Source organism: Moschus berezovskii, chromosome 13 (genome assembly GCF_049115385.1).
Source record: "Moschus berezovskii isolate FMDL1 chromosome 13, NW_MosBer_1.0, whole genome shotgun sequence".
Classification (NCBI taxonomy): Eukaryota; Metazoa; Chordata; class Mammalia; order Artiodactyla; family Moschidae; genus Moschus; species Moschus berezovskii.
Window position 1 is genome coordinate 32,018,036 of NC_142472.1, and position 144,179 is coordinate 32,162,214.

At 40.3% G+C, this 144,179-nt stretch overlaps 1 protein-coding gene across 1 annotated transcript; it reads right to left on the reverse strand.

Annotated features, from left to right (window-relative positions):
* Window positions 1–37,745: 37,745 nt before the first annotated feature.
* On the reverse strand, window positions 37,746–111,250 carry NDFIP2 (Nedd4 family interacting protein 2). The gene is made up of 8 exons (XM_055426544.2): window positions 110,878–111,250; window positions 72,380–72,545; window positions 68,207–68,340; window positions 58,953–59,046; window positions 49,303–49,427; window positions 44,486–44,552; window positions 41,764–41,869; window positions 37,746–39,680 (listed from the first exon to the last, which is right to left on the reverse strand). Exons 1-7 carry the CDS (start codon window positions 111,196–111,198, stop codon window positions 41,766–41,768), a joined length of 1,011 nt encoding a protein of 336 aa, XP_055282519.1. The 5' UTR covers window positions 111,199–111,250; the 3' UTR covers window positions 37,746–39,680; window positions 41,764–41,765.
* Window positions 111,251–144,179: the final 32,929 nt, after the last annotated feature.

Below are 144,179 nucleotides of genomic sequence, written 5' to 3' on the forward strand. Positions count from 1 at the left end.
ACTCATTGGAAAAGATCCTGATGCTGGAAAAGATTGAGGGATGGAGAAGGGAGCAATAGAGGATGAGATAGTTGGATGGCATCACTGAGTCAATGGACCTGAGTTTGAGCAAACTCCAGGATACAGTGAAGGACAGGGAAGTCTGGCACGCTGCAGTCCATGGGGTCACAAACAGTCAGACACGACTGAGCAGCTGAACAACAACAAACCATTATTCCAATCATGGTAACATTTGTCATCTAAACACAAAGCAGGTAAGCCATTGTGGAGACATTCCTTTCCCCAGTGAACTCTTGAAGGAAGATATGCTGTAAAAAGCAAACAGAAGGAAGCTACTAGGTATTAGCTCATTCATTCATTCTCCAGATATGTACTAAGACTCTGCCAGCTTCTTGAGAGCCTGCTGGGTGGCAAGGGCCATATGAGGAACTATGGTTGGAGTACCGACCAGGACCAGCGGGGAAACGTGATAAATGTTACAACTGAGAAAGATGGCGATCAGTGGCAGGAGATCTCACAGAGTCAAAATTTATAGAAATGAAGCTTGAGTTGGCCGCCCAAGGTGGGCTGGGCAAGATCGGTGCCTGGGCGTGGAGAGCAGGAAGGTCTGGGTGAGAGAGCACAGTTCATTAGAATAACTGAAAGAAGTTCAGTATACTGGACTTCCCTGTAAGAGGGAAGGTGGTGAGAGAAGAGGCTGGAAAGGCAAACAGGAACCCTAAACCTTGGAACACCTGTCAAAGGATTTGGATATCCTAAGGGCATTGGGAAATCATTAAAAGATTTGAAACGAGAGTGATAGCATCAGATTTCTAGGGCTTGTGCTTGTCGGGTTTTCTCCGTTTGTTTGGTTACAGTGTGTAGCAAGCTTTTGAGAGGAGAAAAGAGGAGACTAGATGTGATACTCCATGGGAGAAATGCTTGCTATCTAGTCTTGTGTTGTGACAGATGGACTCAGAGAAAGGAAGGGAGCTTTCTTTGTAAAACTCCAATCTGATGATGTCACTCTCGCACTTGAAACTCTTCAAACATTTCCCATTGTTCTCAGGATAAAATTTCAAAAACTCTTAACATGGCTTATTAAAGGACCCTTCATGTTCTGGATGCCCCTTTCTGCCCTCTTATGCACTGACCCTCTCTGTTCCTTGTACTGTTTGAAATATTTGAAAGAGTTTACCCGTCTACTTCTCTAAATTCTTTGGACATTGAGGTCGAACACACATAACCTGCCTAGAAACTTCATACAAGTCATAACTGTTTCACTGAGGAAAAAATGAATGAATGATTTATTCTTTCATTTATTCATACAAATGAGTGAATGATTTGTATGTATCAATAAGATTCCTAGTTGATCAAACTTGGAGGGGAGAAGAATCCTAAGAATGAAACAAATGTTTCTGGCTTGACTCACTGGTTGGTTTAGAGAAACTTTGGAGAGGAGGCAGAAAAGATGGTTCGATCTGACTTACACAAGTTTGAGGTAGTTACAATTTATCTAAGAGGAGATGCTAAATAGGCCATTGGATCTCAGTATAAACATATGCCAGATTCTGTGCCAGGCACTTTCACACATATTATCTCACGTAATTAACTAAAGCCAAATGCAGATTTAAAAAATTAACTATATGATTTAATTTTAAAGTAGGCACTACACTAATTGTGTTAATCCAGGCTATGAGTAGCCCACATCTATTCATCTGGGGAAATGAGCAATTTATCCCTGGAGGAGTTAAGAACTGTCTAGCGATTTCAATTGTCTCATTTCCAAAATATTTGCATGGCACAATTATGGGAAGACTTAAAATCAAAAACAAGTATAGATGGGTGAATGAATAATTTTATTCCCATGGAGGAGTTTTAGCCTGTCCCAGTCTTTGGGATGAGTAATCATGGGGCCCAGCCAATTTTAAATAAGCCCAACAGACAGAAAAAGGAAAATGCCCTACCACGTTCAGCTCAACCAATACTTGGCAACCTGTATTATCCTTGACACCTATCCCTGTAAGGGTTCTCCCTTCCTACTTTTGGCAAAGTATTAAAAACCAGACCTGTGAAATATTTCCTCTACCTAATTTACATATTGTATGCATCTTTGTTGCATCTCTAGGTACAATATTAGCATTCCAGAAAACATTTCCATTGCATCCTTCAAACCTTCAGACTGAAAGTTTCCCAGCAATAGAAGTACGCTATTTTACATACGGGAGAAGGCAATGGCAAGCCACTCCAGTACTATTGCCTAGAAAATCCCATGGATGGAGGAGCCTGGTAGGCTGCAGTCTGTGGGGTCGCTAAGGGTCAGACACGACTGAGCGACTTCACTTTCACTTTTCACTTTCACACATTGGAGAAGGAAATGGCAACCCACTCCAGTGTTCTTGCCTGGAGAATCCCAGGGATGGGGGAGCCTAGTGGGCTTCCGTCTATGGGGTCACACAGAGTCGGACACGACTGAAGTGACGCAGCAGCAGCAGCAGCAGCAGTGAATATATATATCAATCCAATCTCCCCAGTTCATCCCACCCTTCTCTTCCCCTCCCCCAAGACCACATGCTCGTTCACTATGTCTCTGTCTGTATTTCTGCCCTGAAAATAGGTTCATCTGCACCATCTTTCTAGATTGCACATATATGCATTAATATATGATTTTCTGTTTTATCACATCTCTTTTTGTGATATTTGTTTTTCTCTTTCTGAATTATTTTACTCTATGGGAACCTGCTCGTAAAGCACAGAGAGCTCAGCTCAGTGCTGTGATGACCAAGATGAGTGGATGAGGGACAGTGTGGGAAGGAAGTTCAAAAGGGAGAGGGTATTCATCTACATATGGCTGATTCACTTCATCGTACAATAGAAACTAATACAACATTGTAAGGCAATTATACATCAGTAAAATTAAAACAATTAAAAGAAGAAGAACTAAGCTCTTTGCTTCATAAGGTTTTAAAATAAGGTATCTCAAAGTATGATCTGAGGCCAGCAAACTGGAATCAACAGGGCTGTTTGCTTAAAATATGGACTTGGGTCCTTATCTCCAGGCCTACTAAGTCAGCATTTCTCAAGGAATCTACATTTGGAAAAGGTTGCCCAGGTGCTATCTGTCACACTAAAGTTGGAGAATTTGGATCCTTTTTCTTAAGTAAGGTAGACAGTTCTCACTATACATCTTGCTGTCAGAAATAGACCAAGATAATCATGATGGTGTGATCACTCACCTACAGCCAGACATCTTGGAATGTGAAGTCAAGTGGGCCTTAGAAAGCATCACTGTGAACAAAGCTAGGGGAGGTGATGGAATTCCAGTTGAACTATTTCAAATCCTGAAAGATGATGCTATGAAAATCCTGCACTCAATATGCCAGCAAATATGGAAAACTCAGCAGTGGCCACAGGACTGGAAAAGGTCAGTTTCCATTCCAATCCCAAAGAAAGGCAATGCCAAAGAATGCTCAGACTACTGCACAATTGCACTCATCTCACACGCTACTAAAGTCATGCTCAAAATTCTCCAAGCCAGGCTTCAGCAATACATGAACTGTGAAATTCCAGATGTTCAAGCTGGTTTTAGAAAAGGCAGAGGAACCAGAGATCAAATTGCCAACATCCGCTGGATCATGGAGAAAGCAAGAGAGTTCCACGAAAACATCTATTTCTGCTTTATTGACTATGCCAAAGCCTTGACTGTGTGGATCACAAGAAACTGAAAAATTCTGAAAGAGATTGGAATACCAGACCACCTGACCTGCCTCTTGAGAAACCTGTATGCAGGTCAGGAAGCAACAGTTAGAACTGAACATGGAAAAACAGACTGGTTCCAAATAGAAAAAGGAGTACGTCAAGGCTGTATATTGTCACCCTGCTTATTTAACTTATATGCAGAGTACATCATGAGGAACACTGGGCTGGAAGAAGCACAAGCTGGAATCAAGATTGCCGGGAGAAATAGCAATAACCTCAGATACGCAGATGACACCACCCTTATGGCAGAAAGTGAGAGGAACTAAAGAGCCTCTTGATGAAAGTGAAAGAGGAGAGTGAAAAGGTTGGCTTGAAGCTCAACATTCAGAAAACTAAGATCATGGCATCTGGTCCCATCACTTCATGGGAAATAGATGGGGAAACAGTGGAAACAGTGGCAGACTTTATTTTTTTGGGCTCCAAAATCAGTGCAGATGGTGATTGCAGCCATGAAATTAAAAGACACTTACTCCTTGGAAGGAAAGTTATGACCAACCTAGATAGTATATTAAAAAGCAGAGACATTACTTTGCCAACCACAGTCCATCTAGTCAAGGCTATGTATGGTTTTTCCAGTGGTCATGTATGGATGTGAGAGTTGGACTGTGAAGAAAGCTTATCGCTGAAGAATTGATGCTTTTGAACTGTGGTGTTGGAGAAGACCCTTGAGAGTCCCTTGGACTGCAAGGAGATCCAACCAGTCCATCCTAAAGGAGATCAATCCTGGGTGTTCATTGGAAGGACTTATGCTAAAGCTGAAGCTCCAATACTTTGGCCACCTCATGTGAAGAGTTGATTCACTGGAAAAGACCCTGATGCTGGGAGAGATTGGGGGCAGGAGGAGAAGGGGATGACAGAGGATGAGATAGTTGGATGGCATCACTGACTCGATGGACGTGAGTTTGAGTGAACTCTGGGAGTTGGTGATAGACAGGGAGGCCTGGCATGCTGTGATTCATGGGGTCACAAGGAGTCAGACACGACTGAGCGACTGAACTGAACTGAACTGATGCCTTCTCAAGGAGAAGTAACATGCCAGAACAATAGATACATTCAATAAATTTTTGAATTCCATAAAAATTTGAATTCACAAGTGTAAACAAGAGGCTGAACACTTTGAATTGGACTCCTTGAAAGAACATTTTAAAAGATTTTACCCACCTACCATTGCCACTAGAGTAATTGCTGGAGAACAAATATTTTACACAGAACTACTAAATTCCAGGTAAGTGTTCACTGATTACAAAAAAGTAAGCTAATTAAGGGAGTGCTTTATAATTAAGGTATCTTATTGATGTAGGAAGATCCATGTTATAGAGTAACTCCTAGGTTATGAGAATTTTGTTTTTAGATTTTGCTTTCTGTTTTCTGCGTATTTGTTTGGTTTTTGATTAGGACTTTTCACAGAAGTTTTCTAAAAGGAATGGCAGAACTGACTCACTGAATTAAACTCTTAGTTATTGCTCACAAACCTTCATTCAACATCTGTATAATTCTCAAAAAAGATTGTATGTGTGTGTGTTTATATATATATATGTATGTATGTATTTAATACTCAACCTAAATATGGATATATCAGTGTGTTTAAAATTCATTTTCCAAAACAAATAGACTGTTATTTGAGAGATGCTGGACAAATAAAGATATGTGAGACCTGATCTCTGCTTTTCTCTGCATTTCTTAAATTTGAAAATGAGAAGAAAAAATCATTTTTTGCAAACATTTTCATTCACAAAGCTTAGTCTTTTTTTTTTTTCATTCAGACACTGAAAGGTTAGTTTTTAAGTGCTTTTCTTTGGCAAAGTAAATAGAAAATTCTATTACCCATCAATTAAACATAGGTAAGAAGTAACAGAGTTTGAACGGAGGAGGGGTACATATTATGCGTGCAAGGAAAATTAAAACTTGAGATCTTGTAGCAGGATGCGTGTGCTTTGATGGACAAAAGAACCATTGTTTGTGTGGGACAAAACCTCCCCAGTATAGAAAGAGATAAAAAGGAGGGAGTTTCTAGCTGATTAAGGTCAACTAAGATCTATGAATAACATAAATGCTATTAATCCAGTACGGAATGAATCACAGGAGTACAGTGGGGTATGGTTAATGTGGCAGAGTTCATGGCAGGAGTGTTTTATGTCACTTTGTATTAGATAATGAGCATATCCATCTAGATTCCTAAATACAATCCAAACTGGTGCAGAAGAAACCTTAAGGAGCTGGAGAGAACAAATCGAAGAGCTAGATCTGAAGTTCAGAAAGGTAATAGCAATGTTTAAACAGTGCAGCCAGTTGAGATGTTTGCAGGTAACCGTACAATCTCACCCCTCGGAAACAGCATGAGAAAGGATTTCATAGTTGGATGGAGAGCAGCTTATTATGATGTCACCTCCCTCTTTATGCCCCAGTTTAATAGAAGAGATGCAGACAGTAATGCCTTAAAAGACTGGATGCCGGAAAATATGGAATTCTTTTCCTCTGATGACTAAAATACAAAATGAGCTACTTCTTTCTTCAGGGAAACATTATAAACTCGGTAAGTAAGTATCATTTTTTTTCAAAGCTGAATCTATCTAAATGTTTGAGAGTCCTTTTGTCTAAATCTTATTGAAATATATTTTTATTTTAAATGTTTGTTTATGTATTGATTTACATTCCAGATCCATTTTTTTCTTATTTCTTGCTCTTTATTGGAGTAGGTTGATTTACAATATTGTGTTAGTTTTAGTTGCACAGGAAAGTGAATCAGCCATATATATACCTACATTCACTCTTTTCTAGATTCTCTCCATCACGGGCTTCCCAGGTGGCACTAGTGGTAAAGAATCTGCCCACAATACAGGAGACATGGGTTCAATCCCTAGGTCAGGAAGGTCCCCTGGAGTAGAGCATGGTAACCCACTCTTGCCTGCAGAATCCCCACAGACAGAGGAGCCTGGCAGGCTACAGTTCATAGGGTCACACAGAGTTGGACATGACTGAAGTGACTTAGCACACACACATGCACCTGTAAGACAGAGAAAGTCAACAGTTGCCAGCAGCCCCAAGAACCTAAGACAGCAGCACAGGCTTCTCCCTCAGCCTCTGGAGGAAACCAACCCTGCTGACAGCTTGATTTCAGATTTCCTGGCCTCCAGATCAGCGAGAGAATGAATTTCTTAAAACATTGGTGTGTTAAGCCACCCAATTTGTGGTCCTTTGTGATGGTAACCCTAAGAAACTTAGTGATGCACAGAATTCATCAAATGTCAAAACCCAGACTGCAGTACCAATGAGCAGCTGGAGGAAACAAAAATGTGCTGTTTTTAACAAAATCCTCAATAAAGGAACCAAAGAATGAAGGTGGGCTCACCATCAGAAGGGATTTTTGAGATCATCTAGTGTCATCCTCGAGAAGGCAATGGCACCCCACTCCAGTACTCTTGCCTGGAAAATCCAATGGATGGAGAAACCTGGTAGGCTGCAGTCCATGGGGTCGCTAAGAGTCGGACTCGACTGAGCGACTTCACTTTCACTTTTCACTTTCATGCATTGGAGAAGGAAATGGCAACCCACTCCAGTGTTCTTGCCTGGGGAATCCCAGGGAAGGGGGAGCCTGGTGGGCTGCCATCTATGGGGTCGCACAGAGTCGGACACGACTGAAGCGACTTAGCAGCAGCAGCAGCAGTGTCATCCTGGAGCTTCCCTTGTGGCTCAGCTGGTAAAGAATCTGCCTGCAATGCAGGAGACCCGGGTTCGATCCCTGGGTTGGAAAGATACCCTGGAGAAGGGAAAGGCTACCCACTCCAGTAGTCTCATCTAGAAAATTTCATGGACAGAGGAGCCTGGTGGACTACCATCCACGGGGTCGCAAAGAGTCAGACATGACTGAACAACTAACACACACACAGTGTCATCCTATTCATTTTCACAGCTGAAGAAACTGAAGGAATCTATCCTTGGCTTCCTTTCTCCTTTGTCTCAAGTGAGATACAGATGGTCTGTTCTCACTCGGGCAGGAAATCTCTGGCTGAAACCCCAGATGATTCATCTGGATTCCCAGAGAGTGAGAAGTTCTCACCAGTAAGATGGTAGCTATAAAATGCATTTACTCTAGAGTACCAACCCTGTAGGTGTTCTGTGCTTAGTCGCTCAGTCATGTCCAATTCTTGTAGCCCTGTGGACTGTAGCCCACGGAGATTTCTCTAGGCAAGAATACTGGAGTGGGTTACAAGCCCTCCTCCATGGGGATCTTTCCAACCCAGGGATCGAACTAGGTCTCCCGCATTGCAGGCAGATTCTTTACCACTGAGCCACCAGGGAAGCCCAGGTCACAATGGGAGAAGCTGGAAATATGAACCCCTGTCTTTTAAAACGCATCCGCAATCCCAAATATGAGACCTGTTACGTTGAAGCTGTAAGTAAAATCAAACAAGTATATTTTTGTTTCCTCAAGTTAAAACCGATGGCTCAGAACAAGGCAGAAGAGAGGGAAACTGTAGACTATTTCCATCTGTGGCATTTAAAACAAGGGCAGGATGTTGCTACCTGGCTGATAGCTGACCAATTCTATAAAACCAGAAAAGAAGGACAACACACACACTATTTAACGATGCTGAAGGACTATAAAGGCAGTCAAAAGCTTGAGAAGGTCAAGATCCTTGGCAGAAGGAAAGTTAATTGAGGGGCTGGAGAGAAAGTGGCTGCTGAGATGCAGAGAAATTGAGCCCAACCAGTGAGACCAGCAGCTTCCCTGTTAGCTCAGTTGGTAAAGAATCTGCCTGCAATGCAGGAGACCCCGGTTCGATTCCTGGGTCAGGAAGATCCACTGGCAAATGGATAGGCTACCCACTCCAGTATTCTTGGACTTCCCTTGTGGTTCAACTGGTAAAGAATCCGCCCACAATGCGGGAGACCTGGGTTTGATCCCTGGGTTGAGAAGATCCCCTGGAGGAGGAGACGGTTACTCACTCTAGTATTCTGGCCTGGAGAATTCCATTGGCTGTATAGTCCATGGGGTCGCAAAGAGTCAGACGTGACTGAGCGACTTTCACATATATACAGTGGGACCAGCGAGCAGTCTCTTGCACCAGACGAGTCAAGACCACCTGGAGACCCAAGATGCAAGAAGCTAAGATCCTAGATGGCTTCCCTGGTGTCTCAGCAGTAAAGAATCTGCCTGCAATGCAGGAGACCTGAGTTCGATCCCTGGGTTGGGAAGATCCCCTGGAGGAGGGCACGGCAACCCACTCCACTATTCTTGCCTGGAAAATCCCATGAACAGAGGAGCCCTGTGGGCTACAGTTCATAGGGTTACACAGAGTCTGACACCACTGAATTGACTTAGCACGCACACACACACAAGATCCTAGAGAGAAGGGAAACGCAGGAAAATAAGCCACTTTTGCTCTCAAGTTATTCATCCATTTGTCTATGGTGCAGGCCAAGAGATGGGGAAGCAAATCCGAAAAGTGCTGTCTCTGCTAAGCAGTTGAAACACTAAGGAGGGCTATTGGCGGTCTCACTGTACTGAGAGATTTTAAAAAAGTATAGCAGCTGCCCATGTGGAGATGCCCAGGCAGTCATTTCAGGGTTTCATGTGAGATGTCCTATACTTTTGAAGTAAAAGCAAACCTCAAGTAAAGAAACTGTAAAGATTGGAACCTGGGCTCAAATCAGCCTGTCCCCTAATTGGACTAAGAGGATCTGCTCCTCTAACTGCCTTCCAGAAGTTAAAGAAAGTCTCTCTGGAGAAAGAGAATATCTTCAAGACCTTCTGCAGTTTTTCATACATGGGCTCCAGGCTTCCTTGGAAGATGGTCAGATACACTTAAGAGAGAAGACTAGGAGGTAAAAAAATCCATTATGGAACCAGACGCAGTTGCAATTCGGATATCAAAGTGATCAGGCTCAAACTTTAAAACCTGAGCAGGTGCCCACCTTCTTTCACCACAGACAGTTCATAAAGGATCACAGACAAACTTTTAGTGAGTGAAACTAGAATGGGACCTGGCTGAGCATCTTGGCGACTCAGAAACAGGCTTCTCCTCTGAAGACAGTAGTTCTGCATGGAGAGGACTTGAGGGAAGAGGAGGGATCGCTGACCATTGCCCCAGAGGCTCAGTCCTTTACCCCTGAGGGGTTACTCATGTGAAGCCAGTATTCCCCAAAAAGCCTGGAGTCCTGAATTAGGACACAGCACTAGAATTTTTAAATAGTAAAGCTGAACCGGATGAGAGGATAGGAGAGGATGGACTGCGTTCATGGGCAGGTAAAGAACAGAAGCTCAGAATAGCAGTGGGGAGTTTCCTGTGAGTGGCAGTGAGGCTCAAACCTTGACACAGGCTGTGAGAAGAAAGAAAATGAAGTTCCCCTGGACTTCGCTGACAGTCCAGTGGTTAAGAATCTGTGCTTCCAATGCAGGGGGCACAGGTTCAATTCCTGGTCAGGAAACCAAGATTCCACATCCCATTCCATATGGCCAAAAACCAAATAAATAATAAAACAAAAACGAAAATGAGTTCCTATGTAGAATTATCATCCCTTTATTTTTATTCATCAGAAGCTGGGAGAAAGTGGGAGAAGGGGCTTTGAGAATTTTAGTTCCCCTTTCTGTCTCATACTGCCCCAACACTCGTGCAGTTGCAAATTAAAGAATAATAAAATTAGGACAAATCTCTCCACTACCTGTGTGTGTGCTAAGGCGTTTCAGTCATATTCGACTCTTTGGGACCCTGTGAACTATAGCCTGCCAGGCTCTTCTATCCATGGGATTCTCCAGGCAAGAATACTGGAGTGGGTTGCCACACCCTCCTCCAGGGAATCTTCCTGACCCAGGGATCAAACCTGTGTCTCTTACATCTCCTGCGTTGGCAGGTGGGTTCTTTACTACTAGTACCACCTGGGAAGCCTCCATTACCTAAATCAGAATAATTTCTTTGTTCTTTTCTGTCTTGTTTCTTCTTCCCGAGTTCCTTCCTTGCTTATTGCATTTTATCCTCTCCCCTTATGGTGCCCAAAAAGCTATGTGGCTACCCCAAACTTACCCCACTGTCCTGGCATAGGGTTAGCCCTGAGGAACACTTCTGGGACCACAACAAGAAGGTGGAAAAGTAGGTGAGGGGGCACTGACTTTCCCCACTTGCAGCATCAGGCAAGCTCAGAATGGAGGCAAGGCTCTGATGCTGACCAGTGCCCACCTGGGAGGGAGTCACTGGCCCTGTGGCACCAGGACACTTAACAGGCTCTGCTCTCATCCCATCTGTGCTCTGGTGTCTGCAGGCTTTAAACCAAGGACAGGGGGTTTTGCCTTCTCTTTCCCTTCTGGCTCAGCTGGTAAAGAATCCACCACCAATGCAGGAGATGCAAGAGACAAGGGTTCAATGCCTGGGTGAGGATGATCCCCTGGAGCAGGAAATGGCAACCCACTCCAGTATTCTTGCCTGGAAAATTCCATGAACAGAGGAGCCTGGTGGGCTATAGTCCAAGGGGTCGCAAAGAGTCGGACACGACTGAGCGCACACACACACTCACAATCCCTTCCCATAATGACTCTTAGTGGTGAAGCAGTTAAGGCAGGATTCCTCCTCTTGGCTGGAACTTCGCATATTTTGTTGGCACTGTCTCATCCCCGGAGACAATAGCAGATTGTGTGTGGTGTTTGCAGAGGGATCTTGTCCTGGCAGGCAGGCTTCCAGTCAACACGCTTAACATCCTCTGCAGAGACCGTGCCTTGTTCCAACCTGACTTCCAAGTGTCTTTTATAAAGACAATCATTCCAATCACAACGGGCAACCACATGAGGAACCTGCACAAAACTGAAAGCAGAAATCCTCCTGAGAGAGTCTCAGGGAGGAGCAGAGAAAAGGAGGATGCTCCAAAGAGGAGGGGAGGCAGCCTCGACTGAAATTCTGGGACCCAGATGCTCCTGACACCCTGTCTGTTCCCGGATTAGAAAAAGCCCTGCTCTTCCTCATACCTCTGACTCGGTTCACAGTCCTGAAACGGCCTGCTGTTGGGTAATCTTAACCACAGCCATCACCCAGGTGAGGGGCTTTCCTGGCAGGAAGGTGAAGAATTTCAAGCCATGCAGAACTTCCGACCAGGGCCGGAGGGTCTGGGTCCCCAACCATCAGCCACACCCTGAAACCACAGACCCTCTTCCACCATCGGCTGGTCCGCTGTCCCCTCACCCCTCCCAGAGCTGGAGGTTGGGGGGAGCACCATGCAAAAAACCTCCAGGAAAGATTGCCTCGGGGAACAAGAAATCTGAACTAAGAGAAGCAACCGTAGAGTTGTCTAAGACCCCCTCAGAGTCACAGTTCATGAAGCACAAAGCATTCTGGACTTCCATGTCTCAAAAATTTATGTGGAAGACAGATTTTTAAAGATAAGGAGATGGGGAGGGGGGCGGGGGGGCATTCAGGATAGGGGACACATGTACACCCATGGCTGATTCACGTCAATGTATGGCAAAAACCACTACGATACTGTAATTAGCCTCCAATTAAAATAAATAAATCAATTTAAAAAATAATAAAATAAAGATATGGAGACCAATTCATCAAGGTTAGGCAGCTCACCAGAGGTCACATGGCTTGCAAATGACCAAACTGGTTATGAACATGGACTTTCTGGGGGAGAAAAGACAAATCCATCATGCAGAAAAATTCCAGATAATTTATGGAGATGCTCAAGAGAGGTGGAAGAGAATTGCCCACTCCATATGTGTGGGCAGTACATGGTGATGACCTTCCAGGAGGATGGCACGGGAGCATAGGGTTAGTTGCACTGTGGAGAAACTGACAGAGCCTCGGACACTAGCTGTTCAAGGTCAATGTCAACTGAGATATGTCATGTAGACAGTATGTACCTTTTTTTGGTGGGGGAAGGGGAGAGAGAAGCAGGGTCCTTCATAAGGGTCTAGCAGATATAGTGGAGGTAGAGGTGAAGTCCTAGGCCTAGGCAGAGGTGAGGCAGAGGCCTCCAGAGCAGAAGCCAGGCCTCCCTGACTCCACCCAGCAAGCCCTCTCCTACCTCAGGTTCCTCACTCCAGCCTCCCCCTGCCTCTGGGAACACAAAGCACCAAGAACTGCCAGTCAGGACCCTCCAGGGTCCCCACTTAGAGCAGAGCACAGGATCCAGGATGCTCCCTCCCTGCTGTGAGAGATCAGGGGGAGCTCAGTGCCCTGCTCTCCACCAGGATGAAGTGGGGAAGCTCTCTGTCCTCCAGAAGAGAACACACCCTTATTCTCTGTGATGGGGGGAGAGAGAGTGGGGCTTGGCCTCTAAGCAGAACCTAGAAAGAGGCCAGAGGTGGTGCCCCCAGAGGAGATTCTCAGATGCCACTTTCACACTTAAAGTGTCTCCACTTTCCCTTCCCATCGACTCTAGGGAGCAGCTCAGAGTCTGGGCCAGAGTGACTAATGGGAAGAGGGGATCTGCTCCAAAGACATCTGTGGATTTCAGAGTGGGAGTTTCGCTGACACCAAATTCACTTCTATATACACAGGGCAGTATGTATGGATGTGAGAATTGGATCATAAAGAAGGCTGAGCACTGAAGAATTGATGTTTTTGAATTGGGGTATTGGAGAAGACTCTTGAGAGTCTCTTGGACTTCAAGGATATCACATCAGTCAATCCTAAAGGAAATCAACCCTGAACGTTCATTGGAAGGACTGATGCTAAAGCTCCAATACTTTGGCCACCTGATGCTAAGAGCCAACTCATTAGAATAAGACCTTGATGCCAGGAAAGATTGAAGGCAGGAGGAAAAGGGGATGATAGAGGATGAGATGGTTGGATGGCATCACTGACTCAAGGGATACGAGTTTGAGCAAGCTCCGGGAGATGGTGAAGGACAGGGAAGCCTGGTGTGCTGACGTTCATGGGGTCACAAAGAGTCAGACATGACTGAGTGACTGAACAACAACATACAAAGGGCAGCAGCCCTGGTGGCAGGGGAGCAGCTTCAAAGGGACTAGAAAGAGTAGCCACTCTTGGGGCTAGAGAACTGGATGGGGCCAGCCAGTTCTGGGAGGTTGGGTAGTATGTACCTTTGACTGGATGTGATGAGAGTGGCACTCTGTCTCTGTGGTCTGCCTCCCAAAAACCCATCAGTTCAGTTCAGTCGCTCAGTCGAGTCTGACTCTTTGCGACCCCATGAATCACAGCACGCCAGGCCTCCCTGTCCATTACCAACTCCCGGAGTTCACTCAAAAACCCATCACCCCAGTCTAATCATGAGAAAAATAGAAAAATTCCAACTGAGGGACATTCTACAAACATCTGACCAGCACTCCACAAAACTGTCGAGGTCAGCAAAGACAGGGAAAGTCTAAGAAACCATCTCAGCCTAGAGGAGCCTAAGGAGACACGATGATTAAAGTTACTGTGGTATTCTAGATGGAATCTAGATGGAAAAGGTCATGAGGTGAAAGCAAAAGAAATCTGAAGAAATTAAGGACTTTGAAGTTGTGGTACACATGTACAGTGGAATAAAAAGGAATATGTTTGGGTCAGTTCTAATGAGGCAGATGAACCTAGAGCCTATCATAGAGTTAAGTAAGTCAGAAAGAGAAAAACATATATTAACACATATAAATGGAATCTAGAAAGATGGTACTGATGAACCTATTTGCAGGGCAGCAACGGAGATGCAGATATACAGAACAGACTGATAGACAAGGGCAGGTGGAAGGAAGGAGAGGGTGGGACAAATGGAGAGGAGCATGGGAGCACATACACTACCATATGTAAAATAAATAGCCAATGGGGATTTGCCATATGACTCAGGGAACTCAAACTGGGGCTCTATAACAACTGAGAGGGGTGGGAAGGGGTGGGAGGTGGGAGAAAGGTTCAAAACAGAGGTTCAACAAGGTTCAAAAGGTTAGGAACTATATTCAATACCTTGTAATAACCTACAATGGAAAATAATCTGAAAATATATATATATATAACTGAATCACTTCACTATACTCATGAAACTAATACGATATTGTGAACCAACTCTATTTCAATAAAAACAAACTTTTTTAAAAGAACAAAGCACAAACTAGAGCCAGGTTACAAACATGAGTTGGGGGCTACATTACAAAGAAGAGGAATCAGAGTCAACAAACTTCAATATAAGCACAAACAACGCGGTTTCCCATTAAAAGCCAGTATTATCAGTGTGCACTCAGAGAAACACAGCATTTGTAGGCCTGCAAGTTATCCTTTCACTTTCTCAGCTTCTTGACTTTATCCAAAATTCTGTGTACACTTTGAATTTCCCTACAGGAAGAAGACAAAGCATTTAAATGTTTAAAAATAGATAATTATCCATTAAAGAAAAGTTAAAAGTTGAGAAAAATTAGCCAGAAAAGTAAAGAGCTAACAAGTGATCAATAATAACTACTTAATGTGTAACAAGGGTTTGTAAAGAGAGACCTGACTATTTTGTGGTTTCACAGAAAACCAGACAAAAGATAAATGAGCTTAAATTGCCATAAACCTTTATCATCAGGAACTTTCTCTCTTATCCCCTGGATAGTTTTAAAATTAGAACGGTCAGTCACTTGGTTTCCATGGCCCTACCAAGAAAGAAGGGTGGCCTTTATGAAAGTCGTATCAATCTATGACTCTATTATTTGACTCTGTGTGAAATCTACACATAAATAACTTAATGGTCACAAGGCTTTCTCCCAGCACCAACCAGGCCACGTGGGTAAAAACCAATTCTGTTTTGTTCATCTCTCTCCTTAGTACCTAACTTAGCATCTAGTGGTTGGTGCTCAAATCAAGATTTGTTGAACAAGCACATTAAAAAGTAAATCAACCTTGAATCATGAAAAAGACAGCCGGTTATATTCAGCTTTTTTAGATTTATGGGAACTCAAAGTAGAAGAGCAGAGCAAAAAATGTTGTTATCGTTGATTTCTCAACTAAAGAAACTGAAGGAGATAGTCTAGAACACTTCCTAACACCATACACCAAAATAAACTCAAAATGGATTAAAGATCTAAATGTAAGACCAGAAACTATAAAACTCCTAGAGGAGAACGTAGGCAAAACACTCTCCGACATAAATCACAGCAGGATCCTCCAAGACCCACCTCCCAGAATATTGGAAATAAAAGCAAAAATAAACAAATGGGACCTAACTAAAATCAAAAGCTTCTGCACAGCAAAGGAAACTCTAAGCAAGGTGAGAAGACAACCTTCAGAATGGGAGACAATAATAGCAAATGAAGCAACTGATAAAGGATTAATCTCCAAATTATACAAGCAGCTCCTGCAGCTTAATTCCAGAAAACTAAGTGACCCAATCAAAAAATGGGCCAAAGAACTAAACAGACATTTCTCCAAAGAAGACATAAAGATGGCTAATAAACACATGAAAAAATGCTCAACATCCCTCATCATCAGAGAAATGCAAATCAAAACCACAATGAGATACCATTTCACACCAGTCAGAATGGCTGCTATCCAAAAGTCTACATGCAATAAGTGCTGGAGAGGGTGTGGAGAGAAGGGAACCCTCTTACACTGTTGGTGGGAATGCAAACTAGTACAGCCACTATGGAGAACAGTGTGGAGATTCCTCAGAAAACTGGAAATAGAACTGCCATATGATCCAGCAATCGCACTCCTGGGCATACACACCGAGGAAACCAGAATTGAAAGAGACACATGTACTCCAATGTTCATTGCAGCACTGTTTATAATAGCCAGGACATGGAAGCAACCTAGATGTCCATCTGCAGATGAATGGATAAGAAAGCTTTGGTACATATACACAATGGAGTATTTCTCAGCCATCAAAAAGAATGCATTTGAATCAGTTTTAATGAGGTGGATGAAATTGGAGCCAATTATACAGAGTGAAGTAAGCCAGAAAGAAGAACATCAATACCGTATATTAACGCATATATATGGAATTTAGAAAAATGGTAACCTGAACCCTGTATAAGAGACTGCAAAAGAGACATAGGCATTTAGAACAGTCTTTGGGACTCTGTGGGAGAGGGTGAAGGTGGAATGATTGGAGAGAATGGAATTGTAGCATGTATATTATCATAAGTGACCAGTCCAGGTTCGACGCATAAATTTTCCTCTGTTCATTTCTTTGCATTTGTGCTTTTTTAATAAAATTCTTTTTAAAAAAATAAAAGAAAAGAAAAGAAACTGAAGGAGATAGTCTAAAGGGAAAAAGCATTAACACAGTATCCAACCCATTATAGACACTGTGCTGCTGTGTGCTGTGCTTAGCCACTCAGTCATGCCCCACCCTCTGCAACCCTATGGACTGTAGCCTGCCAGGCTCCTCTATCTATGGCGATTCTCTAGGAAAGAATACTGGAGTGGGTTGCCATACCCTCCTCCAGAGGATCTTCCCAACCCAAGGATCAAACTCACGTCTCCCACATTGTGGGAAGATTCTTTACTGTCTGAGCCACTGTGGCATATGTAATTCACAAACCCACCTCCCACGCGCTTCTTACAAAGTGACATTGACATGCCTCTGACGTTCCCTTTCCTTGAACACAGACACACCTTATAACTATCCTAAATGTTAAAAAAAATGATGTAGTGTGATTTCTGACAGTAAGTTATAGAAGGCTTTCTCTCTCTCTCTCTTAGAATACTTACCCTCGAAATCCAGCCACCATGTTGGGAAGAAGCCCAGGCTACATGGAAAGGCCATGTGTGGTGACCCACTGTCAAGCACTAGACATGTGAACAAATGAACATTTGGACAATTCCAGCCCCCAGCCTCTGAGCCTTCCCTTGGGGCCCCAGTCATTATGAAGCCATTTCTCCTATGCTATGCCTAAAATTTGGACTCATCAAAATTGTAAAATATATGATTATTTTTACTTTAAACCATTGAGTTTCAGGTAATTTTCAACATAGCAATAGATAACTAATAGAGGTGCAACTAAATGTTAAATTGGTTTAATTGGTTTGAATATCTCCACTGAAAATATTTGCTGAACACCTACTCCTATGTGTCTGTCACAGTGTTAGGGGCTAGGAATGTGTGTGTGTTAGTTGCTCAGTCATGTCCGATTCTTTGCAACCGCATGGACCCCACCCGGCTCCTCTGTCCATGGACTTCTCCAGGCAAGAATACTGGAGTGTGTTGCCATGCCCTCCTCCAGGAGATCATCCCATCCCAGGGATCGAAGCTGGGTCTCCCACATTTCGGGCAGATTCTTTACAATCTGAGCCACCAGAGAAGCCCAGAGGCTAGGAATACACACACTTGAATCAATGCCCTCCCTTTTACTAACTTCCTTTAAGGGGAATAAACACAAAGTAAACAGTTAATTTCAGAATAATACGATCTATCTTTTTTATTACACTGGTGAGTCCTTCTATAACTCAGCAGGACCCTATGAAGCCTTCCCAGAATAGACCCTCCCACCCAAGATCTCTGGCTGCCTCTTGTCCGTAGAAAAACTTTACTCATAGAACAAACTTAATCAGAGAAGTTAGAAAATGCAGAATGAAAGGAAAATAGTCAAGCAAGACAAAACAATAATAATGTAGCCATTAAACAAACTCAAGGACCTTTAGTTCCTCCTCAAGGGCTTCCTAGTGGCTCAGTTGGTAAAGAATCTGCCTGCAACGCAGGAGACCTGGGTCTGACCCCTGAGTCGGGAAGATCCCCTAAAGAAGGGAATGGCCACCCTCTCCAGTATTCTTGCCTGAGGAAATCCCATGGGCAGAGGAGCCTGGCAGGCTACAGTCCATGGGATCACAAAAAGTCGGACACAACTGTGCAACTTTCACTTTCACGGGCTCTAGATAATATTCTGAACCATGTCCTTTGAGCTGTTTTGCATATACTGAAGCCCCCACCTGGTGGAAGAAATTAATTGTATGCTGTCGACAAGCACATAGACCCCAGACCAGCTGGAACCAGTAGGTTGATGATGGTGACTCCCAATTACCTCACCACCAACCAATCAGAAGACTGTCCATGAGCTGATAACACACCCCCAAACCCCCATTCCTCACCCTATCTTCAAAAAACCTTTCCCTGAAAACCTTTTGAGACTTCAAGTCTTCTAAGCACTAGCTACTCTGGACTCCCTGCTTGGCAATAAAGCTATTTTGGGAACTTCCCTGGCAGTCTAGTGGTAAGACACTGTGCTCCCAATTCAGGGTGCACCAGTTCAATCCCTGGTTGGAGAAGATCCCCCATGCCACTTGGCATGGCCAAAAAAAAGTTTTTTAATAACACTATTTTTTTCTATTTCACCCAAAGCTGTGTCTCCAAGATTTGAACCCACACTGGTATACAGAGGTCAAATTTTGGCAACAATTGCTGGCTCAAGCTTGGATCCTGAAATGGGGAGCTGGTGACCCTTGTGAGCACCTCTTAAAACTCATTGACATATGGTCTCCTGGCTTTTCTTGCAATGGTCGGACAGAAAACTACCTAAAGAGGAGGCAGAGGTTATATTTTCAGTGGATGGATGCTCCTGAGCAGAAAAAGTGATATAGAATGAGGGTTGGCATTTGTACACACCCAGGGCTTGATTTTGAGTCCCTCTGAGACAGGAGTCAATTGAAAAATGGAGTTAAGTTCCTGAAGGAGCTTGTGAAACCCTCAGAAGAGTCAGGGCTGTTTCAGGGGGGCCAGGTGTTAAAAACATCAAGCCCCCTGCTACCTTATCAGTTATTTCTCATTGAACAAATACATTCATGGCCTCGAGTATTTATTATGATAAAATATATGTAACATAAAATTTGCATTTTTAAGCGTGCAGTTCAACGACATTACGTCTGTTTGCAATATCATATAACCATCATTACCATTTACCTCCAGAACTTTTTCATCTTCCCAAACTGCAACTCCACCCCAAATAACTCCCCATCTGCACCCCCTGGCCCTGGTAACTTCTGTTCTACTTTCTGTCTCTGCAAACTTGACTCTTCCAGATGTTAGTTCACAAACTCGGCATCCCAGCGATATCCAAAATGGGCGCCACACATGAAAGTACAGGGAGAGACCCAAGAAGCAGGCAGCCCACCCCAGGTGGGTAGGTAGCAGTTTTCTCAAGCAAGGGAACTTGAGAAGGCTTGTCTTCAGCAGCCACAAGATGGGTTTCGGTCCACACTATGCAAGCATCTTAACAGTTTATACAGAAGACTTAAGAGGGCTCAGTTATGTGTGCATCCAGACAGTCTCAGCAACATGCTGCTCTCTCTCGAGCCTGTGTCCTTGAAAATGGCTCCCAGCGTGGGACCAGAAGGTGAAATGTACATTCACGGGACATGGGCGGAAGGAGGGGAAGAGCCTCCCTCTGTCCAGATTCAGCTCAAGGATGAACCAGAGGTCACACCACCCCCATGACCGGCTCTTACAATTTTACACACACCTTTTTTCTCCCCCACAATTTTCACCTACGGGGTCATCAAGGGGTTTCACTAATTTGGTGACTCTCTGGCTGCACTGGAGGCAGCAACAATACAGGCAGATGCAGGAGAAAACACAGGTTAAGATAATGATTCCCAAAATAAGTAACATGCTTTCCTATTAAAAGTCTCATCAGGACTTCTCTGGCAGTCCTGTGATTCAGACTTGCCTTTCAATGCAGGAGGTGGGGCTAGTTCGATCCCTGGTCAGAGAGCTAAGATCTCACATGCCCTCGAGGCCAAAAAAAAAAAAAAAAACCAAAACATAAAACAAAAGCAATATTGTAACAAATTCAATGAAGACTTTAAAAAAAACAAAGGCTCATCATCCAAACTACTGGTTTTTGAAGTCCCCTAGGCCAGGTTTCGCTCATTTAGAATGTTCACTTGTGCTCCCGTGTGACTTAATAAAGATGACACGTTAGCAGACTCATCGGGTGTGAACACACAACAGTCTGTTTGGATCATGACACAGGTGCCTCCTCCAGGGCTGTATAATGTCCAAGTCCATCCTGCTTGGGAGGACAGCTTTTCTCATTAGAGATTTCAGTATTCGGTGATGACAGGCTTTGCCAGCTCTCATTTAAGTCTTGCTCCAGGCCAGCAGAAGGGACAAAGACTGTGGCCAAATGATCGAACTCGTGGTAAACAAAACATGCTCATCTGGCCTCGAGGAGAGGGAGGTTGGCAGTGTTTGTAACCCTGGGGTGGGTTCTGTCCTGTGCCCAGAGAAAACCCAGAGAGCATCAGCCCAGCCTCCCAGGTGGAAGCCACAGCCAAAGATTTGTGCCATGTAACCACTGAGTCCCTTTGGGAGTCCCCCCCATTATATACCCAGGTTTGGGCGGCACAGCCAGTCAGTGCCACACCTGTCACTATCCTCTGATGTGACAGAATGATTGCAAGATTCCAGTGATATTCATCCCCTATTCCTCATACAAGTAGGTTGGTTATTTTTATAGCATGATTGTTCTATCCCCAACATAGGGGTGCCCAGGGGCTCAAATACCTATTACCTGGATGAGTGACATGAACGTACCCCAAATCTGTGTAATTACCCATGGGCACTGGTGGTGGTATTTTTAGGACTCTATTGGTCAGCCATTTGATGGGCTGCCTGTGTAGTTTGACTGACAGAAAATGAACATCCAGACATAGTGATAGCATGTGTCACAGGCCAGGTGTCCAGATCAGCCTGGGTAATACCAGATGAATTAAGCATGCTAGTTCCAGCTTGTTCTTCCCTTATGTGCTTTAGTGCTTTCCAATCCCCTTCCTGGAAGGGTGATACCCACCATCCTGACCAGCGAGAGGGTCAGCTGCCCACATACCCAATAGCTGCATCAATTCCTTTGCTAGGCATCCAAGTGGGCCCCCTGTAGAAAGGTATTTCCATCCTTGACCCATTCCACGACCAAACACCATAAGAGGAGCAGAAATCTAATGCTGAAAAGACAGATCAGTAACTTGTACGGGAAGGTCTTCCACTTCTATAAGAATTACACGTGTGGGCTTCCCTGGTGGCTCGGGGGTAAAAAAAAAAAAAAAAATGTGCCTGCCAATGCAGGAGTCACAGGTTCAATCCCTGGTCTGGGAGGATCCCACAAGCCATGGATCAACTAATTCCACGGGCCACAACTACTAAGCCTGCACTATAGAGCCCAGGAACCACAACTGCTGAGCCCTTTGGCCACAAATACTGAAGTCCATGTGCCCTAGAGCGTATGCTCCAAAACAAGAGAGAAGCCACTGCAGTGAGAAATCTGCACACTGCAACAAACAGCAGCTCCCACTCACCCGGACTAGAGAAAAGCCTGTGCAGCAACAAAGACACAGCACAGCCAAAAATAAAATTACCTATATATTATATATATACATGTACATTACACTTGTGGCCTGATCCTTAGATGTTAATGGGACTGCAGGTTTAGAAATCCACCTGGTTGTGCAGAAGCTCCATGTTGGCTGGGAAGGCAGCACTGTGAGGGGAGGCAGTGGGGAGTGGGGAAGCCAGAGGAGGCCCCCCCAACTTCTCTCAAAGGTGCAACGTGCCATTCCAGCACCTCAGCAGGTCCCGTTTGCAGCAAGACAACAGGATCCCAGTAAAGACTGAGTGCTTCCCCCTCCCCCGAGGGTGCAAAGTAACCCATCCATCCCAGTGGGACATCCCATCGAACATTCTAGTGGATTAACGCCTTTCCCAGCACGATGGGATGTGATGTTCTCAGCCTATAGACAGTGATCCACGGTAAGAATCAGAAGAGTGGTTTTTTTCTTTTCTTTGAAGGAGGTGCAACCACTTCGACGTCATGTTCTTTCACTCGGTCTTTCCTATCATGACTTTTGAAATGTGACCCTTGATCATCATCAATTTGATAAGGGGATTCGTACATGGCGGGCTTTCCAGGTGGCTCAGTGGTAAAGCATCCGCCTGCCGATGAAGGAGCCTCGGAAGTTTCAATCCCTGGGCTGGGAAGAAGGCCTGGGCATGGCAACCCACTCCAGTATTCTTGTCTGGAGAATCCCATGGATAGAGACTCGTGGGTTACAGTCCATGGGGTTGCAAAGAGTTGGACACAACTGAGCACCTAAGCACGCAGCACAGTACAGCATCTTATGAGCCAGGGCAAGGAAGAGCATGAGGGTATCTTTCCACACATTCTGACCCCACAAGCGCTTATTCGTAATCATCTATCCCTTGGCTTCCCACTGTCCTAGCCATAGGGTTAATCCCTTTAAAACAGCCCAGCTATCAGTGCCAAGGCTTAGGGCCAGGACTCCCGAGCCCATGGGGTGCTGTGGTTCGTTCCTGTTTCCATCCAGAGGGTGTCACTGTTGGGCTAATAGAGTCTGCAGTCCATGGAAGACGGATTACCCCATGAGATCATCACACACCAGACATCAGCAGGAGCTTCCCCCACCCTCTTGGGCTGCAGGGGAATGGGGAGTGGGCATCTGGAGATTCCCCACCTAACACAGGGCCTGGGAGCATCCCCATTTCTAGAGACAATGGGCTGGCTGACAGGGCACTCTTGTACTACAAAGTTAGTTGCTCAGTCGTGCCTGACTCAGCAACCCCATAGGCAACCCCTTGGGTTCGGCTGCCAAGCAAAACCCCAGCCTGGGACCCATGCCACCTTCACTGTCCTTGCTGCAGGTGGCTGGGAGGCTGTTGTACAGCCATGTAGATAGGCTGGAGTACAAAAGTCACATGCCTCCAGCCTCAGCTGGGCCCACACCACCCATAATATTTCCATTGTTCTAGAACTCCATACCCCACGCATGCAGTGGCTATTCCAAACCTTCACCACAGCCCTCCAGCCCTTCAACCTTCCTGTGTTCTCTCTGTTCAACACCTCACTTCACCTCTTAAATCAAGGTTCCCCAACCTCCTTCATTCACATTGCACCTTCATGATTTTTGCTCTAATCATTTACCCTATCACTTAATATATCTCTTTAAATCGTTTAATTTTCAATTGTTTACTTATTGGTAATAACATCCAGAAAGGTCCCATCTGTGCTATAAAAGGTATTTTTTCTGTAACACACCTATTCAAAATGTTCATCCACACACCATTTAGAATTATTGCCATCAGTAAGTATACTATAATTTGGAAAAGTCTTCAGTGAATGAGACAAATAGTATTGAGCATGTACCTGTTCAACCTCCACAAAGTCTCTTATGTCCACACCCAGGAGACCCCACCACCTGGAATCTTAACTCTTACCACCTGTTGTCTTATTAGAAAATTTGATCCATCAGAAATCTCCTCTCTCCTCCCATATTTTGACCTCTTGCAGCTCATCTGGCTCCCATCTCAACCTGTCGCCACTTAAGTCTCCATGTTCTTCTTCCATCACACCCTCTGACTTTTTGCTCAGAAACACTGAACTGTTAAGTTTTTAACATATATTGTTTTCTCTCACCATCTTACCAGTGCCCTTACTTTTCTCTGTCTGTAATTCCTTTCTCTACCTCTCCAGGTGAAAAAGAAAATCTAAGAATCTATGAACAGATGGACTTCCCTGATGGTTCAATTGTTAAAACCCCACACTTGCACTGCAGAAGGCATGGGTTCCATCCCTGGTGAAGGAACTAAGGAACTAAGATGCCAAGTGCTACACAGTGCAGCCAGAAAAAAAAAAAAAAAAAGAATCTCTGAACTGAAAGACGATAAGAAATTTGATTTCTTTCTTTTTATGTTCTCTAATTCTACATGGACACAGCATGTGGACAAGTTACTCACGTTGCTCAGTTTTATCACCATCCCTGATTCCCAGCCACCACCATTCTTTTATAAAACTCTATCATAAAAATTTTAATGTTTTTTTCCATTCTATTCTCTGGCATCAAAAGCCTTTGTGGATAAATAATACTGAAAATAACACTATCAAGTCCAAAAGTTCCGCTCTGAGTACAAAGTAAAAGAAATGTGTCCAAAATGTCTTTTGTCACAATATAAAATTGCTCTCAGTAGAAACATATTTTTCTATGTTACATAAATTAAATCTTTATACCCTATTAAGGGGAAACAGTGGAAACAGTGTCAGACTTTATTTTTTGGGGCCCCAAAATCACTGCAGATGCTGATTGCAGCCAGGAAATTAAAAGACGCTTACTCCTTGGAAGGAAAGTTATGACCAACCTAGACAGCATATTAAAAAGCAGTGACATTACTTTGCCAACCAAGGTCCATCTAGTCAAGGCTATGGTTTTTCCCATGGTCATGTATGGATGTGAGAGTTGGACTGTGAAGAAAGCTGAGCGCCGAAGAATTGATGCTTTTGAACTGTGGTGCTGGAGAAGACTCTTGAGAGTCCCTTGGACTGCAAGGAGATCCAACCAGTCCATTCTAAAGGAGATCAATCCTGGGTGTTCATTGGAAGGACTGATGCTAAAGCTGAAACTCCAATACTTTGGCCACCTCATGCGACAAGTTGACTCACTGGAAAAGACTGTGATGCTGGGAGGGATTGGGGGTGGGAGGAGATGGGGACGACAGAGAATGAGATGGCTGGATGGCATCACCGACTCAATGGACATGAGTTTGAGTGAACTCCGGGAGTTGGTGATGGACAGGGAGGCCTGGCGTGCTGTGGTTCATGGGGTCGCAAAGAGTCGGACACGACTGAGCGACTGAACTGAACTGAAGGTAAAAGTTCTCTCTAATTTTATCTAGGTATCAGACAGTATAAATATTTAGAAAGTCTATTATACTTAATATGACCATCTTTCTATTACCAATTAATAATTATAGAATTACTATATATAGTATAATGCTTATGATTTGCTCAAATTATTTGACCAAGGTAATCTTTTCTAGAACATATCAAATGGATGAATGTTGCTGTCAATATTTTTGTTCATGTTAATATTTGTAGGAAAAAGAAAAGCTAAACTCTAAACTCAACTTTTAAAAATAATTTGACAGTATTTAAAGGGAAAACTCTCCCTTTCAGAGACATATGTCTCTTGAGGGTCTTATGAAATTTCTTCCTAAGTTTAATTTTTCCAAGCTCACGAAGAAGAACAGAAATTTCAGTTTGCCAACTCAGTATCCATGTCTAATATAGGACATGAAACTTTCTACTAAAACAGTTCAGTTCAGTCTCTCAGTCGTGTCCGACTCGCTGCGACCCCATGAATCACAACACGCCAGGCCTCCCTGTCCATTGCCAACTCCCAGAGTTCACCCAAACTCATGTCCAGTAGAGCAGCAGAAATTGCAAGAGCTGTCTTTCCTGCTACAGCCCCCCATAAATCCCACATTCCACTGGATTCTGGACAGCGGTTATTAGATGAGGGACATTTCAAATGTCAGCTTTTCATAGAACATCTCTGCTGTTGCTGCTGCTGCTGCTAAGTCACTTCAGTCATGTCCAACTCTGTGTGACCCCATAGATGGCAGCCCACCAGGCTCCCCCGTCCCTGGGATTCTCCAGGCAAGAATTCTGGAGTGGGTTGCCATTTCCTTCTCTAATGCATGCATGCATGCTAAGTCACTTCTGTCGTGTCCAACTCTAAAAAAGATTAATCATTTCAACGTTGTTTCCAGTTATCCTTGAAACTTGATAAGCTAGTAGTTAGAAAATGTCCCTTATTTTACGCTTCCAAGTGCTCAACCTATAATATCTTACAATTTTTTGTTGTTTCACGTATGTCACATCATCTCAACCATGATCCTGTTTGTGTGGCAAGTGCCCTCTTTCCATATTCCCCTTCCTTCTGGGAGACCCTTACCTTAACCTGTATTTTGGGAAGCACGTGCTGCAGGGGAAGGTGGACAATTCTGCCGTCTTGTCAGCTCAGCTGTGATCATGAGCTTGCCTTCGCCGGTGACTGGTTTGGGAATAACAAAGAAATGGGAGGAGGCATCTCTGAGGGACCGCCAGAGTGGTTTAAAGCCACCAGGGAATCGAGGAAAACGGTACAGATGAACCTATTTGCAAGGCAGGAATACAGACACAGAGAATGGGCATCTGGACACGGTGGCGGAAGGAGAGGGTGGGACGAATTGATAGAGCAGCACTGACACATATGCACGACCATGTGTAGAGTAGCTAGTGGGGAGCCGCTGTGTAACACGCGGAGCTCCGCTCTGTGCTCTGTGCCGACCCAGATGGGTGTGGCTGGGATGGGGGTGGGGAGGCTCAAGAGAGAGGGGACTTACGTATATTTACAGCTGGTTCACTTGGTCGTAAAGCAGAAACTAACACAACAATGTAAAGCAATTAAATGCCAATAATAAAATTTTACAAATGAATGAAGCACGCCAGGGGAAACTCTCCCTTTTTCTGCCCCTGAATACTGTAGCCACAGAGGAAGAAATGAACCCAGGAGAGATGGTGGGTCCAAAACCCAAGCATTAAAGGGAGTAGATGGGAGGGAGAAAGTAAAAGGACTAAATACTTACAAATAATAGACAATATATATAAACGCAAAATAAATATATATGCAGCATATAAAAAATGTACAATTTTTAAAAGTGTACAGTAACATGCTAACATAGATCCTTAAGGCTGCAACCAAAACTACAAAGCAACAGCACATCTCAACAGAAGAGAAGCTGATGCAAAAAACACCAAGGAATAAATGACAACTATGTGCATCCCTTCACCATAGCTGTCTTATCTACTCTTTATCCCCACAACTGTGGCAACTTTATCTAGTTTTGAGGGTGAAGAGTTACCTGGATCTGTCCAATATTCTTCTATGCCTCTTATTTGTGGCACGTGTGTGTGCATATGCTCAGTTGTGTCCAACTCTGCGACCACACAAACAGTAGCCTGCCAGATTCCTCTGTCCATGGGATTCTCCAGGCAAGAATACTGGAGTGGATTCCATTTCCTTCAACAGGGGATCTTCCCAACCCAATGATCGAATTTGTGTCTCTTCCATCTCCTGTATTGGCAGGCGGATTTGTTATCACTGTGCCACCTGGGAAGCTCATATTGTAATTATAGTTGGGCTCTTCAGAATTCTGATTTTTGGCACTAATTTTCTTCCAATGAAAACTCTATCTTCAACTACTGCCTCTGCCATGAATGTCATATGTGCATTTAAGAACATGAAACTAAAAATTGCCTGTTTGTTTTTTATAAGTCAAGGCCCTTCCTTGATAGTCCTAGCATTGCTGTTCTAATAACCAGACACCGAGACCCTTAGTGGGCTTCCCTGTGGCTCAGCTGGTAAAGAATCCACCTGCAATGAAGGAGACCTGGGTTCGATCCCTGGGTTGGGGAGATCTCCTGGAGAAGAGAAAGGCTACCCACTCCAGTATTCTGGCCTGGAGAATTCCATGGACTACAGTCCAGAGTGGGACATGACTGAGCAACTTTCACTTTCACTTTTGGGGGCTTCCCTGTGGTTCAGATGGTAAAAAATCTGACGGCGACACCCTTAGTATTACCTTCCCTGTTGCCTGACTGGAGAACATGTAGTATGACTCATGAGGCAGCCAAGGAAAGAAGTATAGGTTAATATTTTACGTTATTGCCTAATTACACCAAAGAAAATTCTGCAGTTGCTTTTTTTAAAGAAATTTTTAATTGATAAAGTTTTTGTTTTTATTGTTTTTGTTTTGTTTTTGTTTTTATCGTGGGATCTTATTTCCTTAACCAGGGATCAAACCAGTGCCCCTTGCATTGGAATCGCAGAATCTTAACAACTGGACCACCTGGGGGAGTCCCTGCAATTATTTTTGCTATTTCATTGCAAAATAAGTATGGTAAAATGTATGAGATTTTCTTTCAACTTATCCTTCAGTTCAGTTCAGTTCAGTTGCTCAGTCGTGTCTGACTCTTTGCGACCCCATGAATCACAGCACGCCAGGCCTCCCTGTCCATCACCAACTCCCGGAGTTCACTCAAACTCATGTCCATCGAGTCGGTGATGCCATCCAGCCATCTTATTCTCTGTCGTCCCCTTCTCCTCCCGCCCCCAATCCTTCCCAGCATCAGAGTCTTTTCCAGTGAGTCAACTCGTTGCATGTTAAATAAGTGAAATGGAACATTTATTAATGTGTACTGATAAGCAGCAAATCTATTCATGAAAACCCTGATTTATTTTCATTTTCAGTTTAATTTTGACATAATGTGAGGGTTCTTTGTTAAAGACAGGGGTGTGAACATTTCTTAGGTATATTTCCAATAGGACAACTATATCCAACAAAGACCCAAAGTCCCAATTTGTCCAGCCAATCCGATGGATATAGATCAGAACCGCAAGGAGTCCATGAGTGTCAGTCACAAGCCTGGCTCTTTCTATCAAAGAACATTTACAGTTTGCACTGGGAGCTGGAAATGTGACCTCTATGGGACCAGCCTCACTCAGGCCGCCTGCGTCCAGGGTTTCAATACAGTTTAGCCCAGTCCCTCTGCACTCTTTTCCTATCAGGTTACTTTCTCCTAGTTTGGATTCCAGAGCGGGGTGACTGGGGTCAGCTCCACACAATCGCGCTTCCTTAAGGGAGAGCTTGATGGGAAAGAACAATGTCTACAACTTGTCAACTCATCTCTGCCTGTGGCACTGCCAAATTTGGGGGAGTGTTTCACTTCTGTTTTGCTCTCAATGCCAATGAATAGTTGGGCCATCCCTGGGGCTCCCTTATTCATGAGTCTTCTCCTCCCATTCTGTCAGTCAAGTGAATTTTTTGTTTAAGACATAACACAGAAGGCACTGCTGTAAGACTATTCAGGCTGCTGTGACAGTCAGCTTGACCATTAGGGTCCCCGGAGCTGACCAAAGAGCCACAATCAGAACCTTGATCCTTTTGGCTACTGTTGAAAAAAGCTCTGAGGTCATATTCTGTACAGTTTATAGGCCATGCTTTATCACTGCTAGACAGTGGTCACAGACATCATTTTATTATCACCTATAAGGCTACCATGAACACCTTTATAAAGAATTTTTTTCTTCAGTTGAATGTTTTCCACGTGATAAATTCCCATAAATGAAATTATTAAAATTATCACAAATAATAAGTATGATAACTGTATAGAATTCAAATTTAGGGTAAACTATCGTTAAGAAAAAAAAGAAAACACTTGCCTGAAAACTTGTAGGCACTCTGTATGAGGTCAAGACTTGGATGGAAAGTGTATCAAGATAATGAGATTCTGATTTTTTTTTCCCAAAAATATGTAATTTTAAATTTTGCTGGAATTTTTTAAAAAAGCATTGAAGTTTTCTAATATAGGGGCACATTAGTTTCTTCTTGAAAAGGTATTTATTTTTCTCAAGAGTATATGGGGAACTAGTTGCTTTTCTCAGAACATTATAGCTTTTTAATGACATAATCAAGTATACTTGTATTGTTTGCTGGGGTTTCAATGTTTTAACTATCTAAAGAACAACAAAAAGAATTGCCAAGTACTTTGTTTTTATTGTACTGCTCTTTCTCATAAATATGCACTTTAGGGATTGTAATAATGCCTGCTTTATTAATTCAACAAAATTGAATAATCATTTTTTCATATTTTGGTCTTCATTCATCCAGATTTGAAGTTAGTTTATATCTTGTACGTAAATTCCAGAGGAAAGACAAACAATGCAAAGCAAATAACAAGGAGAGTTAAGTGGCCTTGCTTTGTATGGACAAGTAATAAACATTTCCTCCATTTGTAAAATTGTCTTTAAAAATGGATAATAGCATTAACGGTTCCAGCTGCTTACTTTAAATCAATATTTAGGTCTTCATTCCTCTTGCTTCTAAGTATCATCATGTATTACTTTGTCCTTCCTTCAACAATTAGGTAAGTTCTATTATTGAATAGAAAGTTTTTGTTTTATCTAAAATGCCTATTTAGGTTAAAGCAAATACTATATTTCAATGCCATTGTGCATAATTAATTTCATTCAGAAAAATCACAGTACAAAAATGCTGCAGATGGCTGCTGTGAATGATGGGGAGTTGTTTTTGGAGGGAGGGGTTGTGTATTTGGTTTGGGTTTGGCTTAAGAGTTTAACGCCATTGTATGGGGAGGGGGGTGTGAGACAGAGAAAGATTCCTACCTTGGTAAAGTTCAGATGGGAGAAAAACAGGAGAAAAGTTACAAGGTAAAAGTTTCTATCAGCTTGTATTTGCTAAACCGGAAGAGAGCTTTGCAAATAGGTCACTCATTAAAAGTTTATGTGGTTAAAAAAAAAAAGTTTATGTGGTAAATTCAGGAAGGCTCATCACTAGGAAAACAAAAGTGAAGGTTTTATACAGCATTCTGGGTGGGCAGAAGCGTCTGCAGAACTGAAAGCTTACATAAACTGTTGCTCTTCTTTTAAATTCAGATCTCAGCTTCTACTATTTTAATTTTTATTGGAGTCTAGTTGCTTTACAATGTTGTGTCAGTTTCTGCTGTACAGCAAAGTGAATCTGCTATATGTGTACATATATCCACTCTTTTTTTTTGGATTTCCTCCCTTTTAGGTCACCACAGAGCGTTGAGTAGAGTTTCCTGTGAGATACAGTAGGTTCTCATTGCTTATCTATTTCATACATTAATGCGCGCTAAGTTGCATCAATCGTGTCTGACCCTGCAACCTTATGTACTGTAGCCCACCAGGCTCCTCTGTTCATGGGATTCTCCAGGCAAGGATACTGAAGCGGGTTGCACCCTTCTCCAGGGGATCTTCCCAACCCAGGGATCAAACCCAGGTCTCCTGCATTGCAGGTGGATTTTTTACTGTCTGAGCCACTAGGGAAGCCCTATTTTGTACATAGTAGTGTATGCATATCAACCCATTGCTCTTTCAAATACTCTTCCAGCCCTTCAATGGGCATTCAGTTACTCCTTCTTAAGTAAACACATCTAATTGCTATTTTCCTTCTCAGGAAATCAAAGGGAGACAAACTCAGTTATACAACTAAACATGTTATCCGTTTCTCATGTACCTTTTTACTGATACATGAATGCTAAAGAGTGCTGGACCTGGGGGAGAGCAGTGATGTACCATGAATCATTTAAGGAATTAGTGGTACTTTTTTATTTTCTTTACTGAAGAATGTCATTGTTTCTATCTTTAAAGATTTTAAAAAGTCACCCCCAAATCTGTGGCATTATTAGCAACAATATATACTAGAGATAGAAGTTTAAGGTTTTTTAAAGCATTTAAAATTTTTACAGACATGAGCAACTATTACTATACAATCTGCTTCCTCCTCCAATAAAAGCTAAAAACTATTCCTACCGCCAAGAATCTTGCTAGCTTTATTTTCCAGATATTTCTGGAAAAATTTCAGCATTTGCAGGCCCAACTGTATACCTGGACTCTTTAGTCTCACGATTCAAGGTCACTACTTTATGGTTCTCTGGGTAACATGTCCCTTTCATTCTCCTTCCAAGCTCCCATCACTAGGGCTCTATGTTTCACACAGCATCAAGTTGAAGGCTTAATAATCATAAAGCTTTACCTGCTTCTATTAGCATTCTTGAAACACACTGAAATAAATTGCCAATGACTATAACTGGTAGGGTTTTTCTCCTAGCTAAATGACTTATAGGATTTAAGTTCTTACTTGAACAGTCACATGAAAATTTCTTGACATTTTTTTTTCCTGGTTTAGATTTTAGTAACTGCACAGCTGAAATCCTTGTTATATGACAAGAGATTTTTGAATGAAACCTGCACCTTTCATGCCAAACTACGAGACTCTGGATCTTGATGAATACCTTCTGTTTTCGCTGGCTTTCTCTAGCCAGGAAAAGGAGTTGTGGCCTTGGTATTGCAGGCAGAGTAGAAACCCAGATCCCCAACTTGGACTGCTCTGATGCTCAAGAAGGGGACCTCCTCATTACTGCTGAGGAGGGACGGGTATTCCAGCTCCTCACATGGTGTCCACTCACCCTGAGGAAGGGTGGCCTTGTTACCAGTGTTGGTGAAAGTCCTAACTCCCACTAGACATCTGCTTTTCCTTTTTCTTTATTTATAGAGCTATTTGGCTGCCCCAGGTCTTAGTTGCAGTATGTGGGATCTAGTTCCCTGACCAGGAATTGAATCTCAAACCCCTGCCTTAGGAGCATGGAGTCTTAACCACTGGACCACCAGGGAGGTCCCAGTCATAGACATTAAAAAATAAATAAATCCAAGACGAAGAACCCATCATTTGTGAGGAAGCTGGTGAAATAACCTGTCCTCGAATCAGAATCAAGCTGCCTACCAACCAACTTTCTGATCACTTCCCAACATGACTGCCAGTGCACTGGCTCCCTGAGCAAAAGCCACAAGTCACCAATGATAGGGTAACAGCGTCTTATAGTGAGATTCTGAGGGACTGGCCTGCAGGCTTCCAAGCTTCACCCCAGAGACATGTGCGCGCTTCCTCTGCCCCTGCCAGCTGGAGCACTTCACTACTTGGCACACAGGTACCTCCCTTCCACTCTTTGTGTGATTATGCCCCTTAAAATCAATGGTCATCTAAGCACCGTTTGCTTGAATTCCCACTTGCTTCAGAGAAGATACAAGGAGTCAGGACTGGGTCCACATGATCCTGCTGTAACCACTCTTGTCAGAGCGTCTGGCAGATCAAACGCCTACACCAGGCAGGGCCCTGCTTCAAGTCCTGGAGACATCAGCTAACACTAACTGGCAGCCTGGTCAGCAAACACACAATAAAATGTCTACCTCTTTTGCACAAACCTCACGTAATCCTCAGGTTCATACACATTGTGCTTCCCAACAAACAGGTAAGGAAACTGAGGCGTTGGTTAAAGAAACTGCTTGAGCTGGCATGAGGGCTGATATTTGAGTCCAGGTTTAGCCTGGCTCCAAAACTCTGCCTTTCTGTTACACAAAGCCACCTCCCTTAATCAGCCACAGGCTCTTCAAGGATAGAGAAGGGAAGATACTAGTGAGGAAAAAAATGTTTTTTTTTTTTTGAAGCAAAAAAAAAAAAAATCAACTGGATGATCAGTCTAATTCTGCTCGTGTTCCAGAAGATGGAGAAAGAAACTATCTTCTCTGCACAAACAGTTCTATTCTGTCCCAAGGCTCCCACATGACCCTGGAGATACAGCGTTGCAGACAGCCATGTAGTGTGTTTAAAGGCAGGAAAATCAGAAAGCTGTGAGGTCAAAAAACAAAACTCTAGGAATGTTCATTAATGCTTTAAGACCTGTTTTATGTACCTTTTCCTTGCCCTGGAAGTCTGACTGATGTGTTGATCCTGATGCTCATAACTTTCCGTCATTAGTATACAGGGAGCTGGATACAGAGAGGAATACGTGAGAAGAGAGGAATCAGCAGCGCTGCTAGATCGAACTCCCACCACTTCAGACTATGGAAAGGAGACGTGCAGTCATGGAGTAGACGTACTGCATTGGAACCTCTAGAAATTGAGGCTGAGGTGTTAACTTCCCCCAAATTCTGCATTTATTATAATGCACTGTACTGAATAACGGACTTCCCTGGTGGTTCAGATGATAAAGAATCTGTCTGTAATGTAGGAGACCCAGGTTCGATCCGTGGTTGGGAAGATTCCCCTGGAGAAGACATAGCAACCCACTCCAGTATTCTTGCCTGGAAAATCCCATGGACAGAGCAGCCTGGCAGGCTACTCTATTGGGTCGCAAAGAGTTGGACAACACTGAGTGACTAACACACATACTGAATGACAATCACAGCTCTAAAGAAAGGTTCCAAGAATCATTCCATCAGGAATTCATCCCTGGACATACCGTAGAATCAGGGAAATTTATGACTCAGTTGTTTCTTTAAAGTTTGTAACTCCCAGCTGAAGATTTAAGATGAGGGTTTCTGCCACCTTGGGAAGTTACTCAGTTTTTCTGGGTCTCTCCCATGTTTACATATTAAACTTTTGTTCGATTTTATCCAGTTGGTGATGGACAGGGAAGCCTGGCGTGCTGTGATTCATGGGGTCGCAAAGAGTCGGACACGACTGAGCAACTGAACTGACTGATCCAGTTTGGGGTGGGGGTGGAGTTCATTAATTAGATGAACTGATGCTTTCCATAGTAATCATCAGTTTAAAAGCCTGGGTTTAAGAAGTGATATTTTACTTCCTCTGTCATCACCTATCATATTAGGATGAGTGGTCAATGCTTGCCAGCAATTAATGGTCTTCAGGTCTTCTCTCTGAATGAATAAAATGGGAATTAAAATTTTAGAGCCCAAATGCCACAGTTAGTAAAACCAAATTACTATGCAGGAATCTAGATGGCTGAGAAGCTAAGTTTGATGGAAAAGAAACAATGTATTTCTACACTGGGGATGCCTGCGCAAGTACAGTTCTTATACCTCCACAGAAGAGTTCGTACTTTCCAACAGGGTGACTTACTTTTCACATTCTGAGAGCGGAGGCTGCCCGCCAGGTTTCTTCTGAGCTTTGAACAAACTTTGGTCTTACTTGTGGATCTCGTGGTGCTCTGGTAAAGCTACGAGATGACACAGCTCTAAGGAAGGATAACCACTGTCACTAAAGGTAAAACACTGATTCAAACATGAAAGAAGTAGGAATGTAATTTTTAAAAAAATGGGTTTTGGAAGCTTGAGAGAGAGGAAAACTGCCTCCAAGGTTCTGTGAACCAGGGGCTTCCCTGGTGGCTCAGTGGTAAAGAATCCACCTGCCAATGCAGGAGACACATTTCGGATCCCTGGGTCAGGAAGATCCCCTGGGGAAGGAAACGGCAAACCCTCTCTTCTTGCCTGGAAAATCCCACAGACAGAGGAGCCTGAGAGTTACAGTCCATGGGGTCGCAAGAGTCGGATACAACTTAGCAACTAAACAACTTCCTTATGTAGCTGCTGGATTTTTCACTGGTTTCCATGAAAACCATGGAAGTGGGGTTTTTAAAAGCATATAGCTCAACCTCTCAAAATCAAACAAAAATTGAAAGCTAAGTTAAAAACATCAAGGAAAATGAAAACAAGAAAACATACTGAGCTCTAAATAAACATTTTCCTTTTAACTTTTATGAAATAGGGAATGAATTTTTTCTTTTTTTCTGACTACAGGGTAGACTGCATTTTAGGTCGTATGCCCCTGGCGGCTTAGAGGGTAAAGTGTCTGCCTACAATGTGGGAGACCTGGTTTCAAGGAAATGGCAACCCACTCTAGTACTCTTGCCTGGAAAATCTCACAGATGGAGGAGCCTGGTAGGCTACAGTCCATGGGGTCGCCAAGAGTCAGGCACAACTGAGCGACTTCACTTTCCTTTCCTTTCTTTCCCTAATGAGAATATACCCATAAGCAGGTCTGATCTATGGCGACCACTAATCTTTTGCAAAGTAGAAATAAACATAATTATTTGCATTTATTAAACTGCAACCTATCTCCCAACATACAAATTACTCACTCTCCAACCTAATCCCATGCCAGTTGTTTTCCACGTAACGTAAGTTCAAGCATATGAACATTTTGTGAGGCCAAGGTGTTGCTAATACATTGTCAATCAAACTGATTTTCAAAAGGATGCATGACAGGGTCACAGTTCCACATTTACTGAACTTTATTAACAAGTAAAACACATATTAACATGTTCTATATATGGGAAAGGACATTCAATAATAAATGGCACATTATCATCTAACAGCTGAACTTTATCAAGAATGAAGTTTTAAAAAATAATACACATGACTATTTGAAGAATTAACAAAAAAACAATTTAACAGCAGTTAAAACATATAAAAGCTCACTATTTACTATTTACCATAAGTGGAATCATTTCAATACTTCTATTAATAAAAAAAGAAGAAAAAATATATGTACTGTATCTTCTACAGGCCTAACAGGTAAGTCGAGGCAAGGCTGTGACAACAGTAATTGACTCCTGCCCTAATACTGCAGTTCCCTCTCTCAAGGCAGTAGATTTTGGCAGTCACTTCTCAATACAGTGGAGAGTTATATATAGGGTTATCATACAAATTCTCCTCCAAATTAGGACACTTATGAGAAAGGAGGCACGATTTAAGCTCAGGAAATAGTAATAACCAGGTCTGTTATGCGCAAACTCAGGATATATGTCACTCTAGTTAAATACAGTTACCAGATGCACTATCATTACCTTTGTGCTTTATATGGATAGACCAGTTGGAAAAAAATTGTGGTAAATTAAGAAACCCTGAATTCTTCTCCAACTAGACCCTTGGAACTCTACTTTTCCTGTCATGAGAGGTTTTGCTTGAAATATTAGTGATTATTGTCTTAACAGGTTGATTTATGATCTTCAAAGGCATGGGATATAGCTTATAGACTCAAAATAAAAGGCTAGCATTAGTATTTTTTTTCTATTAAAAAGAGATTTTCATTTTAACCAAGTATAATAGAATTTGTGTTTTAAATTCCTAAAATGTATCCTGGACACACTGTATAGAAAATGTATTTTTACTTTAAATTTGGGCTTTTTTTTTTTTTTTCATGAAAACATAAAGATGGATTTTTCTGGTCATAATGAGCTATTTCAAATATAACAGAAATAATGTAATACATTTTTTTTGTATTAGCTTCCAAGCTCCAGTTCACATTCATTCAAAAACTGTTCATATGTACCATAACAAGGATTTTGATTTTCAATTTACTTAAGGCAGAATGCAAAGGCGGTTAAGTGTCTCCAAAACACAGCAGCAGCTATTCTGTCCAAGCTCACAGGAAATGAAGGGAAGTGTGTAGGATTTTATAAATCCAGGAGAGAATGGTGTTTTCTAAAAGAATATTCTGAGTCTCCTCACTGGATGATGAAATTTAAGATTACCAATGAACTCTACCAATTAAAGAGGACTAAGTAACAACCAGTCCATTCTAAAGGAGATCAATCCTGGATGTTCATTGGAGGGACTGATGCTAAAGCTGAAACTCCAATACTTTGGCCACCTCATGAGACGAGTTGACTCACTGGAAAAGACTCTGATGCTGGGAGTGATTGGGGGTGGGAGGAGACGGGGACGACAGAGAATGAGATGGCTGGATGGCATCACCGACTCGATGGACATGAGTTTGAGTGAACTCCGGGAGTTGGTGATGGACAGGGAGGCCTGGCGTGCTGTGATTCATGGGGTCGCGGAGAGTCGGACACGACTGAGCGACTGAACTGAACTGAACTGAAGTAACAACACACTTGAATCTTACAGATTTGTGGGGGAAAAAAAATCAAAACAAAAAGTGAAGTTTTGATGTCGGGTCAACATCTACATGCATAAGCCAAGTATTAAGATCACAAAAATGAAAAGTTAATAAATTGATGTATGATAGATGATCTAGTAATTTTAATTTACTCTGTATCATAGCTTAATGTCATTTTAAAACTATTACAAAGTACAGGTTTACAGGAAATTAATAAACAATAAAAAGTTCTAACATGAGCTCACATTTCTTATAAATAAATTCTAATTTTAATTAATTTCCAAAACAGGCAACTAAATCAAATATTTCGTTTTCTTTATCCCAGGCTATTGTTAAAGGGTACCTTAATCAATAATCAAGGGTTCAAGATACTTTAATCAACAATAAAAATGTTATGCAGGAGAGGAGAATAAATGATGGAAACAAAAAATAGGAGGCTCAATCAGAAAAACAAAATGGCATGTTTAATTTACTAAAGACAATGAAGTAAATGAGAAAACACAGAGAAATACAAAAAAGTTACAAAGCATAATAAATTTTATTTTTTCAGAAGTGGAAAATGACCCTGAAAAGTTTTAAATGTATCTTTTAGTAGCTGGTGTCTAATAATAAACAAGCAATCAATTTTAAATGTTCTATATAGTTGTATTAACTGATTTTTAAAGTTTAAAAGGTAATTTTTAATGTTGACATTCAAAAGCAAAGATATAACTGAAAAGAAGACAGATGAACCATAAAATGATTTGCAAAATGTAGTAGCTTATGAATGCAAAATAGATTCCAGTTGTAATAATACATATTCACAGACACTCTCGCAGCACACTCACACCCCTATATTCCACAGACACATTTCCAAAACTTGAAAACAAATATTTCATGTGTCTCAATTCAGGAAATGATTTTTACAAGTTAACCTTACAATCAGAAAGCAAGAAGATATTAAAAGCACAAGTTTTTATTTGCTAAGCTAAACATCTAAAGGAAAAAAATATTACAATGATACTGAAAGATATTTTTATTGGTTTTTTAAAAGACAAAAATGCAAACGAGAATATCTTATTCAGAAAATTAATTTTCAAAAATGTCTTAAATGAAATAAATATAATATCTAATACAATCTCTTTCTCTAAGAACTATAAGATGGACAATACTAAAAATCAAGCTTCTCATTTGAGAATCCCCAAAGCTGGCATGTCCCTTTAAAAAAAAGAAAAAAAGATTTTCTTTTAAAGGAAATGTGGCATACCCACATTTTCTAAAATTTGTCCTAAAACTATCTTTAACATCCAAATTTTCTAAATATATTAAGTCCACTTAAATTAAAATTAAGGAAAAGATACCTAGATACAATTTCTAAGAAAACAATGCAGAAAGTAATTTATGCATGGTTTGCATGGTTATTTACAGAAAGTTTTGCTAAATAATGTTATAACTATCATGTTCAAAAGTCTCACAAATCCTTTCTAATAATCAGCACTGCAGATTTCAAAAAAACTTTATATATAACAAAGAATGTTTCCTGTGTAGAGTTACTAGATAAATCTGAGAGCCAGAAACTAAAGCATTTGACATGGTTAATAATTTCATTTTTATTATACTAAATGTCAGGTCAGAAGTCAATGGCATTTACATGCTGGAAGACTGTTTATCACTCAAATCTTTCAATTATATCAAACACTGATTAATCAAATGTGACTGGACTTGATTGCGACAACTGTATGGTTTCTTTCAAGTATATGCAAATCTTTTAAATGGGCACATATGCAACTTCGCAAAACCAATGAAACATAAATATTTAAAAGAATGAACAGAAATGGCTTTTAAGCATAAACCACTCTGCCATTCAATTCTGAAGCTCTATCTTTTCTTCACGAATTTGTCTTGTGTTTAGTAGTCTTCTATCCTATTAAAGTTGCAGGTTTACAGATGATCTGGAAATGTCACATTGATGTAAGAAAGGAATGTCTGGTCGACGCAGTCTAGGGACAGAGAAAGCATTAGTTTTAAAATGTATTAAGTTGCAATTATCCAAATGATAGTACAATGAAAACCCATTTTACAGTATTACATCAAGAATATAATAGCCTTTTGGTAAGAATGACATAAAGTAGCACAGATCAAAATATATTCCAAAGTAACCCTCTAAAGGAGAGCACCGAAAAAATATTTACATTATATTTTAAACTCCTGAAAAGGCAAACAAGATAATCACACTGAATATTCACAGAATATCATTTAAATTAGTAAATTTACAAACCCTTAAGGTCACTGTAGACAAGGTAAAGAGAAAATGTGACATCTTCAAGGGGAAGGAAGAAACCTTAATGGAACATTTAAAATAATACTTAAGTGCAATCCAGAAATGCAACTGCAATCATCTTCAGCAGAATTAAGTAAATTATGTTAGCTTATGTAACAGTCATATAAGCATAAAATTTAAGCAACCAAATCACAAAACATATAATTTATGTATACTTAGTCATAGCAACCTTGAAACATCTTGCACTTGGAGACACATCAGGAAGTTAAGTGTTTTAGTAGACCTTTGGCTAACGCAGTTCAAATACTTGAAAAGTTCAAAACAATGAAGTGTATAGTACTTGCTTTTAAAGTACTACAGCGAGGTCTGAGGTCTCTTCATTGAAGATCTACTAGCCGCACAATAAATAAATGCCTGTACTATACACACAGCCTCCAGAAACTTACTTGATAACTAGTAAGACAATCTCTGCTCGTTTATTTTTCCATTTATTCAAGTTGTAGCCTCCATTGTTGATATAAATGTACATGTTAAGAAAACAGTAACAGAGCTCCTATTTTCTTCACACAACCTTTACTCCTTGATCCAGTTTGTTAAGATCAGTGCATGGCACTGCTTACAGTCGCCAAAACAGGGAGGCAACCTAAATGTCCTCTGAAAGAGGAATGGGTGAAGAGGATGTGGTGCGCACACACAGTGGAGTATTACTCAGCCATTAAAAAGAATGAAATAACGCCGTCTGCGGCAACGTGGATGGACAGAGAGACCGCCATCCTGAGTGGATACGTCAGAGAAGGAGAAGTAGCACATGACATCTCTCACATGGTTGCCAGGGGGAAGGGACAGCTAAGGAGTTTGGGGTGAACAGCTACACACTGCTATATTTAAAATGGATGATCAACAAGGACCTACTGTGTATGTAACACAGGGAACTCTGCTCAATGTGATGTAGCAGCCTGGATGGGAGGGGAGTTTATGGGAAAATGGATACATGTATATACGCATGGCTGAGTCCCTTAGCTGTTCACCTGAAATTATCACAGCACTATTAATCAGCTAAACCTCAATAAACCATAAAGTTGTTGTTGTTGTCGTTGTTTTTAAAAAAAAAGATCAGTGCATGGCAAATTGCTTTTCAGTCACAGATTTGGTTTTTTGTTTGTCTGTTTTAGCCTGCAGATACCTGTGTGAAATTCACACTGATGCAAAATGCCCATTCTTTCTGTGTAGGTGCTTTGTCATATTCTGTTTTTCAAGCCTTTACATGCTGTGCTGGTGGTTACTTCATATACAACCTGTAGCCAAGCTTTAAACAGAAATTTAAAGGTCTGATTTAAAGTTTTAGTTTACTCATAATGTATTTTTTAAAACTAAAATGTAATGAAATTCAATTTTTTAAATGGAAGTTATCTTAAAAGTTTGCAATTTTTAAAATTTCAATACTGTTAACAGTATTAAAAATCTATTAAAAATGCTAAATTTGAGTAAACAACATGAGTATGCATTAAACATTTAATATGCATGGGGTAAAGGGCTTTCTTGGTGACTCAGTGGTAAAGTAATACGCTTGCCAATGCAGGAGACAAGGGTTTGATTCCTGGGTTGGGAAGATCCCCTGGAAGAGGAAATGACAACTCATTCCAGTATCTTTATCTGCAAAATCCCATGGACAGAGGAGCCTGGTGATCTATAGTCCATGGGGTCTCAAAAGAGTCAAACACAATTTAGTGACTAAACAACAAATGCATGGGGTGAATTTGAATACAAAGGGAATACACAGTTAATATATTAATATTTCTTACCTCTATAATAAGAAGAAATACCTTGTTCTATGAGCAGCTGCCATACTTTCAGACATGTTTCTGACTTTTAGATAATTAACAAATCCTCTGAAGAAAAGAAGCAGGCCTGAGGAGGTGGAAATATATGGATATATTATGCTCTTACAAAGAAAGGGGATATGATAAATTTGAAATAGACAATTACAAACAAGGTCCTCTTGGTCAAAGGAATTTAATGTGTAGGATTCCCTTCATTCCACATTTTACACTATAATGATAGCTCTATTATAAGGGAATATAATAAAATTTTACTGCTACCTCCAAATTCTTTCAATTTGTTAAGCCTAGATATAGCTAAAGTAAAGCAATGAAAGTGCTAAGTTACGCAAAAATAGACACTTATTAAAATATTTTTTTAACAAGGAAAGCTACCTAATGTATTTAAACTGATTCAACTCATAGAAAGACATATTGACTGATATAAAGTATTCAAGAGAGAACATACGCAGCATACGTAATTGCTAACAATTGTAGGATAAAACCAGTAATAAGCCTGTCTAGCCAGATCGGGTGCCTGTCATCTGTAAAATCTATATTTAGAGATACGTGCATTATGTAAATAATTCAATTATTAGTTATTTCCAAGTAATAACAGTAGATTAACTTATAATAAAAAATTTAAGAAAAATCAAGACAGGAGACTTTGGAAATAGCCACTCTAGTGAATTCTTGAATGATTTGAGATACATCTTCTATTTCAGTGTTCTCTGTAAAACAGTATGTTTAAATAATAAGCATTTACATCACAAGTATCTTTAGTAATCGATAAAACAAAGCCTGTGAAATGTATCAAAGTTCTAGATGAAAAATATTAGCTAAGTGTCAAAAGCATTACCATTATTAGCGAAGTCTTTGATACACTTAAGCATACAATTCTAAGTGAAATATTTATTAACTCTAGTTAATTTTTAACCAGGTAATAAGGGGGTGAGGTGGAGTTGGGGCAAGAAGCAGATAATATGTATGCAGGGAACTTTCCTCACCAGGAGGACGAGCCTGTCAATTTAAATTCAAAGTCTTAAATGAAATTTGTAACCCAATTCTAAGACAATAATCAAAGCCCTAAAATAAGAAGCATGGTTACAATAAATTAGAGACAGAAGACAGGAGAGAGACACAAATAGTGACTTAACACAAGCGGTATAAATTTCACCTAAATCTGATCCCATCTGCTTCCCATATCCTCTTTTCCATGTGTGACTCCCACTCTGAATTCCGCCCTTATGCCCTTCCAGATGCTGTTCAAAGATAATGACATTGTGATCCAAACATAAAAGTATTACTGAAAAATGTAAACCAAAATTATTTGTGAAATCCCTTCTTTAGTCTATGAAGCTGCTGTTGCTAAGACCTATTTTGCTCTGCTCAGGCATTTTCCAAAATTAGCCAATTCCCACCTAGAAACCAATCAAGCAGCAGCTACGGTTTCTCAGCGTTCTGGGGTGTGCGCAACATTCTCCTGGGTATGTGACAGCAACATTCCCATCACGGATTAAGCTTTCACATTCCCCTAAATGCTAGATTATGGCTCTGATGAGGACTGGGACTGTGCCTGCATTATACTGTGTTCCATGGTTGTCGTCATAAGACTCTTCAATCCTCTAATAATATTTATAAGCAAATATCTCACTCAATGTGCTTAAACACCTAAAGGACATTATAAATTTTTTCCCTTTTGAGTAAGAAACTCAGTCAAGCACAGAATCAGTCAGAAAACAATTAACAAGACAAAAAAACTGGTTAAACTTTTGTCCAATCTGACCCCCCAACAAAATCACAAGAGATATACAAATAGTTGGCATGATTTCACCATAATTCTCAGAAAAAGAATCTAGGCTCTTTAGTGACCTTTGCTGACCATTAAGATTTTGTTTCCTGAAAGATCCTACAGATGCAACAGCAGGACTAAATAAAAACGCCAGGAGAACACTGCCACCTACTGAAGTGCTGTTTTCCGGTACAAGTGATTTACTACAGAAATGTGGGCTCTTAAATCTAAAGAGAAACAACATGTATTTTTCATGCTGGTAAATAAATTTGAAATGTGGATTACAAGTATAATGTGATTTTAAGATTAACTTAATTATCATACATCTAAAGAGGAAAACACAAGGAAACACAGATTGGAAATCCATAAAATTCATCAATATTAATAAACGATATGCCTGGTAAGAAGAAAACTCAACAGAAGCACTGTGATCATTAAGCATGAAGCCTTCCCTTACGCCTGACTGATTAATGATTAATGCAGAGTGCACTTCAAAAGTGTAAAGAATGTTTCAATGATCCAAAAATAAAAGAATAGGTAGAATATCCAATTAGCCTCCTCTCAACATTTCCTACGATCATTAAAAGAAACTCAGGCATGTCTATTTTCCAAAATAAATGCTGAAGGCAATTATTTTTTAATCATCTTATAATTTTCAAGTTTTGCAGTATTCAGTTCATTCAACCACTGATTCTTTAAATTGACAGGCTCCGAATTTTAAATCAGAAACCAGAGTGTTATGTAAAACTATCTGTATAGCCAAGATGACATGTGTTTGGACATGAGAATTTTTCAATAGAAAATTTTTCTTTCATGTAAATAACACAGTATATTTACATCTTACAATTTTAGGAAATACCAAAGTTAAACTAAATGCAAATTAGTCATACCGAAACGCATTAGGAATAAACTTACCAAGTACGAGAAATATCCACCAAAGCCAGTATTGTCCATTGAAATATCCAGTAAAATAATCAGAAAACTATGGAATGAACATAAATATATTTATTGTATTTATGGACCTAAATTTGAAAATCATAGATTAACCTCAGTTTCAGAATGATTTAACTCAAATAAATATATCAGCACATAAAACAGCACAAAAAGAAAAAAAGAAAAAATTTACACATAAAATTTGAGAAAAAAAAAACTTTTAGAAGTTTTTTTATCAGCAAACAAACTTACACAAAATATTTAAGAAATATAAATCAGTTTCAAACTGCCTGTAAGGAAGAAAGATAAGTGCTATGTAACCTAATCCAACATTTTTCTCATTAAAGAGTTCACATGTCAGTTCTTTTCTCATAATCTCTCAAAGCCACAACTACCATCCCAAACACACTACAGCAACCCGCTGCTTTAGATATTAACACCAAAAGCCACATTAGTTTAATCTTATCAGATGGGGATGTTCTGCTGACCTCTAAAAAGAAGAGCTTTTGACCTTCTGCATACCCCCTACTGTTAATCACTGCCAAGAATACTAGGCACATAAAGACCCCCAACTCATTAGAGTCTTTTTTATTTTCAAACTAGATGCTCCAGCATTCATTTCCCAACAGTGAGCTGAGAACAGCTAAATGAACCTTGAAGTGGCATTTCAACAGTTCCTATTAGTGGCCGTGGCAGACAGTTTATAAATTCTCTGTGAAATCAGAATGTGAACAGGCAGATGGAAGGTAGGGTTTGATGACACTGAACACAGGTATCTTTTCCTTGATTTGACTGTGGACACAATGACTTACTATTTTTAAAAAGTTTTCTTTTTAAATCTGTCTCATTTTCCTGTTTATCTACTCTGTTTCTACCAGTCTCCAACCTGAATTTAACTAAAAGTGAGTTTGTTAAAAGCATGTTTGTCCTCAGATGTATCTGTTTCCAAATTTGTAAGTAATTATTTCCAACTTTTCACCGGCAATTACCACAAAAGATTAAAAAAAAATCTTACAGTTTTGGTAAGAACAAAAACGCTTACAACCTGTAAATAATGTTACTGTGTGGGAAAGCACATCCACTAAAGGGTATCTAAATGTTTCTTAAAGCTTTTAAAGTATCTTCCCAGAAAGTATTTATAATACATGAACCATGATCTAAGTTCTCAGCTTTGAGTCTGAGAAATTTCAAAGAATAGAGATTTCAAAGTACCATTATAGATACCAAGCCCATGTATTCCTACACCTTTAAAATACAATGAAAGAAGAATTGGAAAACTGAAAATATAGCTTGCAAAGTAGGACAGCTGCATTACTTTTTAATTAAATGATTAATAAGAAACAAAAGGCTTTCATATAGGTTTCGCAGATTATAAGAACAAAAGGAATAAAGAAACTAAAACCATACATTTTTACCTTTATAATTCTTAAAGATACCTTAAAATATATTTAATATATAATATCCCCAACAAGAGGCAACCAGAAAAGAACAATGTAATTCTTCACCAGAAGTACCGACCTGCAGCTGTTCTTTATCAGTTCCCAAGTAAAGAATATAATTATATTCATTTTGAAGTCAAAGGGAAAAACTCACTACATAAAAAGAATAAACTAATAAGCTTTGGGGCTCATTAGTAAGTTATCAAACATGTTTCAAAATACTAAAAAATCAGAGGGCTCAGTCAAGTTGTATTTTGGGTTTTTTTAATAAGTCATATTTAGTAGTCAACCATAGGCTGCAAGAAATCAAATTTTGGAAAATAAATTAATGAACAGTAAGAATTTATCTGACTTAAATTTTTAAAATAATTATGATTTTATTTTGTTAATATGACACCAGTATTTTATTGTTTACTTCCTGTCTACTTTTAAAAGGCATTGGCAGCTTTTAACAAAATATGTATGCAATTTTAAACAAATAATAAAAACATTAAAAGCCTTGGAGAGAATCTTGGGTTAAACGTATTTACACTAAATGTGAGGCTTACAGCAATTCAGAAACAAAAAGAAAAGCAGCAATGTGATTTATAAATTACTTATTATCTAATAAAAGGAAATGCCAGGCTTTTAGGAAAAAACCTTTCCCTCAGCACTGAACTCCGAGGAGAATTTATTGCTTGGAGCATTGTAACAAAAGTCAAAGTACAGTCAAAGTTACAGAGGCAGTACAAAATTAGGAAAACAGGCACTGAACGGAAGTCAAGCTAGATTCTAATCCACAAACTGTGGGACACTCAGCAAGCTATTAGACTTTTTATTGTTTTATCATCAGTCAAATGGCTAGCTTGTCTCCAGCACCGCTGATGATGCAGGACTATTCGGTTTTAAAATGAATCATACTTGGGACATAGTAAGTGCTCACTGAATGGCAACATTATTTTAAAACAGAAGATTCCTTAAAATCCTTTTCTTATATCAATTCTCAATATACACTACAGGTATAACATTAACCTTAACTCAGTAAAGGTATTTTAAAGGGAAACTAAACGGTCCCAGGGATTAAACTTCATGCTATTAAATTCCTTACAAAACTTTGAGAAACTCCAGTCTTTGAATTTAAGGTCCCATCTTATCACACTGACTGGAGCTGATGAGGAGACAATCTAACTCCTTTGCAACCTGGGGTTCTATGAGAGAATTAGGCTTTAATATACTAGAGTCGAACATTGATTAGAATGCATTGATTTCTTTTTTATGTTCTAGAATGATACTAGCAATTCAATAACCTTAAGAAAACTGAGAAAGTCAAATCATTTTCCATGTTCTGTGACTCAGACAAGCAATCCTATTTGAATAATAGTCATTAATTCTATTACTAAAATAACCAGTGTTGGACTAGATTATCTAGTTCCAACTCTTGAGTTTTTCCTACTAGTAACTTCTGCAGGGGCAGGGACTGTCTCTTTATCTCTGCATGCCTCATAACACCTAACAGATTTATGCTTGTGGTGAGAACCTACTTTACATTTTTAAAATGAAATTAAAACAAGGAACTGCCAGGGGGCAGTTCTTACAATGGCCAGGTTTTAATCACCTTAAAAGAAGCCAATATGCAGGTCCTACCAAGAATCTGGGACTGTTTAATAACCACAGCCTATAATCTGGTCTGAAGAGAGACATGGTCTGACAAGATTACTGAAACCCTGGGAAGTAATAAAATAAGTTTAAAAATAATGAAAAAACACATAAAATTCAGTTTTAATATTTTTGTAATGGGTGATTTTCTTAAGATATTTGATAATGTAGGTGCGTAAATGAAGTATCTGAAGCACTGCTGCTGCTAAGTCACTTCAGTCGTGTCCGACTCTGTGTAACCCCATAGACGGAAGCCCACCAAGCACTGAAGCTGACATATTAGTATGTGGTTCTACTGCAAATTTCAGGAGGATGTGACTCATTCAATTAGAAGTCGGTTTAAATATACATGATTTGTGGAAAGTATATAGTTTATTAATTGTACATAGCATTTAAATGTGTGGGTTACTTTTAATAAGAGTAACTAATTAACAAAGCCACTTTCCTAGCTGAAGAAACCAGGGGAAAATCCTTGTAAAAAGGAGCCAAAGGGGCCTTCAAGAGGCAAAGGAAAAGAGCTAGGGGAAGATTATGTTAACAATAGTACTACCTGTGCAATGGTTACAAAAATTTATTTTTTTGCTGAGATGGGAGAAAGAAAGGAACTTACTGTTATCTCCCTATACACCATTTTGTAAATGACATGAGGGAGACAGAGGGTGATTTCCAGGAACAACTGGAAAATGAGAAGAAAGGCTTAGAAGGAACATAGGGGTGGAACCCAGGTCTCCCACATTGCAGGCGGATTCTTTACCAGCTGAGCCACAAGGGAAGCCCAAGAATACCGGAGTGGGTAGCCTATCCCTTCTCCAGCAGATCTTCCCGACCCAGGAATCAAACCGGGGTCTCCTGCATTGCAGGCAGATTCTTTACCAACTGAGCTATCAGAGAAGCCCATGAAGGAAAAGATGAGTTCTAATAACTACCTTAAAAGCGTGTACTTTTATTTTGGGGGGCCTCCCCAGTGGCTCAGTTGGTAAAGAATCTGCCTGCAATGCAGGAGACTCAGGTTTGATCCCTAGGTCGGGAAGATCCCCTGGAGAAGGGCATTACAACCCACTCCAGTATTCTTGCCTGGAGAATCCCATGGACAGAGGTAGCCTGGTGGGCTACAGTCCATGGGGTCTCAAAGAGTCAGACACAACTGAGCAACTAACACTTTTTTACCTCTTAATGTCACCAAAAACAAAGAAAGAGTAAGAGAATATTTAAATCCATGATAATTTCACTAGCCAATGAAAATGTTTACATCTTCACTAATGCCAGGCAGACCTATGCTATATCACAATAGTGGCAGCCATGATTCACCAAGCACATATACTTGTGCAGTAACTGGGCAAGGTACTCAAAATATATCCTGTTCTTATCTCACGAAAATACTGAAATGCACCTATTATCTATTATGAAGAAACTAACGCTCTGAACAATTTAAAAACTTAAAAGTTCTTAAAAGAACAATGATATAAAAATGATGAGATTCAAACTCATATTTATCTGATTTCAAAGTTCTTTCCACATACTAACAAGTTATCATACAATACAGTCAGACAATGTTCACACCACAGAGACCACTACAATAATTAAGGATAGAAGTTAAGAATAAGTCTCAAAATAACTGAACTCATATACACAAAATACACAAAATGAACATTTACAAATCACAGAGGAAATTTCATGTACTTTAATTTTAGCGATAAAAGTGGTAGAGGCTATCAAGACACTCACCCTGACGATAAGGATCCATTTGATCAATGAAAGGCCAAATCCACAGATGGCACCATACCTTCCAGCGATGGTGTTGGTGATACAGAAGGATAAACAAAATCCAAGCCAGTTGAAAATAAATGCCACTGAAAGCAAGAGAAATAATTCTTTTAAAAGACCACACACTGGAAACAAATTAACAGAGACCTAATTCGGAAGACCTGAGTTTGATCCCTGGGTTGGGAAGATCCCTTGGAGAAAGGCATGGCAATGCACTCCAGCATTCTTGGCTGGAATTCCACGTACAGAGAAGCCTGGCAGATTACAGTTCATCATGTCTCAAAGAGTAGGACATGACTGAGCGACTAACGCCACTACTACTTCGTGGAATATAAATAATACTTCACTGCTCAATGGAAATAGCAGTTCTCTTTCTTTTAACTCTGTACTAATTAAGTCTTCCTTACAGACTGTAGTCTACCTTTTTCAAACATATTTAGTTGTTTACTATCCATTAATAAATGGGTAAGCTTGGTTTCTTGTCAATTTGGTCAATAAGAATCAATACCTTAGAGCTTATAACCCAAAAGGTGAAATTGTAATTTTATTCCAGTTAAAAATTAAGTCACAATGTGGCTGCCATGCAATCCTACCCAAAAAGTCTAGTCTAAGACACCAGCCAACCAAATTGGCTTTTTAAAAAAGCAATATTAAAGATGAGCTGAATAAATTATGTATTTTAATAATAGATAAATTATACTAATGTTCCAGGAGCAAATATTGTTCACAGCTTCCTCCTACCTAACAAAACCTGTGGTTCCCCTTCCCAGGAACCCACCCACCACTAGAACCTGTATTTAAGGGGTGGCTGGACCCCATACTTAGCCCCCAAAGGTGAGTCCTGAGTAGTCTGGGAAAATCACAGGAGGCCCAAATCCCCTGCCAGTGATTTTATTTTGTAAATAGGACTTCTGAAAAACATTCTTAAAAACACACCAAGGAGAGGGAGGATGGAATTTAGGCTGAATGACAGTAGCTCTAAATTGATCATTGTTGAAGCTGGGTGATGGATATGCAGATGCTTTGTTTACTTTTTGTAACTGAAATAGACTTTATTTACAATGTTGTGTATGCTTATTTTAAATTTTTGGCCACATCCTAAAGCATGTGGGATCTTAGTTCTCCAACCAAGGATCAAACCCGCACCCTCCTGCACTGGAAGACTGTCTTAAACACTAGACCACCAAGGAAATCCTACAGAGATGTTTAATATACTCTCATCCAGTTTGAGAATTTCTACAATAAAAGCTTTTAAAAAAGGAAGAAGAAGAAAAAGAAGAGGCCCTTCTTCTTCTACTGGATGTCACATTTAATCATCATACCTGAAACTGCTGCCATGATCCTGCTATCAGTCTGAGAACTAAACCATCATTCTAAGTCTGCTGGGGTGGATTGTGGGGGGCGTGGATGGGTGGATGGTGGGTAGGTGGGTCGGTGGGTTTGTGTGCACGTGCGCATTTGTGTGTGTGTGTGTGTGTGTTGTTTTTGTGAAGAAGAAAGCAAAGCAGAGCCACAGCACTGACACAGTCTGCGCCTAAAGTCTGCTTATCCAGAGACTTCTGCTTTTATGAGACAATCTCCTAACCATTTACAACAGCTGAGTGAGGGCTTTCTATTATTTGTAGCATAAACCATTCTGACCTGGGATTACATCCGAGGTCCCTGAGATATAATCAGAGTGCTATATTTATGTTCAAGATCCCAACAATATCACAGTAATAATAGCAATAATAATAATAAAACTAAAGACCAAGTTGAACGTAAGTCTTGTTCACTGCTCATCCTCTCACCCTAAATATCTCCAACCAAGCCCCAGGGAGAATAAAGTAAATTACCTAGAGAAATTCTGGTTTTTCAAAATTCTAAAGACATAGAGGAAATGTTTTAAGAGAAGTTCAAATGAAATGATGACTATTTCTTTGAAACAATGCCCCTACTACTATCATGTCTTCCTTCCTAAAACTTTCTAGATGCAGCCTTTTTGATCATTAATGGGAAGCTATAATACATGGTGATGCAATAGCCAGAAAAATGAATTTTGAAATAAGAGACTTGTGTTTGAGTCACAACTCATTCACTGGATATACAACCTTGGACTCACTGCTGACTTCTGTTGAGCCACAGTTCTCTGATCTTTAAGCACCGACTTCATGAGATTGATAAGAGGATTAAGTGAGAAAAAGCTTAGCACAGCACCTGGCACATGGTGGTGGCTAAAAGATGTCTGCCACCATCCCTATACACACAAAACGATCTCTTCACATTAGAGTAGGTCCCATCTTTCCTGCCAAAAACATTTCAGGATACAATACTATAAATAAAGTGTGTGGAAGTTGCTCTTGGACTGTAGTCCGCCAGGCTTCTCTGTCCATTGGATTCTCCAGGTAAGAATACTACAGTGGGTTGCCATGTCCTCCTCCAGGGGATCTTTCTGACCCAGGGATCGAACCCGGGTCTCCTTCACTGCAGGCAGACTCTTTACATCTGAGCCACCAGAGAAGCTACACTATATAAAGCTTGTTTATTCTCTAATTTTAGTTACCATACTGGACAACAGAGATAGAACATTTCCATCGTTCTAGAATAATCTATTGCATATAGCAGCTATCTAACTGGCTAATATTTGTGTTAACTGTGGGGAAAGCAGATAACAAAACCAGTTTCATATCTATTTAAAGAACTGACATTACCAAGCAGCAGCAGAGATTCCCAACTGGTTGCCACATATGTGCTAATGACAAGCTGAGGTATTTCTTTCAACTCTTAGGGCAGGCAGGAGAGGTATGGGGCAGAGGACTGACACCTCCATTCCTAAGCACCCCATCCCAGTGTGCTATGAACATTCTATCATTTTGCAAGTATCTCATGTCACACGTATCTTCCTATGTCAAAACACAGGAAGCACTGATGGAGAAATCCAAAACAGCAAAATATTTCAAAAGTGTAATTTTTTTGTACCATTGAGCATGTATATGTTTAGCTTTGAGGGAAAAAAGCATTTAAACACTGTCCAGTTTCTTCAAATTCAGACCTACCACTATCTACTAGACATATCACTGTGCCCCAAAGAGGAACAAGATTCAAAAGGATGAAAAAGTACTTAATGAGGTGTCATGTTTTCTTTTTGGTCTCCACCAGTGGTATGAATTCCTAAACTGTGCTCATATGATATAATTTGTTATTGACTGAACTGCACCCTCCTCAAAACTTGTAGATTAAAGTCCTAACCCCCCAGTGTGACTTATGGAGAGATACGGCCTATAGGGAGGGAGTTACGAGTACCGGAGGTTATAAGGGTAAAGCCATAATACACCAGGATTGGTATCCCTACAGGAAGAGGCAGAGACGGCAGAGTTCTCTATGCACACACGCAGAGAAGAGGCCATGTGAGGACACCGCAAGAAGACAGCCATCTGCAAGCCAGGAGGAGAACCCTCACCAGAAACCAAGCTTTCTGGCTCTCTGATCTCAGACTTCTAGCTTCCAGAACCGTGAGAAAATAAATTTTCATTGTTTAAACCACCCAGCCTGTGATATTTTGTTCCAGCAGCCTGAAGAGCCAAACATGTAACTTAATCACCTTTAACTGCTCTCACATATACAGGCACTAGTTAAACAGAGAAGCTGTGACTACTGAAGCATTGATAGATTCACTTTTTATGCCCTTTGGCCTATAAGATAGAAAGTAAAGCTGAATAAGTCTTTAAGGTACAGAAAGGGCAGATCATTCCATTCTGGATCCTCACAGGGTCCCCAGCCTCTGGGATCTAATGCCTGATGATCTGAGGTAGAGCTGATGTAATAGTTGAAATAAAGTACACAATAAATGCAATGCACATAAATCATCCCAAAACCATTCCCCCTCCTCCCTGGTCTGTGGAAAAACTCTCTTCTATGAAACTGGTCCCCGGAGCCAAAACGTTGAGTACTGCTAAGACGTGTCTGAATTGTCAGGAAAAGGATTTAATAAACATACATTAAACCTCAGGTATGGAAAGTCCATAAAAGAAAGAATGTGTAATAGAGACAGACGAATACATGCCTAAGAGAGAAGACATGAATACTTTTCTTTCAGCTCCGCCTTCATTCATGCATGCTCCGCTAGAGAGCTACAACAAAAGAAGAACGCTTAAAAGGTGTAGGGAAGGGACTTTCCTGCTGGTCAAGTGGCTTTGACTCCACACTCCCAATCAGAAGTCTGAGATCAATGAGTCAGAAAATTCCGTTTCTGGTGAGGGTTCTCCTCCTGGCTTGCAGATGGCTGGTCAGGGAACTAGATTTCACATACCACAATTGAAAATCCACATGCCACAACTGAAAAGATCCCACAGACAGCAGTGAAAACTGAAGATCCTGCATGTTGCAACTAAGACCCAGCACAGCAAAATAAATCAATTAAAAAAAAAAAAAGGTGGAGGTCACCTATTCCCAACACAGCAAGGCCCAAGATGGAACCCAGAGAAGCAACAGGTTCATATAAGCTGTACTCCAGTGGAAAAGTAAGATGTGGGGGAGTGAATAACAGGAGAGTAGGAAAATTAGCACAGGAAAGTTGGTAAAGTATGCTTAGTGTTGCGCCAATTACAATTCTCCACTTGTGGTCCTTTTTTTCCTAAGAGCAAATAAGGCAGGTTTAGTTTAGACAGGTGAATGGCATCTGAAAGAAGGCTGCCAATCAAATGACTTACTAGAACTGAGAGGAGAAGTCTCAGTTAAGGATGAGAAAGGAGACCACACCTTCACTGAACAGCACTCACAATTCATGGCATTTCACGTATATTAACTCATTTGATCCTTACATTAGCCTTTCAAGAAGGACGGGATCAGAAGTAATTCCCTTTCATAGAAGGACAAATTAAGACTCAGAACAGTTAGGCTCCACACACGAAGTCACAAGGTAAGTAAGAAACACTGTAGGTAGGACTGTAGCACCCAAGTCTTTTTCTTTTTTTTTTTGCAACCAAGTCTTTTACACCTGTATACATTGATCATTTTATATATATACCTCCCACCTACCCAAAGAATTTGTCAGGTAATCAGAAAGCAATACTATATACTATAGTTTATCCATTAACTAGTATGGCTACACTTTTAAATTTTCAATAGCCACAAGATATGTATTAATAATAAAGGGGAAAAGAGTAACTCCACAGTGAAGAAAGCTGGCAGACACCACCTTATCCTGATGAGAGTTAACATCACCAGTAATAAGACACCTAGATCATTGCCTTCTGATATGACGCACTGAAAACACAGCATTTCTGTGGTATTCTTGGGGGGAGGGCTGAGGGGGGGCGGAATGTACCACCTTAATCTAATCACAGGGAAACACTGGTTAAATCCAAATTGAAAGACATTCTACAAAATAACTGACCAGGACTCTATAGAAGAATCAAAATTGTTACAAAACAAAGACTAAGAAACTCTTCTGGATTGAGGCAGATGATGGAAACACAGAGGCTAATACAATGTGTAATCCCAAAATAGATGCTAGACCAAGAAAAAGACATCTGTGGGACAGCTGGGAAAATCTGAAAAAGGTCTACAAACTAGTCAATGTTATTTCATGATGTTAATTTAACTTCCCAATGTTGATCAGTACCTGGAAAAGCTGGATGAAAGCTATATGCCAATTGTACTGTTTCTGCCTTTTTCTTCCTAAACTTGAAATTACTTCAAAATGAAAAGTTTAAAATGTTTAAATTTTAAACAATTTGATACTTGCTCTGAAAACAAACAGTGAATATTACAAATGAATGAACACCAATATAATACTAAGATTAAGCACTTATTGATTTTATTTTTTAAAAAATCCCCATTATATATAAATGCATCACATTTCAAATACGGTAAATTCCCAGACAAAGAATAATTGATTTTACTGTACTTGATTCTAAACTGCATAAAGGCAGTCTTATCCTCATGCAATTCTCTTTATTTAAACTATCAACATAACATGAAGTTAACAACATATTAATTTTCAGACATTTCCACTAAACTACAAGCAACGAAATGACCAAAAAATTATTTTCCTTATAAATAGAACAAATTCAATAAAATTTAATACTTCACAAATATTATGAGTTTCTTAAGGTACAGTTACAACTCTTAGATATCTCCCCTTTCTGGATGCAATTACAATATGTGAGCCCAAAGCTATATAAAAACCTAGCTTTATATGAAACGAGTGAGTCACTGATACCTAACAAGGCAATCAATGTGTGGTACCCAGACAACCTCTTTAAGAACTGTCGCTTATATGACTCATCCATGACAGGTACTTGAAAGTACTTACTGAATAAAGAGGTTCAATATCACCAGTCACTGAAGAAATGCAAATTAGACCACAACTAGATATCAGCACACAACTATTATTTCTAAAATTTTTAAAACTCTCAGTACCAAACGCTGATGAGGATCGGAGCAATAGGAACACGCATTCACTGCTGGTGGGAATGCAGAATGGAACCGAAGAACTTCTTACAAATCAGAATTCACATTTCAAAACATCTTTCTAATTCTTTCTAAACTTACTTGAAAGTGAAAGTGAAGTAGCCCAGCCGCGTGTGACTGCGACCCCATGGACTGTAGTCTGCCAGGTTCCTCCGTCCATGGGATTTTACAGGCAAGGATACTGGAGTGGGTTGCCATTTCCTTCTCCAGGGGATCTTCATGACCCAGTGATTGAACCTGGGTCTCCAGCACTGCAGGCAGACTCTGTACCGTCTGAGCCACCAGGGAAGCTCAACTTACAAATAACCTAGAATCATTTAACTATGTTTCCCCTCAAGTCTAAAATGGGAATAATGCAAGTGATTAATTATTATGATAGCATGCTGATATGAAGACACACATGATACAAAAGGATAAACCTTAGAAAAGTTTTCTAAGCAGAACAGATTATGTTTTTAAGCACCAGAGTTCAAGGTAATTTCCACACAATGTCACTTATCCAATGAACCAAGCCTTAATTTCTAGCTTCTAACTAACAGACATATGCGTAACTGACTTCTATTTCATTCCCTTTGAGAGAAAATCTGTTAAAAGTAGGCTCAGACACAAGGAGATAATAAGGCATTTTGTGGTGACACTTCAAAGGATTATGAGAAGCAAAGCATCATCAGGGGATATACACATTTCTTTTATTACATTTTCTGAACATGAGCAAGCAGTTATCTTACCAAATTTATGTGTAAACTTTAAGGTTACATGTAGTAACAGGCTGAATTGTGGATGGTGAAAACAGAGAAAGTAAAATTAAACCAACGAAAGGTTTAAATTGAAATATTCTTACTGAAAATCACTACAGTTTTATTTGCACAACTTATATAATCCGAAATGTTTAAATTATAAACCATGTTAAAGAAAATCTATTTCCAGACCTTAGCAATAGACAGTAGAACAGAATCTAAACAATAGCTTGTTGCTGTTTAGTCGCTGAGTCATGCTCAACTAGCTACTGGGTAGTTTAGTGTGCGGAAAATGTAGCACGTTGCAATCTGTAGACAGCCACTAGATGGCAGTGACTACAAATAAATCTATGCTTACTAAAGCAAATAAATGTGAAGCACTGGCCTACAGCCTTTACCTAAAGAAATGTATCAGGAAAGGAAGGTGACAATTTATATAATCTTACTCTTATAATATCAATGCAATATTTGTTTACAAAGATTTCTATTCTAATATAAAGCATAATTGTAGAAACTCAATTTAGTAAAAATGTAATAATAGGCAGATAATTTACATTAACACATTAAATGTAAACATCTACATTCATATCAATTAATATACCGCCACTAACCAAAAACAGAGCCAACCAAGTGCCTAGGTTACTGTGCATTTACAACACTGGTGTATCACTAAAATGTTTTCAAGACCTAAAAACTACAGATTGAGAAGAAGATAGCACGGTTAGTGAAATACAGAAACACAGAGATGATAACTAGGCTTGAGTCAAATAATTAGATGGTGTCAAATAACATGTTTTTATTTCTAAGAAACAGGTATTTATACTACAAGTAACTACAATAAATTTAAATTCTTCCTTTACCAATTAAGATTTCTTAAAAGACAACCATGAAAGGAATTAATGTTTATGCTACTCTTTTTGTAAAGAAAATATGTGGGAAGCCTGTTATTAATATATGAATTACCAGTTGAACTAAGATAAAAATTAAGGTTTACTAGACTAATAGTACAAAGAAGAACTATTTTGTAGTCAAAAGTATGATTTTCCTTTTCATCATACTAAACATGTGTGCATTAATCACTCAGTCGTGTTCAACTCTTTGCAATCCCATGGATTGTAGTCCACCAGGTTCCTCTGTCCATGAAATTCTCCAGGCAAGAATACTGGAGTGGGGTAGCCATTCCCTTCCAGGGGATCTTCCCAACCCAGGGATCGAACCCAGGTCGCCTGCACTGCAGGCAAATTCTTTACCGTTTGAGCCACCAGGGAAGTCCCGTACTTAACATATCTAACAACAAATTGTAACTAAAACCACAAGATATAAATACTGCATATACATTATCTGATTGCCAACCTGAATATAATTTAGTAAATCTGAAGAGGAAAATATAACTGCCTGCACATCCACCCACATACTTCTGATATTTCTATTCTTCAGTAGGTGAAATAAAAGAAAGAAAAGAAGCAAGAAACCATTTCAAAATGGAGGCAAAGGTAACTGAATTTTTAGACTCAGAAGTAGCTCAACTTGGGAAGTATGTATTTTCTATACTGTCTACTATTAAAGTTGAATGTGGTACTTTAGGTAAAACATTCCTCAGTTTTATTATCAAAATTAACTATACAGCTGAAATACATTAAGTCAGCATGCTATCAAAGAAGGTATGAAAGCTTGATCACTTAACTAGTTGAGGGCAGAAATTAACCCTATCATAATCTGATAAATTTACTTACTTGAATACTGGGTTTCTAAGAATTACTTTAGCAATTTAAACAGTTTGAGTGTCACATTATTATTTATTGAGTGTACTATGTGCCAATCCCTGAGTTAAGAATTGAAATATTGACGACTATAACGAAGTCTTCTTAAAGCATAATCTACTTTATAAAGTCCAATGCAGTAAGAATGTTGCAAAATGTTAAAATAACTATTACTCAGGTTTCTGGTCTTCTAGTGATTCACCATTCTCCAAAAATAGGACAAACTCATATTTCTGTGTCTCAAATCACATTGTCCCATTTGCCCAGACTACCTCCTGTTTAAAGACACTCAAGAAGTGGATGTTCTCTGCTCCAAAACCAGAATTTACCATTTCATTATACATGTTCCTATGGCCCCAAATAGACATGTAGAATTTCACATACAAAAATATATCTAGCTTTCAATATGCTTATATGTATCTCTATACAGTAAGCATCTAGCATAATAACTGCAATATAAAGTTACCTGGTAGGTGTTGAACAAATTCAAGGACTTCCATCATAACATATGATCAGTTAGTTCAATATCAAGGGCAATTTACATTTTAAACAATGTAAGACACACTGACAATATTTGTCTTCCTTCATTGTCCACATTACTTTAAATACACACACAGCTAACACCTGCAAGAAAAAGGTCTGGAAATGAAATATTACTTACTGAAAAATGCCAACATGAAAATTCCATCATTACCCACTCTGAGCTGGTCTGCGTCATTAAAGTCATCTCTTGGTGGACACTCTTCCTCTTGAATCTGTAAAAAATTCACTATTAGATTAGTTCACTAAGCTAATTACAACTTTATTACCTTAAGTGAAAAGATAAAAATTTAAATAAAGTCTAATGTCCTCAATGTAATGTATAAGCAAAATGAGATAATAAATACAACGTCTGGCACATAATAAGTACTCAAAAAATGTCAGTAATTATTAGTTTTCATGGGCACCCTTGAAAAAAGTAACTTTGAAAGAGAACAAAAAAAAGATAAAAATTGAGTAACACTGTATTAATGAAAATCACATCACAAAAGAAAGATGTGACACTGCTACCTTAGTGTCAAAATGAGAAAGGATTTTTCATAATCAACAGTGAACTCTGATACAAACTCCATGGCTGGCAATCTGGCAATATTTATCAAAAATTAAAATGCATACATCCTTTGACACAATAACTCCAGCTCTTGAAAATCACTTGTAAGAAAGGATGTGTTAAAGACAATTCACTGCAGCAATGTTAATAAAGGCAAAAAATTAGACACAATATAAATGCCTATCAGTAGTGAGCTACTGTCAGGAGACAATTATCTGTGAGTCTTTGGTGTTACTACATCTTCCAGGTAGAGGCACTGGGTGTCTATTATCTTTTCAAGGATGTTTATATACTGTACAGCTTTGACAGAGACAAACAGTATCTCCCTCCAGAGCAGGCCTCCCTGATAGCTCAGTTGGTAAATAATCTGCCTGCAATGCAGGAGACCCCAGTTCGATTCCAGAGCCTGGAAGATCCCCTGGAGAAGGGATAGGCTACCCACTCCAGTATTCTTGGGCTTCCCTGGTGGCTCTGCTGGTAAAGAATCCGCCTGCAATGCAGGAGACCTGGGTTCTATCCCCTGCGTTGGGAAGATCCCCTGGGGAAGGGAAAGGCTACCCACTCCAGTATTCTGGCCTGGAGAATTCCTGGACTATACAGTCCATGGGATCATAAAGAGTCAGACATGACTAAGTGACTTCCACCAGAGCAGAGAGATAGGTGTGCTTATTGACCATTAGAAAATATTGGGTTCCCCGAAACTCAGGGTTCCACACTGCAAGTAGAGGCAACGCTTGCCTTGTTTGAGCCGCCCTGTGGGACCTGAAGATCGGGAAACTGGCATGAGCAAATGATAATACTCTGACTACTACTACTGCTGCTGTGAATATTAAAGTTTCTGTCTGATGTCTTCTGTGAGCATCCACAAAACTGTGACAAGCTAATCAGGCAGTTTGCAAGTAGGGTAAAATCTCAGACCATTGATAATTCTGAGACCAATGAAATAAATTATTGTATACTGAAAGCAATGAAATTAAAACAGCAAATATTTAAAAATAAATGACAATTTCCAAAATATACTAAGTAAAAGTCATTTGCACAGTACAATGCTTTTGTGTACAAAAATTATACAAACACATTAATGTAGTTGCTTGCAAATGTTGAGAAATTTCTCTGAAAGTACATACAAGTCTGTTATCACTAATTGCCTCTAATATTCAACAAACATTGAATATTTTGGTTGACAGAACACCCATTCTACATAAGACTTCACTTCCTGGTACTTGGGATACATGAACGTATGTAAAACCAAGATGTCTGTCTTTCTGAAGCCTATATCCCAGTGAGGGGAACCAGACAATAAATAAAGATATAACAAATAAATTACTTATAAAATTATTTAAAGGTGTAAATGTTTTACAAAAAAAAAAAGGGAAAGGATGTTTAGAATGTTAAGTAAGGGTTACTGTCTTAAATATGGAGGTTGCACAGGCCTCATTAAGGCAACACTGAGCAAAGACTTAAAGGAGAGGTAAGGTACGGTGGCGATACAGATATCTCATAGAGGAGTGTTTCAGGCAGAGGGACAAGCTAGAGCCAAAGTCCTAAGATAGAAAATCAGACCTGGCATGTTACAGAAATAGCAAGGAAGCTGACAAGGTTAAACCACTGAAAGCAAACAGGAAGAAATGTCAGCGAGTCCACGAAAGGATCCTGAGTTTTACTGAGTGAACTAGGAGGTCTTACAGAATTTTTAACAAATAAGTGACATGACCTGATCTACAAATATATTATCTCCATGTTACATACACGCAATCTCTCCTGGGTGTTTTGTTTCAACTTTGTGTTGGTACAGACAGAGCTCAGAGAAGCTAAGTGCCCTGCCCAAGATCACATAATTAGCTAGGTCAAGGCAGGATCTGAACCCAGGATACCAATGTTCTTTCCATCCAAGCATGGCTGTCTCACTACATATACTGTTTTCCTGAAAGAAAAAGATTTTCAAAACCATACTGCTCATTATTTAGGCAAAAAGATCCCTTAAACTCTGCAATCATATATCCAAGGCAACCTTCTGATGGTCAGTGTAATCCCTAGCAATGATTAAATACGTATTAATAAATTTTTGTATCATTTTAAACTAATTCAAGAAATAAACACTAAAGCATAGTAGGAGCTCCAAAAAAAACACTGTAAATATAACGGCAAGCATATAAATATTTCATATTCTTCTGAAATACCAGTCCAGTCCAAGAGATTTTACCATAGGGACATCATTTTTACAAAGATAGGCGACATATACACAAAGATGTCCTTTACAACATTAACACTGGAAAACACACTCGTGAAAAGATTCTAACTGTTCATTAGAGAGGAATGGCCCCTATATTAGAGTATATTGATTCCATGGAATCTCACTCAACCATTAACGTAACAGAAAATACGTAAAATGCTTAAAAAAATAAAAGATGGTGGCTACATTATAATTTCAATTAAACATTGACTTAGAAGCCCTTTCAAGAAAAAATTTTAAACAAACAGCTGTCTTAAGACAACAATAGTATTTTTTCTAATTTCCCACACTGGCTATTTTAAAGAAAGCATTCATTAACTTAATCAACTGTTATTTATTAAACACCAAGGCTGTGCTAGGTAATAGCTAGGTATTAGAAATCATCTTGGGGATGTGCATAATTTATCAAGTGCTGGCTTTTGTGTCAAAATTGTACTCACATACAATTTTAAACAACGTACAAAAAAATGAATCCTATCCACTATGTGCTTATAAGACTAAGTAGCAAGCCATGTTTAAAAGTTTTATAAAGTGAGCTATGTGAAATTCAAATATTTTTCATCAATTCAGTTCAATCACTCAGCCGTGTCCAACTCTTTGCAACCCCATGAACACACAACAGGCCTCCCTGTCCATCACCAACTCCTGGAGTCCACCCAAACCCATGTCCATTGAGTCAGTGATGCCATCAAACCATCTCATCCTCTGTCGTCCCCTTCTCCTCCTGCCCCCAATCCCTCCCAGCATCAGGATATTTTCCAGTGAGTCAGCTCTTCACATCAGGTGGCCAAAGTATTGGAGTTTCAGCTTCAACATCAGTCCTACCAATGAACACCCAGGGCTGATCTCCTTTAGAGTGGATTGGTAGGATTTCCTTGCAGTCCAAGGGACTCTCAAGAGTCTTCTCCAACACCACAGTTCAAAACCATCAATTCTTCGGCGCTCAGCTTTCTTTATAGTCCAACTCCCACATCCATACATGACCACTGGAAAAACCATAGCCTTGACTAGATGGTCCTTTGTTGACAAACTAATGTCTCTGCTTTTTAAAATGCTGTCTAGGTTGGTCATAACTTTCCTTCCAAGGAGTAAGCGTCTTTTAATTTCATGGCTGCAGTCACCATCTGCAGTGATTTTGGAGCCCAGAAAAATAAAGTCAGTCACTGTTTCCACTGTTTCCCCATCTATTTGCCATGAAGTGATAGGACCGGATGCCATGATCTTAGTTTCCTGAATGTTGAGCTTTAAGTCAACTTTTTCACTCTCTTTCACTTTCATCAAGAGGCTCTTTAGTTCTATTTTTCATAGAAACATTAAAAATGGGTAATGCATTTCAGTAAATCTACTGAGTCATCATATAATCATACCTGCAACCCTACACAATAAAATTAAGAAACAGTAGAAAACAGTATTGTTTCCAAGTGTCCTGACTACCTACATTCCCCCAAAGAAACTGGGTTTAAGAAATAAACTTTCAGTTAATCCAGTTGAGATTTATTTACAACTGAAGTAGTCAAGTGCTAATCAGACCAGTTGTTTATCCGAATCAGGCGTAGAAACTCATATTTCATGATAATCTGCAGAAAGAGGGTGCTGGAGCAGGGGGACAGAAACAAAGTTGAAAGATTTTTTACAAGGGTCAAAGTTAGTTTCTTTGTACAACTCTGTTTCTACTTTCCATAAAATGTTCCACAATCTTCACAAGCTAGAGTTAAAATGGTCTCAGAAACAAGTAAAAACAGAAAACTTCTCTTTATGGGCATATTCCAATTCAGGCAGAGAATCACATTACTTTCTAAAACAAGACACTGGAAATGACGACAGTGAGGGGTTCTAACAGTAACACTTCAGTTTTCTCTCCAAAAGGTAAAATCACTTCTATCTCAAGACACAGAGAATAAGACTTAATGATTCCTACTTTCTCTTTAGTTTTGATCCAACAGAGTGGAAGTTAGGGCAACAGAGGACGTAAGGTCCTTAACATCCTTTACTGGAGCGGGTACCCATTCCTTTCTCTAGGGGTCTTTCCAACCGAGAGATCGAACCTAGGTCTGCTGCACTACAGGCAGATTCTTTACCATCTGAGCCACCAGGAAAGTCCTAAAGACCTTTACCATTTCCCAAGTCCCCAGGGAGACATTCCCTGAAAAAAGGAGCCACTGTCCCATGTCACCAAGAGAGTGTGTGCATGTATATACAAACACGTACATAAACACACATGCACTGATAAAAACTCCACACCTTACAGATCTGTCCTCCTGCTCTATAATTCTCTCCTCCCAACATCAAAAATCCTTACTGACTGAGCTATATTTATGCCACGGTGTTAACAGAAACTTACTTAACTCTCAGACGGAAAATGCATCAATAATAAATTTGTGGTTTACTATCTTTACTTATGTGCCCGAAACTACTTATGATGATGTTTAACTCTGTGTGTGCTGGAGGATGGGAGTGGGAGAAGGCGTGGAGATGGTTGCGGCTGATGAAAGAAACCCGACCACTCACCCACCAGACAGTCTATACTCGTTCGGCGCTGGCCTGCTGGTGGCAGCGTGAGAATGCTCCACATACAAACACGCTCCTCCCCACCTTGGCCCCTCACCTCACTCGAGCTTTCCTCCATGACACGGCATTTTGTGTTCTTTTCCTGAACAAAATGGGGATGAATCCAAGATTTGAAATGATACCTCTAAAGTCTAAGGCAAGAAAAAAAGGTAACAAACTCTAGTCCTGCTTGCAGCCATGGTAAAATGTAATTAATTCCCCACTTTTTACATGACTAAAGAATAATAGCATACATACATCTCATTCCCTATTATCGAGATAGCCACTCCTTTACCAGAACAGGAAACAACATATGCATCTATCACTGACTCGCTTACTAAGACAGGGAAGATGGGGGAGAAAGGGTGGTGGAATCTTTGACCATCATTCCCAAATTTTGGGGTGGCATGTGTTCAAAGGACAGAAAAAAAAAGTGAATTGACAAACATAAGTTTGTAGGCCTGGTAAATTCTTTGTGTTTTAACCTCAGTTCAGTTCAGTTCAGGTCAATCGCTAAGTTGTGTCCAATTCTTTTCGACCCCATGGACTGCAGCAAACCAGGCTTCCCTGGTCCATCACCAACTACTGGAGTTTACTCAAACTCATGTCCACTGAGTCTGTGATGTCATCCAACCATCTCATCCTCTATCGTCCCCTTCTCCTCCTGCCTTCAATCTTTCCCAGCATCAGGGTCTTTTTTCAAATGAGCAAGTTCTTCACATCAGGTGGCCAAAGTACTGGAGTTTCAGCTTCAGCATCAGTCCTTCCAATGAATATTCAGGACTGATTTCCTTTAGGATTGACTCGTTGGATCTCCTTGCAGTCCAAGGGATTCTCAAGTGTCTTCTCTAGCACCACAGTTCGAAAGCATCAATTCTTTGGTACTCAGCTTTCTTTATGGTCCAACTCTCACATCCGTAAATGACTACTGGAAAAACCATAGCTTTGACTAGACAGACTTTTGTCAGCAAAGTGAAGTCTCTGTTCTTTAATATGCTGTCTAGGTTTATCATAGCTTTTCTTCCAAAGAGCAACTGTCTTTTAATTTCATGGCTGCAGTCACCATCTGCAGTGATTTTGGAGCCCAAAAAAATAAAGTGTCTCACTGTTTCCATTGTTTCTCCATCTATTTGCCATGAAGTGATGGGACCAGATGCCATGATCTTAGTTTTCTGAATGTTGAGTTTTAAGCCTTTTTCACTCTCCTCTTTCACTTTAATCAAGAGGCTCTTTACTTTTTCTTCATCTTCTGCCATAAGGGTGGTGTCATCTGCATATCTGAGGTTATTGATATTTCTCCCAGTAATCTTGATTCCAGCTTGTGCTTCATCCAGCCCAGCATTTCTCATGATGTACTCTGCATGTAAGTTAAATAAGCAGGGTGACAACATACAGCCTTAACGTACTCCTTTCCTGATTTGGAACCAGTCTGTTGTTCCATGTCCAGTTCTAACTGTTGCTTCTTGACCTGCATACACATTTTTCAGGAGGCAGGTAAAGTGATCTGTTATTCCCATCGTTTGAAGAATTATCCACACTCTGTTGTGATCCACACACTCAAAGGCTTTGGCATTGTCAATAAAGCAGATGTTTTTTCTGGAACTCTCTTGTTTTTCTGATGATCCAACGGATGTTGGCAATTTCATCTCTGATTCCTCCGCCTTTTCTAAATCCAGTTTTAACATCTGCAAGTTCACAGTTCATGTACTCTTAAAGCCTGGCTTGGAGAATTTTGAGCATTACTTTGCTAGCATGTGAGATGAGTGCAATTGTGCAGTAGTTTGAACATTCTTTGGCATTGCCTTTCTTTGGGATTGGAATGAAAACTGACCTTTTCCAGTCCTGTGACCACTGCTGAGTTCTCCAAATTTGCTGGCATATTGAGCACAGCACTTTCACAGCATCATATTTTAGGATTTGAAATAGCTCAACCGGAATTCCATCACCTCCACTAGCTTTGTTCATAGTGATGCTTCCTAAGGCCCACTTGAATTCGTATTTCAGGATGTCTGGCTCTAGGTAAGTTATCACACCATCGTGGTTATCTGGGTCATGAAGATCTTTTTTGCATAGTTCTTCTGTGTATTCTTGCCACCTCTTCTTAATATCTTCTGCTTCTGTTAGGTCCATACCATTTTTGTCCTTTATTGAGCCCATCTTTGCATGAAATGTCCCCTTGGTATCTCTAATTTTCTTGAAGAGATCTCTGGTCTTTCCCTTTCTATTGTTTTCCTCTATTTCTTTTGTTTGTTTCTTTTTCTTTTTTTTTTTAATTGGAGGCTAATTATTTTACAAATTATATTGGTTGGTTTTGCCATACATTGACATGAATCCGCCCCGGGTTTACATGAGTTCCCCTTCCTGAATCCCCCTCCTACCACCTCTCCTCCCCTTATCCTCCCTCTGGGTCATCCCCGTGCACCAGGCCCGATAGTCCTGTATCATGCGTCAACCTGGACTGGTGATTCGTTTCACATATGATAATATACATGTTTCAATGCTATTCTCCCAAATCATCCCACCCTCATCCTCTCCCACAGAGTCCAAAAGACTGTTCTATACACCTGTGTCTCTTTTGCTGTCTCGTACACAGGGTTATCATTACCATCTTTCTAAATTCCATATGTTTTCCTCTATTTCTTTGCACTGACCACAGAGGAAGGCTTTCTTATCTCTCCTTGCTATTATTTGGAACGCTGCATTCAAATGGGTATATCTTTCCTTTTCTCCTTTGTCTTTAGCATCTCTTCTTTTCTCAGCTATTTATAAGGCCTCCTTAGACAACCACTTATAAGTCCTCCTTGGACAACCATTTGTAAGGCCTCCTCAGACACCAAAAAGAGATACCCCATGTCAAAGGGCAAAGGAGAAGCCCCAGAAAGACAGTAGGAAAGGCAAAATCATGTTTAGAATCAAACCCCATACCTGCCAGAGATGCTCAGAGAGCTCAAACAAAACCTTATGCTCACCAGAAGACCCCACAGAGACTGAGCCAGACCTGCCTTTGAGTGTTTTAGTATCTCCTGCAGAGGTATGGGTCAGCAGTGGCCTGCTGCAGGGGCAGGGGCTCTGGGTGTAGCAGACCTGGGTATGGCTAAGCCCTGTTGGAGGAGGTTGCCATTAACCCCACCATAGAGCTGCCAGAACTTACATAGGACTGGGGAAGCAGACTCTTAGAGGGCACAAACACCAGGACCCAGGAGAAAGGAGCAGTAAGCCCACAAGAGATCAACCCAGACTTGCCTGTGAGTGTTTTAACCTACTGTGAGCTCACTCATAGAGTCACTGGACTGGCTGTGCTAATGTATAAAAAATGAATAGAAAATAATGATTTATAATTATAGTTATGGACCACAGAATCTAAACTACATAAGAAAGGAAGTAAAGACACCTAAAAGACACTTCATTAACCGTGAAGAGGTCAACAGGGTGGGGGTAACTTGAATGAGGAAGTCAGAGGGATGGCAGGGGGACGGGTGGGAAGGATGAGTCTTAGTGCAGGAGATGCCTGAAATCAAGTTCAGAAAATGATACATTATTGGTAAAAAGAACACCTGCTGCTGTTGCCGCTAAGTCACTTCAGTCGTGTCCGACTCTGTGCGACCCCATAGACGGCAGCCCACCAGGCTCCTCCATCCCTGCGATTCTCCAGGCAAGAACACTGGAGTGGATTGCCATTTCCTTCTCCAATGCATGAGAGTGAAAAGTGAAAGTGAAGTCGCTCAGTCGTGTCTGACTCTTCACGACCCCATGGACTGCAGCCCACCAGGCTCCTCCGTCCATGGGATTTTCCAGGCAAGAGTACTGGAGTGGGGTGCCATTAACACCTAGATGACCACAATCTGAGACAGGGTGCAGGAAAAGACCAACAGAAACAAATGAGGGGGGTCAAGGAATGCAGAAGGTGTATTTCACTCAGACAGTGCCAAAACACGATGACACAAACGAGCAGCAGTACAGAAAATACTAAAAAAAAAAAAAAAATGCATGCAGAGAGAACTATCTTGAATATTCATCTCAAAAGGAAAGGATAACACGGTCTTACTCTTTGAGATGCTTCTGCTGCTGCAGCTGCCATCGCAGCAGCTTTGGCCTTCTCAGCTTCATCGTACGTGGGAAGAGAGGTAGCAACACTGTAAGGAGGCGGCACAGGATAAAACTCACCGTAAACTTCCGTATCTGAAGGAAAGGGTTTAAAGAAAGACAACCATTAAGACAGACTAATGACATTTTTATAGCCATAACACAATTTAACAAGGTACAGGATGCCCCTGAGGATGACCACTGTTATTTGTAGTCCTACGTGATAAGCTGTATAACATATAAATTGTTACCACATCATATTCTCAGAGTCCTGTATTCATTGAGAAAGGACTGATAAATATCTTCCAGGGACTGATACACAAAACAAGAGCATCAAGAACGAGACTCTGAAAATGTGTGCAACACAAACGAGGTAAGAAACTCACCATATGTGACCATGCTCTGTGTGCCCACTTGCTGTGCTCACAGAATTTATCTGCCCATAATCTCACAGTCAAAAAAAGTAAAAACAGCAGGAATAATAGTTAAAAACAACAACACTGAAACAGCACTAGCCACCTCCTAAACCACTTCTAAAAACATTAACCTCAGCAACTCTGAGGCTCAGAAAAGTTAGATGATTTGCCCAGGATCACACAATCAAGAAGTGGCAGAACCCAGAAATTCCGGGATTCCAAAGACTTTGTTCTGCTAATATATGACGTTAATTTTTCTACATGGGTCAATTTTAGCAACTCCTAAGCAAACTCAGTATTTCTCTTTGCTAAAAGATTGATGCTTTTTAACTCTTTTTCACTCTTTTCCCTTCTCCCATTTTCCCAGCATCAATCTAGCTCTTTAGGTTTTCTTTTTTTGGAAGAGTTTCTCCCTACCCAGTTTTTAAGCTATTTTTGAAATATGAACTCCAGAAGTATATTACAATAAACTTTTTTTCTTTTAAAGCTGCAACATTTATTGCCAACTTTTGTCTAGGTAAAATCATACACATAGGTCAATCAGTCAACTAAGATGTGCTAGAATACTGACATAAATAACATGCAGACTCTCAAAGTAGTGTACACCACAATGTTTTACACTACTTCTGTGATTTCCCCTATTATAATGACAGCATTTTCACATTTTCTATTTTGTTTATTTGTTTACCTATCTTTATCAGACTTTCTTGCATTTTCAACATGAAAACACATTACACTCCAGCAAAATTTTTCCTATTGTGTTTTAATGTCTATAGGTTTTAAAAATAAGTATTTTTAAAGCTTTCAATAAGAGCTAAGGGTCTGAAGTTAGGCAATTTTTAACTTAATAACAGGAAGTGGTGAGCAGCAGCATAATACTGAATGTTATCCAACAAAAGGCACAAGAGTCACAAATTCTTAGAAAAGACTTATTATTAGGATGTAAAAAACACTGCAAAATCAAGTAAATAGATTTCTTTAGTTCTGAAGACTAAAGTAGAAGCAAAACTTCAGTAAAAACAATGATTATGAAGTTTAAGGCAACAACTTTTAAAACTGAAACAATAGTGGCTTCCCTGGTGGTCTAGTGGTTAAGAATCCACCTTGCACTGCAGAGGACACAAGTTCAATCCCTGGTCCAGAAAGATCCGACATGCCTCGGGCCAACTAAGCCTGTGTACCTCAGCTACTGAAGCCCAAGCACCCTAGAGCCTGATCTCTACAAGAGGCGACACGACAATGAGAAGCCCACTCACCACACTGAAGAGTAGCCCCTGTTCACTGCAACTAGAGAAAAACCCCATGCAGCAACAAAGATTCAGCACAGTCAAAAATAAGATAAATAAATATTTATTTTAAAACCTGGAACACTGGCATATATTATCCATGGTAATGAGATCCTTTACCTTAAAACTAGATATATAACATTGTAAAGCAATTATTCTCCAATTTAAAAATATATATATGTAAGTTTTCAAAAAGTTTTAACATCCAAGATAGAAAAAAATAACCTCTGCCAATAACAGGTAAAAGTTGCGAAGAAGCATCTTTAATTTTCACTTGTCAATTTTACTTCCTTTTCTTCTCCCCTTTAAGGCAGAGGTTGGTTCTCAACCACAGAATGTTAAGTCTGGGGAGTTCCAATCCTAGCCCTCCTTGTTGGAAGTTGTGTAACTTCAAGCACATCACTTAAGTCCTATGAAGTTCTCCTCTCTCATCTATGAAGCTGACCCAGCGACGCTATTACTTGCTATTTTATGGGATAAAATAGAACAGTATTCAAGAGGACTCTGTAAAAAGTTAAGCATTATATACAAATGTCACCTTTTATAACTGATGTTGCTCAGATCTATAAAAACAGTCATAAAGTGACCTATTGAAGAACATAATCTCCCAGAAAACAGGCACTGTCCATATCTAAAATATAACATTGACCAAAAACCTAAAGAAAAATAGTATAATAGCTTTCATTTAGCAGAGACCCAAAATTCTACAATTTCTCAGTTCTTACTCTCAATTAGTCAGGGATGGCCTTTGAGCACAGGTGAAAAAATTTAAAAGACTAGGAATCACAAAGGAGATGGTGAGAATAACTGAACATCTAGGTACCAGGCTTCACTTGTTTCACAGTTGAAATTCGCCTAACCTTTAAAAATATCATGCTACATTATCAAAACTACTATACATCATAGAAAAATGAGAAGCTTCTCAATTCATTTTATGTTGCTTTCATAAAATTTTGCTTTCAACTTTGCTTTCCAAAAGTTTGCTTTTTTCAAACCAAAAAGACAGTACATAAAGTTACAGATCACATGAAAAATGCTGCAAAAACACTAAAGTATTAATGCAGGAAACACTGGACCACGACGACAGAAAGTCCAAGCATATAGGGATGGATTAGCTTCAAGAAGAAATATGTTAATAAAATATTTCATGACAACAAAAACTGAAGGAGAAAAACCACATGATTTTATAATAAGATACCAAAAAGCTGACTCCCCGGTTTCTGGCTTGCTGGAGCCATTTACTGAAACAGGGAAGACTGTCAAAGGAGCAGGCCTGGTGGCAGAGGAAGAGGCTGTATACAGCTGTGGTGGTTTTAAACCACAGTCTACTCTTTGAAACACTTCCCATGAAGAGGCAGAGACTAATTCTTCAATAATCCTGAAGACAGACTAAACTGACTCACTTCTAACAACCTGCACTGTGACTTTTGAGGCAATGTAACCCGTTCCATCTGGCTTTCTCTCAGAACGCTTGTTCTTAGAAGCCAGTCTGCATTCAGAGAGGAGCCCAAGCCACAAGACGAGGCCACCAATAGCTGTTCTGGCCGACAGCCTCAGCTGAGGCCCCAGTTGAAGCCTGCTCAACCAGTAAATGTGTGAATAAGGAAGCCTGCAATTGCCTCCATCGGACAACAATCACAGGAGACTCTAGCAGAGAACTTCATCATGGAGACAAGTTCATCCTCCAAATTCTGAGAATTGATAATAATGATTGTTATTTTACTCCATCAGGTTTGAGGTAGTCTGTTAAACAAATAGTAGCTACAACAGAAGGACATTCAGCAAAGGGACTTTCACTCTTAGCATCTTCCATCACAGAATGATTAACTTAGCATTACTGGGAAAATATAAATTGTGGCCAGAGAAACAGATGAGGGTGTTCTTGAGAATGACCTGAAAGGATGAGATGAACAGCAGCAAGCGGGAATCACTGCCTTGTATTCAAGAAACATTACCATGTGCAGGGGGAACATTATGTACACCCTTCACCTCCATTCACATACGCTAAGCACATTCCCACTCACGTTCATCATGAATAACACCTGGTTTTACGACTATACAAGTAAACACACACATGTATGGGTATGTTAATACACGCATGTCCGTAGGCATTATATGTGTGCATGAATCTATAGGTATGTATATTTCTTCCAAAAGTTATATAGGTTAGTCCACTGGAAATGGAATCTAGCAAGCATAAGAAAGCCTGACAAGCTACATTTTAAAATTAATTTTTAAAACAGTGAGACACATAAGGCACAGAGGAAATTATTTTATAAACTACTTTTAGAAAAATCTGTTTTAAAAAATCATAAAACTGGAGAAGCCCATTAACAGACTTGATAATTATACAAAACCATACTGGTAAAAAAAAAAAAAAAAACTGAGTTACTAAAAACATTACTAGTGGTTCCATACTAAGAGCAACAGTACCTGAAGTTGCAGGTACTTCCACGGTAATGCTACTGTAAGGGGGCGGGGAAGAGTCCGCCTCATGTCCAGACGCTGAAGGAGCAGCCTGCACGGTGTGTGGGGCTGGGTTTGAAGCAGACGGCTGCTCTACAGCAGATGACTCTGAATTATCCTCTTCATTGTGAAGCTGAGAGAACAAAGGAAAGCGAAAACATTAATGTGAAGCACTTTTTTTTTTGTGAAAGATTTCAGGCAAAGAATCGTTTTTCTTTTTTTTTAGCCAAAACAAGCTAAAATAGCATTTAAAAAGATGAATAAAATTTTTGAGGGACATAGTCATTAAGTTTAGAATTTTTATAATTTATAATAAGAATAGAGGTCAATTTTTAGGAGTTTATAGGAAAAAAGGTAATGATAACAAAACAGATTCAAGTTCGCTCAATACTGCAATACATACTGTCTACCACGTATTAATCACTGTGTACAGCAAAGAAAAGTAAAACTCCTAATACAACGACACCATATCTATTGTACTAGTATCTTATGTAAAATGAATTAATGAAACAGAATAACAATTTATAAATATTCTAAAAATGTGGAATACTCTGAGGTTTTCCTACGTACCAAAAGAATTGCTTATAAAGCAAAATAAGTCACTGTGCATATAAAACTTTTAAAAATGTTCTTCATTACAACCAATTTATTGAAAGTTCAATAAACACTAGACAATATACTGAGATCTTTATGGTTTAACTCATTTAATCCTCACAACGAACAAGAGACTGTTAGACTATTATCCCCGTTTGACAGGCTAAAAGAAGAAAGAGAAAAAAAAACAAACCAACCAAAACAACTCTCAACCCTGGACATGCAGACTTAAGAGTAATTTGCCAAACATCACAATAGGTAGGAAGGCTAAGCCATGAATCAAATCCAAGCAATGGTGGCTGCGCACCTCCTACTTCATAGTTAAAAAAAAAAGAAAAGCTTGTCAAGAGAACAAATCTGCATGCTGTGATATAATGCATTTTTAATTTTAGAACATGAAAATTATTACTCCACTTTCTATAAGCTTCACTAAACTTACTTTCTCTGTACCTTAGTGACTCCACATGTAAATTCTAAATGAAACCAAAATCCTCACAGAACTGTAAAATAATATTTGAAAATCATCTAGCATAGTGCCAAACACGCAAAAGGCATTTAGCAAATACTAGTTCTACCCTTCTTCTCTTTTATTTAATATACTTTATTTTATAAACTGAAAAACAGAAATTATGCAGTGCTTCAGTCTAATAAGTAGTCACTAAAGAATTTTTTTAAATATGTAAAGTAAAACAGGAGATCAATTTACTTCACTGCTGTTTGGATGTGTCTTGCGGTAAGAGATTACACTAGCAAGACACTTTTGTAAGTTCGTAATTTTTAACAAAACAAATCAACCTAAAATCATCTTAAGAAGACAACTTATTCATAACACTGGAAAAACGCTGCCTGTCATTCCAGCAAACAATGAAGGTTGCCCACCTTCAAGCTACCAACCAACACCGCCAACCACATTCACTGTACCCTGAGAGGAACTCAGGATGGTGAAAGAGAGGATACAGGCCCTAGGTAGTTAAGAAGCACACGTGAAGAATAATTTCAATAAGCCCAGACTTTAACATCTTCTGCACAAAGGGGCTCCCAGGTGGTACAGTGGTAAAGAATCCACCTGCCAATGCAGGAGACACAGGAGGGACTGGTTTGATCCCTGGGTTGGGAAGATCCCCTAGAGGAGGAAATAGCAACCCACTCCAGTATTCTTGCCTGGAAAATCTCATGGACAGAAGAGCCTGGCGGGTTACAATCCATGCAATCACAAAGAATCGGCCATAAATGAGCAAATAAGCACATGTGTACACATAGAAAAGAACTAAAATAATTAACTTCAGACGTCTGTTTTTTGTGATTAACAGTATTCTTCTCATGTTCTACTACTTCCCTGGCCTTCCCCCAGAAAAAAACTCCTACGAATCCTGGCTTTTCCCTAACCTCTTCAGAACGGTTCCTCAGACCTACCTGAGAGGTTGTCTCCTGGGCTATAGTCCTCAGTAAGGTCCCCAAATAAAACATAACTTGCAATTTTTAGGTTATGTGTTTTTCTTCAGTCGACAGCATCAAAATTTATATAACAAAATTCACTCACAGAAAGTGAATTCAAATAAGCACCAAGTCAACTATGTACGAGCTTTTCCATTTATTTACTTGCAGAGCTTTTCTAAGTAGGCACTAAATGAGCAACCTCTTGACTAGCAACTCTAGGGTCATAAAGCATATTCTATGTTTCCCATTACAAGGCACTCAGGAGAGCTCCCAATGGATTCCGTCCCCTTTGACCACATTTTTAAGAGCAAAAATGTCAGATGAACAAGTCAAACAAAGTACAGATATATACTTAGAAATAGCCTATATGAGTATACTTAGTATATGTAGAAATTAGTGTTACTAAACAAATAATAGTGAAGGTGTCCAAAAAAACAAAAAGGAAAACCATTTTTCCATATCTACTATTAATACTGCAAATGGAGATAAACTATACTAAAAAGAAAACCCTACATGACAAACAGTTCTGCCCTAATTCCTCACAGGAAACACCCCTACCACATTGAATATGCTCCCCAGAATGACCAACTCTCTTCTTCAACCTATCAAAACATAGTCACGTAATTACAATAAAAAGAGTTACTACAGACATTTTTACATATGATCTCAGAAATAAAGTTTTGGAACTTGTACAACACACCAATTAATTTCAATCGCCCTACTAACACCTCCAGTTTCATTCTTACAAGTGAACTGTTGCTCTGTTTCAACAGTAAAACCCAATAATTCAGTCAACAGTTTCTGTCCGCTGTGGCACAGAACTTCCAACACACTTTAAATGTAACACTGTAATTTTTTATATATCTTTGGTGTCTCTACAGATTAACCTACAATGTGATAAAACAAACTTTTTTAAAGGCAGGACAAGAAAAATTTTAGCATAAACATTTTTCTGCTGTTTTGAGTCACCATCCCTTCCCTTTTAGTGTGCATTATGCATTCACTATTGACTAGACCAGATCTCCTTAGAAGACACAGGGATGTCTGCTCACCCCCAAAAACGCAATTTGCATCTGGGGCCAGCAAGATAACTCCTCAGGAGATAACATTGCTTTCTCAGTCCTGTAAGGAGTCACAGTGACCCCACTACTTACCTTGTGGGACTATGTAAAGTGTCAACATGTTGTTTAGTCACTAAGTCATTCCCGACTCTTTCAAGATCCCATGGACTGTTGCCTGCCAGGCTCCTCTGTCCATGCGATTTTCCAGACAAGAATACCAGAGTGGGCTGCCATTTCTTCCTCCTCCAGGGGACTTTCCCAACCCAGTTACTTTGATGTATAACTTTTTGTCTCAAAAACTTACACATTTGTGCTTTTACTTTTAACAGCAATCAGAACTTTCTGAAAGACTGTCTCCTGAGTTACAATCCTCAGATTGGCTCCAAGAAGAATCTCTACTTCTTTCTCAGATGGACTACTGTTTAATTTTTTTGACACCTGACTGCCTTTCCTCTAAATTCACACAAGGGTTCAAATTAAGTAATACGTTTATCAAATTAGACAATGCCATTTGTAGAAATTTTTCCCTAATCATGCTGTTATGCTGTTCAATGGTTCTATTTTACATTCTGTATCAACCTCCTAAACAGCAGAAAAAGAAGGGAAGAGTGGAATGGGACCCACATATATACAGTAAAGAACCAGGCTCTGTGTCACATCCATACATCACCTCAAAAATTATCCTCCTAGCTTGTCCTACTTATGGGCCTTCTGGAAGAAAAAAAATACTGGCAATAGCACATGAAAATTAAAGTATCTTTAACCCAGTGACCACAGTGATAAAAAGCTGTACAGGAAAACACAATTTTTTAGTCTGAAGGATATATCTGTAGCTAGTTATTATACATGTACATTAAGTATTTTTAATGATGAGAAAACTCTAAGCATTATGATTACCTAGCTGGAGGTCTAGCCTTCCTGTGTTTAAACTACTGTTTCTTTAATTGGAATTGGCATGCTTCCTATACATATTCCTTCATTCTATCTTAAGGTGATAAAACATTAAGATAATAACTGGAAAGACCACTTTTGAGAAGCTAGAGATCTCACTGAACATTTTCTAAACATACTAAGATAACAATTACGGATGTGCTATATAAAATGTTGTTTAGTGAACTCTACCCAGTACCAGGGCCTGGTGGGTTAGTCAGCAGCATGGTCTTTTCTTTTTTTTTCCCTCTCTCATTTCTTTTCTCTGGTCTGTTTCAATTTGAGCACAGAAGAAACTGAATTACAGGGAAGAACTGTAAGATTGCAGGGCAGGGGGTAAGGGGGAACTATTTTTTTGTTTTTTTTAAATTTCTAAAGAGCTAATACATTTTGTACACTGCCATATACTAACTACATTTAGTACCAGAGGGCAAAAGCTGGAAAGAAGAGTTAGTAGTTGCAAGGATACAAACTTTAGCTCAATTTAAAATTTTTTAAGTTTCTTAGTTAATACCTTTTATTTTTAGAGTACTTGCTTTTCTGTAGGGCAACAAATCCTTTCAGGCAGATTTTGGATGACTATCTGGCAAGTCTGGTGCATAACTAGGATGACCATACAGCTGTTTTCCCCAGGACATTTCATGCCTGTTGCACCAGGGCCCCACTCATTTTAGACTTTTCTTCACCTCTTTCATTCTCAAAATAACAGCACGGTCAGTCAACCAACATCTAATGGGATTCCTGTCCTTCCTACAAACGGAGGAGATGATAAGGGTTTCTTCTATCCCTAAGGTCACAGGATTCTAGGAAAAAAACTCTGGTAATCTCTAAAGCTGAAACTCCAATACTTTGGCCACCTCATGCGACAAGTTGACTCACTGGAAAAGACTCTGATGCTGGGAAAGGTTGGGGGTGGGAGGAGAAGGGGACGACAGAGAATGAGATGGCTGGATGGCATCACCAACTCGATGGACATGAGTTTGAGTGATCTCCGGGAGTTGGTGATGGACAGGGAAGCCTGGCGTGCTGTGATTCATGGGGTCGCGGAGAGTCGGACACAACTGAGCGACTGAACTGAACTGAACTGAATCTCTGTCAGTCAATGTTGCCTTATCCAACACTTGATTCAGAGAAGCAAACAGATAAGGGTTACAATAAAATCAATCTGTAGCTGTAGAATCAAGCTACCGAATTTAGTCACCCAAGAAGAAAGTAAGCTGCCTTATCTATACTCCTAGGGGTAAAGTAATAGCCGGTGCTAAGAAATTTCTACAAACAGTCCAAGTGTTAAAACCAAAGCTCAGAAGACAGTCGCACAAAACACTGATGCTTAGCAAATGGAACTAGATTTTTGTACCAATAAAAGTGAATTTCAGCAGTCTTCCTCATGCACGCATATACCATTAAACAAATTAACAGAATCTTCTTAATTTTAGGTTTATTTCCCCACCAAATTTTTTCCACTAAACTTCTGCAGTGTCTGGATACCTTTCCGTTAATGAGAGAGAACCTACAATAAAGCAGTGATCAGGAAATGATGCAAATGATTAGAAAAGAGTGCAAAAGCAACAAGTAAATATTAATGGAAAAATATGCCTAATTTTTAGCTTCTTCTTTTGAAAATACAGAAGTCTGGTTGCAGTATTATATTTCATAATATAATACAGGCATATTTCTGCTGGTCAAAACCTTTCTTGCTCATTCGAGAGAATACCATTATTTCATGGTGCTCCACAAATAACACCATGGGCTTCAGAGTCTCCATGACCTGAAGGAATCTGCAAAACAAACATTTAAAGCCAAGGATCAATAGATATTTTATCAAGACACCATTGTCTTTTAAATACAAAGGGCTTATTTAATTTGTAAACTGCTACTGTCTGCTCATGATATGTCAACTGAAAGGTGTAAAAATTATGTATGGTTTAACTCAATTTTTTAAATAAGAAGAAACACAACATCGCAAGTCAACTATATATCAACAAAATATTTTTAAAAGCTATTTCCTACAAACTTCCCCTCCCCCTAAAGAAGAGAAAAAGATTATCTGAGTAATACATATAGGCAATCAAGATTTCTGGAAAGATACAGAAGAAACTACAAAGAGCTGCAGGCAGGGAAGAGACTTCATCATCCTCTACTATCTGACTTTTTACCCTAAACATAAATTAATTTGAATTTTAAAATTTTTAATAAGTAAAACCAAAATGCAAAAATCCTCTAATTTCTGGTGTGGCATGTCTCAGAAGCAACAACGTTAAGGTAAACATGATATCCTAGGATAAAATACCATCATAATACTATAATAGTTCCCCTTTGGGTTTATGTATGCACAATCTTCTGTTGAAAATGACACAATCTGAAACTGTAATCACAAAAAAAATATATTTGAAGAACAAATGAGCAAGTGTATGTGTTTTTTGAAAAGAAAAAAGAGGAGAGGCATAATTAACGGCAACAGTGATTAAAGAATACAAGACTAATTTTATATTCTCACACTGGACAGTTCTGCGCTGCTGACCTAAACATCCACTCATTAAATTCACTTCTTAAAACAAAATTAAGCATAATCACATACTACAAAGGGGTTCTACATTAGTTGCTCAGTTGTGGCCAACTCTGTGACCCTACAGACTATAGCCTGCCAGGCTCCTCTGTCCACTGGATTTTTTTTCAGGCAAGAATACTGGACTAGATTGCCATTTTCCTCCTCTAGGGGATCTTCCTGACCCAGGGATCGAACCAGCATCTCCTGTGTCTCCTGAATTGCAGGCAGATTCTTGACCTGCTGTGCCATCAGTGAAGGCCAAAAAGGGGCTCTGCTGCTGCTAAGTCACTTCAGTCGTGTCCGACTCTGTGTGACCCCATAGACAGAAGCCCACCAGGCTCTCCTATCCCTGGGATTCTCCAGGCAAGAACACTGGAGTGGGTTGCCATTTCCTTCTCCAAAAGGGGGGGCTCTAGGCTCTGTTAAATAATACACATACTGCACTGCCTAGTTGACTTTTACACACTGTTCAGATCTTAGCTTAAAATCAAGTTCTCAAGAAAATCTTTCCTATCGCTCAAAAGCAGATGAGCACTCTAACACAATCTTTTAAGCCAGCTTTTTCACTCTCCTCTTTCACCTTCATTAAGAAGCTAATCTTTAGTCCTCTTCACTTTCTGCCATTAGAATGATGTCATCTGTATATCTGAAGTTACTGACATTTTTCCCGGCAATCTTGATTCAAGCTTGTGATTCAAAAAACTAAGATCATGGGATCCGGTCCTATCACTTTTTGGCAAATAGATGGGGAAAAACCGGAAACAGTGACAGACTTCATTTTCTTGGGCTCCAAAATAACTGCGGATGGTGACTGCAGCCATGAAATTAAAAGACACTTGCGTCTTGGAAGAAAAGTTATGATAAAACTAGACAGCATATTAAAGAACAGAAACACCACTTTGCCGACAAAGGTCGGTATAGTCAAAGCTGTGGTTTTTCCAGTAGCCATGTATGGATGCAAGAGTTGGACCATAAAGAAGACTAAGCACCAAAGAATTGATGCTTTCGAATTGTGGTGCTGGAGAAGACCCTTGAGAGTCCCTTGGACTGCAAGATCAAACCAGTCAATCTTAAAGGAAATCAGTCCTGAATGTTCATTGGAAGGACTGATGCTGAAGCTGAAGCTCCAAAGCTTTGGCCTCCTTTTGGCTATGTGAAGAGCTGACTCATCGGAAAAGACCCTGATGCTGGGAAATATTGAAGGCAGGAGGAGAAGGGGACAGCAGAGGATGAGATGGCTGGATGGCATCACTGACTCAATGGACATGAGTTTGAGCAAACTCTGGGAGATGGTGAAGGATAAGGAAGTTTGGCGTGCTGCAGTCCATGAAGTCGCAGAGCTGGACATGACTTCTGACTGAACAAGAACAAAACAACACAATCTTAAAGCACCCTGTTCTTCTCAGCTCTTACCACGATAGAAAGTATTTGTGTAGTCATTCATTTACAAGCTGTTTTCCCAGCTAAAGTAAGAGCTCTACAAAACTGGATGTTATGTCTGTCTTGTTGAACACTATGAAAATAAGCTCCAAAGTATTTGGAATCAGCCTTGGTTAAAATGAAAAGAAAATGTAATGTAAGTCACTGGGCACAAGAGTATAAAATGGAAAGACTGGAGAAATAACCTTGCTGTAACCCAAGTACTCTGAAGTCTCTAAGAGAGTGAAGTCACTCAGTCATGTCCAACTCTTTACAACCCCACGGACTGCAGCCTGCCAGGTTCCTCTTTCCATAGGATTTTCCACGCAAGAATACAGGAGTGGGTTGTCATTTCCATCTCCAGGGGATCTTCCTGACCCAGGGATTGAACCCAGGTCTCCAACACTGCAGGTAGACTCTTTACCATCTGAACCACCAGGGAAGCCTAGATTCAGGCTGTGATCGCAGGCTCAGGAACTGATCCTGAAGTCTCTAACAGCTAGTTACTGCATTAGGAATTTAAAGGAGAAAGAGTATATTTACATCCCAAAGACCTCCAAGGAACAAAGAAACCAAACAGATGGGATAAAGATCTTATATAAATTTCTATTTTTAAAAGAACTTAGGCTCCTGTTAAATTCCTTTTTATATGGTAAAACTGCAACCTAAATATGCTAGATTCTAAGATTATTCTCTTTGAATACAAAATGCTCTATATACTACACTCATTAGTCGTGTTCATAATCCTTTAATTAATGGGTGTGCAGCCTGCCAGGCTCTTCAGTCCATGGAATTCTCCAGGCAAGAATATTGGAGAGGGTAGTCATTCCCTTTTCAAGGGAATCTTCGCAACCCAGGGATAGATTCCCGATTTCCAGCATTGCAGGAAGATTTTTAACCATCTGAGCCACCAGGGAAGTTCAAATGACAAGTACCTGACCTTATTCTTAAATGTTTATGTCAACAGAAATATAGTTTTCTCAAAACTCTATTTGGCTTTCTCAGACCTTACCTAAGAAAACACGTATTTACAAATCTGCCCTACAATTATGCCTCTTTAGCAACAGACGGATATGATCTTAACACAGATTACCAACAGATTATCTTATACCAAAGGGGAAAGAGAGAGAAAAGACAAAAAGAAAGGAGAAAAACATATCTGTACCAACTGGACTGGCAGCTTCTCATACTGTTACACCTAAAGCTGTCTGTCTACACAGCACTGCTGCCTCTCGGCCTCCGTTTACCTTCTCAGTCTCCCCGAAATCTCTCAATCTAGCTCACATTAACTCAGCATGAAAAGACCATAAATGTCTGTATATTTCAGCACAGGAAGATGGTCAGTTTCAGCCCTGCCTGCCATGGTTTTGTACCAAAATATGTTACATAACATAAAATATGTTTAAGTTTACTTTAAAAAAAAAAACACTGCATTTTTCAAATCTGGTCACTAACTTGGGTTTCTGTCTTTCTACAATGCAAGCAGCGTTTTGAGGTATACTTATGAATTACTATTCTGTGGTCTTAAGCAAATAGGTTATCTATGGCAGACATGGGACTGTCCCCCTAAAATCCTGTCCATCACTCTTTCATTACAGACACCTTACAATACCTTGGGTGAGGCTGAAGCCACCATATTCCAAGACTACACCCTGACACTCTACATCAGTCAGGGTACAGCAACTCCTTCGGCACAGCAACTATTTCCCAATCAACCTTGCCCTCCTCCTGGGCAGGGTGCCTGGGTCAAAGGTGGGCAATAAAATAAGCAAAGATTATCCACTTAGAGAACATAGAAAACTGCTGTGGAAATAATAATACAGAGCAATTTCAGGGTTTACAATTCCCTTAAGTGGTTTGAGGACCATAATTTAGAAATCCAATGGAGAAAGTACTGCTACACATTTTTTTATAAGCAGAAGAAATTTTTAATGATGATGTTTAAACTTATGAAACTATTCAAATTCTGAGCTTTTAAAATAGCTACATGCTTCGGTTTTTACAAGCTAACATATCAGTATTTGTAAAGAAATAAGTGTGGCCTGCCATTCCAGTTCTACAAGGATCAAGCCATTAGCTACTGTGGTGGCCCAAGGGTTGCACACTCTGAGGGGAATTCAGGATGGTGAAGGATGGGGAACTTTCTGTGCTTTGGATGTAGAACCCAATTCTTTGGATGAAGATAGACATCTAAGAAAACATTTCAAATGACCTCAGATTCTTACGTCTTCCTATCCACATAAAAGTACTAAAATCACTCACTTCAGATGTCTGATTTTGTGATGAGTAGTAGTAATCCTTTTATGCTTCACTATAGGGTTTTCCCAGTAAATAAAGCTCATATACATTCTGGTTCCTCCCTTACCCTCTCCTCTTTGAGGAGTTTCTCTAAGCTGAGGGGCTCTCTCTCAGGCTACAGTCCTCAGTAAGGTCCCCAAACTCACAACATGTACATTGTGCATGTTTATTTCAGTCAACATATCCTATCCAGCATAAGCAATGATCAGTATAGTGACAATAGCAGCATGCAATGAAAGGTTCCCTTCTGTTTACATAATCATATTAAATAAGAACACTTCCATAGATTCTCCAAAGAGTTACTTATTTGCATGTGCCAAAGTAAGCCAGCAAATGCAGTACCGGGTCAAGTACAAGAAACCAAACTGGCTAAGGAGCATACTTCACAATAAAGAATTGAATCTCAGATATTAAAGTGTGTGTGTGTGTGTATATGTGTGTATGTTAGTCGCTCAGTTGTGTCCAAGTCTTTGCAACCCCATGGACTGTAGCCCACCAGGCTCCTCTGCCCATGGAATTCTCCAGGTAAGAATACTGGAGTGGGCTGCCATGCCCTTCTCCAGGGGATATTTCCACCCCAGGGATTGAACCCAGGTCTCCCACATTGCAGGTGGATTCTTTACAGCTTGAGCTCCCTGGAAAGCCACATTAAAGTATAGCAATATTGAAGAATCCTTGCAGCATTATTTCTTATTGACTTTTTATACTCTTAATTTTTGTGAAATCCTACAGAAGCTAACTCCTCCGTGGAAAGAAACCTTTATTTAGAATTCAGCAGTTCTTTAAGGATTTCTTTCCTTGCCATTAAAGTCAAAATTGTATTTCATACTCTCCTTTTAAAAAACAGAATAGTATGATCTCTTTCTTATTTCATTATTCCTGTCTATAAGCACAAATGGAAAGACGTTCACCAAATGTCAACATAAGGTATTTCTGGCTGGTAAGATTTGGGTGCCTAAATTGCTTCTTTTTCTGTACTTATACTGCCTTATTTTTCAAAATAGTTATGTATCCCTTTTTATGAAAATAAGAAAGTTATTATAAAAACATACTTTAGCCCAGTGATTGACTGGAAAAGTTTTAAGACTACATCCAAAGAAACTAATCAGAAACAAGATTTCTTCATAAAGCTGTTCAACACAGTGTTATAATAATGGAAAACTGGAAACATCCTATTCATCCCAAATAGAATTAAACATTGTTATCAACATAATAGAATACAGCCATTTAAGATGGTGCTTCCAAAGGGGCTTCCCAGGTGGTGCAGTGGTAAAGAACCCGCCTGCCAATGCAGGAGACACAGGAGACCCAGGTTCAATCTCTGGGTCGGGAAGATCCCATGAAGGAGGAAATGGCAAGGCACGCCACTATTCTTGCCTGGAAAATCTCATGAGGCTACAAAGAATCAGACAGGACTGAGAGGCCAAAGGATACTTGATGAAACAGGAAATGTTCATGATACAGTGTTAAAGAATTAACAAGACTGTGTGTGTAAATCATATATTATTCATCTTACTTGAAGTAAGATGAAATGTTAGCAGTTTCATAATGACTGTTAACAGACAAATGGGTAGCATGGGTGCTTGCAAACTATTCTCTTGGTTGGTTTTGTTTTTTTTTTTCTGTATTTTTTCTAAGTTCTCTAGAACAGAGATCAAAGAAAGTACAAAACAATCTTATTTTTTGTTCTTAATGTAGGACAGCATGTGATAAGTTAAAAAGGTTTCCATCTATGTTTTAAAGGAACAAGTTTCTACAAGTCAGAAAACTGACATTTGTAAAACTTCTCAGTAGTACTAAAAAGAAAATCACCACGGACTTTGCATCCACTCAGTAACCTTTTGTAACTATTACCCCATTACTGTATTTACAAGAAAAGAAAGTCACATACATAAACCCAGATATTATGATGTTTGTTATTTTCCATCAACCAGTTAACGGTACTACACATACAGCAGTACCAGCATGTATCCATTTGAATGTGATGATATTCTATTTTTTTCTTTATTTTAATTTGAGGCTAATTACTTTATAATACTGTAGTGGTTTCTGCCATACACTGACATGAATCAGCCATGGGTTTACATGTGTTCCTCATTCTGAACCTCCCTCCCACCTCCCTCCCCATCCCATAAATGTGATGATATTCTAAAGAAACCCATTCTAGAGATCAAACTGATTCGTGAAGCTTTTTGTCTCTTTCCCACCTATAACAAGAGTATTCTCCAGGGTGCTCTCTGGCCTTAAATACTTGTTAATCACATTATGTATTCGTATACATGATCTGTGTGTGTATGTGTTAGCTGCTTAGTCGTGTACAACTCTATATGACCCTATGGACTGTAGTCTACCAGGCTCCTCTGTCCATGGAATTCTCCAGGCAAGAACACTGGAGTGGGTTGCCATTATCTTCTCCCAGGGATCTTCCCAACCCAGGGATCGAACCTGGGTCTCCCGCATTGCAGGCAGACTCTTCACCATCTGCGCCACCAGAGTAATACTATCCACTCCTCGGAGCTTCCGTGAGATGGCACTAGCATTGTCAGCAGCACCCCACCAATGTTCCAACTGCTTTATTCTATGGCCTAGCCGGGAAAAAACTAAAACTCCTCAAGCTCCACCAACAACGCTGAGAAAATGCCCATTAAGCACCCAGCACACCAGCAGTCAACTACTGTGGCAATAATGGTCGCGTCAGTCACTGCTCTTCCACTGCAGCCCTACATATAAAGTGTAGATGGTGCTTCCCCCATCCAAACTGAACCGGAGAAATCAGATATGTTCACATCATCTAACTGCTGGATAGTAGGAAAATGCAAAAACGATAGCAACTTGTCACAAGGACACAGAACCAGACGGTCAACTCTGAGATTATCTGAGTCTCAAAACGATAGTAGTGTTTATAATCAACCAAGTTAAAATCCATGAATTTGTACTAACTGAGATGGGCTCAATAAAGGACAGAAATGGTATTGACCTAACAGAAGCAGAAAATATTAAGAAGAGGTGGCAAGAATACACAGAAGAACTGTACAAAAAAGATCTTCACGACCAAGATAGTCACGATAACGTGATCACTGACCCAGAGCCAGACATCTTGGAATGTGAGGTCAAGTGGGCCTTAGAAAGCATCACTACGAACAAAGCTAGTGGTGGTGATGCAATTCCAGTTGAGCTATTTCGAATCTTGAAAGATGATGCTGTGAAAGTGCTGCACTCAATATGCCAGCAAATTTGGAAAACTCAGCAGTGGCCACAGGACTGGAAAAGGTCAGTCTTCATTCCAATCCCAAAGAAAGGCAATGCCAAAGAATGCTCAAATTACCGCACAATTGCACTCATCTCACACGCTAGCAAAGTCATGCTCAAAATTCTCCAAGCCAGACTTCAGCAATATGTGAACCGTGAACTCCCAGATGTTCAAGCAGGTTTTAGAAAAGGCAGAGGCACCAGAGATCAAATTGCCAACATCCGCTGGATCATGGAGAAAGCAAGAGAGTTCCAGAAAAACATCTATTTCTGCTTCATTACCTATGCCAAAGCCTTTGACTGTGTGGATCACAATAAACTGTGGAACATTCTGAAAGAGATGGGAATCCCAGACCACCTGACCTGCCTCTTGAGAAACCTGTATGCAGGTCAGGAAGCAACAGTCAGAACTGTACATGGAACAACAGACTGGTTCCAAATAGGAAAAGGAGTGCGTCAAGGCTGTATATTGTCACCTTGCTTATTTAACTTATATGCAGAGTACATCATGAGGAACGCTGGGCTGGAAGAAGCACAAGCTGGAATCAAGATTGCTGGGAGAAATATCAATAATCTCAGATATGCAGATGACACTACCCTTATGGCAGAAAGTGAAGAGGAACTCAAAAGCCTCTTGATGAAAGTGAAAGAGGAGAGTGAAAAGGTTGGCTTGAAGCTCAACATGCAGAAAACAAAGATCATGGCATCTGGTCCCATCACTTCATGGGAAATAGATGGAAAAACAGTGGAAACAGTGTCAGACTTTATTTTTTTGGGCTCCAACATCACTGCAGATGCTGATTGCAGCCATGAAATTAAAAGATGCTTACTCCTTGGAAGGAAAGTTATGACCAACCTTGATAGTATATTAAAAAGCAGAGACATTACTTTGCCAACAAAGGTCCGTCTAGTCAAGGCTATGGTCTTTCCCGTGGTCATGTATGGATGTGAGAGTTGGACTGTGAAGAAAGCTGATCGCCGAAGAATTGATGCTTTTGAACTGTGGTGCTGGAGAAGACTCTTGAGAGTCCCTTGTACCGCAAGGAGATCCAACCAGTCCATTCTAAGGGAGATCGATCCTGGGTGTTCATTGGAAGGACTGATGCTAAAGCTGAAACTGCAATACTTTGGCCACCTCATGCGACGAGTTGACTCACTGGAAAAGACTCTGATGCTGGGAAAGGTTGGGGGCGGGAGGAGAAGGGGACGACCGAGAATGAGATGGCTGGATGGTATCACCGACTCTGTGGACATGAGTTTGAGTGAACTCAGGGAGTTGGTGATGGATAGGGAGGCCTGGCGTGCTGTGATTCATGGGGTTGCAGAGAGTCGGACATGACTGAGCGACTGAACTGAACTGAAATGAACTGAGATGAATAAGTAAACTGGAGGCTACAAATGTTCTTCCTTAGAATTCTACAAAATAAATGCAGAAGAAACGACAGAATTCAGAAATCACCATTTGACAACCATCACTGTAAATCTTTCAGATAACAACAACCAGGGAGTTCTAAAAATCAAAGCGTCAAAGTATAATTAAAGGTTCTTTGTAGGGTATACTATAAAATACTTCATATGAATCTTTCCAAAACATTCATCGAATCCGTAACAAAGAAGATTAAAGTATTGTTCCAGATTAAGGGAGACAAAAAGACACAATAACTAAGAACAATAGCTGATCACGGACTAAGATCCTAATCTAGAACAAGTTGCTGGGTTTTTTCCACAATAAAAGACAATAGGGAAGCTGGTAAAATATAGTTATAGATTACAGTACTGCATTCGTGTCACTGATTTTGATAACTGCACATTGACTTGTAAAAGAATGTCATTTTTTTTTTAGAAAATATACACTGAAATATTTAGATGTAAACAGATAACATATCTGACATTTACTTTCAACTGTTTCAGAAAAATACAGCATGTGTGTATATATACACACATATACAAACAAAATATCACAAGGCATATGTAATAAAATATCAACATTTGAGGAAATTGTATGAATGGTATACAGGAATCCTTTGTACTAATTTCCCATACTTACAAGTCTAAAATTATTTTAAAATAAAGTTAAAAATCAAAATGCAATAGGACAAGAAAACAGAAAAAAATACATTGCATAAACAGATTAATTTAAAAATCTACGATCCCAGCTTCTAATTTCCACTCTATCACTAGAAACCTATATGATCATTAAAAACCTGAACACTGTATAGACTCGTCACTTTTCAAAATGATTTCTCCACATTTCATCAAAACCCTATTTTCCCTGAATGGCATTACAGTACATCTCTCAAAAGCCTCTCAAACAAGAATGTTAATCCTCACCCTACTCCCCCTTATCTGGAAACAAGAAGACAAAAAAATGTTCTTGGATATAGCCAACACAAGATCAAGCATCCTTCCTGAAGTTCACAATTCCACACAGTCCTCCAGACTTCTTTCCCTATTCCTGTATATAATTCCACAGGGAGTTAAACTTACAAGCCAGCCCCCTACACCTCCAATACCGTCTCCTCTACCTTAATTCCTACTACAACATAAGATGGATGCACGTGTAAGTTAGTCACTCGGTCATGTCCAATTCTTTGAGACCCCATGGACTGCAGCCCACCAAAATCCTCTGTCCATGGAATTCTCCAGGCAAGAATATTGGAGAATATAAGGTTGTCATTCCCTTCTCTAGGGGATCTTCATGACCCAGGGGTTGAATCCAGGTCTCCTGCACTGCAGGCAGATTCTTTCCTGTCTGAGCCACCAGCTAAACCAACTTAACACTTGAGCTATGAAACAGGAAGTAATAATATGCAAAGTTGAGTGGTCTAGTAACTCCATCAGTTCTCTACTTCCCTGACCTAATGATCATGTAAAATGCTTCTACTAGAAAATACTAGCTTTCTACACCTTAATTACTGGTCACAGTCTCCTGATCTTTGCCATTTTCACTCCCTTACTTCCATTTGGTTTCTCCCTTGGGCCTCCATTCACTGTCACCTGGTTTTACTCTCTGTCCTACGCGCAGCAGCCTGGACCATAAAGTGAAAAACTTGAATGACACTCACCCTCAGTTTCCTAGCTCCCATATCCTCTGCCACATCTACCCCACTGAGACTCAATTTGAGGTGAGTCTGTCTACTATCTCCTGGAGGAAGGAGGGAAGCAAATCCCATAACTGTATAGATGGGTGCCGTAAAAATTTAGTTTCCAATTCCAGCAAGGCCATCAGAACTAGTCATGAGTCATCATTCCAACCATGGAACTCTCAGTCAGTATCTTTGCTTCCTACTTCACAAAGGAAAACAGGATTTCAAGCAAAAACTCCTTCAGTTTCTCTCCCATGCAGCTCTAAATTTAGCATATGGCTTCTGTTTATATTCTTTACTCCTAAATGCGAGATAACCACACAGAAAAGATCCTGCCTCCCAAAGGATTGGTTGGTTTTTTTACATTATGTCTCTTCTTTCTTTTCTCCACTAACTTCTTTCTCTCTGCCCACATGTATATTCTATTCACACCATACTTAGGGAAAAAACCTGTTCCCAGCTAAAATTTAAATTTCTATCTCATGCTTTTTGAGCTACTTCCATCTTATACTTCTTTTCCTTTAGTGACAAACATCCTATAAGAAAAAAAAACTCGGTGCACTTCTAATTCTCATTTCCTCCTGAATTCATTACCATCTGGCTTTTGCTCAAATAGTTCTTGCTAAGAACAATGACCTTCTTCCTAATTGTTAGGTCCAAAAACCCACTCATTCTATCAAAAATCTTGAATACAACTGTCCCTGGATAACCTGGTATTCCAGGATCCTCACTCCCACGATGCAGATACTCAAATCCTATATAAAATGGCAAAATAAGAGTCCAGCCTCCACATCTGCAGATTTCAGAACCAAAGAACACGGAGGGGGTACTATGTACATTCAACACGGTTGAATGCAGTTCTAACTGGTTCTTCTTTGGCTTCCAGAGAAGTATTTCCTCTGGTCTTCCTCCTATCTTTGACTATTCACTGCTTCTTTTGTAAGGGTCCTTATTTTCTTCTGCCAACTTTAAAGAGTCTTAGCAAAAACTGAACCCAGAGCTGTGGATACTGCCTATTACACACTGAGGAAGATAGTCTGATGCGAATAAAAATCTAAACTTAAGACACAGACTTCCCACCTCCTGTGTAATCCTCACGGGGTTTTAGCCTCATCTTCTTTCTGTGGTTCATTCATTTTCACTCAGTGATTAGTCACTCAACCAACGGTTACCAAATGCCCACTACAGTATGTCTGAGACACTAAAATGGATGCAGGAAACATGTGCAAATCCCAATCCATCAGTCCCTAGAACTTCTAACAACTAGGAGTTCCAACTCAAGGGCGTAATTCAACATGACCAGAGCAGCCACATGGGGCATTAAAATAAAAAGTCTGCATATTCTACCACAGATAAATTAGGGAGCCAAGATCAGCAAGGACTAGGTCTGAAATACCAACCTTCTTCAGAGCAAGTTGCACTCTTTCCTCAACTAAAACAGAGATGCTAAGAGCAGAACTCTCAGGCAAAACGAAATACGGTAATATCAATTACCTAGACATGCTGCCGCTGGTGAGTCATCCAGGAAGCAGAGCAAACGCCAAGATGCCACTGCCAGAGAGAGCTAAAAGGACTCATCCATTAAAGCGCTACACGCCAAAGCAAAGCCTCAGAAGTCGGTTGATAAATATGAATATGTGATCTGAATAACTTCATGCTATCAAAAGCCAAACACATACACACTCTCTCTCTCTCTCAAGAAGTTGGTGATTATGTGCCCCTGAACTGATTCACCTTATATAATTCCTTATTTGTGTAAATGATACTTATTCTCATATTACAATGTGTGCCCCTGAACTGATTCACCTTATATAATTCCTTATTTGTGTAAATGATACTTATTCTCATATTACAATGATTATTAGTATGCTACAATTCTAAGACATTTATCAATTAGAAAGAAAAGAAGAAACTATTTTAACAAGATTTTCCACAACACTGACATTTTCTAGTGAAAATTTACACACACATGAATTCATTACTGCAAAGATGCACAAGACCAAAATATGTTATAAATTGTGCCTTTGAGAAAACCAGAGCGAAAATCCTATCCCAAGAGGAACTGGATAGGTGATTCTTTATGGCACACAAATTGTGTCAGGAAAGCCATCTCAGCGCACACACAAAAAACAACTTACCATATAGTTTTGGAGGGGAAAACCTCTGGTAAACTAAAATTTTAACTTTACCTTTTGAAAGACTAGATTTTGGTTTAAAAAGAAACCTGAGTTAGCATAAGTAAAACACTGATAAAGATCGGCCTAAAATATTTCATTAGACAACTATAGTAATTTTACTTTCAATTAATAAGTCAATAAAAATTACTGTGTAGGACAATATCATGTACCAAAAAGCGAACTGGGACAAAATACTGAGACAAACAGTTGTAAGACTGTCCTCAACCACCTACACTGGGCTAAGGATGTGAAACATACTGGTTAAGTACAAAGGCTTCGGAATCAACTTTCTAACACTCAAACCTAGGCTCTGGCACTTACCAACTCTGTGACCTACTTGGGCATTTTTATCATCTGCAAAATGGGAAACTATTTCTCTTACAGAGCTTTCATAAGGATTACAAAAGTTAACACCTGTAAACACTTAAAGCCTGACATAGTAAAGGTCCAATAAATGTTACTTTTTAAAAAACAGAACAAAACAAAGGCACTTTACTTACAGCATCACCCTCTGAGGTGAGTCCCGTTCCCGTTCAGTCGCTCAGTCGTGTCCGACTCTTTGCGACCCCGTGGACTGTAGCCTACCAGGCTTCTCCGTCCATGGGCTTCTCCAGGCAAGAATACTGGAGTGGGTTACCATTTCCTTCTCCAGGGGATCTTCCCGACCCAGGGATCGAACCCGGGTTTCCCGCACTGGAGGCAGACGCGTTAACCTCTGAGCCACCAGGGAAGTATACCAGAACAAACTAAACAACTGAACTGACACACCTCGCTGGGGCAAAAACAAGATTCAGACTCAGGTTCTACTGTCTCTGAATTCAGATTCTCTATTTCAAAATGCCTCAAATAAAATTCACAGGTAGTAATCTACTCTGCCACAGTGTTACCCTCATGAGCACTTCTGATTCTAATTCAAGTACACACCATCACCACCACAAAACACACATCTTTGAATCCACCCATCTACTTCTCTTTAATGCTACTAATTATCTAATTACCTAATCCAAGCTACCAGGATTGCCTACCTAAACTACTGCCATAGCTTCCTAACTAAATGGCAGACCCTGACACTTGGGAGGCCCCCAATGAAAAGGCTGGCTCACCAAGAAATGACACAATCCTGGATGAACAAGTCAAGAAACACAAACACAGCTTATAGAATATAAATAAGCAAAGAAAGAACACCCAAATTTAAAGAAAACCTCCCACGTGAAAGAAAAATAAACAAAAATAATAGGAAGAAAGTTAATGCAGGGAGTAGAAAAACAGAAATCTCACAAATCTATAGTTGGCATGGCAGTTCCATGCCATGGCAGGCCCCCTATGGTACAGCCCTCCCGCGGACAGCCACTACAAACTTGAAGTAGAAAAAAGAACTATCTGAACATTCTGAAATTTAAGGAAAACAGGGATTTGGAGGGAAATTAAACCTTGGAGAAGCAACCTGCACAAAGGAGAGTATTCCCTTTCTGTTCATTCCGCAACTTTGCTGTGAGGCAGAACCATGGTGGTGGCGAGGCACCTTGGCTGGGGCTACTAAACCTCCAATAGAACCCTTGCTATTTCCAACCAGAGGAAGCGAGGAACAAACGGAGCCCAGGCAGGCCAGGAAGTGAGGGGAAATCACCACTCTTCGAACCATGCATGTGCAGGACTGAACTAAAACAGATGAATGAGGGCCTAAGGAATTAAGCTTAGATCTGAACCACTACACACAGATTGGGAGACAGTACTTGAAATCTGAAGCTGAACTGACTGCTTCTAAAACAGAATACGTACGTTTTCCAGAGGACCATAGCAAAACACTCAGAAGATCCAGGATAAAATCCAAAGTTACCAGAAATACAAAATATTAAGGAATATAAATCACTCTCCAGGTAAAAGGCAATCAAGAGATGCCGATCCCAGAATAATTCAGATTATAGTTACTATGTGCATGCACGCTAAGTCACTTCAGTTGTGTCCAACTCTGTGCGACCCTATGGACTGCAGCCCACCAGGCTCCTCTGTCCACGGGGATTCTCCAGGCGAGAATACTGAAGTGGGTTACCATGCCCTCCCCTCCAGGGGATCTTCCTGACCCAAGGATCGAAGCTGCTTCTCTTACGTCTAACCTATGTTGGCAGGTGGGTTCTTTACCACTAGCACCACACACAAAGATTTTAAAGCTGGTATTACAACTATGTTTTGGGAAATAAAGAAATATCACCTTGAAACCAATAAAATGACAGGGAATCTCAGAAGGTTCTATTTCTGCTTTACTGACTATGCCAAAGCCTTTGACTGTGTGGATCACAATAAAATGTGGAAAATTCTTCAAGAGATGGAATACCAGACCACCTGACCTGCCTCCTGAGAAATCTGTATGCAGGTCAGGAAGTAACAGAACTGGACATGGAACAACAGACTGGTTCCAAATAGGAAAAGGAGTACATCAAGGCTGTATATTGTCACCCTGCTTATTTAACTTATATGCTGAGTACATCATGAGGAAGGCAGGGCTGGAAGAAGCACAAACTGGAATCAAGATTGCTAGGAGAAATATCAATAACCTCAGATATGCAGATGACACCACCCTTACAGCAGAAAGTGAAGAACTAAAGAGCCTCTTGATGAAAGTGAAAGAGGAGAGTGAAAAAGTTGGCTTAAAGCTCAACATTCAGAAAACTAAGATCATGGCATCCAGTCCCATCACTTCATGGCAAATAGATGGGGAAACAGTGGAAACAGTGTCAGACATCATTTTTCTGGGCTTCAAAATCACTGCAGATGGTGAATGCAGTCATGAAATTAAAAGATGCTTGCTCCTTGGAAGGAAAGTTATGACCAACCTTGATAGTATATTAAAAAGCAGAGACATTACTTTGCCAACCAAGGTCCGTCTAGTCAAGGCAATGGTTTTTCCCGTGGTCATGTATGGATGTGAGAGTTGGACTGTGAAGAAGGCTGACCGCCGAAGAATCGATGCTTTTGAACTGTGGTGTTGGAGAAGACTCTTGAGAGTCCCTTATACTGCAAGGAGATCCAACCAGTCCATTCTAAAGGAGATCGATCCTGGATGTTCATTGGAGGGACTGATGCTAAAGCTGAAACTCCAATACTTTGGCCACCTCATGCGACGAGTTGACTCACTGGAAAAGACTCTGATGCTGGGAAGGGTTGGGGGCGGGAGAAGAAGGGGACGACCGAGAATGAGATGGCTGGATGGCATCACCAACTCTGTGGACATGAGTTTGAGTGAACTCCGGGAGTTGGTGATGGACAGGGAGGCCTGGCATGCTGTGATTCATGGGGTCGCGGAGAGTCGGACACGACTGAGCGACTGAACTGAACTGAACTCCTTGGAAGGAAAGTTATGACCGACGTAGATAGCATATTAAAAAGCAGAGACATTTCTTTGCCAACAAAGGTCCGTCTGGTCAAGGCTATGGTTTTTCCCGTGGTCATGTATGGATGTGAGAGTTGGACTGTGAAGAAAGCTGATCGCCGAAGAATTGATGGTTTGAACTGTGGTGCTGGAGAAGACTCTTGAGAGTCCCTTGGACTGCAAGGAGATCCAACCAGTCCATCCTAAAGGAGATCAGTCCTGGGTGTTCACTGGAAGGACTGATGTTGAAGCTGAAACTCCAATACTTTGGCCACCTGATGCCAAGAGCTGACTCATTTGAAAAGACCCTGATGCTGGGAAAGATTGATGGCAGGAGGAGAAAGGGACGACAGAGAATGAGATGGTTGGATGGCATCACCGACTCAATGGACATGGGTTTAGGTGGACTCCGGGAGTTGGTGATGGACAGGGAGGCCTGGCGTGCTGTGGTTCATGGGGTTGCAAAGAGTCGGACACAACTGAGTGACTCAACTGAACTCAGAAGGTAAACAGAAAACAAAAAATTGAAACAATTAAAAACTTTAGACTGGAAAAATTAAATACATGAAACAAAAAATTCACTGGATGGGATCCACATCACAAAGAAAGAGTGAATTTAAATTGACTTAGAGAATTCATCCATTCTAAAGAACAGAAAAGAAAAAGAATAAAAATAAATATGCTAACAAACAGAGCCACAAGAACTCTAAACCTTTAAAAGGTGTAGAAAACAAGCAACTTGAAACTCACAGAAAACCAGGAAAAAGAAACTGAAGAAGTAATGTCCATAACTCATCAAGTAATGAAAGGAGTAAATTAACAAATTCAACTTCAGTGAGGCTAAAGCAGAACAAATTCAAAGAAAATTACACCTAGACAGATCATAAGAGAACTTCTAAAAATCAAAGACAGGGACTTTCCTGGCAGTCCGGTGGTTAACACTCTCCACTTCCAATGAAGGGGGCAAGGGTTCCATTCCTTGTCAGGGAACTAATATCCCACATGCTGCAAGGTGCAGCCAAATTCGAAAAAAATAAATAAAAATCAAAGATAAAAATTATTGGACCAGCCTGAAAAACAATATATTACATACAGAGAAACAAGGATTCAAATAACTACAGGTTTGTCATCAGAAACCACAATCATCACAAGAAAATGGAACAAAATCTTAAAGGGCTGAAAGAAAACAAACTCAGCCAGGAATTTTCTGTTTCCAAAATATGTATCTATAGGGGGTTCCCTGGTGACCTAGTGGCTAGGAGCACATACTTTCACTGTGGTGGCCTGGGTTCAAATCCTGGTTAGGGGGCTAAGATCCCACAGGCTGAGATCTGACATTTATACAACACTGTATCCAACAACTGAAGAATATACAGTCAAGTGCACATAATATATAACCAAGGTAATATCAGATCAGTTCAGTTCAGTTCAGTCGCTCAGTCGTGTCCGACTCTTTGCGACCTCATGAATCACAGCACGCCAGGCCTCCCTGTCCATCACCAACTCCCGGAGTTCACTCAAACTCATGTCCATCGAGTTGGTGATGCATCCATTCAGCTCATTCTCTGTCGTCCCCATCTCCTCCCGCCCCCAATCCCTCCCAGCATCAGAGTCTTTTCCAGTGAGTCAACTCGTCGCATGAGGTGGCCAAGGTAATATACTGGGCCATAAAAGAAGTCTCAATAAATTTAAAAGGAATCAGACCACAGTGAATGTGGTCTCTTACCACCAAAAAAAAAAAAAAATTAGAAAATTTTATAAAGACATGTAAGAAAATCCCAAATAAATGGAAATCAAATGGAATTCAAGATACAGAGGATCCAACATAGCAAAGTGATGAAGAGAAAAGTCTCGGTATGACAGTTGTGTGCCAGGCCTAAAGAACAAATATTAATAGTTAGAAACAGGAGGATGGAGGGCTCTAGGAAGAAATGTCTTCAAAGAACAAAATAAAGGAACTAATACCTATCCAATCCATGTGATCAAGCCAAAAACACAGCTGAAAAGCAAATTCTAAAAAATGACAGAATATCTGTAAAGAATTAACCACAGATACACAAGGGGGTGGGGGTAAGGGTTAAATTAGAGGAGCTTGGGATTAACACATACACACTACTATACGTAAAAAAGGCAAACAACACGGACCTGCTGCGCAGCACAAGGAACTATACTCAATAACCTGAATTCAGTTACATACGTAACCGAATCACTTTGCTGTATACTTAAAACTACCACAGTATTGTAAATTAACTATACCTCAATAAAATAAATAAACAAGGAAGAAATAAAAACTAGGCAATCCCATGAAAAATTTTTAAAGTTGTACAAAACACACCACTTTGACTCACTAGTGAACAATGCTTTCAAAGTCATAAAATGTAAATACTAATTATCGACTTAACCAAATGTTAGGAGCCTTTCACACATTTGCTCTTCCCAGTAATTCTACTATTAGTAAAGGGAAGTACCTATACTATATCCTTACTTTATAGGCGAGGAAGTGATGGCACAGAGAAGTTAAGTAATCGGCCCAAGGGTACAGTGCTTTAAGTGAGAAGCCAAGATGTGAACCTATGAGGTGAGACTACAGAGATGATCTGGGAAGGAAAAGCAGGTCATGGAAGAAACCAAAGCAAAACAAACAAATCAAGCAGTAGGTTAATATCATTACATTAAAATACAACGTTAAATAACCAAAGCAGCTAAAACAGTTAAAGACTGTGTTCTTTTGAGGAGAAAGCTTGGAGGACCGAGCGTGGGAAAGCAGGACTGATGCTTCTCATTGTCTTTTTCTACTCTAACTTTTGAAACTGTACACTTGTATTGTTTTGATTTTAAAAAAAACATATGCTGGTCAAAGAAAACTCACTTACAGGCTGAATCCAGCCCACTGAAAGATTACACAGTTTTGGTTCTGGACAATCGGCTGGCCAGTGACTACCAGGTTCATCCTATACCAGTCAAGCCCGGTGTTATCGCCATCAATAAAAGGAAGGTAACCACAATGAAAGTTCTGTTTCCCAGATTTTAAATCAGCTGATAAATGTTTATACATAAGATAATAAAATCTGTCCTCCAAGCTTTTCTGAAAAACCCCTAAACAGATTCTCCCTCAGGCAGTCTTCTGTAAAATGAGATGATTGAAGAAAATGATCCCTGCTTTCATAATATCTGGAAACATTTTCCTTCTGTCCATAAGTAAACCAAATTACCTAACCATGGGTAATTATTTGCCAATGCAAGTTACCAGTCAGATGAGGGATTATGTAAAACTACCAGAATTCATCTAAACAGTTTTCTCTGGCACTATTCTAAAAGCAAAGTATATAATCTAATTATGGACATCCAAAATATCACTGTATGGGCTGGGCAATATAATGTCACTTTTACATAAAAGAAATCTGGAAACCTATTCACTTTATAAATATATCAGTAATCTCATGGATATACTTGAATTCATTCAGAAATAGCAATGTTTATTTCTTCAATAAGCATTTACAATGCATTATATAATGGGCCCAGAACTACACTATATACTATTATAAATAAGACAGACCTAAGCCCTAATTCTCATTGAGTTTACAAAATGCCTTCCATGGAGCAAAGACTATGATAAGGGCACAGTGTTAAAAGCATACAGTGAACTTGGTAGGAAAGGGAGGAAATGGAGTTGGGGAGGCAGAGGATGAGGGAAGGTTTTCTGGAGAAAAGAATATCTAAACAGATTTGGATAAAGAATAGAAATTCATCCTGGAGGAAGAAGAATGAAAAGAGAAAAGGGCAATAATATGTTCCAAAGCCAGAAGGCAAGGGAGAGCATGGTGTAGAGTGGTGGCTGGCAAGGTGCAAGGTAAGAAAACAAAAATATTACAGTTCAAAACACGCACATGTGCAGTCCAGTAACAAATAAAGCAGAGACAAGTTAGCAGGGACTAATACTGTTCTCTAAGGTTACAAACAAAAATTTTAAAGGGTCAAGTATTATTTCCAGTGCTCATCCTTCTCCTTTTGGGGAAATCACATAAAAAGTCACCCTGATATAAATGAACACTCTACCCAAAGTAGAACAAATGTTGTTTGAAACTACTGGATTTCTTCAGCCTAGCATTCAACAGGCCACAAGTCCCAAGAGCCTCAAAATTAGTAAAGAAGTAAAACTATTCAATTTATTTCCTTATTCTCAAAGCCTCTGCCAAACAGCCCAATCTCTTTACATAATGTAGTGGGTAATTCTGGAGAAACACCACAGAGAACCTAAACCACAGCACATTCCTAAACTTTTAAAATATTACAGTACTGATGTTCAAATCTTAAAAGTAGGCAAGTCAAAACCCTGAAATAATCTGATAGTAAATCTCAGACTACTGCAGCATTTCCCAACTTGCACTTGGCATGTCTTTAACAAGAATTCTACCCACACCTTAATTCCAGCTAAGTGACCAAATCTTTGGAAGAAACCATAACAACACAGCATGAAAACACAGATGGCTATTTATAATCACATAATCGACAGGCTAGCCCTAATTACAATGATCTTTTGAGTAAACTGACATTTAATAAGGTCAGCAGAATGCATTCCATAGTTATTTACGCTTAAGGCAGGCCTCCGCATGTAGTCTGTATATAAACTTTTAAAATAATATATTATTAATACACATATAATCAGTGTTTTAGCATGTAGGTGTGACATTAAAGAAAGAATAAAAAGAAAATATTCTGTAAGTAGTCAATATAAAACAGATGAGGAAAATAAAGGCAGTACCCACAACTCTACAGTCAATGAAGGTACTACGTACAGCCACTGCACACGGCTTCATGAGTTCCTTACTGAACAACCCTATGGGACCAACTGTGTGTGTGTGCATGCATGCATGTGTGTACAGAGAAAGAGTGGGGGAAGGGAGAGGAAAAGAGACACATAACACTAAGCAGCATATGTTAAGCTAGAAGGTAATGCAAAACACACACACACAACCTGAGAGAGTCCAGGTCTCGGTAGCAGGGGGAAAAAAAAGAATTCTTATATAAATGAGAATTAGAATAAAATAACAGACACAAGGTTTTGAATCTATGGAACTGGTCTTGAGCTAACACCAATCACTCAGTCATTCTCATCAAATACTTCCTAAGTGTCTACCATATGCCAGATATTGACAGATATCAGTCAGTCAGTTCAGTCGCATCCAACTCTTTGCGACCCCATGGACTGCAGCACGCCAGGTTTCCCTGTCCTTCACCAACGCCTGGAGCTTACTCAAATTCATGGCCTTGAGTCAGTGACGCCAGACACCGCAGTGAACAAAACAGACCTGTCCCTGTGAAGCTTACATACGGGGGGGTGGGGGAAGAGGAAGAAATTAAACAAATAAATATTTGAAAATTTCAGGTGGTGACAAGTACCATGGAAAAAAAATGAAACAGAAAATGGGAGTACTGTGAAGGGGGTACTGTGTTTTAAATGGTCTCAATGATGTGACCATTCTAACAGAATGAAGATTCTATCAGACACGAGAAACTTAGTCTCTGCTTTTTTCACAGGAAATGTTATATTGTAATTGGGGTCTCCACGCTAATTCTAGTGATAGACCAGGTGCCTGCCTGATTACCAGTTAGGAGAAGTAAGTGATGCAAAACAACTTTACCACAGTTCCTAAGGGTTTAGTTCAAGACTGAATGAAGTAAGAATCTGTCAGAAGCATCCTGCAACACGCTCAAACGTAAGGCCTTTACGAGGTACATTCCTCTTTCATCTACATGGAGGGTGGGCAAATTACAGCTAGCAGGCCAAATTCAGCCTACCATCTGTTTTTGTAAATAAAGTTTTCTTAGAACACAGCCATGTTAACTTGCTTATATATTAAGTTCGATACTTTTGCACTGAAACAGCCAATCTGGTGCCCAACTGTGACAGAAACCACATGACCTGGAAAGCCTAAAACACTTACTATCTGGTCCTTGACAAGAACGTGTGCTGACCTCTAGCCTAGACCACTACCGCCACTACTACCCTCACAGTAAGACTCCTTTCAGGGTTCTCTTTAGGAGCACGTGACCAGGGCAGGCACATGGACTGAGCCCCAGGAGAGCCTCACGCTTGGGGCTTCATGCTCCATGATCACCTTTAAACTCTTTAAAAAAAATAATAAACTCCTTTCCTTCGTTCTTTATTTGGCTGCACTGGGAGCCCGTGTGCCACAACTACAGAAGCCTGAGTCCGTGAACCACAACAGACGCTCCCACAGGAATCTGGGATGGATTGCTGGCTGCTTTAACCAATAGAACGCAGCACAAATGACACTCTGGAGTTCTAAGTCCAAGCCTTAAGAGCAATGGCAGCTTCGTTTTCCCTTCTATGATGTGAAAGCCCACAGTCACACTGGGAGGGCACATGAAGAGGACACACCAGAGGAGAACCGAAACGATCGACGTTCAAAGCTGAGCTTCCAGTCAATAGGCATCCTCAACGGCTAATGAAGGGAGTGAGTCATCTTGAATGCTCCAATCCAGTCAAGCCCCCAAATGGCTGGAGCCCCAGTTAACAGCCCATGGAGCAGAAGAACCGCTCTACTGATCACAGCCAGATTGAAACATAATAAAATGCTTGTGTTTTGAGTTGTTTGTTATGAAACAATATAAAACTAAAGCATCAAGATTTGAATACCAGATCCGTCACATCTGGATTCACATCTGCATTCATACACATGCCTATTATTTAACCTCTTTATGTATCATTTTTCTCCATCTGCAAAATGAGCATCATGACATTATCTATTTCACAGAATTGTTCTAAAGAATAAACGTGCTCTTAAGTGTAAAAGCACACAGCGGAGTTCTCAGCATATTCCTCGTATAACACAAAAAAAATATTACTGTTCTACTATTGCTACTTCATTATTGATAAAATGTATTATTTATCCCAGCATCCTGCTTCACTTTCTTTAAACCACCTATTATCATCTGAAATTATTCTTATTTACCTGCCTTCCCTCCAACAAAGTATGAGCCATGAGACAAGAACTGTCCTGTTCGCCAGCACCTAAAACAGAATTTGGCAGATAGAGATACTCTAAAATTAATACTGAATAAATGAGTAATAGGACCTTGGTTTCATAGTTAATCAGTACAGATATCTAAAAACTGTTCCCATGCCTTACTTTAACTATAAATCTGACAAGAGGCACTCAAAACATACAACATGCACATATGCTATCTATACTGTTATTTTCAGGACATAATCCCAAGGCATTTACTTGTGACTGCACAAACACTACACCATTATGAGATCATGGAATGCTCAAATATGCCTAACTAGCATCTGATTCAGCATTGTTCAAGCGTTCTAAGGTAGCTCACTTGTCTGTATAATTTTTGTTAATGAGCTGTACTCAAGGAAACTAACGACACACTCTTAGCCACTATTGCTGCTGCTGCTGCTGCTAAGTCACTTCAGTCGTGTCCGACTCTGTGCAACCCCATAGACGGCAGCCCACCAGGCTCCCCCATCCCTGGGATTCTCCAGGCAAGAACACTGGAGTGGGTTGCCATTTCCTTCGCCAATGTGTGAAAGTGAAAAGTGAAAGTGAAGTCGCTCAGTCATGTCTGACTCGTAGCGACCCCATGGACTGCAGCCTACCAGGCTCCTCCGTCCATGGGATTTTCTAGGCAAGAGTACTGGAGTGGCTTGCCTACATGCACACAAACAGCCAGAGAAATTTAATGTGGGGTTTATTCAGAAACAAACTACCCTGGCAACACAAATTGACATAATACTAATCTTTGAGCTATGGAAACCAGGTTTTAAACACACCTGAGTGTGCATTTCCTCAGTTACAATATTTTTTAAGTTTAAAATCTATATTAAAGAGGCAATAAAAATCAGACATTCCCAGAACCCCAAAGCACCTCTAGAAAGTACACAAAGAAGCACAAAAACACGATTCAGAATAACAAGTTCTCTGACACTGTGATTCTCAACTTTCCTTCTTCTGAGATGGAGAGATGACAGATCCATGAAACTCACCCTGCCTCCTCTTCTCATTATAATTTCGTAGGAGTTTTTATATTTAGGAACAGGATTTTATAAAGCAAAAGAAACCACAGGGTTGCGGCACAGAACTTGAGATGAGAAATAAACACATGTGAAGTCAGGGAAGTACGAGAGAAGACATTAGGGTTAATGCTAATAAGAAGTACGTTCTGCCGAACTTCAGTGGTTATTGCATAAAAATTAAGGGGGAGGGGGAGATTGCTAAGATGCAGCATTACACAGGTATGGAAAGGTCCATTCAAGGAATCTGCATGTTAAAAACCTAAATTTAGGGGCTTCCCTGGTGGTTCAGCAAAGAGTAAAGAGTCTGCCTGCCAATGCGGGGGATACAGATTCAATTCCCGGTCTGGGACGATCCCACATGCAACCAAGTCACTGAGCCCGTGTGCTACAACTACTGAAGCTCATGCGCCTACAGGCCGTTCTTCCCAAGAAGAAGCCACTGCAGTGAGAAGTTGGAGCACCACAACTAGAGAAAAGTCCACATATTAACAAAGACACTGCACAGCCAAAAATAAGCAATTTTTTAAAAAAGAACAAAAATTTACACTTCAAAATCCAGGAAGCCCACTAAAATGGCTAAAAGTATAAAGTCTGAAAATATCAAAATTTTGGCAAGATGGTGAAGCAGCCAAAGCTTCTATACATTGGTGGTCTAAGTGTAAAACGGTACACGTGGAAATGGTACACAGACTTGGAAAAAAGTCTGGTGATGTCTCATAAAATTAAGCATACATCTACCCTATTACCCAGTAATTTCACCAAAGAGAAATGAAAACATATAACCACAGAAAGATCTGCATTAGAATATTCCTAACCGCTTTATCTGTAATAGCCAAAAACTGGAAACAACCCAAATGTCTATCAACAGAGCAATGGTTACATAAACTGTCATACATCCATACAATGAAATACCCTTCAACAATAAAAGGGATGCACTAATATACACAATAACATGGATCAATCTCCTCAACAGCATGCAGAGTGAAAGAAGCTTTGCAGACCATATGCTGTGTGATTCTAGAATTGGGTAAATCTAATTTGAAGTGAAAAACAAAAGAGCATAACAATCACCTGGTGGGTATGAATCAACAGGGAAGGGTCATGAGTGAACTTTCTATGATGACAGCAACGTTCTGTCCCAACGGTCAGGAACTTTTTCCATAAAGAGCACAAGGGCAAATATTTCAGGCTTTCTGGGCTCTACCTCAAAAGTCAATTCTGCCACTATAAATGAATGACATGGCTGCACTACCATAAGACTTTATTTACAAAACAAGAGTTAGAATGTAGTTTGCTGATCCCTGCTCTATAAAGTGGTTTGGGTTACACAGATGTATGTATTTGTCAAAATGCATCTAATAGGTCATGGAAGATCTATGCATTTTGCTATACGTCAATTTTACACAAAAACCAAAAAGCAACAGTTAACTCTAGGCTAATGATAAGCATGTGGTTTTCGGTGAGGTACACCGATATCTGCAACTTATTCTGAAAGCTCAAAAAATAAGATGGATATAGTAACACAAATACTAAATTGCCAAATCCGCTGGATCATCAGAAAAGCAAGAGAATGCCAGAAAACATCTATTTCTGCTTTACTGACTATGCCAAAGCCTTTGACCGTGTGGAACACAATAAACTGTGGAAAATTCTGAAAAAGATGGGAATACCAGACAACCCGACCGGCCTCTTGAGAAACCTGTATGCAGGTCAGGAAGCAACAGTTAGAACTGGACATGGAACAACAGAATGGTCCCAAATAGGAAAAGGCGTACATCAAGGCTGTATACTCTCACCCTGTTTATTTAACTTATATGCAGAGTACATCATGAGAAACACTGGGCTAGAGGAAGCACAAGCTGGAATCAAGATTGCTGGGAGAAATATCAATAACCTCAGGTATGCAGATGACACCACCCTTATGGCAGAAAGTGAAAAGGAACTAAAGAGCCTCTTGATAAAAGTGAAAGAGGAGAGTGAAAAAGTTGGCTTAAAGCTCAACATTCAGAAAACGAAGATCATGGCGTCCAGTCCCATCACTTCATGGCAAATAGATGGGGAAACAATGGAAACAGTGTCAGACTTTATTTTTCTGGGCTCCAAAATCACTGCAGATGGTGACTGCAGCCATGAAATTAAAAGACGCTTACTCCTTGGAAGGAAAGTTATGACCAACGTAGATAGCATATTAAAAAGCAGAGACATTACTTTGCCAACAAAGGTCCGTCTGGTCAAGGCTATGGTTTTTCCAGTGGTCATGTATGGATGTGAGAGTTGGACCAAAAAGAAAGCTGAGCGCCGAAGAATTGATGGTTTTGAACTGTGGTGTTGGAGAAGACTCTTGAGAGTCCCTTGGACTGCAAGGAGATCCAACCAGTCCATCCTAAAGGAGATCAGTCCTGGGTGTTCACTGGAGGGACTGATGTTGAAGCTGAAACTCCAATACTTGGGCCACCTGATGCAAACAGCTGACTCACTGGAAAAGACCCTGATGCTCGGAAAGATTGAGGGCAGGAGGAGAAGGGGACGAGAGAGGATGAGATGGTTGGATGGCATCACTGACTCAATGGACACGGGTTTGGGTGGACTCTGGGAGTTGGTAATGGACAGGGAGGCCTGGCGGGCTGCAGTTCACGGGGTTGCAAACAGTTGGACATGACTGAGCGACTGAACTGAACTGAACTGGGAAATGTAGGCCCAACAACTGGTATATGGAAGTTAACTATACAATTCTTTCAACTTTTGAATATATTTGAAAGTTTTGTTTTGTTTTTGGCCACATTGTGTGGTCTGTGGGATCTTAGTTCGCTGACCAGACATCGAACCCATGTCCCTGGAAGTGGAATCACAGAGTCCTAACCCATGGACCACCAGGGAATTCCCTGAAAGTTTTAATATTAAACTGGGGTTGGGGGAAGATTCAATGAGGCCACTGAAGACTTTTAAGCAAGGAAATGAAAATCAAATTTATATTCTACAATTCATGCAGTGCAAGCATATACCAAAGGATGATCAGATGAAGGAAGAAGGTTCTAAGCAGGCTATTACCACAGTCCATGCCATAGAAAACATGAACATTTGAAGAGTAAGTACAAAGTGAGTTCATGGAGAAGAAAAATCAGGGCAGTCAGTGCTTAGTTGCTCAATCACATCCAACTCTGTGTGACCCCATGGACTGTGGCCCACCAGGCTCTTCCAGGGGATTTTCCAGGCAAGAATACTGGTATGGCTTACCATTTCCTCCTCCAGGGGATATTCCTGACCCAGGGATCAAACCTACATCTCCTCTGCCTCCTGCACTGCAGGCCAAGTAGAGAGCTCCTTCATTTCAGGAATGAGGAAGGAGTTTCAAGGAAAAGTTCACAATGTCAACATAAAAGAACTTAAGCATGAAGAGAACGAAAAGTACCTAGATTAAGCAATGGACCCTGATGATGTAAAAGAGACGTGGGAAGAATGTAAATCAGATAAAGGACATTAATAAGTTCAAAGGAAACAAACAAGTAACAAGTAATCTCGCTGACAAGAGAGGAAGGAAAAACTGAAACATAAAGTAAAAGACTGAAATATTTCTTTTCAATGTGAAACAAAAGTACATGACTGCACCTAAATGTCACATCTCACCCAGAACCTATACTCTTGGCTAAGGCTGCCAGCCGTGGGTCTGAGTGTCCCTGCACATTTTTACTGAGTGTGACAGTCTGCAAAGCTTGTCCATTTCATGATACTTCAAGGATTCTTATAATTAAGTCACACAGGCAACAAAGAAAGTCAAGGTGACAACAGCTGACAACTGCCTCTCAGGGAGAGGTAAACTAGCTTGCTTGTTGTTTGCTATAATGCCTGCAGCTTGCTTTAAAAAAAAAAAAAAGTGCTGGCCCCTTGGTCCTGAGTTCCTTAGCTGTGATCCACTATGTGCATCCATCTAGACCCATCATCCTCATGGGACCTGGTTACAAGGAAAGACAGCACAGACAGGCTGGCGTTCATGAGTGTGCAGTGCAGTGAGTAATAACATCACTTGTTTCTGACCTGGGAGTCTCCTGTTTGTCTGCCAGCAACCACGAAACATTAACAGACTAAGTGTCAGCTTGTAAATATAATAAAATCAAATCTTAAGATTTTTCAGAGTTCTTGACATGGATGATAAAGAGCTAGTGGATTTTCATGTTGCTAAATAAGAGACAAAAACACAGACACCAGCAAAAACTGCAATTTATGTAACATTTTAAAGTTTATTTACCTTGCAGTATTCATTCAGTTCAGTTCAGTCGCTCAGTCGTGTCCGACTCTCCGCGACCCCATGAATCACAGCATGCCAGGCCTCCCTATCCATCACCAACTCCCGGAGTACACTCAAACTCATGTCCACAGAGTCGGTGATGCCATCCAGCCATCTCATTCTCTGTCGTCCCCTTCTCCTCCCGCCCCCAACCTTTCCCAGCATCATACTATTTATTATATATCCATCTCTACACTATGTTTTATACATGCGTTACATTATATAATTCTCACAATAATCCTAATGAGGTAGGTACTAATATGAGGAAACTGAGGCTTCAAGATGTTAGATAACTAAGCCAAGGTCTCACAAATTGTAATCAACACAACCTAAATATGACTTTAAAAGATGTGAGGGTTTTGTTTAATCATTAATAGTCAACCTCCTTCCCAGCTGATTTATCAAGAGCAACTCTAATTCACCATATGTTAGAGCAAAGCATCTATATCATCATAGTATGAATACTTCATTCTTATAGAAAACTAACATTTTGGAAATGTTAATAGAATCAAAGTTGTCTCTAAAAATCTGTGGTTTAGGAAGTCAGACACGACTGAAGTGACTTAGCAGCAGCAGCAGCAGCAGGTTAAACAAATCCAAACCATGGTCTTCAGGGCAAAAGCTCTCACAATTTTAATATGCAAATATATGTTCTTCCAGGTGGCGCTAATGGTAAAGAACCTGCCTGCCAATGCAGGAGATTTAAGAGGCCTGGGTTTGATCCCTGGATTGGGGAAGATCCCATGGAGAAGGGAATGGCAACCTACTCCAAAATCCTTGCCTGGAGAATGCCATGGACAGAGGAGCCTCACAGGCTACAGTCCATAGAGTCACAAAGAGTCAGACATGACTGAAGCAACTTAGCACACACATATGCTAATGTGTATTCTATTTCTTCTAAAACCATCTATTATCTTCATTCTGAATGCTCCAGTTTGGAAAACGACTGCTGCAATCAACAGTGCCAATTTAACTTGTACACAGAATACCCTTGAAAACTTAGCAGATGGATTGGTGGTTCAAGTACACAAGTCCTTTAAAATAGATAATATCAAAGTTAGAATGTGCCATTAACAGCTCCAAGCCAAGTCAACTACTTCATAGTTTGACAACACTGCCCATTTCCTACCAAACAAAAGTCAGCTTCCCATAACACAATGGAACTACATGGCTTTTTCTGAAATTAGAAGGATGACAAGGCAAGGTTTTTATATGCGGAGCTCTGTACATTGTAAACACTGTTTTACTGAACAATATTTAGATACTTAATGATGGAGCAGAGATCACAGAAAAAGTAGCTTTCACATAAAGCTTGTGAATTCGTTAATGACAGTAAGTCATTCTGATGGTCCTAGGCGTCACCATTAACTCACCTGTTCATGGGATTCTCCAAGCAAGAATACTGAAGTGGGTAGCCATTCCCTTTTCTAGGGGATCTTTCTGACCCAAGGATGGAACTGGGGTCTCCCAAATAGTAGACAGATTCTTTACCATCTGAGCCACCAGGGAAGCCCCAACTTACCAATACGGAAAACTAAATTTTAACTCTATGAATAAGTGGAAAATTAACATCGTATATACCATTTCACCACCAAGCATATTTTCCTGTCTTCTACTTAGTCATCTCTAAACATTCGACAACTGAAACTGCTCATTGCTCCGTTGTTACTAATCATTCCAGAGTTTTCAAAAAAGCCAGCCGCACAACAGTTGTGTTAGTCACACAAGCCAGAGCTGTAGACTGGTCCCTACCTTACTGCCAACCAAATCAGCTGCCTTTTTTTTTTCTTGCCCTCTGTTCTGAAGGAATACCTCCACCCATTCAAAGTCTACATAGGACACATCTCTAATGGGGGGTGTGGGGTCAGGGGTGTGGGGAATATACCAAGATAAAGTTATTGATCAGGCCATTCTCAACAAAACCAAGAGCTATTCTAGACAAATGAAATTACCATGTAATTACACAGGAACTGGAATTAAAATCTAAATGTAAACTGCACTAAGATTCTCAAACGCTTCACCTTACAAGGAAGGTGATGTCCTACCTACTTGAATCAAGAAGTATCTTTAGAAGGGCAGATTTTTGCCCTCTGCTCTGAAAGATTGCCTCCACCCATTCAAAGTCTATGTGGGGCACATATCCACCTAGGAAAAAAAAGAAGGAAGGGCAATAAAATATCATACTGTCCACTATTTTGAAAGGAGTTGAGAGAAAAAGAAAGTATCTTAAAGGTCACAAAGCAATTTCCAACATTTTGGTTTTAGTAATTCTTAAAAATATACAATTAACCATAACTACTAAAGCAAATGTGACATTATAATAAATTACTTTAAAGCACAGATAGGTCAGTTAATAATGTTTTGAGTACGGATCTGTATAGGGAACATGGTTGATTCTTATAAGCAAACCCCCAAAAAGAAAGAATTTGAATCGGCTAACACTATTAAGGGAAACAAATAGGAAAAGGAAAGTAAAGTGATTAGAGAAAAGAAATAAACCCACTGGTAACAATATTCGATATTTTATTTTTACTAACATCTGCAAAAATAGGAATATGCCTTAAAAAAAGAAAACAAACCATCTAACAACTTGAAAAATGTCTTCCCATACTGGCAGCAATATTTTCCAAACCATTCTGAAAATACTGATAAATTTTTACAGAATTCAGATCAATAACTTTATCGTGGTATACTCCCCACAGCCCCATTTTACAGAATTCAGAATTCCAAATGAACATCTCATTTGGAGGTTTTACCAGATGTAAACCAGATGAAACTGATGCATCATGAGTTTTTATCTTAAAAAAAAAAAAAAAACCGCAAAACTACATATATTGGGATTTCAACTTTCAGTACCCTTCATATTTGTTAAAGTACACTTACTAATAGAAATTCTTAGTTCACAATAAGTCTCACCTGTGTAAACAGATTTGAAACATTAAATCTGCACTAACATATCTAGATTTGTAAATCTCACAAACAGTACTGTCAATTGTACCATCGGTGCTCCATAATTCACGTTTTTTTCCTTTCCCTCAGAAAATAGGCTTAACTAAATTACCACCTCAAAGTTTACAGAATAACATGCTACCTAGCTGCAAGGAAATGGTCAACTATAGATGAGTCTATTTTTAAACAGGGTTTACCCAGGACTTTGCAATGACACCATCGGAATTAGTATCAGAAGAAAAATAAATATTAGAAAAACGGACACGGGAAACCCAGAGGGGCACTTTTCACTCATTTCATCTTACAAAGGATTAATTATGGTTAAACTGGAAAACCTTGTACTTACAGAAAATTAATTTTTCAAACACGGTTAGCATTTTTAGCAAAACTTCCTGTTTCCCCTCCCACCAATAAAAAAACAAAAATAGGGGGAAAAAAGTCGCTTTTCAAATAAAAGCAGAAAAGGCCAAAATGACAAGGTTAACTAGGACTAAGAAATAAGATCAGCCCCACGACTGTCCTCTACGGTTGCGCAATTTCTAAACCCACACTTTTTCTTCTTTAAAACCAAATCCACATCCCACCCCACGTAGCGCTTACCTCTCACTCCTTCCCACCCACTCCCATCTATGACGGCGATCACCTTCCCAGCAGGTACGTGAACTCATTTCCAGTATACAATCCACTGGAAAATCTCTAAAGTAACTGGGTCAGGGCATGACGAAGCGATCGAGAAAGTGAGAAATAAAACAGATGTAAGTTCTAAAAGGAGGGGTGGGGGGTGTATAACAGTGGAAGGACGAGGACCTAAAAGACCACCAGGATCTAGAAGGAAGGGTCTCACAGGACCCACGGGCAGGCTCCAATACGAGAGATGTGAAGGAAGCATGGTCCTGCCAAGGGCCGAAAACAAATCAGCCGGCGTGAGGAACCGGGGGAAAGGGGCTGCGGGGTCCGCGGGGAGCGGGTTCGGGGGGAGACAACCCCCTGGAGGCCGGGGCTGGGGACGGAAACTCACCACCTGGTAGCGGCCAGTCCCCGCCTGGTGGTGATCCATCCTGCCCGGCTCGGGGTCCGGCTTCCGAGCGGGCGAGTCCCCTCGGCACTCAGCCCCCTCGGCCACCCCCGCCAACGACGTCGTCGCCTCAGCGACTCTTCCGCCTGTGTTTCTGCGGCCGCGGTCGCCCGGCCGGGCCGCCTCACTTCCCGTCGCTGCCGCAGAAGCCACGGAAACCTCCGCGTCGGCCGCAGCTGGGGGGCAAAGCGCCGGGGCGCCGCGCGCGCTACTGAGCATGCGCGGGATGGTCGCGCATGCTCGCTGGGGCCTCCGGCGTCCCATCCGCGTCGCGAGTGGCTGGGTTGGGGGGGTGTTTCGCTGGGTGGGATGAGCTGGAAAAGTCCGGCAAGTCCGGGGGAGCGATCTAGGTTGGCAGCCTGTCGGGAGTGGGTGGTGGCAAAAGGAGCGGAGGGAAAAAAAAAAAAAAACTTCTCCGTCCTTGATTGGTCTTTTCAGTCCGACGGGATTGCGTGCAGGCAGAGTCACATTGTCGAGGAGAAAAGAGACGCATTCCAGGAACACCTGAGGACAGGTCACCGTGTTTCTTCACACTTCGTCTTGTTATCCGCCCAGCCTAGAACAATGCTAGGACACTCCTAAAAGACTTATTCTAAAATCATTAGTGAGTTAAGGGATATCTTTTTAGGTTGTTTTGTTTGTCCCCTTCTTGATAATAAGAAATTTAAGAGTCCAACAAGGAGTCTTCAGCTATACTCATGTATCTCGCCGAGGAAAGGAGCCCTTAGAGCACTAGGTTACTGAAAGGATACAGGAAGATAATGAAATAATATAGGGTCATATTCACATCAGTAATTCCAAAGGGTTTAACAGTAAGGATTCACTTTGTGTGCAGTTAAGACTATCTCAATAACCGGTTAACCACACTTGACCTACCGTGTGTATCTCCCACTGGACACAAAGCATGTTTCTCTAGCAAGTAAAAGAATATGATGGGGCGGCGTACTCTTTGACCCAAAGAGTTTCTATACCCTGAAAACTATGATCCCACGTGATCTGGCTCAGTTGTCTTTTCTATTTCACTTCCCTCCTGTATCCCCAAAGGAGATTCCCTGCAATGAAGAAGGCTACTGGATGCGCCTCATCACCTAGTTAAAAACAGCAGAAATACAATAAGGAGAGACATTCATTGAGACAGCAACTGAAAAATGTACGCTTTTCCCGTTGTTTTATTCAAAGCATTGATCGGTTCTTGGTATTTCTGCCATCTTGACACATCCAGTGGTGAAAAGTATTAATAGGCTGATAAAATAAGAGGCAACGATATTGTCATACTTAAATGTCTTTAACCTTTCTTTGTGCTTCGTTGCTCAGTCACTGAGTCCTGTCCCACTTACTGCGATCCCATGGACTTTAGCCCACTGCGCTGCTGTCCATGGAATTTCCCAGGCAAGAATACTGAAGTGGGTAACCATTTCCTCCTCCAGAATATCTCCCCTACCCAGGGATTGAACCCAACTTCCCCACATTGCAAGCGGATTCTTTACCATTGAGCCATCAGGGAAGCCCAGGCTTTCTTCAGGTATAACTTGATGCATTTTCAATTCTAAGATAATAAACATGACATTTCATTGTGGTGCTGTACAGGAACTCACTCTCACAATTTCACCTCAAATGGTATTACCTTTCAACAATCAAGACAACCACCAGTGTCAGCAAAATGAAACTAGAGTCCTATATCACTTTTGGTCTATACCTCTCGTTTAGAACTTAATGTTATATGCAGCTGCACTTTCATTAATCATTTATATGTCCATTTGTCTTTCAAACAAGCTGCTGCACAGAAGGGAGGCCATTGTTTACACCTAGCACACCCAGAACAGTAATGAGAACATAATAGTGAAAACCAATGACCTGACCAAAAGTAAACATCCTAAATCTTGTTAGAGTAACAGATCTTTCTGTTATACTCTCCTCCCAAGTTTTGTGAATGGTTTGCTAATCTAGAGAGCAGGTGACAAAATTCAACAGGAAAGTGTCTTTTCAGTGAAGAGGAGGAAAAGAGGGGAAAGACAAGGAGAAGAAGTGCTGATATGTGTTGACCCCTTCCCAAGCCAAGAACTGCATGATCTACTTTATTTTGTCTTCACAGCATCTCCATGATGTAGGCACGATTGTCATCTGGGTTTAACAAATCAGGAAACTAAAGCACTAGGAGGTTCAGGAACTTCCCAAAGCCAAATCGCTAACAAGTAGTGACAGACTCCAGAGCCTCCACTATGTTAAGCACCACGCTGTAATACACCCTTAAAATGAACCATCCAACCAGCGAACCAACTCCTTTCTCTTTCTGTCCACTGTTGCACTGGCTTAGTTGTGAAATGGGCAGCAGGAGTTCAGAATGGCTCCCCAGGGGAAAATGAGCATCTCCGATCTCACACAGATCAAGGAGGTGGCATTTCAGGAAGTCAGACTGGATCTTTGATGCATCACAAGCAGAAGAGGCCCTGAGTTGTCCCATAGGAGCAACTTTTGGGGGAGGGCATGGGGGTAATGATATCCTGATCATTTTAGAGGCCTTAAGCAACATTTGATATTTTTCATCTTTAATCTTTTGGTGGTGACAAGTCTAGTTACCTAAGGTGGTGGTCTACCACCGTAAACTCAAGTGGAATTTTATAAATATTTATTTGTTTTATTATTTATTTGGCTGCATTAGATCTTAGGTGTGGCATGTGGGACCTTTGCTGTGTCACCTGGGATTTTTCATTGCGGTGCTTGGTCTCAGTATCTGCAACATACAGTCCCAGCTGCTCCGATTCATGTGGAATCCTACTTCCCTGACCAGGGATCGAACCCAAGACCCAAACATTGCAAGGCGGACTCTCAACCACTGAACCACCAGGGAAGTCCTTCAAGTGGAATTTTGGAATTAGAGTATACCTCACTAAGACCTCTTCATCACCAAATACACTGCCAACAAAAATTTAATTAGTGTCCCACTACGGTACTGGGGCAGATGTGGAGATAAGATGTCTGGATTCCCTGTCATGAAAGCACCCTCTGCCTAGAGCCACCCAGCTGTTAGTTTTGTTGGGGTTTCCTTCAGCTTTTTACTCTGAGGTCCCGCTGTTTTCAGGGTGGCACCCTGCTGTTGACTAAACAAGGCAGGGGCACAGGTCTAACTGCTTTTGCCTGACACTGGACCCCTTTAAGGGGCAGTCTGCTCCAGAGTTCCCTGCTGAACTAGCAGAGATTTTGTCAGCTCTGCAGTATGTTGTGACAGCTCTCTGCACCCAGTCCTTTGTGCTTTCACAGATGTTGACTCTCTAAGAAAGCTCCTGCATTCATAATTTCATATCAGTATCTGCTTCCTTGAGAGCCCTACCTAGACAAGTACCAGGATGGTCAGTTGAAAGAAAAAGCGCACAAAATGGTTGTGAGTTAAGTTTTACCTGAGGAACTTTTGGAAGGCTGCAGCCCCGAAATAGCTTGTCAGATAGCTCTCAGGAGTTACTCAGAAGAGGGAAGGGAGGAGCCCAGGATACCTATAAACTTATTTTGCTGGGAAAAAATATGTAGTCAAACCTTAAAAGATTACTGCTAATCCCAAAGAACAGATATCTCATCTATAGTCTGCCTAACTGTGTATTGGAAGATGAAAGAGTCTAGGGTCCTTTGAAATTTTTCCTTAGATGTTCTTCTGAACTAAGGGCCAGTATACCCAAAGCAAAGAATGTTTTCTGATGTTTTCCATCCTGAATTCCCTTCAGGTCACGCTCTAAGGAGGTATCTGTGGTGCCTAATGGTTTGATCCTTGTAGAACTGAAATGTTGTCAGCATTTTTTTTTTATATAAGATAGAAAATGATGGGTCATCCCTGGTGATCCAGTAGTTAAGAATCTGCCTACCAATGCAGGTGATATGGTTCAGTCCCTGGTCTGGGAAGGTCCCACATGCTGCGGAGCAACTAAGCCCTCGAGCCACAACTACTGAAGCATGCACGCCCAAAGCCTGTGCTCTGCAACAAGAGAAGCCATCGCACAGAGAAGCCCACACACTGCATTGTGATCATTTTCTCATGGGGATGTAATGTATCTATAGCCTTCTTGTTAAGAATGACTTTGATTTTGTTCTTTAGAGTGATGCTGTCAGGCCAAGTCACAAGGCCCCTTTACCTGAACATAATTCCCACTGGGAATCCCTCTTATTCTTCCAGAAGCAGAGAAATTCCTAGTCAACCTAGTTCTTATCCTCCTTGAAAGAAAGTGAAAGTGTTAGCCACTCAGTCATGTCTGACTCTTGGCGACCCCATGGACTGTAGCCCGCCAGACTCCTCTACCCGTGAAAGTCTCCAGGTAAGAATACTGGAGTGGGTAGCCAGTCCCTTCTCCAAAGGATCTTCCTGACCCAGGGATTGAACCCGGACCTCCTGCATTGTAAGCAGACTCTTTACAGCCTGAGCCACCAGGGAAGCCCTCCATATCCTCCTCTTATCTCTAACCAGGTTTGCAGGATTTTTGTTGAGATTCCCATCTGATAAAGAGCAGGAGACATGCCCTTGCTTGCAGATGACCATCTACAGAGGCCTAAATCAAGGCAGGAAAAATTCCAAATTTTCTTTACTTCTTCAGTGATTTTTGGTTTTTTTATATCACTTCCTCTAAACATTCAACATATTGGGTTGGAAAAAAGTTCGTTCAGATTTTTCCATGCGATGTTACAGAAAAATCCAAATGAACTTTTTGGCCAACTCAGTGCAACTACTCCTCAGTAGCTATTGATGGTTAGTGTGACCACAGCTTTATCTAGAGAATTATCAAAAAGAGATAAAATCACATTCTCCATCTGGAGCACACATCTGCAGATTTCTATGACTCTAATAAAAATTCATTAGCCATTATTTTCAGTATATGAATTCTAAAGTAGATTTTGGAAAACACGATCAACTATTATCATTTAGTAAATAAAAATAAGCATACTTATTACTGCAGTTTTATCTCTGTTACCATGTATGTGGATTTTTTAGGCAGTTTGTAGGCATGAACCTCAATTTAGCTTCACATAGCAGCAGCAGTGTTCCTTATTTAACTGTTTCTGAGATTCCTGTCATCTGTTCAGCTCTATAATTTTAGAGAGGAAATCTTGTAAAATGAGCAGCTTGACAATCAGGTATCTACTTCCTTTGCTTCTTTCTTCTTTTTCCAGTATGTTTGAAGAATCTAAAACACAGCTAATGTTCTTTATCAGTCAGTTCAACCAAAGAGATAGAACCAATAGAAGATATATGTAAAGAGATTTATTGCAAGGAATTGTCTTACACTGTTTTGGGGGCTTGCTAGGCAAGTCCAAATCCATCACACAGGCCACTGGAACTCTGGAAACTGCTGTCTACCGACAGAATTTCTTCTTCCTCTGAGAAGCCTCAATTCTGCTCTTAAAGCCTACCCAGATTATAGAAGATAATCCCCTTTACTTAAAATCAACTTATTTTGAACTTTGAAAGTCGCTCAGCCTTGTCTCTTTGCAACCCCATGGACTATACAGTCCATGGAATTCTCCAGGCCAGAATGCTAGAGTGGGTAGCCTATCCCTTCTCCAGCAGATCTGCCTGACCCAGGAATTGACACGGTGTCTCCTGCATTACAGATGGGTTCTTTACCAACTGAGCTATCAGGGAAGCCCCTTTTGAACTTTAATCATATCTACAAGATAAGTTCACAGCATGCTTACATTAGTATTCGACCGAATAATTGGGACTGTAGCATAACCGAGTTGACAAAGCAGGCTATCACAAGTTTTTTAAACACTACAAAAAGAAATTGTCTCTGTATAATCAAGGATAAAGGGAAGAAGGGGAACAGAAGAGAGAAAGGAAGTACCAGAGAATAAGCTTACAGATTTAAAATAAATTTTCATATTAAGTATTTCCTCTCAGCTTTATTTTATACATGTACTGTTGGATATAGAGGGACCAACAATTAGAAAACAGGCAACAATTAGAAAACATTTGAATTTTGATAAGCTACATCTCAACTAACAATATTTTTTATTAACATTTTTATTTTTTCTTTGTTAGGTCATGAGCAACAAATCTAAGCAAATCAGCAGCCATTTTCCCTTCAGAATTACATATATTTTAAGTTGGACTAAGTCGTAAATTATTGGTGCTTCTCTGGTAGCTCAGACAGTGAAGAATCCACCTGCAATGTAGGAGACCCTGGTTAGATCCCTGGGTCAGGAAGATTCCCTGGAGATGGCGATGGCTACCTACTCTAGTATTCTTGCCTGGAGAATCCCTTGGACAGAGGAGACTGGTGGGCTACCAATCCCAATCCCAGTTGGTGGGTTAACAATCCCAGTGGGGTCGTAAAGAGTTGGACATGACTGAGCGACTAAGCACGCAAGTTATAAGTTATTAAAATGGTCTTTGCTTTACCTTGAATATGGAAGACTATTCTTTAACCACACTAAAGCATGACTTTTTGTGTTGCTCCTTTTTTCTCTGAAAGCCTGATAATCACTTTCATCACAGAAGAGCAGGGCTGGCACTGAGAATATTGCCTATTCAGGTTTCTCTTGGCTTACATTTGATTATCGTGTAAGCAAAGAAGATAAACACTATTTGTATATGGGGGGGAGGGGAGAGTGTCAAAAATATAAGAAAGAAAAGTGTCTTCTATATATCAAAGTGTTCTTAACATTTTAAAGATCATGTGCTCACTTTCTTCATAGGAAGCACCAGGCTTCATTTGTTAAATAGCCTGCCGTCAATATGCTGCTTCACTGTTAACAACATAATACAACATTAACAATAAGGTCGCCATATAACAAAGTTGTCTCATTTTAGTACTGAGGATAAAGGGCATGGATAAAAAAAAATATGAAGGGACAAAATGATGTCAGTAATTAGACAGAGTAACTTACCACATGGAACTAGGGAAAAATTCATACCTGTTACCCAGCCTTAAGATTCAAACTGGGGAGGGATATCCTTGATGGTCCAGTGGCTGAGATTCTGAGTGTCCTGTGCACGGGGCCTAGATTCAATCCCTGGTCAGGAAACTGAGATCCCACGTGCCGCAACTAAGAACTGGTGCAGCCAAATAAATAAACCTTTTTTAAAAAAGATTCAAATAGGGGAAAAAAACCTAAGGGCTTAACAGAGCCAATATAAGCCCAGATAATGGGAAAAAAAAAAAAAGAGGTGGTGGTGGAATTCCCTTTATATCTGTAAGTTTTATCCTAGAATAAGTAAAATATTTATAATGTATCCCAGTTTACCTATAAATAATAAGATTTCCATGAAATATGTATAAATTATGCTTACAGAGAATGATCATTGAGAAATCTAATGTTATTTTCCCAATAAGCATGAAGACATCAAGTTCAAATCTTCTTCTTTATCCAGTGTCTTAGTCTGTTTGGGATGCTATGACAGATTACCACAGACTGGGTGCTTTATAAACAATGGATATTTATTTCTCCCAGTTTTGGGGGTTGGAAGTCCAAAATCAGAGTGCAGCATGGTCTGGTTTTCACCAGAGTCCCTTTCTAGGTTTCAGAATGTGGAATTCTCATTGTTCCCACAGGGCTGAAGAGCCAGTGAGGGATCTCTCTAGGGACTCTTTTATAGCTACTTTAGTCCCATTCATGAGAGCCCCATCTCCGGACTTAATCACTTCCCAAAGACCCATTTCTTAATGCCATCAACCTGGACATTAGCTTTTCAACATCTGAATCTGGGGGAACAGATTCATACCATACCATCCTGATATTGACTTTTAAAAAGAAAAGCATCAGTGTTACAAACACACACTCACAGATACACATAGAGTAGAAAATTGAATGTAATTTATTCTTGGTTTGAATGAGGCAGATGATTTGGTTCACTCCAGGCCCCTGAAATTTCCTTAGAATCCACCTGTTTGGAAAAGAGAGGAATGTTTGTTTTCATGGAGCTATAAAAACTCTAGCACTTGAAGGGACTTTCCAGATCACCCACCGAGACACCTTGGTTTTGAAAATATGGAAACTGAGACTCAGAGAGGTAATGCAACGTAACAGAGCTATCTGCAAAGCTACCACTCCACTTTCAGCTTGGTTCAAATGTGGTAACTCATAAAACAATCCAAAATACTCCACTGACTGTTCCCACCACATCCAGCCAGAAATAACCCTCCAAAACAGTACAAATCAGAATAAACATTTAGAACTCTGACACATCAAGAACTCAACACATCAAAATTTCTTTGGAAGAAATATTAGTCAAATGTTTTGTCACAAAAGGATTAATTTTGAGATAGTTGCTAATTCTTTCAGCGGTTGCTGCTTTGGAACAAGTAAAACATCTTCTTTTTAAAATAAAATGAATAGATCCTTCAAAAATATAGTCTTTGAAAACAGAGTAGGTACCTAACATTAGTTGTATGTGTATAAGCTTAAACACCAAACAATCCCAACCGCATACATACTTATATATCTGTTCATGTAAGGTTGAAGATGACCTAACCATATAAAGTTAGCCCAGTTCCAACCCCAACCATGGGACTTGACCTTGATTCCTGAAACAATATAACTACACATACATGCAATAGCCTCCAGCTACATGCAACCAGGGATTCCCAGGTGACTCACTGGTAAAGAATTCGCCTGCTGATATAGGAGATGGAGGAGACTCAGATTCGATCCCTGGATCAGGAAGATCCCCTGGAGGAGGAAATGGCAGCCCACTCCAATATTCTTTCTTGGAAAATCCTATGGACAGAGAAACCTGGCAGGCTACAACAGTCCATGGGGCCTCAAAGAGATGGACAGGACTTAGCAATTGAGCATGCACACACATGTGACAATTTAAATTCAAATTAATAATATTAAATTTTTACTTCTTCATTGACACTAGCCACAGGTGTTTAGTGGCTACCATATTGGGCAGTGCTGATAAAAAACATTTGCATCTTCACTGAAGTTTCCATTGGACAGCATTGCTCAAAAACTTTCTTACTATTCACCTTAATCTCCCTCATTTACTTCCTGAATGAGCCACACAATTTTCTAATGGCTTTTGTCCCAACTATGCCATATCTTAGTAATGTGGCTGCTGAGTATGTCACTTAACCTGCTGAGCTTGTTTGTTCATCTTTAAAATCAGAATACTAATTCCTTCCCTGTCTGTCTCACAGATTGTTTGGGGGTTCACAGGAAGTGTAACCATATAAATAAAGCAGGTAGTAATTTCTGAAGGCCCTTTTCCCTTCTTTCATTTTCTAGTGACTGGCAGAAAAAAAGTGATGTTTAACACCTTTTACACCTAACGTGGAACAAATATTACAACATACGGGGACTTCCTTGGTGATCCAGTAGCTAAGACTCCACACTCCCAGTGCAGGGGAGCAAAGTTCCATTCCTGGCCAAGGAACTAGATCACACATGCTACAACTAAGACACAGAACAGACAAATAAATAGCGTAAATAAATATTTTTTAAAATATCACAATGTAGGGAAGATGAAGACTAAAAACACAGAAGCTGATTAGGCTTCCCAACTTGGTCAGATCTTATTTTTTCTAGCCCAAATGACTGGACTTATGCTCTACACAAGTCATTATAAAATAATAACTCCTGCTTTCAAACTGTGGTGCTGGAGAAGATTCATGACAGTCCCTTGGACTGAAAGGGGTTCAAATCAGTCAATCCTAAAGGAAATCAACATCAACCCTGAATATTTATTGGAAGGACTGATGTTGAAGCTGAAGCTCCAATACTTTGACCACCTACCTGATGGCCAGAGTATTGGATGAAGAGCCTACCCATTAGAAAAGACCCTGATGCTGGGAAAGACAGAAGGCAGGAGGAGAAGAGGGCAACAGAGGATGAGATGGTTGAATGGCATGACCAACTCAATGAACATGAAGCGTTTGAGCAAACTCCGGGAGATTGTGATGGTCAGGGAAGTCTGATGTGCTGCAGTCCTTGGGGACATAAAGAATGGGACCCAGCTTAATGACTGAACAGCCACAAACAGTGTGTGTAACAGTAGAAAGTATGTCAGTTGTTGTTATCCAGGAGTAAAACTACTCTGTAGTATATTGTTAGACTTTATAATTGTGGTAATAATAGCTAACAGTGTTGAAATTAGCTGCCAGTTTTACTAAGTGCTTTTACTTAGGGCTTTCCTGGTAGCTCGGGTGGTAAAGAATCTGCCTTCAGTGTAGGAGACCTGGGTTCAATCCCTGGGTGGGGAAGAACCCTGGAGAAGGGAATGGCAACCCATTCCTGTATTCTTGCCTAGAGAATTCCATGGACAGAGGAGCCTGGCGGGCTATAGTCCATGGGGTCGAAAAGAGAAGACAGGACTGAGCGACTTTCACTCACTCATATATATCTCACTATATTTCACACCAAACACGTGCAGTTATTACATGTTGTTATTACAATTTTACATATCAGGAAACTGAGATATAGAATCTTAGGGAATTTACCACAGGTCATAAATCAAGTGAGGGAAAGCGGATTTGCTGAGTTTTCTTTTTTTTAACTTTAAACAATTTTTTTTAACTGAAACATACATACACAAAAGCATGAAATTCTTAAGTGAACAGCACAAAGATTTCTCACAAACTGAGCCTCTGCGAACAGCACCCATATTAAGAAGTAGGATATTTCCAGAATCCCAGGAAACCCCGTGGCCCACTCCCAGTCTCTACTCCCATACAAATATACCATAATCCTGACTTTTAATATTTGTATACAAACTTTTGACTTTATCTGCATAGAATTGTACCTTTTGTTCCCTGCAAGTCTGATTATTTTGATTTACTTTATGTTTGTAAAATTTATTCATACTGTTTTTTTTGTTTGTTTTGGGGTTTTGTTTTTGCTGTGACACACTGCTTGTGGGATCTTATTTCCCCAACTAGAGATCAAACCCATGCCCCCTGCATTGGAAGCACAAAGTCTTAACCACTAAACCACCAGGGAAGTCCTGATTTATTCATATTTCTGGGGTAGTTATAGTTAGTTCACTTTGTTGTTGTATAGTATTCCATTGTGTGATTATACCATACATTATTTAACTGTTTACTGAGTAAATTGGCATTCAGTTTGTTTCTAGTTTGGGACTTGTATTAGTTTCCTAGTGCTGTGGAAACAGAGAACCACAAATTGAGAGGCTAAAGCAACAAAAATTTATTTTCTCACAATTTTGGAGGCTAGAAGTCACAGATGAAATGTCAACAGGATTGTTTCTTTGGAAGGATGTGAGGAAGAATCTATCCCATACTTCTCCCCTAGCTTCTGGTGGCTCACTGGCTCCTCTGTCCATGGAATATTCCAGATAAGAATACTAGAGTGGGTTCCCATTTCCTCCTCCAGGGATCTTCCCAATCCAGGGATTGAACCTGCATCTCTTATGTCTCCTGCGTTGGCAGGCAGGTTCTTTACCACCACACCACCTGGGAAGCCCCTCTTCTCTTACGCTTGTGTTTAAAATGCCAAAGGATAGGGTGGGGGAAATCATACTCCAAAATAGGGTCAAGAGGGACTTTCCTGAGGGTCCAGTGGCTAAGACTCAGCACTCCCAATCTGGGGCTGGGGGCTGGGTTTGATCCCTGATCAGGGAACTAGATCCCACATGCCACAGCTAAGTGTTTGCATGCCTCAACTAAAGATCCCAAAAGATCCCACGTGCTGCCAGCCCATCTGGCACAGCCAAATAAATAAAAAATAAAATAGGGTTAGGAGGAATACACTAGTACAGAACTATCCATCAGCATCTCATCTATTTGAACATATTTTTAAACCTGACCTTTAGTTTCAGAGAGTGAGAGTGTACATGCTTGTCCATGTGAGTATGAGACTGTCCATCTTAGTGTCTATTCCTTTCAACATTACCTTCAAAAGGCTTTAGCCGTTTGGCCTGCTCACCTCTCTTTTTCACACCTTTTTATGAGACTTACTTCTCCTGCCTTCAGGCCCTACCTGCAGAGGATAGGATGTGTCTACTTTTAGTATTAATAACCGACATGGGACCTTGCACAAAGTAGGCCCTGATTATTGATTTATTGTCTATAATTGATTGAAGCCTCCATTTCAGGGCTAGGATCAGAAGGTAAAACTTCTGCCTGCATTGCAAGAGACCTGAATTCGATCCCTGGGTTGGGAAGATCCCCTGGAGGAGGAAATGGCAACCCACTCCAGATTCTTGCCTGGAGAATCCCATGGACAGAGAAACCTGGTGGGTTACAGTCCATAGGGTCAAAAAGAGTCAGACACCACTGAGCGATTAATACTTTCTTTTTTCAACAGATGCATAGCATCCATTCTCAGGATACTGTCTTATTTTTTAAAGAGTTTTTATATCAACAAAGAAATATTCCTAAAGGAAAACAAAATATCATACTTTGTAAATGAGATTTAGGAAATGCCTACTGTTCTCTATGAAATTTTCCCTGGTTTATCCTAAATGTAACTAGAACTAGGTCTGGCCAGTTAAACGACATCTCATTAATGATCTCCTTCCCACTTCCGTTTATTTCTATAGATTAAAGTCTCTTATGATCCTCAATCTTGACTTGTTTCTATCATGGGCTAAAGTGAAAGTGAAGTTGTGTCCGACTCTTTGCGGCCCCATGGACTGTAACCTGCACCAGGCTCCTCCATCCATGGAATTTTCCAGGCAAGAGTACTGGAGTGGGTTGCCATTTCCTTCTCCAGGGGATCTTCCTGACCCAGGTATCGAACCCGGGTCTCCTGCACTGCAGGCAGATGCTTTACCCTCTGAGACACGGGGGAAGCTCATAATGGGATAGAACTCTACTAAAGAGTCTTCATGAGTTGCTTCTTATTGTGGTAAAATATATATAATGTAAAATTTACCATTTGATTTTTTTAACTGAGGCTTTCCAGGTGGCACTAGTGGTAAAGAACCCACCTGCCAATGCAGGAGATAATAAGAGATGTGTGTTTGATCTCTGGGTTGGGAAAATCCTCTGTAGGAGGGCATGGCAACCCATTCCAGTATTCTTGCCTGGAGAGTCCCATGGACCGAGGAGCCTGGTGGGCTACAGTCCATGGGGTCACAAAGAGTCGGACACCACTAAAGCGACTAAACACAGCACATTTTTAACTGAACAGTTCAGTGGCATTAATACAATCATACTTTGTTGTGCCATCATCACCACCATCCATTTCCAGAACTTCTTTATAATCCCAGGTGGAAACTGTACCCATTAAACCCTAACACCCCTTTCCCTTCCCCTCCTAGTCCCTAGACACCATCATTCTACTTGCTGTCTCTATTGGACTATTTTGAGTACCTCAAACAAGTGAACTATACAGTATTTGTCCTCTTGTGTCTGGCTTATTACACTTAGCATTATTTCCTCAGGCTCATCCATGTTGTAGTATATGTCAGAATTTCATTCCTTTTTTAAGACTGATTAATGATTCATTATACGTGTATACCGGGCTTCCATGGTAGCTCAGCTGGTAAAGAATCTGCCTGCAATGCAGGAGCTGCTGCTGCTGCTGCTAAGTCACTTCAGTCGTGTCCGACTCTGTGCGACCCCATAGACGGAAGCCCACCAGGCACCCCCGTCCCTGGGATTCTCCAGGCAAGAACACTGGAGTGGGTTGCCATTTCCTTCTCCAATGTGTGAAAGTGAAAAGTGAAAGTGAAGTCGCTCAGTCGTGTCCGACCCTTAGTGACCCCACGGACTGCAGCCTACCAGGTTCCTCCATCCATGGGATTTTCCAGGCAAGAGTACTGGAGTGGCTTGCCATTGCCTTCTCCAAATATTGACCATAAAGAAGTTTTAAATATGCTTTATAATTTTAGTAACTAAAGTTTTTTCATGAACATTTTTCTTATTACAGAAAATTTGAACATACAAAAAAGACAAAATATTTATTTCTGGTCTTTTTCCCTAAGTATAGTTTTTTAGAGGGGCAAGGAGGAATAAACATAGTGAGTGATTCTCTGTATCCAATTTTACATCCTTTTCCACTTAACCTTGTAATACAATACCTTACATAGGATTTTTCCTAAATGATGTTAAACTATGAACACATTTTTAACAACTAATTAATCATTCATTCTTAATCCTTTTCTAGCCAAATTGTTTCAAAAGAGGAAATATAGCAAAGCAATTAAGAATATGAACTTAAGCCAAATTTCTGGGTTCACATCCCCAGCCCCAGAAGTTGTTAGTGTAAGCTTGAGTAGGTTACTTCTCTATTTCAGTTTCTTCACTGAGAAATGGAAATATTAATAGGTACCTATGGTTGGTATAAGGATTAAATTTGTTAATCTTTAATACATTGAATACATATAAAATACCTAAATAGTGCCTCACATATCGGAGAAGGCAATGGCAAGCCACTCCAGTGCTCGTGCCTAGAAAATCCCATGGATGGAGCAGCCTGGTAGGCTGCAGTCCATGGGGTTGCTAAGGGTCGGACATGACTGAGCGACTTCACTTTCACTTTTCACTTTCACACATTGGAGAAGGAAATGGCAACCCACTCCAGTGTTCTTGCCTGGAGAATCCCAGGGATGGGGGAGCCTGGTGGGCTTCCGTCTATGGGGTCACACAGAGTCGGACACGACTGAAGTGACTTAGCAGCAGCAGCAGCCTCACATATGCTAAGCATTCTATGCTGCTGCTAAGTCACTTCGTCTTGTCCAACTCTGTGCGACCCCATGGATGGCAGCCCACCAGGCTCCCCCGTCCCAGGGATTCTCCAGGCAAGAACACTGGAGTGGGTTGCCAGTTCCTTCTCAAATGCATGAAAGTGAAGTTGCTCAGTCATGTCCGACTCTTAGCGACCCCATGGACCGCAGCCTACCAGGCTCCTCTGTCCATGGGATTTTCCAGGCAAGAGAACTGGAGTGGGTTGCCACTGCCTTCTCCATTCTATAAATATTACCTATTGTTAGCTATTAAAAATGTTTGATATCATATACTAAAAACTGAAATTGCAAAGCAAGATAGATGTAATTGACTAAATTTAAAAACTTGTAACATTATTTGTAGATAATATTTATAATGCTTTCTAAGCTTAAATTTTAACATTGTCTATAAAGCACTATTATTAGACTTCTAATCACCAATTTTAAATTCATGGACTAAATTTGTAATTTTTTTTACTTGTCAAAGGGATATACATCTTCACTGAAAAATATGAGTTGTCAGATCTTCTAATGAAAAGCACTTAAAAGTACAAGTGAAAATCAATAGAGTTTAAATTTCAATTCTACAGTTTCACTAGCCACTTGGTCATGCCAGCCAGCTCAATAGCCATATGTATAGTGGCTACTATATTGAAAAGCACTGATATAGAACATTTCCATAATTGCAGAAAGTTCTATTGGACAGAGCTGTGGTACATCTTTCAGCAAAAGTAGACTTTGCATTGTGGGTCTATTTATGAGTAATGTGCTTTTGCCCCAATTTTATTCAACTAATCAAGCAAATTTTAGTAATTAAAATCTTTTCTAATATTATACAAGGTTAATATCATTTTAGAACACCATCAGTCATCTATGCTAAGATTAAATGCAAGAAAAGCAATATGTGACTGTGATAAACATGTTTTATTTCACTTTACTTTCTGCTTTAAGTGAAAAGCTACTCTCACCATACTACTATACTTCTTTTAATATACGTAACTTACAGGATTAAACACAGCTTAAAAAAACCTTTTATAAAGAGAAAGTACAATTTCCTCAGAAGTAAAGACACTAATACAGTAAAGACAGTAAAGACACTAATACCTCCCTGAATCTATCACTGAGCTTCAACAATTATCAGCTAGTGACGTATCTTTTTTCATCTGTAGCCTACCGGCTCTCACCCTCCACCTTCCACTGGATGATTTTGGAACACATTTCAGACATCATTTCATTTTTCTCTGTAAACATTTTTTTTTAATTTGAAAATATTTATTTGATTTCTTGGCTGCACTGGATCTTAGTTGTGACATGAGGGGTCTTTGAGTTGTGGTGTGCAGGATCTAGTCTCCCTGCTGCTGCTGCTGCTAAGTCACTTCAGTCGTGTCTGACTCTGTGAAACCCCATAGACGGCAGCCACCATGCTCCGCCATCCCTGGGATTCTCCAGGCAAGAATACTGGAGTGGGTTGCCATTTCCTTCTCCAATGCATGAAAGTGAAAAGTGAAATTGAAGTCACTCAGTTGTGTCCAACTATAGCCTACCAGGCTCCTCCGTCCATGGGATTCTCCAGGCAAGAGCACTCCCTACCAGTGATCAAACCTGGGGCCCCTGCGTCAGGAGCTCGGAGTCGCAATCACTGGACCACCAGGGACGTCCCTCTGTAAACATTTTAATATATATCTTTATAACATAAGAAAGAGTGACAGACTTTATTTTCTTGGAATCCAAAATCACTGCAGATGGTGATTGCAGTCACAAAATTGAAAGACATTTGCTCCTTGGAAGATAAGCTATGACAAAACTAGATGGCATATTAAAAATCAGAGACATTACTTTGCTGACAAAGGTCCATCCAATCAAAACTGTGGTTTTTCCAGTATGGATGTGAGAGTTGGACCATAAAGAAGGCTAAGCGCCAGAGAATTGATGCTTTTGAACTGTGGTGTTGGAGAAGACTCTTGAGAATCCCATGAACTGCAAGGAGATTAAACCAGTCAATCCTAAAGGAAATCAGTCCTGAATATTCATTGAAAGGACTGATGCTGAAGCTGAAGCTTTGGCCAATACTTTGGTCACCTGATGTGCCTCAATGGAAAAGACGCTGATGCTAGGAAATACTGAAGGCAGGAGGAGAAGGGGATGACAGAGGATGAGATGGTTGGTTGGCATCACCAGCTCAGTAGACACGAGTTTGACCAAGCTCAGGGAGATGGTGAAGGACAGGGAAGCCTGACATGCTGCAGTCCATGGGTTGCAAAGAGTTGGACACAACTGAGCAACTGAACAACAGAAAAAGATAAGATGCTGGAGGAGGAAATGGCAACCCACACCAGTATTCTTGCCTGAGAGATCCCATGGACAGAGGAGCCTGGCAGGGCAACAGTCCATGGAGTCAAAAAATGTCGGACATGACAACTAAAGCAACAAACAAAAGATAAGAATTCTTTCTGTTTATTTGTAATATTTCATTTTGTCTTTAATTTTTTCAGTTTTATTGATATAGTTGACCTCAAGCACTGTATGAGTTTAAGGTATACAGCTTAAGGCCTTGGCTTACATATATGTGAAATGATGACCACATACATAAGAACTCGTCATGTACACCCGGGGCGGATTCATGTCAATGTATGGCAAAACCAACCAATATAATATTGTAAAATAATTAGCCTCCAATTAAAAAAAAACATAATCACAATATCCATTTCCACAGTTAAAAACAAAGAAGCCTAGCAGTAATTTTTAACATAATTAAATATAGTCATTAAACAAAAACAAACAAAAAAGTCACTTTTTCTGACTTTAAAAGCAAATTTCAAGGTTAGGAAGCCCATGTGACACTGTCATCAGTTCAAGGTCACTGATCATTTGGTGTCAGAGAGACTATGGATCAATATTCAGGAAATGAGAGCAGTATGTTTTATCTTTTATTTGCAACAACAACAGCTTTGTAAACAAACTCAAAAATGACCAATAAAAACAAAAGTACTTTAGGCTATCCAGTTATTTAAAATAGGCCAAATAATCCTAATAATGAAAACAAGTTATTCCCTTGCACCAGTTAGGTTAGCTACTGTAAAAACAAAGGAGCTCAAACCAGTCAGACTGCAAGGAGATTAAACCAGTCAATCCTAAAGGAAGACAGTCCTGAATATTCATTGGAAGGATTGATCCTGAAGCTGAAACTCCCAATACTTTGTCCACCTGATATGAAGAACTGACTCATTGGAAAAGACACTGATGGTGGGAAAGATTGAAAGCAGGAGGAGAAGGGGATGACAGAGGATGAGATGGTTTGATGGCATCACCGACTCGATGGACGTGGGTTTGAGCAGGCTGCAGGAGTTGGTGATGGACAGGAAAGCCTGGTGTGCTGCAGTTTTTGGGGTCACACAGAATCGAACATGACTGAGCGACTGAACTGAACTATGAAAAAAACAAAATGAAAAAAAGGGGCTTGGTGGCTCAGTGGTAAAGAATGGTAAAGAATCTGCCTGCAATGCAGGAGACATGAGTTTGATCCTTGAATCAAGAAGATCCCCTGGAGAAGGGAATGGCAACCCACTCCAGTATTGTTGCCTGGGAAATCCCATGGACAGAGGAGCCTAGCAGGCTACAGTCCATGGGATATCAAAAGAGTTGGACACAACTTAGCAGCTCAACAACAACAACTATCAAAAAAACAAAAGAAAACCAACAGGTGTTGGTAAGGACGTGGAGAAATTGGAACCTCCACTGTCAGTAAGAATGTAAAATGATACAACTGTTGTAGAAAGTAACATGACATTTCTTTCAAAAAAATTTAAAACAGAGCTAGCCTATGATCCAGCAATTCCACCTCTAGGTATATACTCAAAAGAATTAAAAGCAGAACCTCAAAAAGATATTCGTACATCCATGTTCATCACAGCATTATTCAAAACAGCTAAACCATGGAAGCAACCCAAGTGTCCAAGGATGAATGAAGTGGATAAGGAAAAGGTGGTATACACATACAGTGAAATATTATTCAGCCCTAAAAAGAAAGGAAATTCTGACATGTGCTAAAACATGGATTAACATCACAGACATTGTGCTAAGTCAATAACTGGTCACAAAAAGGCACACACTGTATGATTCCAGTTACATGGGGTACTTAGAGTAGTCAAAATCGTACTGACAGAAAGTAGAATGGTGGTTGCCAGGACCTGGGGAAAGGGATAGAGTTACAGTCTTGCAAGATGAAAAGAGTTCTGGAGATGGAAGTTAGTGACGATTGGCAATAATAGGAATGGACTCAATAGCACTGAACTATGACTTCCCTGGTGGCTCAGATGGTAAAGCATCTGCCTACAATGCTGGAGACCTGGCTTCGATCCCTGAGTCAGGAAGATCCCCTGGAGAAGGCAATGTCAACCCACTCCAGTACTCTTGAACGGAAAATCCCATGGATGGAAGAGTGTGGTAGGCTACAGTCCATGGGGTCGCAAAGAGTCGGACAGGACTAAACGACTTCACTTTCTTTCTTTCTATGCAGTTTACAGGCTTCCCTGGTAATTCAGCTGGTAAAGAATCCACCTGCAATGCACGAGACCCCGGTTTGATTCCTGGGTCAGAAAGATCCCCTGGACAAGGGATATTGGCTACCCACTCCTGTATTCTTGGGCTTTCCTGTTGGCTTAGATGGTGAAGAATCCGCCTGCAATGCAGGAGACCTGGGTTCGATCCCTGGCTTGGGAAGATCCTTTGGAGGAGGGAACGGCTACCCTCTCTAGTATTCTTGCCTGGAGAATCCCATGGACAGAGGAGCCTGGTGAGCTACAGTCCACAGGGTTGCAGAGTTAGACACGACTGAGCAACTAAGCACAGCACACATACAGTTTAAAATGATTAAGAAGGGATTTCCCTGGTAGTCCAGTGACTGAGACTCCATGTCCCCATGTAGGAGGCCTGGGTTCAATCCCTGGTCGAGGAACTAGATCCCACATACTGCCACTAAGACCAAGGGCAGCCAAATAAATAATATATATATTTTTAAAATAACAATTAAGATGATAAATTTTATGTTACTTGTATTTTACCACACACAAAAAAGGATTGGAAAAACACCACACACTACACTTCTGCTCTTTGTAACAGAAGACAAGCTTTGCATAAAGGGTGAAGCAAAATAGATTAGTAAATATTTTGCACTTGTATTTGCAAATCTACCATACACAAATACAGGACTGATTCCTATTTATCTTGTAGAAGAACAATATTATTCACATAGGAACTCATTTTTGCTCAGAGTTTTTATAATTTTATATAATGTAAAGAGAATAGTTAATAGTAGAAATATGCAGAAAACATAAAAAGTTGATAATAAAAACTTGCACTGGTAGAAGGAAATAAGTTGTTTTATTCAGCTAAAACATCCTACTCCCAGGCCACAAGTAAGAAACAGAAAATGGACTGTGAAACATTCAACCTGTTTAGCAAAGAGATTCAGATACAGGGATGAATAGATAAGACATGCTATCATTCAGATTGAAGTGTTGGATTTACTGAATTCACTGGGCTTCCCTAGTGGCTCAGACAGTAAAGATTCTACGTGCAATGTAGGAAATTTTTGTTCCATCCTTGGTCGGGAAGATCCCCTGGAGAGGGAATGGAAACCCACTCCAGTATTCTTGCCTGGAGAATTCCATGATAGACGAGCCTGGCAGATTATAGTCCATGAGATCATAAATAGTCAGACACAACTGAGTGACTAACACACTTTTAGGAAATTTGGTAGCCATTGTTGGATTTTATAATAAAGAGAAAGACAAACAAAGTAACGGTCAAAGAATCAAGGGTACAGGAAAAACAACAAAACTTTAAAAAAACAGGAAACGTTGCTGAATACAGACTTAGTTGGTCCTGATGTATAAATTTGAGTTACATTTAATATTTTAACTTTTTAAAGTCTGCAGGCATTCATAAATTGGACTATAAGATCCTGTCCACCTGTAAGTTTAATATTCTGAGTTTCAGTTCCCTTTTGAAATTTGAATTTGCATTCTAACCCTTCTTACCTGGGAAATAGCCTGTAGCTTTTTAATTTTTTTTTAACTCAATCTTTCAGGAGTATATCCAGGCATTCTTTCTTTTATGGAGTACCCACAACAGTATTTGTAGGTACTAAACAACAACAATAATGTTTATGACATTGTGATGTATAGCGTGTTAGTCGCTCAGTCGTGTCCAACTCTTTGCAACCTCATGGACTGTATACCCCATTAGGCTTCTCTGCCCATGTAATTCTCCAGGCAAGAATACTAGAGTGGGTAGTCATTCCTTCTCCAGGGCATCCTTCAGACCCAGGGATCAAACCCAGGTCTCCTGCATTGCATGTAGATTCTTTACTGTCTGAGTCACCAGGGAAGCCATGGTATATAGTGAGGTCACAAAAAAGAATTAGATACCTTGTCTGTCCTTGAGGAGCTTACTGTTCATATAGGAAAAGTAGAGAGGTGATTCCTTTATTTTAAAGCATAAGGAGGAGTGAGGTTAGGAAGTAGGCTAAAGATGTTCCCAGTGGGAGGAATTTTGAAAGCGCCCAAGTAAAACCTGAGAAACAAGAATGTGCAGTGCCTGCAGAAATTGCAGGTGGTTAAATATTCTTAGGGAGAAGGATGGCAAATGATTGGGCACTATGGTTAGGAGAGGCCACATAATTAAGGACTCTATTTGGCATGCTAAGGAACTTGGACTTTATCCTGGAGGCAAGGAGAAGTCAACTGAGGACTCCAATGAGGAATGTGACAAGATAAAGCATGGGTTTACAATTAATCTGAGGATCAGGTGGAAGTGTGTTCAGACTATTAGAGGCACGGAGGGTAACTGGAGGGCTTCCCAGGTGGCACTAGTAGCAAAGAACTCGCCTTCCAACGCAGCAGACGTAAGAGACTTGGGTTCAATCCCTGGGTAGGGAAGAGCCCCTGGAGGAAGGGAATGGCTACCCACTCCAGTATTCTTGAGAATCCCATGGACAGAGGAGCCTGACGGGCTTTGATTCATAGGATCACAAAGAGCCAGACACAACTTCACACACACATGCAGGGCAACTGAAAGAGTGTTACAGTAATCCTGGCAGGAGTCATGCTGCCCTGGGCTTGAGCAAGGACAGGAGGCTCTCAGAGGCAGGGATAAAGCCCGGAGATACTGAGGAGGTAGAATTGTCTATATGTGGTGAAGGTAAACACCACAGGAAACTGCTTGGTCTGGAGAGGGATCGAGCAGATAGTTTAGTAACATTTTCCAGGTAGTGTTTTCTTGCTTAGTCAGATGTGAAACCCATCAGCGCAGAGTGTCCCTCAGAGGAAAGAGAAGAGAGAGGATGGCAGGAGAGAGCCAAGGGGCGCCTTTGGTTAAAAATCAGAGCTATGACCGTTCATCTGCCAAAGAAAGAGAACCAGTGGGGAGGGAAAAGCTGGGGGAGTTGAGATCGTAGCCTTTATCTGGCAGGGAAATGACTCTCAGTGGGAGCAGGATCTCAGTTCTGAGATCGGAACTGAAGAAGAAAGTGTAGGAACATAGACACGGACAGGTGGGGATGGAGGGAAAGGGACAGGTTGAAGAAATTCTTCCTTCTCCCCTTTCACCACCACTGCCCTGCCCCAGACCTGTCCGTCTCAAGCAGGTGATGAGAGAGGGCTGGTGAGAGAAAGATAAAGAAAGTTCAAGAGCCCTATCCAGGGAAGGAACTGTGTGTTTGTCCTGGTACTAATTGGGCACACTGAGTTCTTTTCTTCCCAGCACGGTTGCCAGATTTAACAAATAAAAATACAAGACACCCAGCTAAATTTTTATTTCAGATAAGCAATGGACATCTTTTTAGTATGTCTCATGCAATATTTGGGACACACACACTTATTTAAAGTTATTCTCAATACTAACTTTAAAAAAATTATTCATTGGTTTTATAAAATTTAACTGGGCATTCTGTGTATTACCTGATAACCCTATCTGCTGCTGCTAAGTCACTTCAGTCGTGTTCGACTCTGTGTGACCCCAGAGATGGAAGCCCACCAGGCTCCCCCTTCCCTGGGATTCTCCAGGCAAGAACACTGGAGTGGGTTGCCATTTCAAGAGCTTGAAAAATGAGATGTGAGGCTGATGACCTAACACTTAAAGTTGAGGTTCACTATGAAAGTCCTCTGCACTTATTAATACTTACTTGCTTTATAAGCATGACTCAGTGTCAGCAGCAGACAAACACATGCTCACAATGCAACAATAACTACAGGGAATACTGGTTAGCATGTGACTGCTAAGCTGTTTCTTTCCCACCTGCTCCTGATCCATTTCCAGAAATATCCCCCTTCATCTCTAACACTGGGAATCAGTGTTTCCTAACAAGTGAATCATCTGTCAGGTTTCTGTTATCCAAATTTGAAAAAAATTAATCATTTCTTTTATGCTACCCTAAACTAGCTACCCTGACAGTAGCTAAAAGTAGGGTAACCAACTGTCCAGGTTTGCCCAGAACTGCAGTTTTTCAGAATTGAGGATTTTCCTTTTTTTAATATATATTTATTTTTATTTATTTGCTTGGTTGCACTGGGTCTTTGTTGCGGCATGCAGACTCTTAGCTGTGGCATGTGGGATCCAATTCCCTGACCAGGGATTGAACCTGGGCCCCCTGCATTGGAAGTGAAGAATCTTAGCCACTGGACAATCAGGGAAGTCCTGGATTTTCCATTTGAACACTGGAAATATCCCAGGCCAGGCAGGATCTACCTTGACCACGGTAGATGCCTTTAAGCCAGTGACGTCTCCATGTTGATTATGAAACTTTAATTCTCATTGGACAATTATAATTTTTCTCATCCAAAAAGTTATCTTCATTACTTAAATTCTCTTTTATATAAAAAGTCAGAATTTATAAGAAGAAAGTTACATTTTTATATATTATGCCATATTACATTTTGTAATGTCGTAAGAACTGTCCTACTGTTCTTAGGACATTCTTACTGAAAAAGTATGTCAATTGTAAGATTATATTTATTTCTATGATAATTAGTTGTGCCATTTTTAAATGATTGGGCCAAGGAAAGAGTTGATCCTTATATATAGGTTGACTTCATCACTTATATACCAATTTGGAGATAATCCTGTGATTCATGAATAATACAGGATGACAAAATACATACATATGTGTGTGTATGTATGTATATATTTGTGTACCAAATGCAAAATAAAAATGGCTGCCTACCTGTCTTACTTTCAGAGCTCAAAAATCTTAGAGTTTTGTACCTTGAAGTAAATTAACCTCAAGTTCAAGGAAACTTGCATTCCATTGGTTGAAACATATCTTTACTCAGGGCAAAACTAAGGCAACATAATTTTGGAGTCATGTTTAGGTCAATTAAACCTTCATTATGATGGCAATGTTAAGGTCCTGATTTACAGTTATTGAAGAAGCTAGCTGCCGAACCAATACCAATTCTCCTCATCTTACTTAATAATGAAACTTTGATTTTTATTCCAAGTAGCAATATGACCAACTAAAGAAGTCCTTTCACAGCCCCCAACACAGCCAGACATGGAATTGAGAAAAGATCCTTAATAGAGGAACAGTCAGCTTGCTTGCACCCTTCTTACTTTCTCTTCTTTCTTTTGCTTCCTGTCTGGAACTCAGACATGGTGGCTAGAGCTCAGGAGCCATCTTGGACCATGAGAAAACCTTGAAGATGGAAGCCGGCTACAAAAGGCAGAGTAGGAAAATAGGAATAGGCTGGGTCTTGGATGACTCTGGCATTCCCCTATGATATCTCAAGTATCCATCCTCAAAGTTATTTTACCTGAGAGAAAAGCAGTTAAAGGATTTGATATTTTTGGACTTATCTGGTGGTCCAGTGGTTAAGAATCTGCCTGTCAGTGCAGAGGATACGGGTTCTATTCCTGGTCCAAGAAAATTCCACATGACATGAAGCAACTAAGCCATTGTACCACAACTACTGAGCCTGTGGGCCTGGAGCCCAGGCTGTGCAACAAGAGTCGCCACAGCAATGAGAAGGCCATGGATCACAACTAGAGAGTAGCTTCTGCCTAAACTCAGCAATGAAGCTTCAGCAGAACCAAAAATAATTTTTTAAAAAAAGAATTTGTTATTTTTGTTGGTTGTTACTAGCTGCCAAATGTTAATCCCATCTGATACAACTGTTATATAAGAATATGACTAAAGGTAATGAAACCCCATTAACAGAGGAGCCTGGTGGCCTATAGTCCATGGGATCACAAAGGAGTCGGACACAACTTAGCAACCAAACAACAACAGCAAATTGTTTGGATTAGTAACAACAGTAAAACTCATCGAATGCTTGCTATGTGCCAGTTTCTAGAATACTTCAGTTCAGTTCAGTTCAGTTCAGTCGCTCAGTCGTGTCCGACTCTCCGCAACCCTATGAATCACAGCATGCCAGGCCTCCCTGTCCATCACCAACTCCCGGAGTTCACTCAAACTCATGTCCACAGAGTCGGTGATGCCATCCAGCCATCTCATTCTCCGTCGTCCCCTTCTCCTCCCGCCCCCAACCTTTCCCAGCATCAGAGTCTTTTCCAGTGAGTCAACTTACTATACATTATTTCATTTAATCCTCATAAGAACTCTGTGAAGTATCATATATACTCCATTTTTCATATGAAGAAACTGAACTCAGAAATGCTAAGTAACTTGCCTAAGATTAAGAACTAGAAAGTAGAGGTACTAGGACTCAACCTGAGACAGGCTGACAAGAGATCTCTAGCTCTAAATTTCCCAAAGGTGAAAGGAATGCAATCCAGGTAACGGAAAGTGAAGAAGATTTTAAAATTTTCAACAGGTCAGTTATTCATTTATTATTATTATTGAATGTTTATCTTGAGCTTTGCTCTTTAACAGAAGCTGATTATGGAGAAATGAACTACATCTTTTCATCTTTACAGCTCCTTGGTTTAGGGGAAAAGAATCTACCAAACATTTCCATACATCTGTTTAATTATCATACGGAAATGATGAAACAGGGAAGGTTTCATAGCCCTCACAGTAGGGCTGTTGCTGGATTATGCAGTTCCAGAGAGCTCTGTTCATGTCCCTAGTCATCTCTGATGTATATTTATTACTATGATTTTCTGGCATATGGCAATAAATGTCTTGAGAAAGAGTATTTTATAAAAATTTGCACATGGACACTATATGAACTCAGATCAAAACTGGTTGTGTGCTGCTCTAAGCACCCTAACTTACGATCTCCCACCCAAAGCACCTCCAAAAGCACCCCAACAGCCCCAGTTCTAGTCATGAACTAAGCTTAACCCAATGAGCAATGTCCCAGAGAGCTGCAAATGTCTTGGACTTTAATCTTCTCATCTCCGTTCAGGGTCTTTTAGCTGTCAAAGCAATAAACCCCATAAACTAAGGTATGATAGAATTGGAAATCAGTCTTTGTTCTTGGTTTCCTTTCTTTTCAAGTTGCGCTTGGACACGCTCACGGACGTGTGTATGTACGTGAGAGACAGAGACGAGAAGGAAGAAGGACAGGGAGACAAAGGGCCAGGAGAGGGAGAAGGAGAGAAAGAGAGGAATAAATTTTAGTAAAGTAATAGCCAATTAAAAATACAGTCTCTTACTATAACCCCTAACCCATCTCCATTTTATTCCCCAGATGAAATTCTTTTTAATACTTACACTTTTTTTCTGGTATCTACCTCCATGTTTGTAAATAATCCACTTGTACCGGTATGTCTTATTTCAGTTCAATTGCTCAGTCGTGTACGACTCTTTGCGACCCCATGAATCACAACACGCCAGGCCTCCCTGTCCATCACCAACTCCCGGAGTTCACCTAAACCCATGTGCATCGAGTAGGTGATGCCATCCAGCCATCTCATCCTCTGTCCTCCCCTTCTCCTCCTGCACCCAATCCCTCCCAGCATCAGGGTCTTTTCCAATGAGTCAACTCTTTGCATGAGGTGGCCAAAGTATTGGAGTTTTTATCAATTTCAAATTTATTTATTAATATCCTGTTGGTAATGGACAGGGAGGCCTGGCGTGCTGTGATTCATGGGGTCGTGGAGAGTCGGACATGACTGAGCGACTGATCTGATCTGATCTGATGGTAAATGGGGATTTACATCTCTTATACCACCAATCCCACTTCCCTTACATCTGCCAGTCTCCCAATGTAGTTATACCACAATTTTAAGTTAAATCGATATTCAGTGTTTATATTTTTATGACTATGTCAGTGTTAACACTTCAGAATTATGTTTTTTCCTGTTAAACACTATTTTCTCCAGCATTAATAATTGCCTTATTTTGCCATTTATTGACATTAATATTGGTAACTTCCTAATGTCTCAAGAGTCTTTGATACATTGTCTATCTTATCTCTCAAATATCAGTATTTTTCAAGTACTCAAACATGTAAGATAATTTTTCTTTAAAAAAAAAGTTTATTTATTTATTTATGGCTGTGCTGGGTCTTTGCTGCTGCACATGAGCTTTTTCTAGCTGCTGCAAGCAGGGACTAGTCCCCAGTTGCAGTGCGAGGTCTTCCTACAGCAGTGGTTTCTCTTGCTGCAGAGTGTGGGTTCTAGGGTCCCCAGGCTCAGTAGTTATGGCTCAAGGGCTTAGTTGCTTCGAGACATATGGGATCTTTCTGGGCTGGGGATCAAACCAGTGTTCGCTGCATTGCAAGGCAGATTCTTAACCACTGGGCCATGACAGAAGCCTTCAGATAATATTTTGTTTCTATTTTTTTCCAGGAGGCTCCACCATCCTCTTGTTCTAATCTTGATTTATTGTTGGGTGTTAGAGGGTTGGATGGCATCACCAACTTAATGGACATGAGTTTGAGTGAACTCCGGGAGTTGGTGATGGACAGGGAGGCCTGGCGTGCTGCGGTCCATGGGGTCGCAAAGAGTCGAACACAAGTGCGTGACTGAACTGAACTGAACTGAACTGATGTTACACAGCTGTCATACAGGGTGACCTTTTGCTATTACTCTATTGGCCAGTTCCTTTGTCTCCTACTTGTGTTGGCTCCCTTCCTTCCTGTAGCCCCTAAAGTTTGCTGTCCTGGATACTCCCTCATGTTGAAGTATCTTCTCCAGTAGTTTCCTGCAAAAGTTATATTTTTGAATTCTCAGGTATCTGCAAATGTCTTTATCTACCCTCACTGTGCTCATGCTCAGTGGCTTAGTTGTGTCTGACTCTTTGTGACGCCATGGACTGTAGCCCACCAGACTCTTCTGTCAATGGGATTCACCAGGCAGAAGACTGGAGTGGGTTGCCATGCCCTCTTCCAGGGTATCGTCCCAACCCAGGATCATACCTGTGTCTCCTGTGTCTCTTGTATCTCCTGCGTTGCAGGCAGATTCTTTACCACTGAGCCACTGGGGAGCCCATCTACCCTCATACTTGATCATCTGTTTGTCTGGGTGGAAATCACTGTCTCACAAATGTTTGAAGAATGGATTCCTTGTCCTTAGGATGCTGGATAGCTGTTAACAAGTATGATGCCATAAGGTTTTAATTCTCTTGCATGTAAAGACACTTAGAAAAAAAAAAGACACTTTCATGATTCCTTCATGCCTGGTGTTCTGAAAATTTATGACTATATGCCTTGGTTTGGATCTTTCTTCATTGCTGATATTCAACAGGATTCTTTCAGTCTGAAGACTCATGGCCTAAATTCTGGGAAACTTGCTTGTTCTCTTCTTCTTGAACTCATCTTTCTTCAGATATTCTCCCAGATTGATCTTATGATCTATTACATTTTTTTAATGAAGATTTTTTTTTTTTTATATTTTGTCATTTTTCTTTTCTGGTAGATTTTCTTAAATTCCTCGTTCATCTCTTCTATCAAATATTTTATCGACCATACAGTTAAATTTCTAAGAGCTCTTCTTTTGCCACTTTTCATTTCATCCTGTTTTTGTTTTTTAGAGATGCTATATTTAGGGAGAGGTTAGGTATGCACTAGGCTGTTTATATTTGGGCGTCAGGTCAGGAAGGGATGGTTGGCAGCCTTCATTGGAAAAATATGAGGAACTAATGTACTAACACACTTTCTAAGATCACCAGGAATGATGTAGTATCAGAATTCTTGCTTCTCAAAGTGGGTTCAGGACCGTCCTTATTTAGTTAATGGAGCAAAATTTTTAAAATTCAGATACAACTGAAAAGTGTGGTTTAGGTTACAGCAGATATTAGACAATCTAATGGACCAAGAATGATTTCTAACCAGACAACTTTCTTATTTTGAGTGTATTAAGCTCTCACCTATACTAAAAGATCAATTTAAACTTTATTTTTATCTTCTAATTTTCTGGCTACAGGTTCAGAATTAACTTGGGGTGCTTTAGAGATGATAGATACTTGCTCAGCTTTTTCTATGTTGATACTATGCACAGTAATAATTGATATCCACAAACTTTATCACACAGAATTACTTCCCTCAGTTTCTTTGTTTATGATTCTTTCTCTTTACTGAGCTAAACATACACTCTGTAGTTCTTTTCATTTTTTTGCTTGTTTGTTTCTTAAATCTTTTCTAAAAGACCAATCAAGTAGCCAAAATCTATGCACCTTCTCCAGCTATCAAATGAGCCTCAGATTCGTCTCTCTCTCTTTTGTTTACCCCCCAAAGGATCCAACTGTATTAACTTCCCTTCATGAAGTTCCACAACAGTTTGGGTGAGGACGAATATCACAGCCTCACCCTTCCCTTCGGCTGGTTGGCCCACATTTCTTTAGAGGTGGAATTGCATTTGATATGGAAACAGGGGCAACTGGAATGTTGGTGAAGAAGGGAGAAGCAGTCCAACCCTTTCTTTTGAAGGCGGTAGAAGCTGGCGTGTACTGATTTACAGACCCAGAGTTTAGACCTGTCTAAGCAGTGGCTGAGCCATTTCCTCTCCCAGAGTCACTGCCCTGAGTCACTGCCTGGCTGTTGCCAGGTGCTTGTTTTCTCAGTAGTAACACACTCCGCCCCCACTCTCCACACACAGAGTTCTGGGGAATTGCCCCAATTTTCAGCTCTGCTGAGGTGGTTTGTGACTCATCCTCTTTTCTCTCTAATGACCTTTTAGAGCAACAAGAATAATCCCTATTTTTATTTTATTTTGTTATTTTTTGGTCATTTCTCTTGTCGGGCTCTTACTTATTTGAACACAGGTATAATGAGGTCTAAAATCAATAACTATGTTTTGCATACCATTTATATAAAATTGACTTTCTCTTCTGCTTCCTACATAAAATGTTTTATTTCCATTGGGGGAAAAAGAGCAGAAGGATCTTATTTCCTGTGGGACTGTGGACTACATTTTCCCATTAAATGCTATCAGTAATTGTCCAAAATAAAATATAGAACTGTAATCTTAGGCATTCTATTTAGGGTCTGTTTATTCAAAACTTTATATACAGTATCTCTCCTAGAATGACAAAGATTACCAGTGCAAGCAAAATTCCAACATTCAATTTGTACATTATACTGCAATCTCAGTGATTTTTTAAAAAAAGATATCTTAACCCCAGTATCTTTGTTTTATTTTATTGTTACACTTTAAAACTGTTATCATAACTAAATATCCTCACCTTTGAAAAAACTTACTAGCTAACATTTTCTGTTAGAGCTCTTGGCATACTTTTTAGCATTTTAACCTCCCATAAAGTGGAGAAACCCTAGTGAATGGGCCATAGAAAACATCTTTATGTATATACTTAACTCCCATCACCAGCCCTGGAGCCAACAGGATTAGAGAATTTTAGCAGCTCAATTTTGTTGGAACATAAGGTGTGAGGGTGGGAATGGCAGAAGATGATGTAGGAGAGAGAATGTTAAGGAGCTTACATTTTGTTATTTTAGAGTTTGTCATAGGTCTAGAGAAAAAGGCTGGGCACAATCTAATTTTAGGTAGTTTAAAATCTAATTTAGAGCAAGTCTCCTAAATTTAAAAAACTATATTTCAAGCAATTCAGAGGAAAGAGTATAAGGCTCCAATATAGTTCAAGCAGGTTTTTAAAACTCCAGAAATATTTCTCACTATATAATTCAAATGGTACTGGTAATCACAGTGAGTAGATGCTGCCCACTGTAGTGTTATTGGTTTAGTATATTCGTGAGTGGGTGAAAGGGGAGCTATCAAAAGAAAAAATAAGATTCACACTGAATTTTTTTGTAATTTCACATTTAAATTTTATGTGTATACATTTATTTATATATATAAAATTTTTGTATATAAATTTATATATATATGTGATATTACACGCACACATGCATGTGTATATATGTCTATACAGTGGGGAAAAAAGCATATAACTCTGGAATAGGCTTCCCAGGTGGCGTTAGTAGTAAAGAATCCACCAGCCAACACAGGAGACATAAGAGATGCAGGTTCAGTCCTTGAATCAGGAAGATCCTCTGGAGGAGGACGTGGCAACTCACTCCAGTATTCTTGCCTGGAGAATCCCATGGACAGAGAAGCCTGGTAGGCTACAGTCCACAAGGTTGCAAATAGTCAGATACAACTGAAGCGACTTAGCACACACGCACTCATGGACAGTGTCAAATGGTAGAACTATGCCTAAAGAATAAACTGAGATTATATTTTAAATACCATGCGTAGCAAGCTATTTCTTTTTTTCCTTTCTGCTTACTTCCTTTCCTCCCCCACACCTTCCCATCTTCCTTCTTTTTTTTTGTTATATTTGACCAAGAAGGAAAAAATAAATGAGAGAAAGAAAAGGAAGAAAAAGGAGAGAGAGAAAAAAGAAGAGAAGAAAGGAAGGAGGGGAGGAGGAGAAAAGAGAAAGAAAGGAGAAGCCCAAGTTCCAGCTCCAGGGGCTAGCACCTGCATGTGGGAGTCCCAGCCAAGCCTGCCATGGTTCATGCATGTTTCATGCATGTTTCCAGTTGGTCATTGTTGCATGGTGCCAATAAGGCATTAATAAGCCCGAGTCATTTTCATATAACCTATGTACCAGAAGTAAGATGGTGTCTATGACACAGTAAAAACTCTACCTAGAACCTGGATGAGACAGACGTAATAGCATTTGCTTAAGACGGTTTTAGAAACCATATACTTTAATTATAGGGTTTCCCTGATGGCTCACTGGTAAAAAATCTGCCTGCCAATGCAGGAAATGCAGGTTTGATCCCTGGGTCGCGAAGATCCCCTGGAGAAGGAAATGGCAACACATTTCAGTATTCTTGCCTGGGAAATCCCATGGACAGAGAAACCTGGTGGGCTACAGTCCATAGGGTCACAAAAGAGTTGAACATGACTTATAGACTAAACAACAACAACAATTTAATTACCCTGGAGTTTCAGGTGGGCATGATTTAAGTAAGAAGAGCAGCAGCAAATCTTGGCTTTTTGAGCTCTGAAATGTATTCAGTCTGGGAGACACTATTGAAGACAAAATAAAAACCGACAAATTCAAATTTTCTGTGGTCCTTCCCGAGGAGGACTTATGCAAGCAAGGGACCCTAAAGCTTAAGTTTTAATCTGCCTTTGCTCCAATAAGGGACTTGCTCTGATGTGGCAGGATTATATACTGGACAATCACAAAACCATCTCCAGCACCCAAACACATGTACTTGCAGGACTCAAGAAGCAGCACACATTGCCCACATTTCAAAGAACATGAAAAGATAAGTGACAATTATGTCTATTCTCTCCAGATGGCTATATAACTGGAACCACTCTAGATGCATAAGAGAGAAGTTAAGTCATTGCACACAGCGGATGCCTTAATGCAATATGGCCAAATTTGCTCGTAGAACTAGTTGAGAAAGACCACCCTAGCTTCCTATCTTCTAGTATTCTCTACTGAAAATATTTCACTGGAAGTTACACAATAAAACAGATAAGATATATATGTCAGAGTGTGTACTTTTACTACCATTTAAAGCCAGGTTCTACAAGACTGAGTCATCACTTTAGACTATGATCCCAGAAAGAGGGCTCACTCAGAGTGGACACGGACAGGCAGATAAGATTCTCTGGTTGTCATCAGAGGAGTAATATAAATCATTAGGACCAAGAGGTGAAGATGAGGTCATCAACAGGAAATGAGGAGAAACATCAGAAACCATGGTGGTCGGAAACAGGTATGAAGTCTAAATACAGGGGAAATGTCATAACCCTGCTTGTAACTGGTGCTGCCTACATGATACAAACACGAGCTTGATGGGATGGGGGGGCCCAAAGTGAGACCCAATGGCGTGCTAATGATGTAAAGAAAGCATACTTCTCATTTTTTATGCTGTTCTAATATTTTCTCTCCGGGGAGAACAAATTTTTTGGCGGACAATCATGAAATGAATATTAGTTAAAAAAAATATGTATAGAAACCTACAATGAAAGAAGAGGTTGCAATCATGACCATAATCTACATGCAATAAAGTCTCCTCACTTAAGTAAATTCCATATCAGTTGTGAAGAAAGCTGATCACCGAATAATTGATGCTTTTGAACTGTGGTGCTGGAGAAGACTCTTGAGAGTCCCTTGGACTGCAAGGAGATCCAACCAGTCCATTCTAAAGGAGATCAATCCTGGGTGTTCATTGGAAGGACTGATGCTAAAGCTGAAACCCAAAACTTTGGCCACCTCATGAGAAGTGTTGACTCACTGGAAAAG

What these genes read in the sequence shown, in the direction of transcription:
- NDFIP2 (XM_055426544.2), bottom strand. Translation starts at nt 111,198, where the DNA reads ATGGGACGCCGGAGGCCCCAGCGAGCATGCGCGACCATCCCGCGCATG. An exon ending in CAGCAGAAGCATCTCAAAGA is followed by an intron (nt 59,047 to 68,206) that starts GTAAGACCGTGT and finishes AATTTTTTACAG; the next exon opens with ATTCAAGAGGAAGAGTGTCC. An exon ending in TTTCATGTTGGCATTTTTCA is followed by an intron (nt 49,428 to 58,952) that starts GTAAGTAATATT and finishes TCTTGCTTTCAG; the next exon opens with TGGCATTTATTTTCAACTGG.